The 136529-nt window shown below is 39.4% G+C and overlaps 4 protein-coding genes across 14 annotated transcripts; all 4 read left to right on the top strand.

Annotated features, from left to right (window-relative positions):
- Positions 1-18817: 18817 nt before the first annotated feature.
- On the top strand, positions 18818-69479 carry LOC129008302 (membrane-spanning 4-domains subfamily A member 6A-like). Of its 7 annotated transcripts, none has more exons than XR_008492503.1 (9): positions 18818-18926; positions 21487-21647; positions 23593-23727; positions 26052-26108; positions 28571-28777; positions 30704-30798; positions 31588-31763; positions 33086-33178; positions 69371-69479. XR_008492503.1 is itself a non-coding variant. In XM_054440351.1 (7 exons), exons 1-7 carry the CDS (start codon positions 18860-18862, stop codon positions 31637-31639), a joined length of 774 nt encoding a protein of 257 aa, XP_054296326.1. In that variant the 5' UTR covers positions 18818-18859; the 3' UTR covers positions 31640-32170. The 7 variants fall into 7 exon arrangements, 2 of the variants coding, with proteins under 2 accessions (XP_054296326.1, XP_054296327.1); XR_008492504.2 differs by lacking the exon at positions 69371-69479 and adding an exon at positions 40482-40789; XR_008492505.1 differs by lacking the exon at positions 69371-69479 and adding an exon at positions 40548-40625.
- Positions 69475-86935, top strand: MS4A7 (membrane spanning 4-domains A7). Of its 5 annotated transcripts, none has more exons than XM_054440362.2 (7): positions 69475-69569; positions 74101-74260; positions 76058-76192; positions 77687-77743; positions 80376-80582; positions 83675-83776; positions 84774-86935. In XM_054440362.2, exons 2-7 carry the CDS (start codon positions 74114-74116, stop codon positions 84846-84848), a joined length of 723 nt encoding a protein of 240 aa, XP_054296337.1. In that variant the 5' UTR covers positions 69475-69569; positions 74101-74113; the 3' UTR covers positions 84849-86935. The 5 variants fall into 5 exon arrangements, with proteins under 5 accessions (XP_054296337.1, XP_054296341.1, XP_054296336.1 ...); XM_054440361.2 differs by having other exon boundaries at positions 69481-69617; XM_054440366.2 differs by lacking the exon at positions 76058-76192.
- A 515-nt stretch (positions 86936-87450) lies between these two features.
- MS4A14 (membrane spanning 4-domains A14) lies at positions 87451-108121 on the top strand. Its single transcript, XM_054440341.2, is given in 7 exon segments — positions 87451-87708; positions 88841-88969; positions 91398-91448; positions 93902-94051; positions 96875-96973; positions 106417-107916; positions 107918-108121. Coding segments are annotated over 7 exon segments (2139 nt in total). The 5' UTR covers positions 87451-87570; the 3' UTR covers positions 107990-108121.
- Positions 108122-120679: 12558 nt separating this feature from the next.
- On the top strand, positions 120680-134315 carry MS4A5 (membrane spanning 4-domains A5). The gene is made up of 5 exons (XM_054440367.2): positions 120680-120951; positions 121919-122047; positions 124469-124525; positions 125844-125996; positions 134169-134315. The coding sequence occupies exons 1-5, from the start codon at positions 120799-120801 to the stop codon at positions 134277-134279; spliced, it is 603 nt and encodes a 200-aa protein (XP_054296342.1). The 5' UTR covers positions 120680-120798; the 3' UTR covers positions 134280-134315.
- The last annotated feature ends 2214 nt before the right edge of the window (positions 134316-136529 follow it).

The following is a 136529-nucleotide window of genomic DNA, read 5'->3' as shown; positions in this document are numbered from 1 at the left end:
AACTCAGTAAGATACAAGAGAATATATATAGGCAATTCAACAAAATCAGAAAAAAATATTATATGAATAAGATTCAGAAATAGAAATCATTGAAAATAATTAAACAGAAATCATGAAGCTGAAGAATTCAATGAGTAAAATAAAAAATACAATAGAACTTGAAAGGAGATTAGATCAAACAGAAAAAAGAATCCAGTAACTTAAAAGGAGGTCATTTAAAATTACCCAGGCAAAGGGGAAAAAAGGAAAAAGCAGTGAAAAAAAGTGAAGAAAACCTACAGGACCAATGAGACACTATTAATCAAATAAATTTTTGCATTATGAAAGTTCCAAAAGGAGATAAAACAGAGAAAGGATAAAAAAGCATACTTAATGAAATACTGCTGAAAACTTTATAGCCTTTGGAAGAGACATACATATCCAGATCCATGAAGCTCAAAGATGACCAATAAGGTTTAAATCTTATAAGTTCTCACATTATAATCAAATTGTCAAAAGTCAATATCAAAGAGAATTTTGAAAGTAACAAGAAAAGAGTGAGATTTTTAAATACAAGGGGATTTCTATTATGCTATCAGAGGATTTTTTTAGTAGAAAGTTGTAGGGTAGGGGAGAATGGGATGCTATATAAAAAGAAATTGAAGAAAAGCCAAGACTTGCCAGCAAAGAATATTTTACCCAACATGGCAATCTTTTTTTTTTTTTTTTTTTTTGGTCCCAGGGTACATGTGCAGGTTTGTCACATAGGTAAATGTGTGACATGGTGGTTTGCTGCACCCATCAACCCATCAACTAAGTATTAAGCCCCACATGCATTAGCTATTTTTCCTGATGTTCTCCTTTCCCTCACCCCCCTATGCCCACCAGTGGACCCCAGTGTGTGTTGTTCCCCTCCCTGGGTCCGTATTTTCTTACTGTTCAGTTCCCACTTATGAGTGAGAACATGCTGCAGTGTTTGGTTTTCTGTTCCTTCATTAGTTTGCTAAGGATAATGGCTTCCAGCTCTATTCATATCCTGCAAAGGACATGATCTCATTCTTTTTATGGCTGCATTGTATTCTATGGTGTATATGTACCACATTGCCTTTATCCAGTCTATCATTGATGGGTATTTGGGTTGATTACATGTCTTTGTTATTGTGAATAGTGCTGCAATGAGCATAAGCTTGTATGTGTCTTTAAAATAGAATGATTTACATTCTTTTCGGTGTTTACCCAGTAATAGGATTACTGGGTCAAATGGCATTTCTTGTTCTAGGTCTATAAGAAATCATCACACTGTCTTTCAAAATGATTGAACTAATTTACATTCCTACCAACAGTGTAAAAGCATTCCTATCTCTCTGCAACATTGCCAGCATCTGTTGTTTCTTGACTTTTTAATAATCACCATTCTGACTGGTGTGAGATGGTATCTCACTGTGGCTTTGATTTGCATTTCTCTAATGATCAGTGAAGTTTAGCTTTTTTTTCATACATTTGTTGCCTGCATAAATGTCTTCTTTTGAGAAGTGTCTGTTTGTGCCCTTTGTCCACTTTTTAATGGGGTTGTTTCTTTTTTTTCTTGTAAATTTGTGTAAGTTCCTTATAGACACTGGATATTAGATCTTTGTCAGATAGATAGTTGCAAAAATTATCTCCCATTCTGTAGGTTGTCTGTTCACTCTGATGATAGTTTCTTCTGCTGTGCAGAAAGTCTTTAGTTTAATTAGATCCTATTTGTCAATTTTTGCTTTTGTTGCAATTGCTTTTGACATTTTAGTCATGATATCTTTGCCCATGCCTATGTCCTGAATGGTATTGCCTAGATTTTCTTTGAGGGTTTTTGTAGTTTTCAGTTTTATATTTAAGTCTTTAATTCTTCTTGAGTTAATATTTGTATGAGGTATAAGAAATGGGTCATCCAGAAGCTTCTTAAGCTGATAAGCAACTTCAGCAAAGTCTCAGGATGCAAAATCAATGGCAAAAATCACCAGCATCCCTATACAACAACAATAGACAGGCAGAGAGCCAAATCATGAATGAACTCCCATTTACAATTGCTACAAAGGGAATAAAGTACCTAGGAATACAGCTAACAAGGGAAGTAAAGGACCTCTTCAGGGAGAACTACAAGCCACTGCTCAAGAAAATCTGTGAGAAGCCAAACAAATGGAAAAACATTCCATGCTCATGGATAGGAAGAATCAATATCATGAAAATTACCATACTACCCGAAGTAATTTATAGAGTCAATGCTATTTCCATCAAATTACCATTGACATTTTTCACATATTTAGAAAAAACTATTTTAAAATTCATCTGGAATAAAAAAGACCCTGTATGGCCAAGACAATCCTAAGCAAAAAGAACACAGCTGGAGGCATCAAGCTACTTGACTTCAAACTATACTACAAGGCTTCAGTAACCAAAAACGCATGATACTGATATGAAAACAGGAACACAGACGAATGAAACAGAATGGAGAACTCAGAAATAAGACCTCACATCTACAACCATCTGATCTTTGACAAACTTGACAAAAACAAGCAATGGGGAAATGATTCCCTGTTTAATAAATAAATGCTGGGAGAACTAGCTGTGGAAGCCTCACAATCATGGTGGAAGGTGAAAATCATGTCTTACATGGTATCAGGCAAGAAAGAATGAGAGCCAAGTGAAAGGGGAAACCCCTTATAAAACCATCAGATCTTGTGAGACTTATTTACTACCATGAGAATAGTATAAGAGAAACTGCCCCAATGATTCAATTATCTCTCACCAGGTGCCTCCCACAAAACATGGGAATTATGGGAGCTACAATTCAAGATGAGATTTGGGTGGGAACACACCAAAACTATATCATAGCTTAAAATAAAGTATTCCAGCTTTAAGATGTTTTATGTAAGATTATGGTAACTACAAAACACAAAGCTATTGAAAATGTACAAATGATACAGAGAAAACCATTGTGAAAGACAATGTGATGATTCCTCAAGAATCTAGAACCAGAAATACCATTTGACCCATGAATTCCATTACTGGATATATACCCAAAGGATTATGAATTATTCTACTATAAAGACACATGCACACATATGTTTATTGCAGCACTATTCACAATAGCAAAGACTTGGAACCAACCCAAATGACCATCAATGATAGACTGGATAAAGAAAATGTGACACATACACACCATGGAATACTATGCAGCCATAAAAAAGGATTAGTTCATATCCTATGCAGGGACAATAAAGCTGGAAACCATCATTCTCAGGAAACTAACACAGGAGCAGAAAACCAAACACTACATGTTCGGAACATCACACACCAGGGCCTGTCTGGGGGTGGGGGGCTAGGGGAAGGATAGCATTATGAGAAATACCTAATGTAGATGACGAGTTGAAGGGTGCAGCAAACCACCATGGCATGTGTATACCTATGTAACAAATCTGCACGTTCTGCACATGTATCCCAGAACTTAAAGCATAATAAAAAACAAAAAGAAACAAAAAAGAATCAAACCTTAGTACTAAAGAAAATAACCAAATAACAAAGGCAGACAACAGAGGAAGAAAAGAAAATTGGATTTGCAAAAGAACCAGAAAACAATTAGCAATATGACAATCACAAGTCTTTGTTTATCACTAATATCCTTGAATGTAAGTGAAGTAAATTTTTCAATTAAAAGTCAGAGTGGCTGAATCAATAAGAAACAAGATCCAAGTATGTGTTTCTGGCAAGAGACCTACTTTAGCTTTAAAGACACACAAGGCTAAAAGTGGAGGAATGGAAAAAGATATTTTATGCAAATAGAAACCAAAGGAGGTCAGAGGTGATTATGCTTTTATCAGATAAAATAGACTTTATGTCAAAAATTGTCACAAGACAAAGAATGTTATTATTTAGTGATAAAGAGTTCAATTAATCAGGAGGACATAACAATTATATATGCACCAAACTTTGGAGCAACTAAATATATAAAGCACATATTAATGGACATGAAGGGAGAAATAGATAGCAATACAATAAAATAGTCACCTTCAATACCTTAAAAATAGATAGATTAACCAGACAGAAAATTAATCAGGAAATTCTGAACTTGAATTGTCCACCAAATGGACCTAATGGACATATATAGAACATTTCATCCTAAAGAAACGGAATATTCATTCTTTTCTGGTGCATATGAAACATTCACTAAGATAGATTATATGTTAGGCCACAAAATAAGTGTTAATCATTAAAAAGATTGAAATTCTATCAAGTATAATTTCTGACTATACTGATACTTAACTAGAAACCAATAACTGGAGGAATATTCCTCCTCCACAAATTCACAAATATGTAGAAATTAAACAACATGCCCCTGAATAACCAAAAAAGAAATTAAAAGAGAAATTTAAAAATATCTTGAGATTAATGGCAATGAAAACACAACTAAAACCTATGGAATGCAAAAAAAAAGAAAGCAGTTCTAAGAGGAAACTTTATAGCAATAAATGCCAGTATTTAAAAAACAGATTCCCATTTTGTAGGTTGCCTGTTCACTCTGATGGTAGTTTCTTTTGCTGTGCAGAAGCTCTTTAGTTTAATTAGATCCGATTTGTCAATTTTGGCTTTTGTTGCCATTGCTTTTGGTGTTTTAGACATGAAGTCCTTGCCCATACCTGTGTCCTGAATGGTAATGCCTAGGTTTTCTTCTAGAGTTTTTATGGTTTTAGGTCTAACGTTTAAGTCTTTAATCCATCTTGAATTAATTTTTGTATAAGGTGTAAGGAAGAGATCCAGTTTCAGCTTTCTACATATGGCTAGCCAGTTTTCCCAGCACCATGTATTAAATAGGGAATCCTTTCCCCATTACTTGTTTTTCTCAGGTTTATCAAAGATCAGATAGTTGCAGATATGTGGCGTTATTTCTGAGGGCTCTGTTCTGTTCCATTGATCTTTATCTCTGTTTTGGTACCAGTACCATGCTGTTTTGGTTACTGTAGCCTTGTAGTATAGTTTGAAGTCAGGTAGCATGATGCCTCCAGCTTTGTTCTTTTGGCTTGGGATTGACTTGGTGATGCAGGCTCTTTTTTGGTTCCTTATGAACTTTAAAGTAGTTTTTTCCAATTCTGTGAAGAAAGTCATTGGTAGCTTGATGGGGATGGCATTGAATCTATAAATTACCTTGGGTAGTATGGCCATTTTCATGATATTGATTCTTCCTACCCATGAGCATGGAATGTTCTTCCATTTGTTTGTATCCTCTTTTATTTCATTGAACAGTGGTTTGTAGTTCTCCTTGAAGAGGTCCTTCACGTCCCTTGTAAGTTGTATTCCTAGGTATTTTATTCTCTTTGAAGCAATTGTGAATGGGAGTTCACTCATGATTTGGCTCTCTCTTTAAAATTTTCACAACCTACTCATCTGACAAAGGGCTAATATCCAGAATCTACAATGAACTCAAACAAATTTACAAGAAGAAAACAAACAACCCCATCAAAAAGTGGGTAAAGGATATGAACAGACACTTCTCAAAAGAAGACATTTATGAAGCCGAAAGACACATGAAAAAATGCTCATCATCACTGGCCATCAGAGAAATGCAAATCAAAACCACAATGAGATACTATCTCACACCAGTTAGAATGGCAATCATTAAAAAGTCAGGAAACAACAGGTGCTGGAGAGGATGTGGAGAAATAGGAACACTTTTACACTGTTGGGATTGTAAACTAGTTCAACCATTGTGGAAGTCAGTGTGGCGATTCCTCAGGGATCTAGAACTAGAGATACCATTTGACCCAGCCATCCCATTACTGGGTATATACCCAAAGGATTATAAATCATGCTGCTATAAAGACACATGCACACGTATGTTTATTGCGGCACTATTCACAATAGCAAAGACTTGGAACCAACCCAAATATCCAACAATGACAGACTGGATTAAGAAAATGTGGCACATATACACCATGGAATACTATGCAGCCATAAAAAATGATGAGTTCATGTCCTTTGTAGGGACATAGATGAAATTGGAAATCATCATTCTCAGTAAACTATGGCAAGGACAAAAAACCAAACACCGTATGTTCTCACTCATAGATGGGAATTGAACAATGAGAACACATGGACACAGGAAGGGGAACATCACACTCTGGGGACTGTTGTGGGGTGGCGGGAGGGGGGAGGGATAGAATTAGGAGATATACCTAATGCTAAATGATGAGTTAATGGGTGCAGCACACCAGCATGGCACATGTATACATATGTAACTAACCTGCACATTGTGCACATGTACCCTAAAACTTAAAGTATAATAATAATAAAAAAAAAGAAAGATTCCAAATAAATAGTCTAACATTATGCCTCAGGAAAACAGATTTAAGAAGGTCAAAATGAACACAACGTTAGCAGGAAAAAAAAAAGAGAAAACAAAGATGAGAAATAAAGAGATGATTAAAAAATACAAAGAAAAAATTAGTAAACTAGGATTTGATTTTTAAAAAATAAACACAACTGACAAATCTTTAGCAGAACTAATAAAAAAAGAGAGAAGACTCAAATAAAATCAGAAATGAAGGTAGAGACATTACAACAGATGCCTCAGAAATAAAAAGGATAAGGGACTATAATGAATAATTACAGGCCAACAATGAGATAATCTAGTGGAAATTGATAAATCTTTAGAACACACGATCTACCAAGATAGAATGAGGAAGAAATAGAAAGACTGTGCAGACTGATAACAAATAAAAAGATGGAAGTAGTAATTTAAAATTTCTCAACAAAGAAAATCTCAGGACCAGATGGCTTTATTGCTAAATTCTAAAAAAAAATAAAAATAAAAAAAAAAGAGTTAATACTTCTTAAACTATTCCAAACTAGACAAAAACACCATAAAAAATGAAAGTTGAGACCAGTATATCTGAAGAATATTGATGCAGAAATCCTCAAAATATTAGAAAACTAAATTCAACAACACATCAAAAATGTTATGTATCATGACCAAGTAGGATTTATCCCTGGCATGCAAAGCTGGTTTAATGTATGCAAATCAATCAGTGTGATACATCACATTAACAGAATGAAAGATAAAACCACATGATCATTACAACAGATACTGAAAAAGCATTTGACAAAGTTCAACATTCTTTTTTGTTAAAAAACACTCAACAGTTTATGTATAAAAAGAAAGTTCCTCAATATAGTAAAGACTATTTATAAAAACCCACAGCTATCATTATAATTAATATAGAAAAACTGAAATATTTTTCTCTAATATTTAGTTTGGGGCAAGCATACCCCCTTTCACCATTTCTATTCAATATTGTATTAGAAGTTCTAGTCAATGTAATCAGAAAAGAGAAAAATTAAAAGCTATCCAAATCAGAAAAGAAGTAAAATTATTTCTATTTGCCTATGGCATGATCCTATATGTAGAAAACCTCAAAAACCACCCTCCACCCACTAGCACTGTTAGAAATAATAAATTAATTGACTAAAGTTGCAGGATACGAAATCAACAAACAAAAATTAGCTAAATGTTTGCACACAATTAAAAACTTAGCTGAAAAGAAATAAAGAAAACAATCCTATTTATATTAGCATCAAAAATATATAGGAATAATTTCAACCAAGGAATTGAAAGATCTGTATAGTAAAAACTATAAAACATTGATGAAAGAAATTGAAGACACAAACAAATGGGCAGATATCCTGTGTACACACATTAGAAGAAATATTGTTAAAATGTCTATGCTGAAGTTTCCCTGACACCTACACAGGTGGGAACTGCAGTGCACGAGTGCCAGCAGAGGCAAATTTAACTCACTTGCTGCTCCACCCTTTGCTGGAGGCGGAGCGCAGGTGAGCAGGTGCAGGACTCAGGGCGAGCACTTTTGGGTGCTGGCAAGAGCAAATTCCATACCAGTCCCATGGTGGCATCTAGGGAGAGGGTGACCGTGATCTCTGAAGACCCAGACGAAGTGTTACACTGCCCATTTTAGCTTTGCCATGCAAGGATAGCTTAAGTGTTAATAGCTCAGTGGAGGGTCAGTGTGACAGCCTTTTGCACCTACACTCATGGCACCCAAGTTCTTGTTCAGCATCCAGGAGGAATGAGGTTGCATGAACGAAATGAAGATGGTAAATGCAAGAGATTTTAGTGCTGGTGAAAGTGGCTTTCAGTGGGAAGGGGATACGTAAAGGGGATGGAGCGGGAAGGTAATCTTCCCCTGGAGTCTGGCTGAGGACTAGGTGCTACACCATCAAGCTGTCCCTCTGATGTCAAGCTGCTTCTGTCTGCCATACAACCATAGTCTTCAACATCCAGCTGCTCTCCTCTCTCTGCTGGCTGAGCCTGGGGTGTTTATGAGCATAGGATGGAGGGTGGGGCCGGATATGGGTGGTTTCAGAAAAGGCAACATTCAAGCAGGAAAACAGGGATGTATGTTCTCACTTTGGGTTGATTTATCAGGCTTTTTGGCTTGAGGGTGGGGCCCTTGCTGGGGGCCTGCCTTCTTCTGCACAGAATTTCCCTGCCTCCTATACTTATCAATGCTACTAAAAGCAGTATAAGGATTCAACACAATCCATCTTCACAGAAATATAAAATGAAATGCTAAAATCCATGTGTAATCACAGAAGACCCTGAATAGCCAAAGTAATTCTGAGAAACAAGAACAAGGTTGGAAGCATTACGCTTCTTTATTTAAAAGTATATTATAAAGTTACAGTAATCAAAACAGTATAATACTGGCATAAAAGCAGACATATAAACCAGTGGGACAAAAATAGACAACCCAGAAATAAACCCAAGTATATATGGTTTCTATGGTTTGAATGCTTGAATGTTTGTGTCCTCTCCAAAATGCATGTTGAAACTTAATCTCAAATGCAATAGTTTGGGCCTTTAGGAGGAAATTAGGTCATGATGAGTCCTCCCTCATGGATGGAATTAAGGTCCTTATAAAAGAGGCTTCACAAGACATTTGGACTATTTCACTCTTCCATTCATTCCACCATGTGAGGACACAGTTTGTCCTATCTGGAAGATGCAGCAACAAGATACCATCTTGGAAGCAAACAATGTGACCCTAACTAGATGCTGAACCTGTGGCACCTTGATCATGGACTTCTCAGTTCCAAAACTGTGAGAAATAATTTTCTATTTTTTATAATTACCCAGTTTGTGGTATTCTGTTATAGCAGCACAAATGGACTAAGAAAGAAATTGGTACCAATAACTGGAGTACTGCTGTATCGAATACCTAAAAATGTGGAAGTGGCATTGGAACTGGGTAATGGGTAGAGGCTAGTCTCTAACAGACGATTCTGATAAGGACTAAGAAGAAGAGAGCTGTAGACAGAACCTCAGTCTTAGAGATTATTTAAGTGGTTGTAATTACAATATTGATTAAAATGTGGGCAGTGAGTGCCATTCTGATGTGGTGTCAGATGAAAATGAGAATTACTTTATTAAAAACTGGAGGGGGCCAGGTGCAGTGGTTCAATGCCTGTAATCCCATTCACTTTGGGAGGCCAAGGTGGGCAGATCACTTGAGGTCAGGAGTTCAAGACCAGCTTGGCCGACATGGTGAAACCCCGTCTCTACCAAAAATACAAAAATTAGCCGGTCATGGTGGTGCACACCTGTAATCCCAGCTACTTGGGAGTCTGAGGCTGTAGAATTGCTTGAACCTGGGAGGCGGAAGTTGCCATGAGCCAAGATCGCACCACTGCACTCCAGCCTGGGTGACAAAGTGAGACTCCATCTCAAAAAAAAAAAAAAAAAAGTGGATCAAAGGCCATCCTTGTTATCAAGTGGCAAAGAATGTGGCTGAATTGTGTTTATGTCCCAGGGTTTTGTGTAAGGCAGAACTTAAAGGCAATGAACTAGGATGTTTGGTGAAATAAATATCTAAGTGAAGTGTTCAGGGAATTGACTGCTTATAATAAAATACAGGAAGAGAGAAATGAATTAAAAGAAAAAATGTAAAATCAAAAAGTAAGTGAAATCTAAAGATTTAGAAAATTATCAGCCTGGCCATGTGAAGATAAAAAGCTGTTCAAGAAAGAAAATTAAAGGTATGGCCAAGCTACTGTTTAAATAAGAAATATATATGTGTAGGTAGAAGCCAGATACTATTCACTAGAACAGTGGAGGGGTGATCCCAGTGATATTTGGAAGATCTTTGTGGCTCCCACTCCCATTACAGGTGCCAAGTGCTAAGTTTTTATTGACAGATGAATGGATAAACTGTGAGATACACACACACACACACACACACACACACACACACTCATATAATTCAGACTTAAAAAAGGAGATCTTGCCATTTGCCACAACATGGAAGAAACTGGAGAAACTTATGCTAAGTAAACTTACCCAGACACAGAGACATATTGCACAATCTCATTTATATGTGGAATCTAAAATAACAACAAAACAACTAACAATATAGAATTCACAGAGACAAAGAGTGAAACTGTGGTTACCAGGGGTAGAAGAAGGGAGAGAGGGAGAAAAGTGGTAGGGGAGAGCAGCAGGTCAAAAGATACAAAGTGAAAGATAAGTAGGATGAGCAAATCTAGAGTTCTAATGTATAGCACAAAGACTATAGTTAATAACAAGGTATTGTATTTGGCATTTTTGCTAAATGACCAGATTTTAGCTGCTCTTGCCACACATAGAAATACAAATGAGTGACTATTTGAAATAATAGATATGTTAATTTTTAAATTTTTATTATTATACTTTAAGTTCTGGGATACATGTGCAGAACGTGCAGGTTTGTTACACAGGTATACACGTGCCATGGTGGTTTGCTGCACCCATCAACCCGTCGTCTACATTAGGTATTTCTCCTAATGCTATCCCTCCCCTTGCCCCCGAACCCCCCAACAGGCCCTGGTGTGTGATGTTCTCCTCCCTGTGCCCATATATTCTCATTGTTCAACTCCCACTTATGAGTGAGAACATGCAGTGTTTGGTTTTCTGTTCCTGTGTTAGTTTGCTGAGAATGACGGTTTCCAGCTTTATCCATGTCCCTGAAAAGGACATGAACTCATTCTTTTTTATGGCTGCATAGTATTCCATAGTGTATATGTGCCACATTTTCTTTATCCAGTCTATCATTGATGGGCATTTGGGTTGGTTGAAGTCTTTGCTATTGTGAATAGTGCTGCAATAAACATACGTGTGTATGTGTCTATATAGTAGAATGATTTATAATCCTTTCGGTATATACCCAGTAATGAGATTGCTGGGTCAAATGGTATTTCTAGTTCTAGGTCCTTGAGGAATCACCACACTGTCTTCCACAATGGTTGAATTAATTTACACTCCCACCAACAGTGTAAAAGTGTTCCTATTTCTCCACATCCTCTCCAGCACCTGTTGTTGTTTCCTGACTTTTTAATGATCACTATTCTAATTGGCATGAGATGGTATCTATTGTGGTTTTGATTTGCACTTCTCTAATGACCAGTGATGATGAGCTTTTTTTCCTATGTTTGTTAGCCACATAAATTTCTTCTTATGAGAACTGTCTGTTCATATCCTTCACCCACTTTTTTTTTTTTTTTTTATTGAGATAGAGTATCGTTCAGTCACCCCGGCTGGAGTGCTGTGGCGCAATCTCAGCTCACTGCAACCTCTGCCTGCTGGGTTCAAGTGATTCTCCTGCCTCAGCCTCCTGAGTAGCTGAGACTACAGGTGCATACCACCACGCCTGGCTAATTCGTTGTATTTTTAGTAGAGATGGGGTTTCACCGTGTTAGCCAGGCTTGTCTTGATCTCCTGACCTCATGATCCATCTGTCTTGGCCTCCCAAAGTGCTGGGATTACAGGCGTGAGCCACTGCGCCCGGCCTCCTTTGCCCGCTTTTTGATGGGGTTGTTTGTTTTTTTCTTCTAAGTTTGTTTAAGTTTCTTGTAGATTCTGGATATTAGCCCTTTGTCAGATGGATAGATTGCAAAAATTTTCTCCCATTCTGTAGGTTGCCTGTTCACTCTGATGATAGTTTCTTTTGCTGTGTAGAAGCTCTTTTGTTTAATTAGATCCCATTTGTTAATTTTGGCTTTTTTTTTTCTTTGATACGGAGTCTCGCTCTTTTGCCCAGGCTGGAGTGCAGTGGTGCGATCTTGGCTCACTGCAAGCTCCGCCTCCCAGGTTCACATCATTCTCCTGCCTCAGCCTCCCGAGTAGCTGGGACTACAGACGCCCGCCACCACGCCCAGCTAATTTCTTTTGTATTTTTAGTAGAGACGGGGTTTCACCATGTTAGCCAGGATGGTCTCGATCTGACCTCGTGATCTGCCCACCTCGGCCTCCCCAAGTGCTGGGATTACAGGCATGAGCCACCGCGCCCGGCCAATTTTGGCTTTTGTTGCAATTGCTTTTGGTTTTATTCATGAAGTCTTTGCCTATGGCTATGTCCTGAATGGTATTGCCTAGGTTTTCTTCTAGGGTTTTTATGGTTTTAGGTCTTACGTTTAAATCTTTAATCCATCTTGAGTTAATTTTTGAATAAGCTGTAAGGAAGTGGTCCAGTTTTAGTTTTCTGCATATGGCTAGCCAGTTTTCCCAATGTCATTTATTAAATATGGAACCCTTTCCCGATTGCTTGTCTTTGTCAGGTTTGTCAAAGATCAAATGGCTGTAGACGTGTGGTGTTATTTCTGAGGACTCTGTTCTGTTCCATTGATCTATATATCTTTTTTGGTACTAGTACCATGCTGTTTTGGTTACTGTAGCCTTGTAATACAGTTTGAAGTCAGTAGTAACCATTTTATTCTCTATATGTATCTCATAATATCATGTTATATACTTTAAATACGTACAATGAAATTTATTTTACAAAATGTAAGTGCTTGATAGCCTGATACTTAATGTCTAAATACTTAAGACATGTCTCCTAAGAATAATATTCTACTATATAGCTTTAATACAATTATTACATCCCAAAACTTATTAATATAATAATCCAATATATAGTTCTTATTACAATTTCCTCCATTATTCCCTAATTATATTTATAAAAATATGAGGATAATGGAGGGGCTTATGTGTTTATATATAAATAAACACATAAATTATGGTTCACTCATACATTTGGTTCTCTTGTTCTTTAAGTCTTTCATAATCTACTCATAGAGCAGTTTCTCACCATTTTTTGTTTGTTTGATTTTGCATTTATTTTAGTCTTTTATGACACTGACTTTTGTTTTTGTTTTTTTAGTCTGGAGCATTTGTTTTATATAATGCCCCATATCTTGGACATTTCTTCTTGTTTTCCATGAGTTCAAGTTAACAATTTTAATAAAAACACAACATAGATGATGAGACTTGCCAACTTTTCATCGCATCACACAAGGATGAACATAGTAACAGTTTATTTCAATTTTGGTGGTGATTACTTTAATCAATTGATTCGGGTAGTGGTATCAATTGAATGTTTATGTCTTCCCAAAATTCATATGTTAAAATTCCAACCCCTAAAGTGATGGTATTAAAAAGTGGGGCCTTTGGAAGGCAATAAGGTAACAAAGGTGGAGTCCTCATGAATGGGATTGGTGCTCTTATAAAAGAGACCCCACAGAGCTCTCTTGCTCCTTTCGACCATGAGAGGACACAGCAAGAAGACAGACATCCTTGAACCAGAAAGTTGGCCTTCATCACACTTGAGGATATGCCAGCAATTTGATGTCAGATGCCCTGGCCTCTAAAATCGTGAGAAATAAATGTTTGTTTTTTCAGCCACCTAGATTATGGTATTTTCGATAAAACAGTCTGAACAGACAAAGACAGGTGGTATTCACAGGCTATTTTCATTTTAAAGGTATATTTTTAACTTCATAACTAAAAAGGAATCAGTAGGCTTATGCTTTTAAGACAAAGTGAATATTATGCTTCAAAAAATATTTTCACTGAATGGTGTTAGTATCCATTAAATTTGTCATCTCATCCTCTATTCTCAGCCTAAATGTATTAGTCTACTTTATTACTCAAGTTACAACTGAAAGACGGAAACTCGGATATCAAGGTATAAAAGTTTTGCATTTCCTGGGAACACATAATTGTAGCAAACTCTTAGATAAATTGATCCTAATTATGTTCCAATGCTCATTATTCATGAGGAAGTTAGAGAATAAGAAGGCCTTAACTCTTCGGACCCAAAACAACTATCTGAGTTTTTGCTTCTCAGCTAGTCCTGTTTCCCAGGTCCCATCTTCATCTCAGCTTTCATTTCCCACTCTCCAACCCTCTCCTTCATGACCAGGGGAATCTTCTATTCCCTAAGGACATCTGTCCTTCTCTTATTTGATCTTATGTCAGTATGACATGGCATGGTTTAAGTCAATGTTTTCCCATGTAGCTGAGGTGCCAAGTGCAAATATTAACTGATTCAGAGAACCATCAACCTTGTCAAAACCATAAAACTGCTATCTCTTTATTAGTTGACCCAAAGTCATAATTTGGACAGAGATATTTCAAGACGTGTTCAGATATAAACCGTAAAACAAATATACCAAATAATATATGTGAGACACAAAGAGAAAGCAATTGATCCGAGGCTACTATGTATATAACAAGTAAGATTGTATCTTGTTAAAATACCCACATGCCTGCAGAGATCAGTCAGAACCAGATGACTCTTTCTAGCTGTTGATTCCTCCTCCTCACAAAGAGCCCACATGCTTCACTTTGCTTAATTGTCACTTTGAGGACAATGTTTCTTCCTTTCTTTCCTTCACACTTCCCTCTTTTCCTTCATTATAGGAAGAAACTTCTCACTTACATATGAGAAATCACAGTCACTTTTGTGAAATAGCTTATGCTGAACATTAGCCCTTCCTTCTCTTGATCCCTTGAATGCTGGAATAGTTGCCAGGCTGTGTTTTCAACTGAGGACTTCCTGTTGCCCAATACTAATGTATCCAGTGGAGATTATAAGAAAGATTAAAAGTCTTGCAAACACATGAATATTTTTTCTTTCCTATCCCAAGCGTTTAAGATTTTCTTAGTACTTTTCTTAAGATAATATACGCAAAGGGAGAGATAAGTGGAGAAGTTAGAGGAATATAGTAATGGAGGAAGGAAAAGGAGATTTTGCTTACTAGCTTCTAGCTTTTGTTTTCCAGCAATCCAAAGAACAATATCTCACTAAAAAGTTTATGATACATGCTTCAGAAAGACATATCAAAGGAGAAGAGTTCCTAGAGTACAGGGTATGAGAGGTATCATGGAATGGAGGGGGAAACACGATAAATAAGAGAAGGACAGATGTCCTTAGGGAATAGAAGATTCCCCTGGTCCTGAAGGAGAGGGTTGGAGAGTGGGAAATGAAAGCTGAGATGCAGATGGGACCTGCGAAACAGGGCTAGCCGAGAAACAAAAACTCAGATAGTTGTTTTGGCTCCAAAGAGTTAAGGCCTTCTTATTCTCTAAGGAGGGATCCCTAGAACTAGAAATGCCAGGGAGACGGTTTTGCCCATGGACCTGCAGGAACAAGAGATATCTTATGGAGAATGTGCACAGAGAGTTGTATATATTGTCAGAGAAACACCAAAATTTATCTCCAACTCCTTTGTTGTCAAACATAAATATCTGTTTTTGAGCTCTGCCACAGGAACTTGGGAGCACTTCAGGTGAGTGCAGAGCCAGGAAAAGATGCATCAAAATGAGCAGAAAAAGACGTGGCATTTTACTCGTCCTAGCCTCTCTCACCCTGATACAGTGAGACTTGATCTGGAGAAAACACTGAAGTCCCAGCTTCTCCCTTAGGGAAGCAAGAAGAGTGGGCCATGAGTCCAGCATTCTGGGTTTCCAGCGGGGTTGCCCAAGGCACTGGTTTCTGTCTTACATGACTCAGAGTGCAGAGTTTGGATGCCATGTTGGGGGCCTCTGAGAACAAAGGCAAGCACCCTGTTTCAGCACTAGGGAGATTGTAGTACTGCAGGCGGACACCAGGGTGAGAAAGAGGTTATAGGCTCCAGACAAGAAACAAGCAAACCTCTTTAACTGGGAAATTACACACACAAGCCCACAAAAAGCTTGAAGGGCCCGTAGAGTCTCTAGCTATGCTAACCAATAAAGGTCTTCCAATGTATGAAGCCAGTCTGTAATGACTGGAGGAAGTTGGGTGTATTTTTCAAATGCCCACATCTTAATAGGAGATCACTAGGCATACAGAGAAACAGGAAAACATGGCCCAACCAAAGGAACGCAATAAATCTCCAAAAACTAACTTTAAAGAAATAAATATCTATGATTTACATGATCTCTTATAGATATTTACACACCCATATTTATTGCAGCATTATTCATAACAGCTAAGAGGTAGAAGGAACCCAAATGTGGGCCAATGGATGAATAAAGAAAATGTAGTATATACATACAATGAAACATTAGTCCACCTTACAAAAGAGGAAATCCTATCATGTGCTACAACATGGATGAAACCTGGGGATCTTGTAACAGCCCAAGGGGTCCACCTTGCCCACTGCCTAGACAGAACTGCTTTATCAAGACAGAGGAACTGCAATAGAGAAAGAGTAATTCACGCAGAGCCGGCTGCGCGGGAGACTGGAGTTTTTATTATTACTCAAATCAGTCTCCTGGAGCATTTGGGGAGCAGAGTTTTTAAGGATAACTTGGTGGGTGGGGCAAATCCAGTGAGCCAGGGGTGCTGATTGGTCAGAGATGAAATCATAGGGAGTCGGAGCTGTCTTCTTGCACTGAATCAGTTCCTGGGTGGGGGCCAGAAGATCAGATAAGCCAGTTTATTGATCTGGTGGTGCCAGCTAATCCATCAAGTGCAGGGTCTGCAAAATATCTCAAGCACTGATCTTAGGAGCAGTTTAGAGAGGGTCAGAATCTTGTAGCCTCCAGCTGCATGACTCCTAAACCATAATTTCTAATCTTGGGTCTCATGTTAGTCCTACAAAGGCAATCTAGTCCCCAGCCAAGAAGGAGGTCTGCTGTTGATCATCTTTGTTTAAACTATAAACTAAGTTTCTCCCAAAGTTAGTTCAGCCTACGCCCAGGAATGAACAAGGACAGCTTGGAGGTTAGAAGCAAGATGGAGTCAGTTAAGTTAGATCTCTTTCACTGTCTCAGTCATAATTTTGCAAAGGCGGTTTCAATTTCATGCTAAGTAAAATAAGCCATCACAAAAAGACAAATATTCTATGATTCCTCTTAATAACGAAGTTATTAAGAAATAATTCCTAGGCAGCTAGAAAAGTATAGTTTCTCAGTGGAAATTTTCCTGTAATAAGAAGCAACCCCTGGAGCCATTTCTTTTCTAACAGAAAAGGCAACTTAAATAGCCAGGCTGGCAAGCTTTGATGTCCAAATGCTGGCAATTAGAAACTAGGTCCATCTAAAATGGCCATCATGGCGATTCCCACCCTCTTCTCCTTGTCACCACATGTGCCAGTGTGATGGCCACCTCCAGATTACTCACATGTGTTCAGGACATCATGGTGACCCACATTTGCATATTAAAGGGCTAAGGTGAAAGGGCAACGTTTTTCGTGGGCTACATGAATGACACCCCTGGTCAAACCAATCCCCTGGGCCCTATGCAAATCAGACACCACCTCTTCTAGCCTCCAATATAACCATCTACTTTTCCACTACACACCGGGTTTCTCTTTGTTCGGAGCCCCCCTCCCTCTGTTTCTGTATGGGGGAGCTGTTTTCTTCTTTCTTTCTTCTTTCTTGCCTATTAAATTATCCGCTCCCTAAAACCAGTCCCCGTGTCTCCATGTCATTTATCCAAACAGCACGAGAACGAGGACACTGGTGTTCCTCCAGTCATCGGACCTGTATCACTCTCATATGAAGTATCCAAAGTAGACATAGAATGAATATGGGACAGAAAGTGGGATGGTGGTTACCAGGGACTAGGAACAAGAAGGAGAGGGGTAGTTGTTCAATGGGTACAGAATTTCAGTTTTGCAAGATGAAAAAATTCTAGAGATTTATTACACAGCAATGTGAACACAATACTACTGATCTGAACACTAAAAAGTGGTTAAGATCATGAATTATACATGTTTTATACGACAACTGAAAATTTTAAAAATAAAAATGAAAAATGGATTTAAAGAGAATATTGCTTTGTTTCTTGCATACCTGCCTTTACACAGAAGACGCAAAACCCTTTTGCTCCTAGGTCAGTGGTTCTCAACACGGATGTGAGGGGATTTTGTTCTCCCTCCATCAAGAGATATTTGACAATATCTGATGATGTTTTTTGTTGTTACACATAGGGTGGGGTTGTGCTGGCATAGGCCAAGGAGTCTACCAAGCATCCTACAGTGCCCAGGATAGTCACCTGCCATAGAGAATTACCCCATCCAAAATGGCATTAGTAGCTTATTTGAGAAACTTGTCCTAGATTATTAATCAGAATGTGTTATTGATATATAATTCTCCCTTCTAGTTAGGTTGGTAGAGTTCAGACTCTGGAAAAAACTGGGAATGCAAAAGGCGGAATGAATGTAAGCTGAAAGACAAGAGAGAGGAGTCTTGTTTGGAGCTTATTGAAGCCAAAATAGAAAAAAAAAAAAGGTTAGGGGAGGAAAGACAGTCAACAGACCACTTTTAGGCCATCATTCTGTAGGGTTCTGTGCTAAGCACCTTACATGTGTTTTCTCACATAATCCTTAAAACTCAGAAATGATTTTAAATTAAATAGCACAGACTGGAGAGGGAGTCTTTGCTTGGGTAGGCAACTTTAACTGGTTTATTAGCACATTACCCTGAAGGGAAAGGGGGTGTGATTGCTCCTGAAGAGATCGGGCTCCTTTGTAATCAAAGCTCAGGAGGAGAGCTGCATTCCACTGTTTCACAGCTGCTGTGAGGGTGACAAAGATGCAGGGCACCCACTGGAAACACAGATGGCACTCTGCAAAAGGGGAAGGGAGCACCAGGAGCTCAGGTGAGTGAGGTTGGAGGTGATTCTGCTTCTCTCCAAGGCTTTCTGGGTGAGTCCATTCCCCTTCTCAGACTCATTGTTAGAACTCAAGACAAGCCAATTACATTTTGTAATGTCTGTGTCATTAAGACCCTGAGAACTAATCCAGCCTTCTAAATGGTGCTTCTGAAGTCTTTTCTTCAACAGAAGAGTTAATGTGTGGAATTAAGTGCAGAACCCATGGCCCTCTGAGCTGACGGTCATGGTTCAGGTTGTGTTTCTGGGTTCATTCTGGCAGCTCCCCCAAGGAAAGGAGGAAGGAAGCTTGCAGCGTGGGGCTGTGCAGTCACCCTGGCTGGCTCTGGTTTCCTTACCCAATACTTTAAAGTCAGCTTCCAAAGAATGCCCAGCCAAGGGTTTGAAGTGGCACTGTGGCTCTCTCCTCACAAAACTAGCCTACATGTGAGTTTGTTGAATTTGTTTAGGTCCTGCTGAATCTTTCCCATTTGTTCCTTCTCAAGTTTCACTACTTCCCTAGAGTGGCCCAACCTTTCCAGAGGGCAAAGATGTTGCTAGAGAAAAAAAGTAGCCAGAGGAAGAAGATGACTTTAGGGCAGGCAGCAATTGGGCAATGAGTGTTGAAAGGCTGTTTCAGCCTGCCAAGAGCTTGGGGAACTAGAAAAAGAAAAAGAAAAAGAAAACAAAACAACAAAAACTAAAACAAATTTTTTAAGAAAGCTTTTTCTATGTTCTGTATTACTATTATTAACTATATATTACTGAATGTTAATTGCAAGCAACATCATCATTATTGCTGTGATTATGTGATTACTTATATATGATGGAATATTGTTATTTATCTATATTATGATTACTAGCAATATTACTATTAGTAGTTACATATTACTGAAAGCTTCAAAGCAGCATAGGCTTTTTATAAGCATTTTTGCCCATGTTTATGACAATTCTCCAGTGTTGGTATTGCTCCTCTATTTAACAGATTAGACAAATGAGGCTCCAAGAACAGACTGGACTAATAACAGGGAACTTGTAAGTCTCAAAGTGGCAATTCACACATAAAGCTCTGTGACGCCTGAACTCTCACAGTCATAAGTTGGTTCTTTTCAGGATTTTCCTGAAGTTGCTAGAAGTGTATAGAAAAGGAAGTGCAGACATATTTCACAAATTTACAACCTGTAAGTATCACATCCTATATGGCTGCAAACACTGGAATAAGAAAGGGCTGATGACTTTCAGAAGAGGAAGGTGTGTAGAAATCATTGATGGGACTATCTGAGAACGCAGACAGACTCTAGCTCCCTCCTGGGAGCTTCTGAGGACTCAGTTGGAACGAATGGCCACAGGTAGGTAATGCTGAAAGTCTTTTCTCATCTCACCATTCCCTTGCCGTGGCGTCATTAGAGGGAGTAATTTGACTTGAAACTCATTGACAGCAGTTAAGAGACACGAGAGCACTTTGGAAATCGAGTGGGCAAATGGAAGGAGTATCTGGTTTTAACCCTGTTTCTTCTGTATTCTAACTGCACGATCTTGGCGAGTCACTTACCTAAGATTGTGTAATTAACGGGAGCAGAGCTCTTGGTCTCTTCAAATGTCCTTAGGCCATTTCCAAACTGGGCAGTCTGTGAACTGAGAATGGTGCAGTGAAAACAGATCCAAGCTGAGCTCAGCAACAAATACCACAGCCAATTTGGTCTTTATGCTAACAGGTGGAGGATCCAGGACACAGCCTATGTGTTATGACTCCAAGACGTTCTCATACCACTGCATGTAGCTGCTTCTCCAGCCTAAGTAAACTCAGACACAGGCTGGCATTGCCAAGTGAGAAAGTAGGAAGAGGTGGAATGATCTAGAGATTTATGCGGAGGCTTCAGACTCAAGGAAAGCTGAGATCCAAGACTGGCTTTACAGCTTCCCAGCTGTGTGAACAGGGTTGAACAATAAGGATAACTGCAAATATTTCTTCAGCATTAACTCTACGCCATGCATATATGCAGTGTGTATATATTTGCGTTCACAACTTAAACTTTATTTTGAATGTTCCTATTTATTACATGTTTTTACTAACTTACTTACATGCAGAGCTGTTGTAAGGATTGAAACCACTGCATGATAAGAACTAAGAGCAGGTCTAGTAAAATATGATAAACATATCTAAGATGAATGCTAATAGACAAAAAATAAATGATCAGAGTGCATTTGTCTAAAAAATTCATCAAATATATGGCAATACAGTTGTTTTCAGTAGGACTGGGCAAAGGAACATTGCTGCATATTGCAAATTTTGTATGACCCTTTGCCTCTGGATATTGGGACCTTTCAAGATTCATGCTGCTGCCACCATGTGATGTGTTTATTATCTATAATGGACTGTGCCAAACATTGTGGAAAAATCCTCATGAAACCAAGGTTGCATGGTTTTCACTGCTCCATACTATCAGTTTCTTTCTCTAACAGACAGGCCAAGTCTGGACTAATCGGCAGAAACTGACTTACCAGTTTTGCAGACAGAACCTGGGAGCTCTGTACTTTTTAAGAGCTAAATCTATTTTTTCTTCCATAGTTGGCAACACCATTATGACATCACAACCTGTTCCCAATGAGACCATCATAGTGCTCCCATCAAATGTCATCAACTTCTCCCAAGCAGAGAAACCCGAACCCACCAACCAGGGGCAGGATAGCCTGAAGAAACGTCTACAGGCAAAAGTCAAAGTTATTGGGGTAAATCTAATTCAGAACATGTTGGAGAGGGGTTAGGGGAAGTGGGAAGAGATGATGTATGTTTTGGGACTGGTCATCATCCATTGTGAGTGTGGAGACCCTTAAGTTTTGCTGGCGGGACATTGGGGTAGAAGCCACTTGGAGAAAACTGTCCCAGAACTTTTCCACAAGAGGTTGTCTTAGAAATGTTTTTTCCCTTATTCTGAATATAAGGAGTTGATTTTCTGTCGTTGTCTTGGTATTTTTGCAATACAGTACTTCTCTATATTTTCTTTTACAAAAGTAATGGTGGTAAATGATTACATATTGTATATACATTTTTCTATATTTCACAACCACATGCTTAATAATCCACACTGATTCTTTGCAAGGAATTTTTCCCTTACTGCAAATTACAGAAAAAATATACTTCCTCTCCCTCTTTTCTCCTTACCTTTTTGAGAATGGAAATGATATTCACCTTTTGTTTGTCTGTTTCTCCTCTCATCCAGAGTTTATTAAAGAAGCTGTATTGCATGAAGGGAGGAGAGAAAGAAGGGATTTATCTTGGATTGGGAGGGGAACACAGAGTTTTGGTTTCTAGACTTGCCTCTGCACTTATGTGATCTGAGGTGAGGCACTCTGTTTGACTGGATTTCAGGACCTGATGGGACTGGTCTCCTTGCCTCATGTATAATCATGTGGGTTTCTATGAGGCTCAGGTGACACAAGGTCTAGAAAACTTCTCAGTAAATGATAATAGAGCTGTGAATCTCTGAGGTGGATGTCAGGAAGGAAAACTACCTCCTAAGACAGAGCTTCGGTTATACATGAGAACACGCAGTATTTGGTTTCTGTCCCTGTGTTAGTTTGCTAAGGGTGATGGCCTCTAAATGATGAGAACACATGGACACGTAGAAGGGAACAATGCACACTGGGGCCTTTCGGAGGGTGGAGGGTGGGAGAAGGGAAAGGATCAGGAAAAATAACTAATGGATACTAGATTTAATACCTGGGTGATGAAATAATCTGTACAGCAAACCCCTATGACACAAGTTTACCTATGTAACAAACCTGCACTTGTACCCTTGAACTTAAAATAAAAGTGAATAAAATGAGCTTCCAGAACCTTAGCTATAGGATTGTGGGCTGCAGTTTCCAAGGAGCTGAACAGAGAGGGCCAAGCTGTGTCCACTGGAATCTGGGAGATGAGGAGAGGGACTTCTGCAACACCAATCCTCCAGAGAAAGTGAGGGCTTCCAGGTGCCCCATGTTCTCAGAGAGGTAGAAAGAGAGTTACTAGTCATGGACTCAGAGGTCCTGAGAGATGGGAAAGCAGATCCCAGCAGCCACTGTGAGCTGGAAGCAGAGGCCATGAGCCAGACCAGGGCCTGAGAGGCAGAAATGCAGAAGCATTCCTGAGCACCTGCCAGACACCCGAGACTGTGGTTTCTGTGGCAGAGCCGCACACCCTCCAGGATATCTTTTCATATTTCTCACTCCAGAGTTTCCACAGGGTTTGTATCCTCACTGGGATCTTGCAGAAGGTGATAATGCATTAGCACCATGGGAGAGGCAAAAAGGCCCTGTTTTTTTGTTTGTTTTTTTGTTTATTTGTTTGTTTTTGACATGGAGTCTTGCTCTGTCACCCAGGCTGGAGTGCAATGCCGCAATCTCAGCTCACTGCAACCTCCGTCTCCCGGGTTCAAGCGATTCTCCCGTCTCAACCTCCAGAGTAGCTGAGATTACAGGTGCACATCACCACATCTGGCTGATTTTTGTATTTTTAGTAGAGATGGGGTTTCACCATGTTGGCCAGGCTGGTCTCAAACTTCCGGCCCCAGGAGATCCACCCACCTTGGCCTCCCAAAGTGCTGGGATTACAGGCATGAGCCACCGTGCCCAGCCTGGCCCTGTCTTTACAAATGCTGGTTTTAATCCTCAATCTTCCTTTCTCTTCCCACAGATTATCCAGATCTTGTGTGGTGTGAAGGTATTGAGCTTGGGAATCATTTTGGCATCTGCTTCCTTCTCTCCAAATTTTACCCAAGTGATTTCTACGCTGTTGAAGTCTGCTTACCCATTCATAGGACCCTTGTTGGTGAGTAGTTTCTGAGGAGGGAAGCATGGGGCAAAGAGGGGAGGGAGATGCCAATAGCTTAAACTCTGCACCTGCCACCTTGCTATGTTTGATCTGCCAGCAGCAATGAGTCAATGGTGAAACTTTTTCTCTTGTGTGTGTAGTTCAGGGAGGATTGAGTGGGGTGGGATGGCAGGGGGTTCCTGATTTTAGTTCAGTTTCTTATCAGACTCAAATACGCATTTCTTTTGAAGATCATCTTATTTTTTACCTTATCATCTTGAGCTAGGATGAAGCTAGTGACTTCTTTCCAGGTTTAGGCGAAACACCCATGAATTAGCATAAGGTTGGGAAAAATATTTAAAAAATGAGCATCAATGGAAAACATCATACACTCACAGAGAAACCACTGCATTGATGGATTGCCAGGGAAGGCTGAGCAGATGTCTATGTCCCAGTGATGGACTGGAAATTCCTCTGAAATAGCTGCAGCTCTGGTGTTACAAAAGGACTTAGTAGTCCTTTTCTCAAAGAACCGCTTTCTCTTAGATTTAGCTTTCTCATAATTAAGCTTCTCTTTTATAGATGTTTTTTTCCTTCAACTTCCTGCACCTCAGTACCTATTATTAGCTCTTGCTTCACATTTGTTTATTTGATGCATCAAGGAGTTCACCGATTGTCTATTGTGTCCATTTTTCTTCTTTTATTAACTAAAGTTTCATTTGATTTTGGATCTCACTGGTTTTCCCCAAATGACATTTTTCTGTGTCAAGATCCATGCGAGGCTACTACATTACACTACATTACATTTGGTCATTATGTCTCAGGCTCCTCTAGACTTTCTCAGATTTTCCTTTTCCTTGAGGACTTCAGCAGTTTGAAGTAGTACTGGCTGAGATTTTTATAGAATGTTCCTAAATTGGGGTTTGTCTGATATTTTTCTGATGTTTAGACTTGGGTGAATTTTTGGCTGATGATAACAGAGGTAAAGCACCATTTTCATCAAGTCATATCAAGGGTGATGCTACCAACATACTGTCACTGACACAATTTACCTCAATCATGTGTTTGGGGTAGTATGTTTGGAGCTTACTGAATCCAAAATGGAAAAGAAAGGAAGGTTGTGGGAGGAAAGACAGTCAACAGACCACTGTTGGTTTCTCCTCTGTAAAGGTTTCTCCTCTGTAAAGTTACTACCACTAACTTACTCCTCTGTAAAGTTACTACTACTAAGTACTACAGTTACTTCGTCTTTCTCCTCTGTAAAGTTACTACTTCTTTCTCTCCTGTTTCTATAATCTATTCTTTAAAAGCAAGTCACTAAGTACAGTCCACCTTTGAAGGGACATCTAGTCCATATGTTTACAGACTTGGCATTTGTTTATACAGACAAATAACTAAATGCCTGCATTACAGGAATCACAGTTTTTCTTTGGTATTTGTCCCCCTTTCTTCTAACTGTCAAAGAATTTTCTGTTCCTTAATGGCTATAAATCTGTAGGTCATGAATACTCTAGAGGATGAAAAAAATTTCTTTCATTTTGTAAACACACCCTTGAAAGTTTTCTGCCATCCATTCTTGTCTTTCCTTCTGTTCTCATTGACCATTTTACCTTAGCCTGGGGAGCCAGCAATGTAAGATGCATGTCTCAGCTTTTCCCATCTTTTATTTTCTTTTAAAGAAAATCTAGTAACAACACTTTTCTGCCCTTCCAAAAAATGGAAGAGGAGGGAATACTTCCAAACTCATGTTATGAGGCCAGCATTATCCTGCTATCAAAGCCAGACAAAAACATTACAATAAATCTACAGGTTAATATCCCTAATGAACATTGATGCAAAAAACTTCAACAAGATACTAGCAAACTGAATTCAACCACATATTAAAAGGATCATTCACCATGATCAAGTGAGATTTATTTCAGGGATACAAGGATGGTTCAACACATATAATCAAATGTGATGCATCACATCAATATAATGATGGACAAAAACCATATGATTCCAATACTTTTCTCTTTCCATACCATTGTTTTCATGTCCTTCTCTAAAGAACATCTTACACCAAAATTTTCTCATTTCATTAAGAAAACGAATAGTATTTCCTGGCTTTTAAGGTCCTCATGTTGTTTATTTGGATATATTTCTGCTATCTTTTTTTTCTGTTGCTATCTGAACACTATATGGGCAAACGGGATAAATCTATGTTTTAAATGGATATTACTTCATTGATCATTTGCTCCCCAAGGCTTTTCCCATGAGAGTTTTCTACAAACATCATGATAGTGACATCACAGTTACTCTTTACGTGGAAACTGACCTGACCATTTTCTCTTTTATTTTAGTTTGTCATCTCTGGCTTTCTATCAATTATCACAGAGAAAAGGTTAACCAAGCTTTTGGTGAGTATGAGAACTATAACCCACAACTCAATGGATCAAAATGAAACTTACAACCCATTAAGGCCAGTCTCTCTACTTTGAAAAGTTGAAAACTCAGTTCTAGAGTTGTTAGAGTTAGGAGCCAGGCCTGGATGCTCCATATCCTTGTTCAGAGCACGTTTCTCCAATTATTGTACCCTACATCAAAGTCTGTATTCAGAGAATTATAATATCCCTTCAACCAGTGTCCAAGAATCTATCACAGAAAAATTGTGCTTATTTATGATGCTCTTTTGGTGATAACTGGTCTTCAAATTTAGGTTTTCAATGGCAAGGGAGCTGACAGTGTTATAAAGAGGTCTATTTGTTGAGGTTCACTGTTTAAGCCCAGGTGTTACAACCCTTAAAAAAAATGAGTCAACGTGCTGTTTATGTATGGTATTATCTCTCATTCTTTCATCTATCTCTCTAGAAAGATAATACTTTTATTTTGTTTGGGTATAAATTCTTGCAGCCTAAAAGTTGTCCTTGGTCATTTGTATTGGCTAAGAAAAAAAAATGGTTTACCTGCCTTTATCCCTTATTCCAGCAAAAACCAGAGTTGGACATGGCAGGGAGAGAAAAGCTGGATTATAGCAAGAAGTGTTTGTTGTCTGTAAAGTTTCATTAAGTCTTCACTCAATCCTATATCCCTCAAAGGATTGATGTTGGAGATTATGTAAGAGAATGTCATAAATTTAGTTGCACAGAAACTCAATTTGGAAGCTCTGGCTACAAAAATCTCCCAAAGCCAGCAAGGAAGTCAGAGAGAGTGCCCAGAAAAATGCCAGTTCTTTCTTTCCCTCGTTGGTATTTAGAGATTATTATTTGGAACCCACAGTTACAATCCAACACTAGATCTGTGCTGTGCAATGTAACTGTCTATGATAGAAATGAAATGTAACTTTCTATGATGATGGAAATCCACAACAGCTGCACTGTTAAAATATGGCAGTCACACATGGCTATTGATGATGTGAAATATGGATACTGCAACTGAATTTTAAATTTTACTTAATTTTACTTCAAATATAAGTAGCCCATGTGGCTACTGGCAACCATACTGAGTAGCCTAGTACAAGGGTAGTGCTTTCAAACTTTTAGGAGGAAATATGTGGGCCTCTTACTCCAGGGAACAATCCCACAGTGAACATGCAGGAAGCTCACGGATGCAGGATGTGGTCTCGGGGTGGGCTCAGACTCACCAGAGACATCGAGGCTTTAGTGAGTTCTACTCTTGTCACACATTGTACCAGCCCTTTTTGAGACTGAAGAAGAGTGCCATCTCAAGACAAATCTAGCTTATTCTAAGAAATATAGACTCTAGGCATCAAGACTACTACTGGCTACTAGGAGGCCCATGAGTATACATTTCAGTCATTATATTGGGAAATTGGGGTCCCAGAGTATCAACTGGTGAGTTCCTAAAAGAAGAAGTGTCCATGTGGGATTAAATAACACTCTACTGTACGGCTGTGGGGTGTGCCCTGGAGCCTACCTACCTGTAACAATAGCTTTCAGAATGCTGTGAGCTCAGTTCTCTTTTCTGTGTGAGTTGGAGTAAAGGAAGTCACTTCTGAGGTCAGTTTATTTATTCCCTTCACTTCATAAATGTAGAAATGAGAACCAGAGTGGGAAATAAAACCAAGGAACTGAGTACCCAAGGGAACAAGCTGGGTCAAGTCTATATTGTGACCTCAATTTTCTGACATCCAGTCCAGGCCTTTATTCTGTACCTCCCGCTGCCTCCCACACATTACACCGTCCTTGGGCCTGCACCTAGACCTCTGCCCACAGCCACCCCATGCTGAGCTCAACGTGGCCAGTCATATGCCTGCCCAGGTTCCAGGGCCTGCCTGAGACTCAGAAGCACCCCCTCACTCATCTTTGAGAGGTGTGCTTTTGAGAGAGGCAATGGGCACGCAAGAGTGAGCTATTAGGTTGGTGCAAAGGTAATTGTGGTTTTGCCACTGAAAGTAGTGGCAAAACCCAAAATTACTTTTGCACCATGCTAATACACCATCCACCTTTTCTGTGTGGTTGATGCTTGCACGAGAGGTTTCTGAGTTGACCAAGAGAGAAACTTCATCTGGTACATTGCCACCTTTGCTTGTGGTCACGCTCATAGTAATTTTCCAGGCAAGCCTCGTGGAGGCCCTGCTATCTGTCCCAGGGAAAGAATTTAGGAGAGTAACATTCTCTGCCACACCACTGAGGTCCTGTTTAAGGGGAACCAGTTCATATGTTCATTCATTCAGCCAAGTTTTATGTTGCAGATTCTGAGTTTTTGACTGGACACTGGAGAGGCATACAGCAAGAAATGATCCTTCCCAGACTTCCTGAGTGAGACAGATAAGGGAATAACTTGCAATGTAATGGCAAAAAGGGATAAGAGAGATTCGTGGCCCATTGGGAATGATTCTTAGCCAGCATGTCTCTTTCAGGTGCATAGCAGCCTGGCTGGAAGCATTCTGAGTGCTCTGTCTGCCCTGGTGGGTTTCATTCTCCTGTCTGTCAACCCGGCTGCATTAAATCCTGCCTCATTGCAGTGTAAGTTGGACGAAAAGGATATACCAGTCAGACTTCTTCTTTCTTATGATTATCATTCACCTTACACCATGGACTGCCATAGAGCCAAAGCCAGTCTGGCTGTAAGTATTTTGCAGATGGGATGTTCTAATTTTATGAGGTTTCTGAAAGCCTTGATTTCTTATTATTCCATCCTTTGAAAATCTCTCTGTTAATTCTGGTTGGGGCATCTGGAGGAAGACCAAGGTTATGTAAATCAAAGGGGGGCTGCATGGATGAGATTAAGGGGATTACATACTAACAGAGTGGAATTGAAAATGTCAGATGAGGTTGATGATGAAAAACTAAAACTTACGGTTTGTAGAGTTTCTTAATTACTCAACTAATCTAATTTTGGAGGCATAAATTATGAGTTTGTCAAACTGAGAATGCTGGTACATAGAGTGGTGAATTCAGATTGGCCAACAGAGCAGAAAGACCCGGTTGATCAGAAAATGCCAACAAGGAAACGTGGTATGTGTGTGTGGTAGGGGGTCAATTTGGTCTAAAAAGACATCAGACTAAAGACGAAGAAACAGAGAATAGGAATTTTGGGGTTAGATGGTAAGGGTTTCTCCTTCTAATGATTACAATAATGAATAATACTAATCAGGTGAAACGGTAACATTATTATTGCTTTTTGTTATAGCTGAAAGAAGTGTGATATCTTAAATCAGGAGATAAGAAATATAGGGAGATGGAGAGTGTAACTGAGAATTATTGCAGGAGAATTCTCTCTCTTTGGAAGAAGAAAAACAATGAAGTTTGGCTAACAGAAATAATATGTCTGAAGTTGAAAGATTAAGGGGTATGTGCATGGTCAGCAACGCATTGAGAGGAAAACAGACAACATATGAGTAAAGAAGTTGCAGAATATTTATTGTCCTGCAATCATAAAAATGAGATCAGCCAAGAACTCACCTGGAAGATGGATGGATAGAAAGGTCTGGTCAAAGTCATGCTTGTACAGCACCCATTATAAACTGGGCCTTGCTTCCAAGATAATGGTATAATGAGGAAAAAGTGCATGCAAATGAGGCTGACAGTAATTGGTACAAATTCCACCCTGGGAAAAATTCTGGAGAGAAATTTGGGAGAAATTTGGTAGTGATAAAGTATAAATTCATGATGGGATGATTTTACATTGGAAATAAGAGAGATTCTGTTGAGCTTGCTTGCTGGAACAATTTCTAGGTAATGGACACAACGTGTGTCTTCTGTTTAACTGTGTGTAAATACCACAAAACAAAAGTTCATGTGATCAAATTATCTCCCTTTATTATCAGATGACCAGTTCTGCACAAAGAATGTCTCAGGACAGAAATGGTAGAACTCATCCTTGTGAGTTGGTGTTGGTGATTAGCAACAGTTTACTACCTTCACTATTTTTTTCCAAGTCTGAAAACCACCAAAAACAGCAAAAATAAAAAATAAACAACAACAAAAATAAAAAACATCCAAACAGGTTCAGATACATAGACAGGGATGTCAATACTGAATTTTACAAAGGGCTTACACAGCCAAAACCTCCTTGATCCTCACAAATCTCTGAGAAATAAATGTTAGTATGCATGTTTGATACGTGAGGAAACAGGAGCTAGAGAAAGAGAGAGACTTGTCCAGGCTTACACAGCTACTCAGCAGTAAAGGTGAGACTATAATGGAGCTGCTGATTCTCAGTCCTGGGAGCTATTACACCACTCTGCTCTCTTACTGAGTGAACAATGTCATCAGAGCTATCTACGTCTCAAAGAAGTGAGAAACAAGTGTATGAAGTGGATTAGTTGATTGAGTTACTACTCATCTTCCCTTCTCCTCTCAATAAACTGAATGAGTGAAGGAGTTGAATTAAGACAATTGTGAGGAGGCACAGTTTTGTTTTCCTGATTGTGTCCTTACTTCATTCTCTAATGGTTGAGGTGGTCTTCATCTCTATGGTCACCTCTAAACTGGGCATGACAGCTTCGGCTGACTCAAGCATCACCAATATTTTATTTCTTGACTTTCAGGGAACTGTGTCTCTGATGCTGGTTTCTACTGTGTTGGAGTTCTGCCTAGCTGTGCTCACTGCTGTGCTGCGGTGGAAACAGACTGACTTCCCTGGGTGAGTGTGCTGGCCAGCCTTGCTTAATCTTGCCTAGTGTATCTTATCTCTGCACTGTGTTGAGTATGTCACCAAGAGTGGCAGAAGGAACAATCAGCCAGTGATGAGATATACATGGGAGGTCATTTAAATGGTGATGGAAGACCGAGAAGAAAAGCAGATGGTAATTGAGTAGATGACAAGCTGAGAGTTCGCTGGATATGAAAATAGTTAAAATGAGAAATCAACTGGTTCAATCTTCCCATTTTGTCATTGAAGGGAATGAGACTCTGGGAAGTTAAATGACTTGCCTGGCATTATGCTATGAGTTTGTACCTGTGCTGAGGACACTAGAACCTGGCTTGCCTCCCTTCTAAGCAGAAACAATTTCTGCCACAACCACTAGTCTCTTTAATAGTACTGACTTGGTAAAGGGCCTTTACACATGTGACTGGATCCAGTGAATGTCTTATGCTCTGCTTTTCCTCCTGGTGATTTTAAAATTCTTTTTCCTTTTAAAAGATACATTAAAAATGTATTGTTGAATCAAATTCCAAGGGATACCATCCCTATGGACTTATTGCTTTATTTAACTGAATTTAAAAGCCTTGATTTATCCAGAATTTTATTATAGAGAATAGAAGGAATACTAGACTGATAAATTGTAATTATTTGAAGAACCTAGTGATCTGCTCTACTTGCCTTGGATTAGCTAAGAATTCTATGTATACAGTTGGAAAAAATGGCATATCTACATGTATCTTGAACCTGAGTAAAGTCTGAAGACCTAACATACTTTGTTTCTTCTAGAGTGTGCTTTTCCTGCCTCACAGTTACTCATGTCCTCAAAGATGACTCATGACGCTGGATATGAAGAACTATTGACTTCTTGGGAAAAAAGGGAGAAATATTAATTGGAAAGTTGATTTTTATGATAATATGGAAAACCTAACCATTATAAAAAAGCAAACTTGAGTTTCCTAAATGTAAGCATTTAAAGTAATGCATATTTGTTTTAAAAAATTATTTCGTTGTCATTTATGATATGTGTTCATTGGGGATCTCTTGGTTTGCCTGATATTGACTTCAGCAAAAGCACAGGGCTGTAAATTACCATTTACTAGACTAGCCAAATAGTCTTAGACATTTCCCAGAAAACTAAGCAGAATGATGATTCAATGGATCACAGTGAAGCAAAGGATACAGCTTTTTCTTATACTCCTCAATTGTCAACAGGAGTTAACTGATTTGCTGTGGTGCAAGGCCTCTTTTATCACAGCTGCTACTAATTTATCCCATGTATTTTACTCATTAGTGCATAAAGGCAAAAACCCCATAATGAAGTCTCTGAGTGTATGAAAGTAGCCGGCTTCAAAATAAAATCTTTGAGTGCATACTTTAATACTTATTTTGTTGTTTTTTCCTTTAAACACAGAATAAATCAACAATGACAGACACAACCCAAATTTTAACTCAATTTTCTCATCACCAATATTCAAACAAAACTAATGAGTGAACAAATACTAACCAGGAATACTTATCTGTTATGAAGAGACAACCAGTTCATACTTACTTCCTTATTTCAAAATAAGAAAGACCAATTGTTTGAGTATAACAAACATAAGCCTCACCTCGCTCATGCACACACACAGGCACACACACACACACACACACACACACACACGTGTAAAAAAGTATTTCAATTTTACAGGAGCTCCATTTCTTTGAAAGATTTTGTCATATTTCCCTTGCTCTGACCCTCTGTAGCAGGGGTCATACTTCATACTCACTGTCTCAGATATCCTGATACTCAGAGAGTTTCTCTGCTCTTTTTTTCCAGTCTCAAACGGAACTGTCAGTTTCTTTGATTTTAGCTTTATCTTCAAATCTGTTTCATTATGTCTTCTCCCTGTCCTTTGCACCCCCCACTGACACACACCATTTCTTTTATTTATTTGCCTATTGTGGACATTCAACTTTTATTGATACTTATTGGATACTAGACACTATGCTTAATGCCAGGGCTACCAAAGTGAATAAGATACATGATTTGGCTTCAAGATATTTATAGTCAAATAAGGAAAACAGAGATGACAATGAAGTTAGGGATTTCACTAACTGTTATTTGAGCACAGAATAAAGAATATCATCTTCTGCCTAAAAGAATGTAGAAGATAAACAAGTGTGTGTGTGTGTGTGTGTGTGAGAGAGAGAGAGAGAGAGGGAGAGAAAGATAGAAAAGAGAATGTCCTTCCTTTGAAAATCCACCTCCCCACGATTAATCACATGGTGCCACCTTCTGCCACAGGAGAGGACCAGTGAAGCATTGTCATTTGTCTGGGATAATATCAGAAGTTCATTGTCTCATGCCAAGAAAATTGAAGACATGGACACACAAGGAGTGAGTTTAAGAGCAGAAGTTTAATGGCTAAAAGAAAGAAGAGTGCTTCCTCATGCAGAGGAAGGGATCCCGAATGGATTTCTGGGTTTGGGGCAAGATGAGGTTGGTTTTATAGATGAGTCTGAGGAGGTCATGTCTGATTTACATCAGGTGTAGTAGATAGGTTGGACCAGGTGTGCCATTTACACAGCATAGGAAGTGCTGGCCATCCCACCCTAATCTTTTATTATGCAGATGGGGTCTCCACCTGGCCGGCACCATATTGGCCTGCTTTTTTGCTGCACACATGGTGACAAAGAAAAGGGAAGAGGGAACCTCCATGTTTAATATATCTGGCTTCCAGGTATCCCTTTTCTATTGGCACAACTGCTGGCATTCACCTTTGCAAGCTTCCAGCTTGCTTATCTATTCTTGAAGCTTGATTTTTCAGGCTTCTTTTGCTAGACAAGAAATGATTTGGGGGCTGCTTTTTAATAAAAAGAAAATCTTACTAAGAACTCCCTTACCCTCACTAGCTACTTAAATAATTTCTTTTTAGCTCCTGTATTATTTCTTCCCTCAGGAGTAGTAACCCTAACTGCTGTTAGAGGGTGTTGGACAATGACTCTTTCTGACTACTTCCTGCTGAAAAGGGGCATCTAGTGGGGACAGCAGCTAGGGATCCTCCTGAGTTCAATCTAACGGTCCTCAGAAGAAAGGCATGTCCGTGTGTGGTTCTGCCTGCAGCACCATTTAAAGTTTGATTGCTTCTAGGCCAAAAGAGATAAATTTTACTAGAAGGTTTCGAATATAGGGTTTGAATATGAGTATTAAAATTACCATTATTAGTGGGGGTACCATAGGCCATAACCATGCCAGTGGAGTTTGATAACCTGTTAGCCATTTTAATGGATTGTAATACCAGTTTGCCTCCACCAGGTGTCGCTTACTTTACTAGACGCGTTAATATAAAAGGAACTTTTTCTTTGCATAAGTGTCCAGCAATTATTAATTCTATTATAAAGATGATAATTAGGCAGAATATTACAACAATTAGAATTTTCCAATCGGAATTCCATATTGCAGGTGCCACAATGTATAGTTGTATTGCAAATAGTAGAGTGCATATAACAATTCCCGGAAGGGTGGTGTAGTAGGTAATTTACGTCTAAAACTTTTACTCGCCAAGATGTAGAATTTCTCCTTGGGGTTCTATGAAGTTACAAATGTAATCCCATGTATAATTAAAATCTCCCTGCAAATATGTGTTAAAAAGAAGCTCTAATATCTGGCTGCGAATCTCAAGAGGAAATGTTGAAATGACAAAAACTATCTGGTGAGGTAAAGGTGGGACTGAGTAAGATGGGTAGCCCTTACTTACTTACTTATCTTTTATGATTTTCAGCTTAAGATCTCCTATTTTTTGTCACTGATATCCAGGACGTTCCTCTGGGCTGTCAGAGGTTGCTCCCTCAGCTTTCCAGGCTTTGACTGGAGTGTGAGGTATCCAGGAATTAATACCTGTAACTTTTACTGCTGAGGGGGTTGAAAGAACAGTGTAGGGCCCTTCCAAGCTTGGGGTCAGAAGAGCGAGAGAAGGGAGAGCTTTCACCAATACCAAATCTCCTGTGTTAAATAAAGGTGATCCTATTTCTTGGAGTTGGGCTTTTGCTAACTGTGTTAATTCCTGCTGGAAGTGAGCCAGAGAGGTTACATGCTCAACCAACTCAGAGATTCCTTAATTTAATAGAAAATCATTGGTAAGGAAAGACCATCCATACAGCATCTTAAAAGGGCTCACTTTGTCTGCCATTGTCACTTTGGAGGTATTTAAGTAGACCACAGCGGGGAGTTATTTCATTAACTAACACTTCATTACCTCAGAGGCCTTTTCTGTATGGCATGAAAATGCTTCTACCCAGTTGGTGAAAGTATCTATCCCTTCCAGGAGATATTGGATGCCCTTCATCTTTGGCATGTGGGTGAAGTCTGTCTGCCAGTCCTCCCCTGGATAGCTTCCTATTCTTTGGGTTTGAGGAGGAAGGAGCCACCTGTTCAGGGGATTATTTTTAAGACAGACTTCACAAGCATTAACAAACTGTTTGGCTGTTTTTGGTAAGTTGTCTCCTGAAAACAATCTCTGGACACATTGATAAGTTTTATCCTTTCCCAAGTGAAAAGCTTGATGGAGGATTTTAAGGACTTTCCATTGGCTGGAGACTGGCAAGTGGAGTTTGCCATCCTGACTGTAGCCATCCTGAAGGCTGGAAAGTATACACTCGAGAAGTGGCCCATTCTATTTCTGTAGGGAAGTGCTGAGGTTTAATTTCTCTATGGAACCTTCCCAGATTAGGGGGGCTTGAAGTCCGTAGATGTCTAGAGGCTTCCTTGCTGCTGATTTAGCTGCCTGATCAGCTAACCTATTTCCTTCAGCTACTTCATCTTTTCCCTTTTGATGTCCCTTACAATGCAGCACTGTTATCTTTCATGGAAGGAGAACTGAGGATAATAACTTGCTAATTTCCTGGTGGTTTTTCTTTGTTTGTTTTGTTTTTCTGTTTGGTTTTTTTTTTTTTTTTTTTGAGATGGAGTCTCACTCTGAGGCCCAGGCTGGTTGCAGTGGCACGATCTCGGCTCACTGCAAGCTCCGCCTCCCGGGTTCATGCCATTCTCCTGCCTCAGCCTACCGAGTAGCTGGGACTACAGGCGTGTGCCACCACGCCGGGCTAATTTTTTGTATTTTTAGTAGAGACGGGGTTTCACTGTATTAGCCAGGATGTTCTCGATCTCCTGACCTCGTGATCCACCCGCCTCGGCCTCCCAAAGTGCTGGGATTACAGGCGTGAGCCACCGTGCCCCGCCCCTGGTGGTATTTTATAGGAGATCCATTAGCAGTAAGAAAGTGTCTTTCCTTCCAAATGGCACCATGAGCATGGAGAACTAAGAAAGTATACTTGGAGTGTAAATGTTACCTACCTTTATTTTGCTTAATTCAAGTGCTCTTGTAAGAGCTATCAGTTCAGCTAATTGACTGCTTGTGGCTGGAGAGAGAGACACACTTTCAAAGACGTCATTTAGAGTGGCTACTGCATATCCTGCCTGTGGAGCTTCACAGCTCCTATCTGTGAAGAGGGTCTAGTCTGGATTTTCTAGGAGAGTTTCCCTGAGATACTCTCTGGCTGCATAGGTTTGTATTATAACTTGTTCACAGTCATATTCAGGTTCCCCAGCTTCCTCTGGAAGGAACGTGGCTGTGTTTAGGTGAGAACAAGTGTTTAACTCAATTGTGGAAATCTCTAACAACAGAGCCTGTTAAGGAGCTGGCTGGCTGTTAGCCAAAGGCTCCCCCTAGAGGACAGTAATCCTGCCACACTATGTGGGGTGTAAATCATTTCCCAGGGTTAATTTGGTGGCTTCTGGGACCAGTAGGGCCACTGTGGCAATGGCTTGGAGGCATGTGTAAATAATAGGTCCCCTCAACTGCAACTAAGGGGTTGAGAAAAAGATTAGAATATTTCCTGAGATGCCCCTCACGTTCATGCTATGGGAAGAGGGGATTAGAGAGGAGAAAAGAGAGACTGGCTCTGGTGTCCAGAAGGAGGTCTACCTTCCTTCCTTTAATTTCCAGAATCACCTGGGGCTTCTGTGCTGTTCATGGCAGTTTCAGCCACTGGAGCTGGAGGTTTGAGCCCTGGGAACCATCAGTCCTGTTGGACCATCTGTGAGACTGGTTCTGAAACTGGTGACCTCTGTCTCTGGGGGCAGTCTGATCTCCAGTGGTCCATGCTACAGGCTGGACAGGGTCAAGGTGACTTCTTGCTGCCTGGCACTCCTTCTTAAAGTGCCCTGACTTGCCACATCAATAGCATCTAGCAGATGCACCTGAGGGATCCTGGGCTTTGCAAGCCTGCAAAACAGCTGCTGGAGCCTCTGTCCTTCTCTTGTGTTTCCTTTCTTTCTCTTGGGCCTCCTCCTGGTCCCTATTATGAAAGACCAAAGTGGCCATACTCAGGAGGTTCTCCAAGGTGCTATCTGGTCCTATCACCTGCTTCTGCAGTTTCCTCCTAATGTTGGGAGCTGCCTGTGTAATAAACTTGTTCTTTAGGATGAGCCATCCCTTGACTGAATAAGGGGATAGGAAATGTGTTTTATTAGTGTATCTCTCAGCCTTTCCATAAAGGCTGCAGGATTCTCATCTGGCTTTTGGTCTATCATGGAAAGTTTAGAATAATTAAAAGGTTCGGCCCTAGTTCTTTGTAGGCCCTCTAATATGCACGTTAAAAAGTGTTTCCTTTACCATTTATCTGCAGAGCTACTGGAGTTCCAATCAGGGTTGGCAAAAAGAACTGCTTCCCTTCCTATTTGGAATGGTGTTTCCATTATTCCTTCACCTTCTCTGTCTCCTTTTTTCTTTTTCGGTCTACTATAAAAAACATGTTGTTCATCTCCAAATTTCTCTACTAGCTGCAGAGCTGCCTGCTTTTCAGCTGCGGTGAGGGTTTGGCTTGGAAGCAGCATAACATCCCTCCACGTGAGGTCAAACACCTGAGTTAAAGTTTAGAAAGCTTCTATATACCTATTGGGGTCATCAGAAAATTGGCCTAAGTATCCCTTTATTTGCCGAAGGTCCTGAAATGAGAAGGAAATGTGAATCCTAATAGCACAACTTTCATCAGGCATTTCTTGTAGGGGTAAGAGTGAAGCAGGGAAAGTGGGTAGTTTTAGAGATGGTGCCACTGGAGGAGCTGGTGGCATGGTTAGTGGGGGTCCCAGATAAGGGAGACTAGAAGGGTTGAGACACTCAGTAGCTGTCTCAGATTGTCCCCCTGGAATATGCTTTAGTTTTGGGGAATCATTTTCTATGGGATTGCCTGACATGGCTGCTAAAAGAGCTAGGTTGATTGTGCAATGCTTGCAAGTCTGGGTTATCTTGCAGGGCAAAGAAAGCCTGTACATAGGGGATCTTGGATCATTTGCCCTCCCATCTGTAGGAAAGATCTAATTATTGGATAATATTAAAATCAAGGCTCCACCGCAATGGGCCAAGTCTGTTCATCCCCAAGATGGTAAGAAGGCCACTCCCTTGTACAATGGAATATGAGATGCTTTTTCTTCAAAGTCTCAGGGTCAGAGGAGTCCCAATGCTCTAGAATGACTCAAGAGGAAATTCAGGCCAAAGACAATCTGTTATGCATCTAGAAAGAGAACTGAGAAAAAAAAAAAAAGGCATATCTTTAGTCTCATTCCTTTTGGTATGACACAGGGTGGAGGGGAAGACAGTGAGGGCATCCACCCTACTGTTTTCTCTCCTTGCTTCCTGGGGTCCCAGCACCTTGTTAAATGTGTGCCTGTGGTTGCAGGCATAAACTCCCACCCCAGCCATGAAACTGGAGGAACTAAGGAGTGGGCGTAGTCATGCATACCCATGCAGCCCTAGTTCTCCGCTTGTGATTCCCCTTTGACTCCCTAGACTTGTATGATCTGCATGGCTCCCCAAAAGATGGATCTTGGGAAGGGCTATGTAATAGTTGCATTTGGGCAAGGCTCCTTTAATAGAAGGGGTGTACCAGATTGAACTCTATATTTTGCTATTATGGCCCATGCTAAAGTGTTTACCCTTAGACAGTGATTCAGATTAACTTCTGGACATAAAATCCCCTTACCATTTAAGTAGCATTCTAACCGAAGGCAGAAGAGGTTTCTTTAAAAAACCTAGGAACAAAATGGCGGTCTTCCTGCTAACGGGACAGTCTCAGAACTAAAATTGGAGGACATTTTTCTCCTAATGGTTAAAGGTAGAGTTTTTTTCCGTTCACAGAAGGGGCATAAAGTCTGGTCTCTTGTGGAGGGGCGCAGAAAGGGAGGAAATTTGAAAAGCTAGAGTGTTTCAGCAAAGCACTGACAATGTGCCCCATGGAGAGGATTCTTATTCCACTGGGTGATGCTGTTGACCTAGAAATACCATGTGCTTGCCAGATGAAGGGTAGAAAGAGTACTGCTCATTTCAGGGAGACCTTCTGCTCCTAGAGAATCACAAAAATGGCATTCCCTTGAGCTATATTCCCAGTTTATATGGCATTTGCTGATCTTTCCTAACAAGACTATTTGCCTGCACCATAAAAATCTGTGCAGCATTGCATACAGAGGAAAGAGACATGGCAGTCGCAGATCGAAAGGGAGGAAATTTGCAATAGAAAATTGGATATCCTGTTGCTGATGCCGGATCAAGCAGTCAGAGGCTGGGGTCAGTCCAGAAGTCTTCAGATAACACCAGGGTGTAACCCTGGCGAGAAATCCTCATTTGCTCCAACACCTCTTCCAGCCCCATGCAACAGCTAGGTACTCTATGAAGAGAAACTGATTCAAAATGTGGCCAACATGCCCAGTAACCTGGGGGATTGCCCATGGTATCTCCAGGAAGCCTGTCATCTGAGACTTCAGAACAGCAGGTGGTTTGCCCTAAAGGCATAAACATGGCCATGGGATGCCTGGGATTTTTATTTGATTTGGTTTTAAAATGGTGGCCAAGAGCCTCGAAATGAATGGACAGAATTGAGGTCTGCTTCTATACTCAGGAGAAGAATAGGAGTGAAGAACAATTAGACAAAGTCTAAAAGATTTCTTTCAATTCACCCAGAGTGCAGAGAATGGGGTGGGGGTGGATAAAAAAGTGGAAAAAAGTTAGGATGGCACAAAAAGCACTTTTTGAAATTAAAGCACTTTAATATTATCTTGAGAATCAACTTATGATAAGCTTTTAATATTCTCAATTATCCTTACAAACACCTTTCAAACATAAGTAATCATCTCTACATTTAGCAGATGAAAAAGCTGAGGCTCAAAGGGATGACTTACCTTATTAGACTCTCCAATAGGCAGAGTGGGGTATTGAGTGGTTTGAGCCATTACAGACAGTAGGTCTGCTTAGCTCTCATATTCCATACCAAGAGGGTTTGGGCAACATCTGGATCATGGATCTAAAGTACACCTTCTGCCTCCTAGTATGTGCTACACCTAGGCCATGCACCTCCAATCCCTTGGCTTTTCTTCTTAAAGGAAAGTCCTGGGTGATGGCTAATAGGCAGAATACTCCATAATCCTCCTAAGGGTCCATGAGGGATAGCAACCTGGAGGTCATTGTTACTCTCCAAGGCTTTCAGAAGCTGACTCAGTTTATTACTTCTCAGGCTGCCAGGCAAACAAACAAAAAACACTCTTTCTCTTCTAATGAATGAAAAGCTAGAAGGTGTTCACTTGGGCCAAGGAAAATAATCAGGGCATGGTAGGCAGCTATAGTCCTGATTCTCTGGTTTTCCATATTTAGGTTCAACCCTGAGTCATTGGCTGAGATCAGCTGGACCTGGGTGTCATCTGATCACTTTTGTTACAGGACCAGTCCTGAGCCTGTGCACTGAGGCCTCTTCAGTTCTTTCTCTGAACCAGTAATACAAGATTCCAAATGCCAGGTACAGGAGAAACCCAGTGTTGGAGTTTTCTTGTCCCAGGTTTTTAAAAGACAAGTAACGACAAAGGATGTCAAGATGTATAACTTTGATGTTCAACTTTCTCCTTCGGTCTTCCTTACTTGACCTTCTCTCCAGCCCTGAAGGAAATATACCATTTCCATGCCGTGAAATTGCCCCATGGACATAATTGTTGTGCATTCTGACTAGACACAATCAAAAGACAGCAGGACTTGCGTTTCACTACCAGTCCCTAAAAGACCACATAACAGCTACCACATATTCTTACTGAAAGAGCCTCCCTGGGTACTTGGACTCCAACACTCTTCATGCTGATCACGTAAAAAGTGCAGTGTTGCATGTCCTTTCCCAGCTTCCTTTCCCAAGGACTTTCACATCTTAACTGTTTCTTTTGCAATACTCTTGGAGCTTTTCTCCACCAATATCTTGCTTTTTTTGTTTTTTGTTTTTTGTTTTTTTTTTTTTTTTGCATTTCAAGACACATCACTTTTTGTTTATTTCATTATACAAATTATTTGCTTTCAAATCCATTGTTTTTCATGCATAAATGCGTGGCCATGTCTATTTCTTTTAGTTAAATTGTCTGGTCATGCACTTCATCAATTTATATTTTTTTCTGTCTTTCTGTCTCTTGCGGCTTGTTATAGATGTTATAAAGATTTATCCCTTGTTATAATTTGGCTTTGCCTTTTGAATTGTTTATCAGATTTTTATGTTAGTTAAAAAATGCTGAAATTTTTGGATAATTAAACATATTTTATATGTGTGGAAATTGCTTCCAAACTCTAAAGGACAACAAGGAAACAGACATCTTCTTTTTTCTTATTTTTTCAATCACTTGGCATTTTATTATTTATTCCAACTCTTATCTTTTATGTATTTGGGGTTATAGTATAAGTAATATGAGGCAGGACCTAATGTATATATTTTAAACCAGAAATAAAATTCTAAGTTCCCCAGTCAACTGACGGACCCTCCTCTTGGCCAAGGGCATTCCAAAATTAACCTGAAAAACTAGTTCAGGCCATGATGGAAAGTGGGGGTTAGACATGCCTCATTATACAATCCTTTCTTTGGAATTCAGGCACAGCTTACCAGCATTAACATTAAAACAGAGACCTCAAGATTGATTGAACAGTCTCTTTAAGTCCAACAGGACACATTTACAATCTATTTACTCCAAAGCCTGCTACCAGGAGTCTTCACTAAGAACTTTGGTCTCCACAATTCCTTATCTTAAGCCAGACACTCCCTTCTATTGATTCCAGGTCTTTAGATAAACTCTTTCAATCAATTGCCAGCCAGAAAATGTTTCAATCTACTTATGACCTGGAACCCCCATCTCCAGCTCCGACTTTGGGGCATAGCTTGGTTTTATACATTTTGGGGAGACATTAGATATCTATCAATATTTGTAAGATGTACATTGGTTCTGCACAGAAAGGCAGGACAACTCAAAGTTGGGAGGGGTCTTCCTGGTTATAGGTAGGTAAGAGACAAATGGCTGCATTTTTTTGAGTTTCTGATTAGCCCTTCCATAGGAGGCAATCACATCTGCATTAATCTCAGTGAGCAGAGGCATGACTTTGAGTTCTGTCTGCCCTTGTCCACAAGGAAATTCCTTGTGAGGGAGGCATGTAGCTTATCTTAGTAGGTATCTTTATTTTAGGAATAGAATGGGAGAAAGGTTTGCCCTAAGAAATTCCCTGCTTGACTTTTCCTTTTGGCTTAGTGACTTGGGGGTACCAATATATTTTCCTTTCACATTTCTCTCAGATACTTTTGAGTTTACAATAGACACACACACACACACGCAAACACACACACTCACACACACACATTTAGCCACTTGTTCGATTAGTACTTATTGAGTTAACTGTATTTCTGTCTATGATTTAAAATATATTTTTAAAAATACACTCAACATTTATTTACATTGGTTGTAGTACTATATTTGTATATAGACATAATTACTGTCTGGACTTTCTAGTCTCATTTTCTTGTCATTCAGTGTATTTCAACACAAGTAACACATCACTTGTATTAGTACACTGCATTTTAATTTCTGGCAGTACTATCCTTACTTCAACACTACTCTTTATTAAAATGGTTTTGGATCTGGTGCGGTGGCTCGTGCCTGTAATTCCAGCACTTTGGGAGGCCGAGGTGGGCAGATCACCTGAGATCAGGAGTTCAAGACCAGCCTGGCCAATATGGTGAAACCCCATCTCTAATAAAAATACAAACATTAGCCGGGCATGGTGGTGCATGCCTGTAATCCCAGCTACTCAGGAGGCTGAGGCAAGAGAATCATTTGAACCTGGGAGGTGGAGGTTGCAGTGAGCCAAGATCACACCACTGCACTCTAGCCTGGGTGGCAGAGTGAGACTCCATCTCAAAAAGGTAAATAAATAAAATAAAATGTTTTTGGCTAGTAAGACTCATTCCATATGAACATAAAAATCATTAAGTCAAGTTCCACAAGGGATTTATTTGGAAGAACATTATATTACATCCGGAAAAAATTTGGAATAATTGACAACCAGAAATATGTCAGTCCAGTCAAGTGTCCATTTATGTTCCTAAATAAAAAATATGTATCTTTTATCATATAAATTCTTCATGTTTTCAGTTAGGTGAATTATCAAATATTTTATATTTTTGTTTTAATATGAACAAAATATATTCACTTTAGACTTTTAACCTGGTTATTAACAATTAAAAATCTATAAGTATTCATTGGGTTTGAAATTAATCTTATTTTGGTAACAAATATTTGTATTATTTACTTCTAGTTTTATTGCAATTGATTAGTTAACATGGCCTGTATTTTTTATTTTAATGTGGCCAAGTTTTATTTGGGATGGACATATGGCCAATTGTTGCCAATGTACCAAGGATTCTTAAAAAGCATGCTTTCTTTAGTGTTGATTCATTCAAGTATTTTATAATTCAAATCATCTTTTTTGGCTTACATTCATCAAAACTTATATTTGTTAAAAATTTTCATGATTACAATGTTTTTGTTAGTTTCTCATACTCAGGCAAATTTTTTATTAGTAGTATATTATATTATTTGATCATAAGATTTTAAACAACATATTATTATAAATGAATTCCTTTGTCATATTTAAGAATTTTCCTTAGACATTTTATTGCCCAATATTAATATTCCATCCTTTGTCTTATTATTTTGCATCTTCTGACCTTTATCTGCCTTTCCTTACCCTTACATTCACTACTATAATAGGAACCTTTGGAACAGAAATGGGATTTTGTCACTGTGCTGCTTAAATCCTTCTCTGGCTACACATTGTCTCTGTGACAAAGCTCAATGTCTCCAGGAAGCATTCAAAGCCCTGTAAATCTCTCATTTTGCACATTCAGGATCTTATCTCTCTCCCAACTGAATCTGTCACTTCTCCCTCTGTGATAGAATAATAACAAAGTGTTTCCAGGTCTGCTAGTAAGCCAAACCGTTTCAGAACTCTAGTCTCTGCACACTGATCCCTTTACCTAGAATGCATATGGCTACAAGCACCTGCTCTTCTTTGAAAGCATGATTTGAAGGTTAATTTTCAATGGAGCCTCCTCTTCCAAGAGAAGTTTAACCACCGTATCTGACCTTTGTGCTCCCATGATGCTCCCTATGTACTGTGTTCAAGGGCAGGGACATTATCTTCCGCAGGTATTGCTAATCTCTAGCATAGTGCTGCATGCGCCAGATACTTAATAAATATTGGCTGAATAAAATAATTCTGAATGGTAGCTCATTTGGACTAGAAACCCAGGATAACTCTAGAAAGGTGGGACAAAAATTGCAGCCTTGTTCACATATACAGTGGCTGTCACTTAGGAGTCCCTCCCGTGTGAAGCAGAGAATAGTTGCTGTAGCAAATCTGTTTTCAAACATGCCTTCATGGAAAGAGAGTAACAGCAACATGGAAAAATATGTGAATTTGGAACAAGAGCAAAATAAGATGACAGAGCAATAATAGACAGTGTAATTACTTGATATCAATGCTAGGCAGTGTATTAACATATTTCTTTTGCACAATCAGGTGCACAATAGTAGCATTAAATGCCGCAGCCTGTGATGTATTCATCAAGATTCCTCAACTCAGTATCAGTTTCCTACAGCCTAGAAAAATTGTTTGTCTAAGTATTCATTAGGAAGAGCCAAAATTTTTGGTGGGAGGTGAGCTAAACTTTTTACTTGATTGTGTCAGTGTTTTTCATATATTAATCCAGATAAAGATTTTTATTGCCTCTCTCCAAATCATTTTTCCATTATTTTTCCAAAGAAAAGCCTGCTTTCTTAATTTTTCCCGCCTCGTTTTCCACCCTTCATTTCCAGGGCCAAGAGTAAAGGATTTTGATCATTTACTGATATTGTTTTTCTGTGTCCCCACCCAAATCTCATCTTGAATTGTAACTGCCACAATTCCCACATTTCATGGGAGGAACCCAGTGGGAGGTGATTGAATTATGGGGGCAGGTCTTTCCTGCACTGTTCTCCTGATAGTGAATGAGTCTCATGAGATCTGATGGTTTTAAAAATGGGAATTTCCCTGCACAAGCTCTCTTGTCTGCCTCCTTGTGAGATGTGCTTTCCACCTTCTGCCATGTTTGTGAGGCCTCTGCAGACACGTGGAACTGTAAGTCCAATAAACCTTTTTCTTTTGTAAATTGCCTAGTCTCAGGTATGTTTTTAACAGCAGTGTGAAAATGGACTAATACATTTACCTATCTAAATTGCAATCTGAACTGGAGAAACAGTGGTCTTTGTGACATTAAATAAATTTTTTTTGTGTTTCTAAATGCAAATGGAGGATGAAAAGGGAGAAGTGCATCATCATACAGAGAAAATCGAAACAAAATAGGTAGGCTAATGTACCTGAATACTACAGAGTTGAAGCAAACTTCAAAAAGATAGGAACTACTGGTTTAGATGTTTAGATGCCATGGAGACTCCAGCCCATACTCTTGTGTACACTCGTGCGGTGTATTAGCTCTACCCTCTACTGTGTGTTGGCCTCATGCTTAGGCCCATTTCCCACCTCTTAGCAAAAATTTCCACATCAAGTATGGGTCTTACATCCATTTATCATCCTGCAGTTTGGAAGAACAGTGTTTTTGTCTGAAGTTTCAAAAGAAGACTATTGATAATCATTCTGACGAGACCATGTAAGGTTACATGTCCACACTGGCTCAATCATTGCAATGGAAAGTGGGGGTGAAAAGCACTGATTGACTTAGCCTAGAGCCAGAGCACAGTGGAGGCAAGGGCAGAGTCAATCCTCAGAGCTACATGGATCCCCAGTCGGAATTCACAGACTGTTGGAAAGAGGAAAACGGAAGATGGATTCTGGGCAGGCAACAAGCATATGCTACAGGTCACTCCTTTGTCTGCCCTATGCCCAAAGACACTTTCTTCTGAGCCATACTTCCAACAATGATCACAGCTACATGATAGGCACTCAGCTTTTCCCAAGAGGACATCAAGCCAAAGACCTCAAGCACTTAACACTGCATTGGAATATGAAGGGAGCTCTGTCTAAACAGGGAACTCTGTCTCAATAATAACATGTGTTTCTTGGCCAGACAATTGAGCCACCTCCAGGTCTGTTCTCCAGGAAGATTGCCTAGGTCCATTGTTCTCTACAACCACATCCAGCATGAGAACTAAAAAATTGCAGCTTCTAGGAGCCCAGTTAATATTTGGTACAAATTTGAGGGCCTAGATGCCAATCGTCTATAATTGTTTAATCCATAGGGCAATTCTTGGGTCTTCCATCAAGGAATAAGAAGGAAATTAAACAAAATTTTGTCAGTCTAATAGAATAAAAGAAATTACAAAAATTTAAAAAATTAAAGCATGGTGAGTAGAAAGAAAAATATACCATGAAACATTTAAAATTTGATATATTAGTAATCAAAATAAAGTTGAATACAGAATACTTACTATTTAAAATAAATATTAAATATATTAATAATTAGAAGACATTTAAAATATACATATAAAATTAAATAAATGACTAAATAAATAAAACACTATGCCCTGAGAAGTGAGTTATGTGATACTAAAAAAAACAATTGAAATATGATTCAAAATATTCAGTTTTTTTAAAAAGGGAATGCTCACAAATTTACTCTAAAAGATCTTGATCTAAACCAAACCAGAGCAATAAGAAATGGAAAAATTTTCAGATATTTTTCAATCTCTGAAAAATCATATTTAAAACACAAGGAAATATAATCCCACAGTGTAACATATATCATTACCAAGGTGTAATTATACTGAGAATGTATGGGTGTTTTAATAATATTTCACTGCAGACTTCAGAGGTAAGCATGATAAAGAAGGCAATCCTGTAGAACTTAGTGAGGGAGAGGGGCACCACGTGGTCACATCACTGTAGACCCCGTCCCTCACAGTGACATGAGAACAGCCACCACCAGTACAGCAGAACACACTCACAGGCAAGGCCACCTAAGCTCCCAACTATCTGCCATGCAGAGATGGGCTATGGTTTACAGACAGACCCACCCCTGAAGAGAGCTCTGTCCTTCTGCTATATTGATGGTACCTTGGTGGACTCAGACAGAGGCACTGCCCAACAAGGACTAGACACCCTGTTGATCCACATGCAGCAACACAGCTAGGCCTTTAACACAGACAAGATACAAGGACCTAATGATACCCAAATGAAACTAATAAAACTCCTGGGCATAATTCAGAAAGGAGCAAAGCCTCTCATTGCAAAGATGATTGTCAAGATTTTGACCTTTTTTTTTTTCCCTCCCCACTCCCTCAAAAAAAACACACAAAAAAGCAGCAATTTGTAGACCTATTTGGCTACTGGCAGCAATCCCAAATACCCCATGTAGATATCCTGAAAGTATTCATCTACTGGCTTACAATAAAGGCCACTACTATGGAGTTGGACCCCGACCAACAGGACACTCAGGAGGACCTCCAAAAGGCCACCCACCCCACCCTTCTCCTGGACCCCATTGACTCCATTTGCTGTTTGAATCACAGGTCTCAGCAACCTCTCAGTTCACTGAGTGGAGCCTATGGCAAAAGAACACACATGCCATTGGGCTTTGGATTCATAAACGTAACTACCCACCCCTTAAGTCTGGGCTGTGAATAGTGACTTCCTTTCGAAGAATACAGAATGTAAAGGGGAATAAAAAGAGTAAATTTACAGTGAAGAAGCCTGACATACACCACCTCAACCAAGTGACTAAGAGTAACAGTGGTAAGTCATGTTTGATAGTGTGGGCTGTTGATGAGATGTGATGATACTGGCTCTTTATGTCTGTGATCTCCTTCCACAAAACCCAAACACCAGTCTAATCATGAGAAAAATATCAGATAAATTCCAATTGAGGGAGTTTCTACAAAACACATCACCAGTACTCCTCAAAACTCTCAACATTATAAAACATAAGGAAAGTATGAAAAACAGTCACAGTCTAGAGGGGCCTAAGGAGATGGACACCTAACTGGAATGCTGCACCTTGGATGGGATCCTGGAACAGAAAAAGGACATTAGATCAAAATTTAAGGAAATCTGAATAGGACAGTATGAACGTCAATTATCAATGTTGGTTGATTAATGGTGTATCATACTAATGTAAGATGTTCATAATTGGAGAAACTGAGTGCAGGGCACAGGAGAACTCTCTGCCATCTTCACAACTCTTCTGTAAATCTGAAACTTTTCTAGTATAAAGGTTTATTTCAAATTGTTTAATTTCTCTTTTGTTTTTCACTCTGTATTCTGCTAAACCATGTTGTCCAACAGAGTTCACTAAAATGGCACATGGTGAATTCACAAAATAAGATGAACTCCCCAATTTTACATTATCAACCATATACACACACAATTTGTATACATACACAGTTTGGTGTAAATTCTCGTTCAATACCAGGTTCCCAGGAAGAAATAAAATAAAAACTTAAATTCCTTTACTTTGGGAGTTAAGCAAACAGTCCCAAAATTATTCTGCCCCATTTTTCTGTCTTGCTACATTTCATTCAGAGATGTTTCCTTCAGATTCTGTATGGGGTTGGGGTTTTTTTTTTTAATTGGCATTGTTCCAACTTTTCTTAGTACCCGTTTCACATTTGCAAAATAGAGAAGTTGAAACCAAAATCAAGCCCCTTAAACAATTAGCCCAGGGAAAATTACATTTCTAGAACTCATACTTAATCTAGACCTATGATATTATTTCCAAACACAAAGCAGTAACTCAGGAGTATCTAAAAGAAGGAGGGTAGATGGAGAACAAGAAACCTTGATTTTCAGCCTCAAGGATGACAATCAACTCCAGATTTCCAGAATCAATGATGTGTCTTAAAATCAGTTGATGCTGAATTCAGGCACCTTTTCATGCTGCTTTCATTGGAGGATGGAGAAATCCACGTGTGCGTATTATGTTCCCTCTCAGAGCTTTAGAGGCTTAGAGACATTATTGTTGATAAAAAGTGTCAAACTCTGTAAAATATTTGAAGACATTTATTCTGAGCCAAATATGAGTGACCATGGCCCATGACACAGCCCTCAGGAGGTCCTGAGAACATGTGCTCAAGGCTGTTGGGGTGCAGCTTGCTTTTATACATTTTAGGGAGGCATGAGACATCAATCTTATACATTTAAAATATATATTGGTTTGGTCCACAAAGGTGGGACAATTTGAAGCAGGAAGTGAGTGGTGGGGCAGCTTCCGGGCTATAGGTAAATTTAAACATTTTCTGGTTGATAATTGGTCACATTTATTTAAAGACCTGGAATCAACAGAAAGGAATGTCTGGGTTGACATAAGAGGCTATGGAGACCAAAGTTTTATCATGCAGATGAAGCCTTCAGGTAGCAGGCTTCAGAGAGAATTGGCAGTAAAATGTTTCTTTCTTTCTTTTTTTTCTGTTTGAGATGGAGTCTCCCTCTGTCACCCAGGCTGAAATGCAGTGGCACAATCTGGGCTCACTGCAACGTCCACATCCTGGGTTAAAGCGATTCTCCTGCCTCAGCCTCCCGAGTTGCTGCAACTACAGGTGCATGCCATCACACCTCGCTAATTTTTAGTAGAGACAGGGTTTCACCACGTTGGCCAGGCTGGTCTCCAACTCCTGACCTAAAGTGATCCACGTGCCTTGGCCTCCCAAAGTACTGGGATTGCAGTCGTGAGCCACCACTCCCAGCCATGGCTGTAAAATGTTTCTTAACAGACTTAAATTCTGTGTTGATGTTAATGCTGGAGAGGTATAAAGAGGCATGTCTCAACCTCACTTCCCATCATGGCCTGAACCAGTCTTTCAGGTTACATTTTAAAAGAGCCCTGGCTGAGGAGGAAGTCCATTCAGATAGATGGGGCCTTAGAATTTTATTTTTGGTTTACATTGTGGTACTTTTGCGAGTTTGGATATTTAGTGGTGGTCCCAGGTGTCAAAGTCACTCTTGAGGCACTTCTGTCCCATTGGTCTTGCTCAAAACCTCCTGATGTTGTTTTCCTCTCCGGTCTCTGTGTTCCTGGCATCCTCATGTTGCATCAAGTGAGATCTGTCTCTAGTGACAAAAGTCCTTTGCCACAGTAGCTATGGCCACTGTTTCTTTCAATGGACTCACTTAGGCTTCTAAAGCAAACCTTACAGGCACAATTTTCCCCTTGTCCTCACTGTAATTTCAGCCAAAGAACACCTCTGAGAGAAAGGCTGAACCAAAGCTGCTGAGGGCCTAGGGAGCCAGTAGCCCTTGGAGGCTCAGGACAGCTAGTCACTCTGCCACTGTGCTCTCTTCTAGAACTGAGCATCTCCTCGGACTTTGAACTGTCAGGACTGAGTGTGGAGCTTCATACAAAAATGCTGTAGTACTTCAGAGAAACAGAAATATTTCTTTTCTCTAGAGCATTTATTTCCGCAGGATTTATATATGACCCTAGAATTCTGCATCCTTTTAAAGCATTCCCACATTTTGGAAGGCTTGGCTAAGCTGCTAACAATTCATCTGCTTCTTAAATGGATCCATTTCCATATCTGTTGATGTAAAGTTGATGTGGTTCATTGATTACAGTATATTCTGTTGGGTTTTTTTGTTTGTTTGTTTGTTTGCTTTCTGGCCTGGACATTTTTGTCTTCCTAACATACCCCTTACATTGATTCTTCAAGATGCTTACTGTTCCAAAACCATCCATTGTTCAAACAAGGCTTATCCACTTCATCTCCAAGTGTCCCATGACCCCCCCCGTAAGTGACATACTACCGTGTAACCAATGCAGAACCAACACTGGACTTGATTGTTGACTTTAAACCACCCAATCAAAGCTACCACAGATGTGACACAGGATTTTTCTTGGCCTCTTTGCCAGTTGAAGACCTCCAGCCAGTGATACCCCTGCCCAGGTCTTGCTTGGGCCCAGGCTTACTGAAGGAGATGCCCTATCTATTCAGCCTGACAGGCTACACCTGTCTTGCACTCCAGCGCAGATGCCATGGCCACTGCAACTGTGCGTTAAGCCTCTGGTGGGAGGGGGTGTGTGAGTGAGCAAGTGTGGGGTTGGGCCAGCTATTTCAAGCACCGGCACAGGAGTGGGCTCTGTGTAGGGCTTGCAGCTGGACCAGGCATGTCACAAGCAACTCCCGCAGTGGACTCTGCCATTCAGACAAGAGGAACGCGGTGGTACCCAGGCAGGGATGCCCATATCCCTGAAGCCCCAGAGGGGATGTTGCCGCATTCTAATAGCTTTTTTAGTTCTGCCATCTGCAGCCCAGTGAACAGTGGCATGTTAACAGCTCTGTCAGTCCCATTGCCCTAATCCTGCCTGTGGCTCCGGGGCTAGCTCGGTCCTGTTGCTACTTCCTGTTGCATGGGGTGGCTTCCCTCCACTGGCAAAGGGGAGAGGGCCACAGTGTTACAGCTTTTTTTGTACTCACATTCAGTGTGTCCTGAGTTATTGTCCCATGTTCAAGAAGAATGAGGTTATGTTGACAATTGAAGGGTGAGGAGGGCGGAGAAGAATTGTATTAAGTGACAAAACAGCTCTCAGCAGAGAGGGGGTTACAAGGATGGTCCCCCACCCAAAGTCAGGTGGTCTCTCTCACCCAGAGGTGGGCAGTTCCCATGTGGCTGAGTCCCAGGCTTTTATGGGCTCAGAATGGAGGCGTGCAGGCTGATTAGTTTGTGAGTATGCAAAAAAGGCTAAAACAAAGACACCACTCAAAAGTGGGCATGACAATGTAAAAGGCCAATTATAGAAGTGTAGGTACATGTAAAATAGGGGAAGGGTGGTGAAGGGTGGGGACCAATCAGAGAAAAGCATGCCAAATGGGAAGAGAGGTTCTCAATCCAGCCTCAGATTTATCTGAGACTTGTGGCTTGGCTTTCAGGCTTTAAACTCTCTTTGGGTTAGAGGTGGTGTTCACTGGACTCCTGCCTCTGTCTGCCTAGGATTGTCTACCTCCTGGTGCTGTCAGATGCATCAATCTCCTCAAATGCCTGTTTTAATTTATTTTTCAAAGTTCCTAGTCTTTGAACATATGTCTTTAGGGGAACTAAGGGACTAGGAATATAAATAATACCCCTTTCTTCTAGTCCCATGTTTGCAGTGACTTGCAAAATAAGATACAGCAAATGCTCAGGTGAAAAACCAAAATACCACTTTATTCCTGATATGCTGAAGGAAAAGGATTCCTTCACTTCAAGGCCAAATGAAATTCAATTGATGTGTCCAACAAGTCACTGGCAGAGCTGGGTCACCCCAGGCCTCCCCCATAAGAGGAGGCACCTCCAAACCCTAGCAAGGGAAGGGAAGAGCAGATAATAGTGGTTTCTAGTAGGCAGACTGTCTCCAAAACAAATGAAGAAACACAGATGGGCTGAGCCACACAAGCGCAAGCCCGCCTTCCAAACTCTGCAACTTTGTGCAGCATTCCTCTTTCCCTGAAGAGAACCAGGTTAAGGAGAGGAAAGAAACAGGTATGTTTCTCTATAGGAAGTTCTGCTGGAAGGAAATGTGAGGCTGGAGACAGAGGAAGTTCCCTCCTAACTGTGGATACCTCTGGGGAAGGAGGCAGGGGGAGGAGGAGGAGACAGGGAGAGCTTTGGGGCTACCTGTAGCATTTTATTTCTGTAGAGAGGAAAAAAGTGAATCTAAATAATCACATAAAATGATAATATCACTTGAATCACTGGGGGAAATATGTAGATGTCTGTTTTATTATTTTCTGCATTTTTATCTATGTGTATAAAGTTTTGGAATTAGCATATAAACATTATAAATTATTCTGAATCATTTCTCATCTCACCTTTCTATATATCTGATTCTTTCAGAAGGAATACAGAAAATAAAAAGAAGAAAATATAAGTCTCCTATGAACCTCAAAGTTATTTTATTATTATTTAATGTACCATTTTTATACAGCTCTGCAATTTATAAAAGTCCCTGAATGGCAAATATATATAGTTGTTTTTCTTTGTTTGATCTTCTGCCTTCCTCCTTTTTTGTGTGTTTCACTGTAGCCCCCTCAGACAACAGTGAGTACTCTTTTCAGGACAAAATGTCATGTGTGAGTCATAAAGTGCAAAGGAACTATACCCTCCAGAACGATGGGAAGGAAAACTTTCTGCCTAAGAGATACTTCATATTAACCAAGCAGTAGATTTCCTCTCAAACAAATGGAGAGCAATTGAAGAGAAACCTCATGAAAACATAGCACATTTTTCTTTCTCAACAGTTATAAACAACCCAGTTTTCCTTTCCCTTCTCACCCCATGTTCAGACACTATGAGTGTTTCCCAAACTTTGGAAACAAAGACCTACGTTTCAGGTTCCGGCAATGACCTGTTGCTGACATTCTACTGCAGTCTTCAGGGTAAGTAGGGTGGCAGAGTCGCAGCTGGCTTGGAAGATTTATTTTTATTTTTAAGGGCAGAAGCAAAGGAAGCCCCCACGTTCACTCACTGAAAATAACAATTGCCCATCTGCTTTTGTTTCTGCCGCAGCTTCAAAAGCCAAGGTAGAGAGGCTGCTGGTTGGTGTGGGCAAGTCTAGTCTTGGAGCTTAGGGCCACTTACAGATCCTGAAACTCAGGGTCAGCGTAGGCTCAGAAAGGTCACTGATATCCAACCCAGCAGACCAGACGTAAGAGCACTCTGCCCAGAAGCCTATTTACTTCTTCAAACACACACAAAAATATTTTGAGCAACTTCCTTAACTTTTTGGGGTCTTCCTCTCTGTTTTCAGAATGAAGATAGTTAAACATAATAGTACCCCATGGTGACAGGATGAGAAAATATATACATCCAGCACTTAGAACAAAGCCTGACAATGTAATCTCATCAAGACTTATGAGCTTCCTTTCCTTCCATCTTTCCCTGCCTCGCTTCCCTAGATGATAGAGCTAGATGATAGAGCTAGATGATAGAGCTAGACTACCCTTCCATAGCCAGACATCAGAGCTAGATGATAGAGCTAGACTACCCTTCCACAGCCAGACATCAGAGCTAGATGATAGAGCTAGACTACCCTTCCATAGCCAGACATCAGAGCTAGATGATAGAGCTAGACTACCCTTCCACAGCCAGACATCAGAGCTAGATGATAGAGCTAGACTACCCTTCCACAGCCAGACATCAGAGCTAGATGATAGAGCTAGACTACCCTTCCACAGCCAGACATCAGAGCTAGATGATAGAGCTAGACTACCCTTCCACAGCCAGACATCAGAGCTAGATGATAGAGCTAGACTACCCTTCCACAGCCAGACATCAGAGCTAGATGATAGAGCTAGACTACCCTTCCACAGCCAGACATCAGAGCTAGATGATAGAGCTAGACTACCCTTCCACAGCCAGACATCAGAGCTAGATGATAGAGCTAGACTACCCTTCCACAGCCAGACATCAGAGCTAGATGATAGAGCTAGACTACCCTTCCATAGCCAGACACCCTCCTCACTTCCTCCCTCCAACACTTGCCCACAGGCACACCTAGAATCCTCAAGACCACTTGAGTGGCTTCCTGGTACCACTCTTGCTAGACCAAAGAAAACGGTAAGATGTGGAGGGAATTATGCTTCTCAATTCTTCATATCTTCGATAGTGCTAAATGGTCCATATGCTTTCTTATAGCTGGGGACACATGCATTTACGCAAACACATGCACACACACAAAACACCCTCACATAAGTCTGTGCTGGGGGAAAGCTATGCAAATCTGAGGCTCCAACCACTTTTTGTGTACTTTTCACAATTGCCCAGAAGATGGCAGCAAAGCGTCCTGAGGAACTACTTTTTCTGTATAATTCAGCCCTATGTGGCAGTGTAAAGCTAGAGGCTAAATTGTCCCTCTAGATATATAACAGAGCATAGACAGGAGAGGCATTCTGTTCAGTTTCATCTGCGGCCCAAAAACAAGAGATGACACAGAATTGTGCCAAGGGGCAGGACAGAAGGAGGAGTCAGCCCCCAGAGCAGGTAATTATTCAGGTAGAATTTAGATCTTTTTTGTTGTTGTTGCTCCTGAGAGTAGTATTCTGTTACCAATACTGTTTAGAATTGTCTACAAATGGATGCTAAAAAGCATATGGCAGTTTCTTATTGTTGTAAAATTTTCTACAGACCATGCTTGTCTTCATTGCCTGCACCTGAAGAGACCACGCCCACCACCCCTGTTCTTATTTTGCCATAGAGATGACAATCGCTCCTAAATTACACAATAAGACCCCATTCACCCAAGTAGAAATTAACAGAAAAGAGCCAAACATGGTTTTCTCAACCAGATTATAAAACTTTAAAGACTGAGTAAAAGAGTAAGAAATTGAGTAAGACTGAAGGAAGAGTATTTCATTAGAAACAGAATGTTGTTTGGAAACTGTACTGGAGAATTTCGTTAGAAGGATGATGTTTTGTGTGGTTTCCTCCTTCCTGTCACTATAGGAGAAAGAAGGAGGAACCTCCCCCTCATCTCCAGCTCAGAGAGAGAGGCTGGAATGGGACTGCATGGGGATCATGTTGTAGATCCTCTGCAGTTTAGGGAAAATGAGAAACTTGAGTCCAACACACGAGGAGAAACCAAAGAATGCTAAGACCAGGACTGTCTACTCTATGGCCAGTGTTTTTATCTATTGCTATATAACAAATCACCCAAACGTAGAGGTTTAACACAGCACACCTGTTATCTCACAGGTCAGGACTCTGGGCGTGACTTAACTGAGTTCTTTGCTTCAAGGTCTCACCAGGTTCCAATTAAGGTATTGGCAGGGGTGAGGTCTCAAACGAGGTTTGACTAGAGAAGGATCCTCTTCCAAGCTTACAATGTTATTGCTAGAATTCAGTTCCTTGCAGTTGTAGGATAAATGGTCTCATTTCTTGCCAGGTTTTGGCTCGAGGTCTTTGTAGGATATTGGCTAGAGACCCCTCTCAATTCCTAAGGGCTGCCTATACTCTCTTACCATATCAAGACTGCAACAAGACAAATTGGTTTCTCAAGGCCAGCAATGGCGAGAATGAGACACCAGTAAGACAGAGTTTACAGTCTTCTGTGACGTGGTCATGTAATCACATACCCAAAATCACATACATCCTGTCACCTTTGCAGGATTCTGGTTATTCAAAGCAAGTCACAGATCCTGCCTATATTTACAGGGAAATAACCACAAAAAAGGCATGAAGATCAAGAGGCAGGAATCATCTAGCCACCCTAGAGTAGCTCTCATGGTAACAATTAAGCAAGAGGAGTAGGTTGTGTGGGCGTGGTCTGCACCTCCACCTGTACGCTGTGTGAAAGAGATTCTACATGGATGGTCTTAGAGCTTGCTCTGAAAAGAAATCAGGAGGGAGCAAGGAGACCTTGAAGAGAATGAGGCTGGAGATTTTCCGATGGACATCCAGGGACAGGACATAGGATGAATCGTCAGCTGCCAGCTAAGTCCATGAGGATACTGAGGGGAAGCCCAGCCAAGGAATCCCAGTGATGGAACCACAGATGCATTCAACACCCACCAGCCTGTATAGCACTGACATCAAGTTGGGAAAGGGCCAATCGAGAAAGACTTTTTCTGTTCCTCTCTCCTCATTCCTGCCCCTGACTCTGTGAGGATCAGGAATCCCTCTTAGCAATCCTCAGGGTGAAGAGTTAGAGAAGAAATAGCACTGGCCCCCACTTTACATGTCAGGTGCCCTGCCTAAAGCAGGCCAAACTGAGGGAAAGAAGGAATTTTAATATGAATGACAGTTGGATTTTGATTTTTGCATAAATCTATATTTTAATTACTAAAGTGACTGAGGAACTCTTAATTAGCTGACAGTAGTAACATCTTAAATTTCAAACAAGAAGCACGGGAGAGCTAGCCCTACTGAGGATGCTTAGAACAGTTGTGGGGCCGGGCACAGCGGCTCATGCCTGTAATCCCAGCACTTTGGGAGGCCGTGGCAGACAGATCACCTGAGTCAGGAGTTGGTGACCAGCCTGGCCAACCTGGTGAAACCCTGTCTTTACTAAAAATAAAAAAAATTAGCTGGGCATGGTGGTGGGCACCTGTAATCCCAGCTACTCAGAAGGCTGAGGCAGGAGAATCACCAGGCTGGTCTGGAACTCCTGACCTCAGGTGATCTACCCACCTCGGCCTCCCAGAGTGCTGGGATTATAAACGTGAGCCACCTCACCCACCCTGAAACTGCTTTTTTGTGCTGAGTCAGTTCCTAGGTGGGGGCCACAAGATCAGATGAGCCAGTTTATTGATCTGGGTGGTGCCAGCTCATCCATCAGGGTCTGCAAAATATCTCAAGCACTGATCTTAGGAGCAGTTTAGGGAGGGTCAGAATCTTGTAGCCCCCAGCTGCATGACTCCTAAATCATAGTTTCTAATCTTGTGTCTAATGTTAGTCCTACAAAAGCAGTCTAGTCCCCAGGCAAGAAAGAGTTCTGCTTTGGGAAAGAGCTGTTACCGTTTTTGTTTAAACTGTAAACTAGAAACTAAGTTTCTCCCAAAGTTAGTTCAGCCTACTCCTAGGAATGAACAAGGACAGCTTGGAGGTTAGAAGCAAAATGGAGTCAGTTAAGTTAAATGTCTTTCACTGTCCCAGTCATAATTTTGCAAAGGCAGTTTCATATTGGATTCAGTGATGAAAATATTTTATCTGAACACCACTTAAAGAGGAAGTCATTTTATATCAATAAAATAATTTTTTAAAATTTTAACCAACATTAATAATCTAAATACCCTGACTTGATCATTACACATTCTATGCATGTAACAAAATATTATATATACCCCATAAATATGTACAAAGATCATGTATCAATTAAAAAGAATCTCAAATCACATGTGTATTGGGTCAGAGGTTGGTAAAATCTGAATCCCATTTTCTGACAAGATCTTACACTTGTGTTAAAGAACAAATTAAAGATCACTAGAGCTTATAAATAAAATATAAATTGAAAAGCTGAGTTTATGTGTTTGTGTATGTGCCCAGTAAGGAAAGAGCCCTGTGGCTCTTTCCCTGTGGGGAAATTCATTAAGTATTCACCGGGTGGGGGAAATTCAGGGGTTTTTTTCAAACTGAATAGAAAGAGGTTTCATAATAGTTATGCAAATTGAAGACTGAAGACTAGCAGTCTTCAGTCTTTAGGCTGGGAAAGTGAGTTGTTTAAAACAAGTCCTGTTGTTTATAATCACTTACCAGTTCCGGTCAACTGAATCAGCTGCAGTGAGAAAAAACATTCAGTTTTGATTTGTTTTCTAAAAATATTTTCCTTTTATACTCAAAATTAGTTGCTAACCAAAATTAAAGAAAAAACCTGAGCAATACATTTTGTTTTCTAAATGCCACTAAAATTTTATATGATATAGGAGCGTATGTGTAAAAATGAAAAATAAAATGTCTCCAAATGTGTTTTAGTAATATCAACAAAAAGATGGCAAAATTGTTTCATTCTCATTCTCTGCTACCATCTGGTTTAAGAAAATAGGAAGAAATTTGTTCAAATCATAAAGGTATCATTTTGAGAGACAGGACTAGCTGGATTTCCTAGGCCAACTAAGAAGAATTCCTAAGCCTAGCCGGAGAAGGTGACTGTCCCCACCTTTAAACACAGGGCTTGTAGCTCAGCTCACACCCGACCAATCAGGTAGTAAAGAGGGCTCACTAAAATACAAATTAGGCTAAAAGCAGGAGGTAAAGAAATAGTCAAATCATATATTGCCTGAGAGCACAGTGGGAGGGACAATGATCGGGATATAAACCCAGGCATCCCAGCAGGGAGCGGCAACCCCCTTTGGGTCCCCTCCCTTGTAAGGGATCTCTGTTTTCACTCTATTAAATCTTGCAACTGCATGCTCTTCTGGTCCGTGTTTGTTCTGGCTCGAGCAAAGCTATCGCTCCAGTCCACCACTGCAGTTTGCCGCCGTCGCAGACCCGCCGCTGACTTCCACCCCTCCGGATCTGGCACCGTGTCCCCTGATCTCCTGATCCAGCGAGACGCCCATTGCCCCTAAAGGCTCGCTATTGTTCCTGCATGGCTAAGTGCCCAGGTTCGTCCTAATCAGGCTGAACACTAGTCACCAGGTTCCACAGTTCTTTTCCGTCACCCACGGCTTCTAATAGAGCTATAACACTCACAACATGGCCCAAGGTTCCATTCCTTGGAATCTGTGAGGCCAAGAACCCCAGGCCAGAGAACAAAAGGCTTGCTGCCATCTTGGGAGCAGCCCACCACCATCTTGGGAGCTCTAAGAACAAATATTTTCAGATAAATCTTTGAGTAAGTTCACAATTGAGTTATCCGAAATATGCAAGGAATCCTGTTCACCAAGATAAACGCACATACTCCAATAGAAATTATCTTGCAAATTCAATGTCGATAGTTGATATGGTTAGGCTTGGTGTCCCCACCCAAATCTCATCTTGAATTGTAATCCCCAGGTGTTTAGGGAGAGACCTGGTGGGAGGTGATTAGGTTATGGGGACAGTTTCCCCTATGCTCATTCTTGTGATCATGAGTGAATTCTCATAAGATCTGATGGTTTTCTAAGCGGTAGTTTTTCCTGCGCTCTCACACACTGTCTCCTGCCACCATGTGAAGAAGGCCCTTGCTTCCCCTTTGCCTTCTACCACGATTGTGTTGTAAGTTTCCTGAGGCTTCCCCAGCCACGCGGAACTATGGGTCAATTAAACCTCTTTCCTTTATAAATTACACAGTCTCAGGTATTTCTTTAAAGCAGTGTGAAAAGAGACTAATATAATAGTCAACATAATTTGTCTTCTTATTATCTGATCTCCCCATTTTTCTTATAAAAGAGTGATTATTCAGAAGTAAGACTCTGCACAATTAAGAGATGGTATTTCCCAGCCTTCTTTGTATATAAAAATGGCAGTGTGACATAGTTCTCGCTAATGAGACCTAAGAAGAATTTTGCTGGAATTTGGGGGAATGGGCTAATTTCTTATTTAGGCATAGCCCTTCCTCTTCCTTCTACTGCTCTCCTCTCACCACCGTCCTTCTTTTCCTTCTCGTTCTTCATATTCTTTCAAAGGAAAAGGCAAATAGAAAGCTGACAATGGATTATCCAACTTGTTATCATACAGCTCCCATGGAGATGAAAGCTCACCTTATGGAGAGCTGAGCACAAAAACCTGAGAATCCGAAAACACTGATGATACTGAAATGGCCATTGCAAAATTATGACTAAGAGCATTATTACAGTGAAAGAGATCTGACCTAACCAACTTCACCTTGCTTCTAACCTCCAAGCCATCCTTGTTCATTCCTGGGCCTAGGCCAAACTAACTTTGGGAGGAACTTATAGTTTGAAACAAAGACAATATCTCTTTCCCAAAACAAGATCCCTTTCTGCCTGGGGTCTAGACTGCCTTTGTAGGAGTAACCAATTAGCCACACAATTAGAAATTATGGTCTAGGAGTCACATAGCTGGAGGCTGCGAAGTTCTCACCCTCCCCAGTTGCTCCTGGGGATAACATCACTATTGTAAAACCTAAGATCAGTGCTTCAGATATTTTGCAGACCCTGCAATTGATGGATCAGCTGGTACCACCCACATTAATAAACTGGTTCATCTGGGTCCTGTGGCCCCCACTCAGAAACTGACTAAGTGCAAGAGGGCAGCTTTGATGCCCTGTGATTTTATCTTCGACCTCCCAACTCACTGGCCCCTTACTCACCAAATTATCCTTAAAAAACCTAATCCCTGAGTCTTTGGGGAGACTGATTTGAGTAATAATAAAAGTCTAGAGGGTCTCCCATAGAGCCAGCTGTGCATGAATTAAACTCTCTCTATGGCAATTCCTCTGTCTTGATAAATTGGCTCTGTCCAGGAAGCGGGCAGAGAGAACCCACTGAGTGGTTACAATATCGTAGGTCTTGTTAATTAGCTCTAGGCAGTTTCCCTAGACTTCTTGAAAAAGCCTGCTTTTCTAACTGGTGAAGCTTTGGCATTAAGGAATGCAATCTCAAATTGATATACTAATATAGGTATTTTTAGAAAGAATATAATTGTACAAATGAGCAAATAAACTTCAAGTTATTCTAATATTAAAAGTAAAGTTAAAATTGTTTTCACTAATAGTTACCTCAGTCACCTTTCCCCACCATTTAGAATGCACCATTTGTTTAATGTTATAGCTGGGATTACCTTAAAAATCTCCTGGTTTTATTGATTTCTATATTTAATGGGTGAAGAAATTAATCTACAGAAAGCCACAGTGACTCACCCAGATTTATGATTCAGACTTAGAGTCTATAAGTCCAAGACCAACATTGTTTCTTATATGCTGTGTTGCCTACAGGGGTCCACAGTACCTGTTCTCTACCATTTATTGTCAATACTCAGTAGAACTATTAATACCTCAGGGAAGCAAGATTAGTTAATAATGGAATATGTATCAGCATTGCAAACATGAGCTATTTCATGAAGGCCAGCGTGAGAGCATTTCATCAGCTTGGATTCTCAAGGTCTCATAAATGCTTTAATTTGTAACTGCATCAACAGGTCTTATGGTGATGCTGGACAACAGTGGAACACAGATGTAGACAATTACCTTCAAATCCAATTATCGGGGAAGCCAAAGGTTTACCTAGGAAATATTACCTTTGCCAGGACTAGGAACATCTCAGTTTGTTTTTGTGAAGCCTTCGTGATTGGCACAATATGAGTTTAAAGTATGGAGAACCGGATTCAGTTTCTAGCTTGTACAATTAACAGCTGTGTAAATAATGACTCACCCAGCAATTTTGTCAGCAGAGTATTATTTGTGTTGGGTTTTGTTTGTGGGGATTGTTTTGTTTGCATATATATTTGTGTATTTTATGTGGTTTTGGGGGGCATGGGGGTTCTGCTCATCTCTGTGTGTCTACCCAGGTCTCTAGTAGTCACTTTAGCCCAGGTAGATTCTTTAGCCATTAACTAAATATTGGCTTCCTAGTTTTTCACTGCACATACAATAACATACGGTAATCAGATGTGACTTTGTCATGTGTACATACTTCCAGAACTGCCAGTTCAAAATAAACAGACCCTCCTTGACATGGAGAATCCACATAATGTCACAGGAATGACTCACATACCTACCAGGAAGATATGTGAGTAAGAGAAGCTCTTCTGTTCTGTGGATAGTGAGCAGAGCTATAAAGAATTAAGGATATAGAACCTATAATTTAATAAGGTATTTTTTTTCTGAGTTACCCCTGGTGGAATAAACAAAGGGAAAATGCATTTTTGTCTACCTTGGGACAGAAAATAACATGATTGTGAAGTCTCTTAGATTTAATGGAGCTTTGTTTGATTTCTAGATATTTCTAAGAATTTGTTAACATTTATAACAATAGGCATCAGAAACTTTTAGGGGAAAAAAGGGAAAATGTGAACAAAAAAAGGAACTATGGCATTTTCACTGAGGAAGTAAAGCGTGATCTGGAGAAATAAAAAACAAACACATATTGGTCCCAGGCCAGTTTTAAGAAACCCTTTTATACTAAGCCCTTTTTAACAGAAAGTGTTAATAGTATTCAATTTTTTTTAAAAAAGAAAGAGAACTCATGAAATTCACTTAGCTCTCCTAATTACAGCAAATTATTGGAACAAATTGTTTTGTTAAATTCAATCAGTCTTAGGTCTTACAGATGCTACAAATGGGATTATCTTATGGACATATGTGACAGAAATGGGATGGGAACTTGAAGAATATAATCGATTTCTGAGGATCAGGAAAGTGGAATTAAGTCCTTCTGATTTCGAGAAATTACTGGGCAGTAGTGCAGATCATCTGCTGTTGGGAGATAGAAATAATTGCAATTTTAATAGGCTTAGATCAGTGGTAGTGCAAAGGAGGGCATAGGATGAAGCAAACTTTATAGATATAAAATGCAAACCTATAAAATAGACAGGATGTCATATTGGAGATAAAGACACCTTTGGGAGACTGTACTAGAGAGGATTAGCAAGGCACCTGTTGTGGTTACACACAATCCCAGTGTCTTCTAAACCCCAGTTTAAAAGACAGTTATCTGACCTCTCTCCAAGTTTATTACAGACTAAAGAATCACAGTTGCCTGTAAATATTTCTATGTTTGAGGAATTGAATGACTATCACTAAGAGATGGGATGCGAATTTACTGGAGCTTCCAAGAGTCTTTACAAGAATGGCAAGAATACTGCAGGGGCCAAGGGCCAGGCACGGTAGCTCACGCCTGTAATCCCAGCACTTTGGGAGGCTGAGGCAGGTGTATCACGAGGTCAAGAGATCGAGACCATTCTGGCCAACATGGTGAAACCCTGTCTCTACTAAAAATACAAAAAAATTAGCTGAGCGTAGTGGCATGCACCTGTAGTCCCAGTTCAGGAGGCTGGAGCAGGAGAATCACTTGAACTCGGGAGGCAGAGGTTGCAGTGAGCCGAGGAGGCAAGATCGTACCACTGCACTCCAGCCTGGCGACAGAGTGAGACTCCGTCTCAAAACGAAAAAAAAAAAGAATATTGCAGGCGCCAAGGGTATAGCTTCCCCTTTGCCCTCTGAAGTTTTCCTGAAAAGTCAACTTGCAAAAGGCAGATTAATTGAGAAAAGGCATACAAATTATTCAACACATAGACATGAGGGCCTTCAGAATGAAGACCCAAAAAATATAGGAGAAATTATCCATTTGTATGCTTAGGTTCAACGAAGTAAGGACAGCCCTGTAGAAATATGACTGGATATAATCTAATGCTAATAGGCTGAGTTGGAAACCGAGCAAGACCCGTCTGTTTAGGTTTTTCTTGGCCTCTCTGTGCTGCATTCCTTCATTTTGGTTTTAGGACAGGACCATCTCTGGAATGGGCATCTTATGACCTACAGTCAAACAAGATAGCTCAGATGATTTCTTTATGACCAGTTTTACACAGATAGAGTGGAAGGAGAGTTAGAGTAACACTTTTAGGTTTTATGGCTGGCTGTGGCAAGAGGGGTGTCTGGTTTTTATGACCCACCTTGGGGAGGGATTCTTGTTTCTACAGCTAGCCTCAAAGGAAGATAGGACTGAGAGACAGGAAAGGAAGTCAGAGAAAAACTTTTGCTTCTGAGGTATTGTTTTGGGGTATTGTTTTCTGAGCCCCTAAATACATAATAGGTATCTTTGTCTTTGCCCTTTTTATTGTTCTTTTCCTCCTTTTATCTCTTATGTGCCACTGTCACCATTCTCAGGTGGGCTTTCGAGAATGAACGTGCAAAATTCATGATTAGGGTCAACCACGTCTCCATAGCTATGGGCCTTACAAGCATTAACTGTCTATCATTTGCGTCTTCAGATTGATATTCAGAACAGTTTCAGGATTCTCACACTAGGCTAGAGAACAATTTTTTAAATAAATCCATCCACATATTGATATGGGAGAGGGGCAGGGAAGTGCTGAGTAGAGAAGGGCAGGGTCCCTGGTGAGGTTCCACCCTCGGCCTTTGCCCACGAACCTAGGTGAGGACAGGCACTCCTGTTTTCATGGTAAATGTTGCATTTCCAAGCCAGCCGTGCCCCTCCTCCTGTGCCTATAAAAACCCTGATACCCTAGTGGGTATACACACACAAGTGGCTGGATGTCAAGAGGAACACACTGGCAGAACACACCAACAGATGCTGGCAGACCATCAATGGCAGAACAAAGCAGATGCCAAAGGAAATTCAGCTGAGGGTGGTTGGAGGAGAGCCAGGCTGCTGAGCAGCCCTACTCCAGGGGAAGACCACCTTACCACTCCATCCCCATTCTGGCTCCCTGTCCATCTGCTGGTAACTACTATCACCACTCAATAAAACCTTGCACTCACTCTCCAAGCCCACATATGATCTGATTTTTCTGGTACACTTGGGCAAGAACCCTGGGATACAGAAAGCCCTCTGTCCTTGCGATAAGGCAGAGGGTCTAATTGAGCTGATTAAAGCAAGGTGCCTGCGGATGGCTAAGCTGAAAGAGCACATTGTAACACACACCCATTTGGGCTTCAGGAGCTGTAAACACTCAACCCTAGATGCTGCCATGGAGTTGGAGCCCACACTCCCCATAACCTGCCCATCTGCATGCTTCCCTTAGGGGTTTGAGCTGCGGGGCACCAAAGAAGTGAGCCACACCCCCATCACGCACCCTGCAAGGGGGATAAGGGAAAACTCCCCTCGTTTCAATAAGTTAAAGCTTATTCACCCCATGAGAGCCATTTGGTTGGTAGGCTATTAATTATTGCCTCAATTTCAGAGCCTGTTACTGGTCTATTCAGGGATTCAACTTCTTCCTGGTTTAGTCTTGGGAGGGTGTATGTGTCCAGGAATTTATCCATTTCTTCTAGATTTTCTAGTTTATTTGTGTAGAGGTGTTTATAGTATTCTCTGATGGTAGTTTGTATTTCTGTGGGATCGGTGGTGATATCCCCTTTATCATTTTTTATTGCGTCTGTTTGATTCTTCTCTCTTTTCTTCTTTATTAGTCTTGCTAGCAGTCTATCAATTTTGTTGATCTTTTCAAAAAACCAGGTCCTGGATTCATTGATTTTTTTAAGAGTTTTTTGTGTCTCTATCTCCTTCAGTTCTGCTCTGATCTTAGTTATTTCTTGCCTTCTGCTAGCTTTTGAATGTGTTTGCTCTTGCTTCTCTAGTTCTTTTAATTGTGATGTTAGGGTGTCAATTTTAGATCTTTCCTGCTTTCTCTTGTGGGCATTTAGTGCTATAAATTTCCCTCTACACACTACTTTAAATGTGTCCCAGAGACTCTGGTATGTTGTATCTTTGTTCTCATTGGTTTCAAAGAACATCTTTATTTCTGCCTCCATTTCTTTATGTATGCAGTAGTCATTCAGGAGCAGGTTGTTCAGTTTTCATGTAGTTGAGCAGTTTTGAGTGAGTTTCTTAATCCTGAGTAAAATGCTATTCTTAACATCAGTTCTGTTCCATTGGTCTATTCACCTCGTTACTAGGCTTATTACTAGGACTATGTAGTCTGCTTCCTCACTGTTCTATTTTAACATTCTAGGAGAATGAAAACCCCACAGAGGAAGGTGGTTTTGTCTGTTCTGTCCAAGCACCTAGAACACAGCCTGGCACAGAAGAAGCGCTCAAACTATGGTATTTCAATGAAAAGTGAGGAATATTTTTCATGTGGAATTTTTTAAAGGAATGTTGTGCCCTACACCTTTTCAGTAAGGAGATTTTCTGTGAAGTACCACGCAAGGCCTGCTCTGTGCACGGCGAGATCAGCAGAGGTAGAGACCAAGAGAGGCAGAAACCTGGCAGAGCTGCTGAGGATGGTGTAGAAAGAGACTCCCCCATGCTTAGTCATCCCATCATGCCCATTGTCATGTGTAGCCTCCAGTTATACAAAGCTAGAGATGCTCAGCCTCATCCCCATCTGAGATAATTGCATTCTTTTGCCCTATTCATCATCACTGAACGGTGAGTCCCAGCAATTCTGTTTTACTCTGATATCAAGAGCACCAGGAAATAACCATTTGTTTGTATTTCACTTGGAAGGTAGGGTCTCACACCAGGTTTGGGGATTTACTGTTCAAGTCCAGATGACCAGTAAAGCAAGTTCCTGGAAGTAATAATATAGCAGTTAAGAGCACAGTCCCGGCCAGGCACAGTGGCTCATGCCTGTAATCCCAGCACTTTGGGAGGCTGAGGCGGGCGGATGACGAGGTCAGGAGATTGAGACCATCCTGGCTAATACGGTGAAAACCCGTCTCCACTAAAAATACAAAAGATTAAACAGGTGTGGTGGCGGGCGCCTGTAGTCCCAGCTACTTGGGAGGCTGAGGCAGGAGAATGGCGTGACCCCGGGAGGCGGAGCTTGCAGTGAGCCAAGATTGCACCACTGCACTCCAGCCTGAGCAACGGAGCAAGACTCTGTCTAAAAAAAAAAAACGAGCACAGAGCACAGTCCCTGAATTAAGATTACCTGGATTCAAATCTAGACTTCGCTACTTTCTAGGGTGTGTGACAGGGTAAGTTACTTAACCTCTCTGTAATTCAGGTTATCAGCCAAAAGACAGAAACCTCCTGTTATTTTAGCAGAGAATACTTGCTAGAAAGAGTCATTACCTGTGTATTAAAGAACTGCAAAGGCATAAAGAAAACACTGAAATAATACAGACATAGAAACTGCGTGAATCAGCCACAGCCCAGTCACTACTAATTCCCTAAGCAACCCCTGGCCTTTAGTTTCCCCACCTGTAAAATGCTGAAGTTGGGGGGAAAAATCCTTTCACTTTCATTCCGCTGGCGTGATACGAGATTCTAAGAAATGGAGAAAATTCTGTGAGTGGAGCCAATAACCAAGTCAAACATCAAGGGGGTCTGTGAATGCTGCTCCAAGGAGTCTCTCTCTGGATAACCAGACCTTGTGCCATAGCCCTAGCCCGTCATCTCCACTGCTAGAGAAAAAAAATACAGTTAGTCTGTCCAAGGCTGTTAGAGTCCTCCAACATATAAGACGCATTTCCATTTTACTAGCTTCATGGTCTGCTTGGGGTGGGGATGGCGGGGAGAGCGTATCCTTGAAGTAGGCACTAGGACTGTGAGTCACTTGCCTGTCTAGAGCACCAGGACTGTTTGCAAAGGGCTGAGGAGATTTCCATCAATGGACAAGAGCATGAATTTAGAGTAAACACAGATTACACTTAGAGATCAGAGATCAATCTAGAGATAAAATACACTTTTCTCTAAAGGGGATGGGAGAAGATGTTGGACAAGAAATACCAGATTTTCTTAATGGTTCATTTATGTCAGGCTCTATGGTGGGGACTTTTATGTTATTTGACTTAATCCTCACAACAATTCTGAAAAATCTTTTTTCAAATTTTGTTTATGAGAAAATGAACTGGATATTTAACTGATTTTCTCACGAATTCCTTCTGAGGCTCAAAAGAAGTGTGAAAGAAGCCCAAATGACCAAGGTTCTTTGACAATTTGGTCAAAACAGGTCATAGACCCAGAGGAAGGTCTGGATCCTGGAACTTTTCTTAAGCAAAGAGTGCTGGTTGTGGATATGAAGATGTTGACTAAGCTGGGCACGGTGGCTCACACCTGTAATCCCAGCACTTTGGAAGGCCAAGGCAGGTGGATCACCTGAGATCAGGAGTTTGAGACCAGCCTGACCAACATGGTGAAATCCTGTCTCTAGTAAAAATACAAAAATTAGACAGGCATGGTGATGGGTACCTGTAGTCCCAGCTACTGGGGAGGCTGAGGCAGGAGAATCACTTGAACCTGGGAGGTGGAGGTTACAGTGAGCTGAGATTGCACCATTGCATCCCAGCCTGAGCAACAAGAGCAAAAAACTCCATCTCAAAAAAAAAAAAAAAAAAGATGTTGACCAAATGGCAGACTCTTGCCATGAAGCAAGCCCAGACCTCAGTGCCAAGAGATGTGAATTAGATTCCTGCCTCTTCCACAGACATGTGACTGGGGGCAGATTCCTTCGGCAATATCACCTCATTTGGAGAAGAACTGGACTAAAATACCCTCCAAGTAGTTTAGGAGTTATTTAAATCTCCCAGGCTTAGGTTTGCTCCTCTCTTAGGGGACAGCCTTGCCACCCTTCAGGAAATGGAGACTGTATATGGAGCATGTTGTGCCGCCAGCTGCTGCACATCCCAGAGCCATCTTAAACCCTACACTTCTGAACAATGGCTAGTCTACAAGAAGCCTTAAAAGGGATGTGAAAGTGGCAACAGTGTCCCCTCAACAACAAATACTTCCCCAAATATGAGCTTGTGTGGAGCCTGATGACTCTGCCTCTAACGCCAATCCACTGGCATCTTTCCCAAGATGTGCCTGGACTTCCCTGAGCATGAGGCCAAAGATGGAGAATGGAAACACCCAAAAGAAGTAACAAGAAGACACAGAATTTTCCACAGGTTGCTTTCAGCTTACCAAGAGCCTGGAAAGTGAGAGAATAGATTCTCCAAAATTCAAAATTAACATTACTATTATCAATATTTATTCAGTGTCTACTTTTTGTAAACTCTTTGCATCTTTTTTCTTTAATTCTCCCAACATCCACAGAGTGGAGTTATTATTATCTATCCGCCATTTAATAGACAAGAAAACTCAGGCTAAGCAAAACTAGATGACTTACATAATTCTATGTAGGAGTAGGGAAAATGAATTTTAACTGGGACCGTACAAATCACTAGTCTGCACAAAGGTCTTTTTCTCATGTGTCACTTCTATCTTGTGTCATTTTTCCAGACCTCAGAATTTAGAAAGAGGAAGCAGAGGCACTTTTTATATATCAGCTGTCTGTAACTACAGCAAAATTCACATCCTGTGTAATCATAAATACTGCTCTAAGAAAGGGACATGAAGTCTCAGAGGCTGGAGAGCAGAGCACCAAGATCATTCTGGCAGGAACAGCCAGTGGGAGGTTCCAGCTGAGCGCTCCCCAGAGGTGAGCTGACCCCCAGCCACAGCACACAGGACCAGGGTGTGAGAACAGGTAGGCACCTTGGTTTAGATCATGACTTTTGGGGAAGATTGTGTGCTTTTGAAAAGACAGCCAGGGAATTGGATTATCATCCCGTCTCTGATTCTGACCACCTGTGTGAGCTGGAGCATCAGCTCAGTCCCCTTTTTGGGTCTCAGTTTACTCACTTGTCAAATAAGAAAATTGGGTAAAACCATTCTTAGGCTTCCCTCATTGAGGTGATTTTCCTCAATGTTCTGCATTCTCCTGGTGTGTCACTCAGTCTTACACAGAGTCTACTCTCAACAAATACTGTGCAATTAGACTGAATCTTGCATTAGATCCTCATGGTCCGACTCTAGTTCTGTAATATGGAAAATTGCTGGGCAGAGCTATTGACCTCCATGTCATGATTTATCTTCAAAGCACAGATTTTAGAGCTGTCTTGAAAGGTGTGGGTCCCTCCAGTCTATCTCCACAAGGCGAATGTGGAAGGACAAAGCATCCTCTCAGACTCTGGTGTTTGGAGATGATAGCATCAGTCTGGAGACTTTTGTGAAACATAAAGAATCTCGGTTATATAGGATTCCTCCTAAAAGTAGCAACGTGTATCAAAATTTAAGTGTCATAGATTTAAATGTAATAAATCCACTTCCATACATCACTCTGAGATAATTAAATGCAGGAGGCATCACAAAAGTGCAAAGATGTTCATTATTGCATTGTTCACAGTGGCAAAAAGAAAAAATAGAAACCACCTAAATAGTCATGAATATGTGATTGGTTAAATGAATCTAGAGACCTCCATTTATTTCAATATACCATTTGGCTTTTTGGTCATAGTAAAATATACTTAAAATAATTGTAGCCTTTTAACCATGTGTTTTTTGTTGTTGTTTTTTTGTTTTTTTTTTGTTTGTTTGTTTGTTTGTTTTTTAATTAAGAAAGAGTTTCTCTCAGCCACCCAGGCTAGAGTGCAGTGGCGTGATCTTGGCTCACTGCAACCACCGTCTTCCGGGTTCAAGCGATTCTCCCATCTCAGCCTCCTGAGTAGCTGAGATTACAGGCACTCACCATCATGCCCGGCTAATTTTTGTACTTTTTTAGTAGAGACGGGCTTTCACCATGTTGGCCACGCTGGTCTTGAATTCCTGACCTCAGGTGATCTGCCCGCCTCGGCCTCCCAAAGTGCTAGGATTACAGGCATGACCCGCTGCACCCAGCCTTAACCATTTTTAGGTGTACAGTTCAGTGGCATTAAGCAGATTCACACCATTGTGCAACCATCACCACCACCCAACTCCAGAACTTTCTTGTCTTCCCAAACTGGAACTCCGTGCCCATTAAACAATAGCTTTCCATTCCCCTCTCCCCCCCCGCCCCTGGCAACCACCATTCTACTTTCTGTGAATTTGACTCTTCTAGGTGCCTCATGTAAGTAGAATCATACAATATTTGTCCTTTTGTGACTGGATTAGTTCACTTGCCATATTGTCTTCAAGGTTCATCCACGTTGTGCCATGTATCAGAATCTATCATTTGCTTTCAAATTTAGGATTTTTATTATTTCTATTCATCAGTCAAAGATGTCTATAGAATAATGTTGAGTGCAAAAAGGACAGTTATAAAATGGCATGAATAGAATGACTATTTCCGTAGAATTGAGAATGTCTGTGAATATATAAAGAGGAGAGAGACAAAGTGACAGATGGGAAGAGAGAATGTAAAGAATATGTGCATAGGAAACAAGAGTGATCGGGTGGCAGTTGAAAGTTAAGGAGCTAATTTGTTTTCTTCTTCAAACTGTATTCCCTTGTAATGGTGGTACTTTATGCACTCTTTCAAACAGAACAGTTAAGAAATAACAAAGGAAAATAAATGTTCACGGTATCAGATAGGCTATAGCCTGAAAGTATCAATTAAACTTTCGAGTCCTAGCTTCAGGCTGAGAATCAAGCATTTTCTGCAGTCCTTGGGTATGAGATGCGAAAAATAAAGAAAGGAACCCAGAACTTAGGAGGCTGGTGACGAAGACTAGTAGGAAGGAGTCTAGTTGGTATATTTGGGCTATTGAGCCACACAGAGCAAGGTAAAAGCCAAGTTTCTATAACATGAAAGCAAGTTGGGAAATAGAAATCTTCAACCTATATTCCCTAAGATCAGCAATGTCCCTGGGGGAGGATATAGAACTGATGAGTGGCAGCCAATGCTTCAACAATAGGGGAGGAAGAATAGAGAGGATGAGAATCAGTTGTAGCTAGCCGGGCAAGCACAAATCTACAGGGATATAGAAGAGCTCTGGTGTTAGATGGCCTGTGCCCAAATCTTGCCTCCACCACCTGCTAGATAAGCAATCTTGCGCAAGCTATTTCACCTCTCCAAGCCTCATTTTTCTTATCTTCAAAGTTCAGCACCCATCTCTGAGAGTGCAGATGAAATGAGACTGTCACAAAGCTCTTAATAGAATGCCACATTCATAGTACTTGTCCAATCAATGTTAGCAATGATTATCATTTTATCATGAACAGTATACTGTTTGATTCTGAAACCTAGAATTTCTCTAACCCTGAGACTTTTTCTCCCTCTCTGGCTTTAAAGATGTGCTGGAAGGCTCACCCTGGCTCCACTGCAGGGATTCACCTTCAACATTATTCCCCTCATAGGATATGTAACCTCACCCACACTTCTACCCAGATTTCAAAATTCCAAGAAATGAAAATTATCTCCTTAAACAAAGAGAACTTTAGGTTTAATAATTCTTCAGATAAAGTACTTCATGCCCGGAGAGCATAAGAAACTAGACTAAGGCACAGATCTAGGAGTAGAAATAAAACGGAGGTCCAAACATGGATCGACTATTATGGAACACCCGATAAAACTCAGAGAGTTACAACAAATGGCACTCACATATGTCATTCAAATCCTCACAAGAGTCCTTCAGGATAGTGTCATTATCCCTATTTTACAGACAAGGAAACTGGGGATGAATGAGGGAAAGTATCCTGTCCACGGCCAGCTCATCAATATCAGAACTGGGCTTCCAATGAATATTAGATAAAACTGATATGTTTTGGGAGTTTATCACATGCCTCCCCCTATGTTGAGTCCACTATATGTGTCATCTTATCTAACCTGTATCACAAACCTATGAAGTGGTGAAAATACCTTGCCCAGGGTGAGTTTAGCAGTAATTGGTGGGTATGGGATCTGAACATAGGACTGGACTCCAAGATATATGCTCAGATGGGCAACTAGATGCCTAGGCATTGGACTCCCATCCCAGTGCACTTTTCCATCTCCCTCACTAGGAAGAGATTCTAGGTGTCATTTCCAATTTTTACATGTTATTCACTCCACCCAAGAGAGGCCAGAACCATTCCTAAAGCACCAACACATTGAGGCAAAATGTCAGGCAGCAGAGCTGTGGCACCTTTCAAGGATCACAAGCCTTTAACTAAACTCTGGCCTTCAGTAGGGAGAATGCTGAGCTGAAAACAAATCTGGGCAACATTTCAGGTTCTGAGCCTTGTTGCTGACACCACAGAGGCCCAGCAATGCTGCTGAGTTGGTGGTGGCAGACAACTTGCTCCTGGAATCTACAAGGCAACTGGAAATGTTAGGAAGGAAGAAAGGAAGGAAGAGGAAGAGGAGGAGAATTAACATGGCATAGAGAAAAAAATATCACAAGCCTCTGGGCCAGATAAGTCTCAATCCAGTCATGTAAACACAGGCTGTTAATATTTGCTACCAAATATTGAACACATTCTAAGTGCCAGGCTAAGTACTTCATATGACTATTTCATTCAATGAAAGTCACTTGAGCTTATTAGCCCCAGGTTTCTAATGTATAAAATTGATTTAATAACATGTAAGTTACAGGGTTGTTACAAGGATTAGAGCGCAATGGTCTAATGCTTGGAATTCAGCAGGAGTTAATTAAATGTTTACATTACTAATTACAAAGCCAATATAAGCAAGGAGGAAGATTCTGGATGGGACAGGCCATCTCGCTATAGGAAAGGAAAGTGGAGCAGCATTCATCCTCAACATTTTTATGAAGATAAAATGAAGACTGGAGTAGAAGACTGATCAGTGCCGGTGTAGCATAAAAGTGTAATCCTGGAAGATGTGGTGTGAGAAGGTAGCACAAGTGAAGCAGAGACACAAGAGATAGGGAAGGGAAGCTGGAAGCAGAGGTCATTGGAGGGAGAGGGAGATGGACACATTCAGGGCTACAAAGCAAGTTCTATGTGATTTGCTCACCTCTCAATTGTGGGACCCCTGAAAATGTGTACAGTACTCTCCCAGTGACATGCTTCTTGACCATAATGGATGAACTGTGCCCAGCATGCCCGCTTTCCAATGCTCCACTGATCCCCATGTTTTGTTTCTAAAGGACAACCAGCCTTGGAATAACGGCAAATACCTTCTTAAGTTCCTACAAAGTATGGTCCCTGGGAAGCTTATGTCTGTAAGTCAAACCTTGGGAAGTAATTGAGTTTGATGTCTCTTCCAGCATCATCAGCATCATGCTATTACAATCCCAAACCACGGGGGTTTCTGACAGCTTTACACCAAAGGGCATCACCATCCCTCAAAGAGAGAAACCTGGACACATGTACCAAAATGAAGATTACCTGCAGAACGGGCTGCCAACAGAAACCACTGTTCTTGGGGTAAGTCCACCTCATTATAAGGGGAATATCGAGAAAATACTTTGTAAATGTATCTAGACTACAGATCTACAGTGGGTCTGGGAAACTCTTTCACTCTTTTCTGGCTGACTCCAGGCTAATGAAGACATGAAATGGAGCTTTAAGGGAAGACTATATGCTCTGCAGCAGTTTCTAGAAACTAAAACCACTAGATCTTTTTCACTAGCATGCTTCACAATTAACAAGTTAGTCTTTCTTACTTTATTTATTTATATATTTATTTATTTTGAGACAGAATCTCCCTCTGTCACCCAGTGCGGAGTGCAGTGGCACGATCTCAGCTCACTGCAACCTCAGCCTCCTGGGTTCAAGTGATTCTCCTGCCTCAGCCTCCCGAGTAGCTGGGACTACGGGTGCGTGCCACCACGCCCTGCTAATTTTTGTATTCTTAGTAGAGATGGGGTTTCACCATATTGGCCAGGCTGGTCTTGAACTCCTGACCTCGTGATCCGTCCGCCTTGGCCTCCCAAAGTGCTGGGATTACGGGCATGAGCCACCATGCCCAGCCACAAATTAGTCTTTCTTATTTTGTTGTTAGTACAGTAAAAATTTTCTATTTAATCATATGGATTTTACTCAATATGATTAAATTAACTTTGAGCTCATTTTTCAAATATTTTGAGATAAGACGATCAAGACTAATCTCACGACCCATTTTTCCCCGTTCATATGAGTAACTATAAGACATCCAAGTGTCCCAGATCATCATCCCTCATATCCAGAACTTTAATCTCCATGTGGTTTTGAATACCCTCTTATAATACCCAGGTCCTATTCGCTACCTATTTAGATGGATCTCCCTGCCCTGTTTCTTTACAATCTATTCTTAGTACAGCAGATAGGGTAATCTTTTAAAAATGAAAGCTAGATCATGTATTCTGCTGGCTCAAAATTATCCAGTGGGATTCCTTTTTTGCTCAAAATGAAAAGCAAAGTTGGTAAAACATAGCCTAAAAATCCCTACATAGTTTGCACCATGCCTCCAGCACTTCACAAGCCTCATCTCCTACTACTTTGCTCTTAACTCTATTCTGCCTTGCATGGAACTTTTCTGTACCTTTACAGACAAGACATAGTACACATATAAGCTCTCCAATGGTAGTGATTTTCATTTGCTTCATTCCCTCGTGCCTGGCACACAACATACCTGTTGTGGTATTCAATAACTGTTGATGATATGAATGGTTGACTTCTTTTTTTATTTCTCCTATGTTTGCATCATCTTTCAATTGCACGTGCATTAAACTATAAGCAAAAGCATGGGCTTTAGAGCAAGCTAACAGCTAAACTTCAGTTCTTTCACTTGTGAAATAATTATTATTAAAATCCAATGATGAACAAAATAAGATGAATTATAGCAGAAGAGATGACCTGCTCTATCTAATTTCAACTGAAAAAGCTCTTCATTAACACTCCTGTGAAAAGTTTGCTCTCTATTTCCACCTCACTGGACAACTTTTTTATCTAGTTTTCAAGAAAATAAATTTAAAAACTGTCAAGTATCTTTTTCAAAAAAAGTTAAAATGTGTGTATGATCACTTTCCGATTTGCTAGTTTAATAATCCTATCAGAAAAGAAGAGGTTAGCTATACATGACTTCCTCTAGAAGCATATTGATTGGCTCCTTGTAACATTTTTCCTCTTTAATATAACAAATTATAATGTATTTTATACTCTTTATACTTTACAATGTGCATTCAAATAATCACTTTTATCTGTTTGAAGTGCAGTCTAGATTTCCTGTCTTCTCTCTTGTAGACTGTCCAGATCCTGTGTTGCCTGATGATTTCAAGTCTGGGGGCCATCTTGGTTCTTGCTCCCTACCCCTCCCACTTCAATCCAGCAATTTCCACCACTTTGATGTCTGGGTACCCATTTATAGGAGCTCTGTGTGTGAGTAGAATGGGGACTCTAAGAGGGGACATGCTTTATAAATGCTAACCAGGTGCATAGTCGTGGAGTGACTCAGACTCCAAGAGGCCAGGAGGCAAAAGAAGGCAAGGCCTCGACTTTCCTTCTATCATTGCCCCACATCACATTTCCCCTATTCAAGAAGAGCAGCAGAGAGACTTAATCTGTCTTCCTGAAGAGCAGGGGGCAAGAGGGAATGGTAATACAATGGGTATACCAGCACAGAATTTCTTACCTGGCATTACAGCATACCCCTAGAAAAGTGGATGCTTTTCCATATCCCTCTTTGAGGCTTTGATGAGGCCACTGGATTCCCTCCATTGTAAGAATAATTAACTTTTCAGGTAGAGAGTGAGAAGGCCATTTTTAAACAATAAAACGAGCACCACTGGTTGATGCCACAGGTTTGCAGAGATTTGGATTCACAAGGGTAAGATTCATGGGAGGCAGGGACATGCTTGCTGTGTGTCCAGAGGTAACCCTGAGCACTTGAGAAACTCTCTCTGCTGCCTTCCACCTAATGGCTCATGAAAAAGGGCCCAGTAGATCCGTTTTTCAGAGAGTGGCCAGGGCAGACTCACACTTCCCACAAAGGGTTATTTCTTCTCCATGTAGTATTTTGTACAAAGGATAAAAAGCAAATATTCTGGGCAGATGAACTATACTAAGGTACCACTTCTGTGTGGATACAGTCCCTGTGTGAACACAAACTGTGCAGTCATGTAAGGAGGCCCTGCTCCTGCCCCAGAGCACAATTTGTCCTTGACTTCTCCTATAACCAGTGGTTGTGGGACCCACATCTCCTTAGAGAAGCTAGCGTTAGCTCATGCTGGACCCTCTTTGCCTGTGATTATTCAATATCCAAGCCACACACTTAAGCAACTTTTCAGCTTCTCAGAATACCCTTCCTCTGCCAGCTGGATCTTTAATACCACTGAGATTAAATACTGATTTCTGGGGCTTTATGATAAAGACTTCATGTCTGAGCCTGCTCTTCCCGCTTTCCTCAACTCCCATTCTGACTCAAGCAACATACACCAATCACTTCCAGTCCATGTGTTTCTGCACCTTGTCCCATCAGAGCCTCTTTCCTGAGTGCTTCTGTTGGCTGTTCCAATCTCTCTGTCCATTCAAGTCATTAGTCCATCTCAACCTCCTCTCTTTCAACCCTGTAATTTAGTAACACTCTTCTCCTTCCCATGTACACCTTTTCTCCAGGCCTCCTCAGTTCCTAGTGATTTCCACTAAAACAAATCCAACCCCTCTGTGCATCTGCATGTCAATCAAAGTCAATATAGACATTCTTATATCAGGTGGGAATTAGGCCTATCTAGCAATATAGATCCACACAATTTCTGCAGTGTTCTCTCCCTAAAAGTTTTCCAACATCACTTTTTGATTGAGTGATTGACAGCGACATGGTGGCCACATTTCCACAAGACAACTGAACTGATCATTTCTCTCTTTTCTGAGCAGTTTGGCATTACTGGATCCCTCTCAATTATCTCTGGAAAACAATCAACTAAGCCCTTTGTAAGTATAAGGACCATCAAATCTCAGCTGGTTGGAATTGAAGGAATGTCAGAGTTAATTCTTCTAGTTTAAAAATCCCTATTTTACAATTTAGGGAGAAAAAGCTTAGAACAGGCTAGGAAGCCCAGGTTTTCCTGGCTGTCCTATTGGTAGAACCAAGAGTAGAGCCCAAATTTCTTGCCTTCTAGACCAGTGCTCTTTCGTCTACACAATGTTGCTCCTGGATTATAGTCCAAGCTTGGAGGAGGTTTACCTCAGTTATTTAAAAAGTGTACATTTTTAAATGTACCATGGACTCTTTACAGCTTGTAACCTTGACCTTGAATAAGGTAGCCACCCATCCCACAGAGAGCCTACAGATCCTTTTTTTCTATAAACCCTGCTTCCTGGGGTTCTTTTTGATGCCAAATGTCCCCATTCATAGAGTTGGGACTTCACACAAATTCTAGCCCTTCAGCGTCAGGGTGACCAATTGTCTTGGTTTTCCCAGGACTGTCTCAGTTTTAGCCCAGAAAGCCTATATCCTGGGAAACCCCTTACTCCCCAGGCAAACCAGGATAACTGGTTTACCCTACTCTGTGACCATGGTAACAAGTTGAAAGAAGTCCATGATATATTTTCAAATTTCTACTATTTAAGCAACTGAAATAAACCTCATTCAGTCAAATATCAAGTGGGGAGGCATTCATTCCTCTGTCAGAAGAGGCTGTTGCCATCTTTTTCCAGGCCGGAGGAGACTATTTCCATCCAAAGACTCATGCTCGATAATTGGATGTTCGAGAAAAAAATCAGTTTAAAGTAAGGTGGGAGAAAATGAGGGTGATGGAGTAGGGGTGAGGGGGATGTCTGCAATGTCAGCACTGATTGCAGCATCAAACTCAAAGACAATACCACTCATGCCACTGCCAACATACCCCTGGTTTCCTCAACAACTTTAGAATTATTATATTGCCCTAAGTGCATCTAGAATATGACCTTTGGTCCCTCCCTAGAAACCCAATGTATGTCTTCTTACTTGAAGGAGCAGCTTCAGAGAAAAGACAAAAGCAAACTGAAGAAGTTGGAATACCTACCTACAGGTGGATCAGGCCTATGAGAACCACATTCACCACACCATTTCCCAACTCCTCTTCTACATTTTAGGAGAAAGGATTCTCCCCTAGCATGATGATTCACTAGCAAAGACACTAATGTGCCAGGCTCTGTGCAAGGTTTCCAGCACATGCTCCTCTCTGTTTAAGCATCAGTGGAAGACAATATATGTTGGGAAGGATGGTTGTCCTGCCCTTTTCTACTCCAGCTCTGTAGCTACATGAATTCATGTGCTGAGTCTTTGAAGGAAAAGTGGTCCCAGTGGGCAGTATCTTTGCCCAAAGTTACCATATGAGCAATGGAGCCTACATGTTTTTCTTTGTCCCACTTGTGGAGCCCACATTGTTGTCAAGTCCAAGCATAGATTTCCCTTTCTGTGTATTCAGTGCATTTGGGAAGCCACTTCTGAGATCAGAAGATTCATCTTCCACACTTTATAGAAGAGATAACTGAAGCCCAGAGTAAGAAGGACTTGTTCAAGCACACAGATTGATCAGTGACAGATGGGTCAGTGACAGATGGGTCAGTGACAGAGCTAGGATAGGAGGAGAGGTTTTCAGATTCTAAGTCCAGAACTATGACTCCAACCAATGAATGCTGTGAACTCTTCAAAACCCTCTTCCATAATCCTGGGTTCTAGACTGCAGCTTCAATCATCAGGAGCATATACCAGCCTCATGCACCATCCATGTGTCCTCATCTGTGCCTAGCCAGGCCCTGTATGTTCTTGAGTCAGGATGTGGTTTTTCCCTAAATCACCTCTGTGGGTGTGTGGCAGGGAAGAGAGAAATGTTGCTATGGAGAGAAGCAAAGGTTTTATAGCTGCTTCCTCCCTTTCTCCCTCCAAGGTTTGTGGGAAAAGTGGCTACAGTCCGAAAATATTTCTGTTTGTGAATGGGTGGAGAGAGAACCACAGGGTCTGAGCCCATGTGCCTCTGCCTCATGATCTGTCACTTAGGAAAATTGAAGGCATACGCTTGTCATATTGAACAAATATTGATTGTCAATTCAAGATCAATTGCTTGTCAATTGAAAGTCTATTTTATGTTCCCATAGACCTATAGATAGGTTTTCCAACTTTTCCAGTTTGCCTCCACCTTTTCTCTGAAGCTGCTCTTTTATGTAAATCAAAGTCATGGATTCAGTTTACCAGAGGGGACCAAAGTCCATATTCTAGAAGCCCTTAAGGTAACAGAATGATTCCAAGGCTATTGAGGAAGTCACGGGAGATGTTGGCAGTGACCTGAGCAGCACTGTCTCTATCTTAAGTGCTATAGAGAGTCAAGGGGCCAGAACCCCTCTCCCTAAGGAGGAATTATCCATGCATTTTCTTATTCAATAAGCATTTACTAATTATATCACATGATTAACTAAATAGTGACAAGAGATACAAAGATGAATAAAACACACTTTGTGCCCACACAAGGAAACAGGAAGGAAACAGACCCAAGGAAGCACCATTGCAGTACAATGGACAGAGGACTAATAGTGTCACGTGCTGATTCTGTGATGAGAACCCAATGCAGAGTTTCTCTTCCAGGACCTGAGCAGCTTGACCTCAAATGCAGTGAGTTCTGTTACTGCAGGGGCAGGCCTCTTCCTCCTTGCTGACAGCATGGTAGCCCTGAGGACTGCCTCTCAACATTGTGGCTCAGAAACGGATTATCTATCCTCATTGCCTTATTCAGAGTACTATTATCCAATATATGAAATCAAAGATTGTCTCCTGACCAGCGTCAGTTTAACAGTGAGTAGTTTCAGATTGAATATCCTGTCATGTGAAATCTCTGTGTCTCTCCTTTGCATAATCTCTGCTTTTCTGGCAGTCTCTGTTTGGTCGGTCCGAATGTCTGGAGACAGAGAGAAATAAACAAAAACTTGTGGTTGGAAGAGGTCTGTCTGCCGACTGCATGGTGTGGAGGATGTACTATAGAAAGTCAAAAGAGGAAATCAAGAAGGACAGTAGGGAGTCTATCCCTCCACTGGTCTTTCTTATCACAAACATTCCAACCTTAATGGGTTTAACTCTTAAAGTACAACCTTTGTTGTACTCATCACAGGCAGAAATATTCTTCCTACTCATCACAGGCAGAAATAGTCTTCATTTGAATTATATTTTAATTTGGGATTATCTCTTTTGGGTTCTTTTCCAGGGGTTGGATGCCCCTACCCCTTAAAGATGCTTGTCTTCTGATCATCAGTGAATTGAGGACTAGCAGAGGCTGTACGGTGTTTTAAGTTAATCTTCAAATGCGAGCCTGTATGCTACATTATGTTAGGCACAAAACTTGAACCTTAAGTCCAAATACATAGTTATTTTGTACTTTGGTCTAACAGGGCTGACAGAGAGTGGTGGGAAGGGAGACAGCCTATCACGCATTTGACTTCTAGAAAAAATGTCAACCTCTCTGGGCAGCATTTTCTTGGCACCTTTCTCCCAAACTTGATGATCACTACCTGTTTGTGGTGACAAGCCTTGCTTATTCAATCCTATAAATATAGTATCATGGTGTTAAAACCATAAACCAGTGGCCTTTTAAGAAGAAAGACTTCTTCCTCTATGAATCCTCCTAGTAGGAGCACAGGGAACCCAAGGTAGTATCTTTCATTCCCTTGGATCCATCTATCTCACAAATCTCAGAAAATGTGTGCAAGCTTTTGCACTCCTGTGGGTCTGCTCATGTGACCCAGAGATTGTCAAAAGCAACCCTTTTGGTTCAGGAGCTTGAGGAAGTGGAAGAGCACAGAGACCCGTCTGGAGGAAACCCAGTAGATAGCGTCATCCTGGTGCAGGACAGACATCTGGTAAAGCAATGCGGGTGGGAGAGGCATATTGGGGGTTTAATTTAAACAAAATGAATTTCATTACCTTAAACTGCCTCCCATTCTGAGACAACTGGAGTCCAAAAGAACTTCCTCCGATATCAGAGAAGTTGCAACATAGCAGACTAAGCAGACTCCAAAGGCCTACTCGTTGTTAATTAACACAGCAATTACCTGAACAAAAGTAATGAAATTTTAAAAATTAAAAAATATATAGCCAAGATTAGAAGAAGAAAGGAAGGAAGGGCAGAAGGAAAAACAAATCAAGGAAGAAAGATGTCTTAGGTTCCAGAAGCTAAGAAGGATCCTAAAGCCAAATCATCAAACAAGAGCTGAGGCCAAAAAACCAAGGAAGTCTGGATAGGAATATTGGTGTTAGAGGCTAGGATCACACAGTTTTAACATCCATGACAAGATTTGGCATTGGGCAGGGCCATAAAGCTCATATGGAGTACCCTGCAAAAATGTTGAAAGCTGAGACTGAATATTTACTCAATTTGTGAAAATAATATAAAGAAAATTCTGCCCAACATCCTAAGAAGTTTCAAGAAAATCTTCCATCAGCTCACTAAGCTTTGTGCAAGTGTGCCATCCGAATTCATAATTACATATAAAATAGGGGAACCTCAAATAAAGGGATTAAGTTAACAACTGCTACAAGATATGTGAAACTTCTAAGGTTCTAGCAGAATCAAATCTAAAACTACTATCTAAGGAGATGTCCATAAACCCAACTTATAAGATGCCTCCCTATCAAAGAACCCTACCACTACCGCCATGTACACACTGAAGTTATCTAATAACCAAAATATTATGAGAAACACAACAACAGCACAAAAAAATGAGTAGCGGCAGCAAATGGGGAAACATGAAAGTCAGAAGCTCAAGAATTGGATATAACATAATAATTTGAACAAGGCTATTATGAAAATACATTTTAAATCATTAAAGATGTTTAAAAAGTAATAGAAACCAGGCCAGGTGCAGTGGCTCACACCCGTAATTCCAGCACATTGAGAGGCTGAGGTGGGTGGATCACCTAAGGCCAGGAGTTTGAGACCAGCCTGGCCAACATGGTGAAATGCCGTCTCTACTAATAAAACAAAAATTTGCCAGGGAGGGTGGTACATGCCTGTAATCCTAGCTACTTGGGAGGCTGAGGCAGGGGAATCGCTTGAACTGGGGAGGCAGAGGTTGCAGTGAACTGAGATCACACCATTGCACTCCAGACTGGGTGACAGAATGAGACCCTGTCTAAAAAAAAAAAAAAAAAAAAGTAATAGAAATCAAAACGGAAAAAAAAAAGGACAGTAAAGGAAAAAAAAGATTGCGCATTTGAGAAAAAAATGAAATCACATAATTGGAAATGAAAATTGTCTTTGAAATTAAAAACTGAGCAAATCAGTTAAACAGCATATTCAATATATTCAAGGAAACAAAGAGCAAAATGGAATTTAGATTTGATTAAATCACACAGAACACAACACATTATGTGTGTTTGGAAAAGATGGATGAAAGCCTAAAAGGCATGATGGATGCAGGAAAGTGGAGATACATATCTAATAGGAGTCCCAGTAAGAGATTATAAAAGAGAGAGTGTATGCAAAAGTAAATAACTAGAAATTTTTTAGAATTTAATAAAAACATGAGATTTCAGATTGAAGGAATGCACTGAGACCACTGCAGGATACACAGAATCAAATACACACCTAGAAATATCATCATGACAATAAAAACACCATAGTCAAAAAGAAAATAATAAAAGCAACCAGAGATAAGTGGCAGATTACTCTCATCTATCATTAGGTGGGATACCAAAGTTCTGAGATGATGCAGTTGCTGCTTATTTCCCTTCATCTATTAAGAAATCTGAAAGAGAAAGCAGAAAAGAGGATTAAGCAATTTTCCCTGTCTCCTTTTCTCTGCATTGCTGGAGCCTCATCGCCCTGTCTCCTCTTAGTCAGGCACAAGGGCTAGCTTGTGTTGGGTACCAGCCATTCATGTCCTGATTTGCAGGGTGTCCTAGTGGTGATGCTCGTCTTCACTGTGCTGGAGCTCTTATTAGCTGCATACAGTTCTGTCTTTTGGTGGAAACAGCTCTACTCCAACAACCCTGGGGTGAGTATGCTAACATGTCACGTGATACCTGCTGTGTCTCAGGTCTAGGCTACAATAATCCAGGCTCAAAAAGTGGCAAAAACAAGAATCAATTATTGTTCATAAGGTGCATGTGGAAGGCCACTTTTATAATTAAAAAAAATGGGTTTAACAGTGAAACCCCGTCTCTACTAAAAATACAAAAAACTAGGCGGGTGCAGTGGCACGTGTCTGTAGTCCCAGCTATTTGGGAGTCTGAGGCAGAAGAATTGCTTGAACCCAGGAGGTGGAGGTTGCAGTGAGCTGAGATCACACCACTGCACTGCAGCCTGGGTGACAGAGTGAGACTCAGTCTCAAAAAAAAAAAAGAGTTTATATAAATGGGCTCCTTCCGGAGGACACTCTGGTCATCTGGGATCAGCTGGTGTCTGCTGGGAAGCAGACCAGTTAGAGAATTGCTTAATATGAAGCTAGTTGGCTTTAGAAATCACATAGCCCAACCACTCATGAAAGAACCAAGGCTTGGATAAAATTACATAGAAAATGAATGACACAGACTATTGGGCTGAGAATGAGAACGCGTATCCTCTCACTTATCAGGAACACAGCCACCTGCCTCCCGAGAGAGTCTCCCTAGCCAAGTTTCCTTGTTAATGTGATGAGACTTTACTAGAATGTCTCTGTCTTGTTTATGCTTCCCTGTGCCCTTCCTTACATCCCCTTAGCTCTTGATGTTACAATTTTAAAATATTTTCATTTCCCCTAAAGGCTACAACAACAAAAGAAATGTTTGTAGAATTTGGATGAATTATGATTTAACTATGATCCTATTTAAAATAGTAAAATAATTGCAGACTGGAGAATGGCATTATTTTTAATTAATATTGCTGCAATTACATATTATGGCAAAGTTGGAAGAACTAGTACTACACAAAACTTGGGGAAAAGGTATTATGAGGTTTTTTTTTAATCTCCGAAATCAAAGTTTAAAAATTCTAACCAATTATGTATTTTCTAGAGTTCACTTTCCTTGACCCAGTCACAAGATCACATCCAACAAGTCAAAAAGAGTTCTTCACGGTCTTGGATATAAGTAACTCTTGGCCTCAGAGGAAGGAAAAGCAACCCAACACTCATGGTCAAGTGTGATTAGACTTTCCTGAAGTCTCTGCCATTTTAGATACTGTGAAATAAACTTAAAAAAAAAAACTTTTGTTTTGTATTTGTTTACTATGAGTCGTTATTTAACTTCTCTTGAAAATAATTTCCTCAAAGCACAAGTCAGTAAAATGTTATCAGCCAGTCTTCCAAAATGGTCATAAACTTTATAAACTGCTTTGGGTAAACTGAGCAGAAGGTGATACACAGAAGGGAAAATGTGCACTCATGCTAGTGTGAATTTGGTAAGTTGCGTGACTCTGCAGGCTGTTTCTGTATTATTTTCACACTCATATTGCTTAAATATTACATATTAGGGATTGTAAGAAAACTTTAATTAAAAATTAAAGACTATGTATAATTAAACTACTCTGCCCTGGACACTCTCTGAGAAACAGATCTACTGGGCCCTTTTTCATGAGCCATTAGGTGGAAGGCAGCAAAGAGATCTTCTCAAGTGCTCAGGATTACCTCTGAACACACAGCAAGCATGTCCCTGCCTCCCATGAATCTTACCATGTAAACCCAAATCTCTGCAATCCTGTGGCACCAACCAGTGGTGCTCATTCTACTGTTTAAAAACGGCCTTCTTGGCCGGGCGCGGTGGCTCACGCCTGTAATCCCAGCACTTTGGGAGGCCAAGGTGGGCGGATCACCCGAGGTCAGGAGTTTGAGACCAGCCTGGCCAATAAAGTGAAACTCCACCTCTACTAAAAATACGAAAAATTAGCCTGGCATGGAGTGCACACCTGTAGTTCCAGCTACTTGGGAGGCTGAGGCAGAAGAATCACTTGAACCTGGGAGGGGGAGGTTGCAGTGAGCGGAGACTGCACCATTGCACCCCAGCCTGGCCTACAAGAACAAAACTCCATCTCAAAATAAATAAAATAAATAAATAAAAATAAAAATAGACTATATATAGTCTTTTAATTCATTTATTTTAAATAAATGAATAAAATAAAATAAAATAAAAAAGAATATTTAGTCATTGGCACATAAACTATGTTCTCTTCTGTCATTTCAGGGTAGGAGTCAATGAAGACATCTTAGTCTTAACAAGTTACAGATAATCTCTGACTGGCATGTTTTCTGCTTCTAGCTTGGAGCTAAATGTTGCTCATGCTGAAAAGAATAATGTCTATTTGTTTGGGTATTAGCTCTATTTTGATCTATAGCACAGTTTTGTAATTCAGATCATCACCCCTGCACTTTGTACCACATGGGCGTATTCTTTCTTCCCAGTCATTGCTGCAATTATCTTGTCTGTTCTTTGTGTAATATGTTCTGTGTGAGCCTCTATATTAAACTCGATTTCTTGGGCAATTATGGAAATTCCAGTGTGGCTGCAGTTTAACTTTGCATTCTCTATGCATATGAGGTTTCCTAAATAAATGAAGAGTAGCATAGTTTAAAAAATATATATCTTATAACTTTCTACAACAAAGAATTATTGAGTCCAAATGCCATCAGTGCTAATTTTGAGATACTCTGCTATCCATGGTCGCTACCAACCAGGAAACACTCCAGTTATTATGTGTATACATTGGTTTTAGTTTTATGAAACTATTTACCTTCATGATCTCATAGTTAAAATTGTAATAAATTTAGGAATATAAAGGATCAATATGGGAAGCAAAATTTCTAAAGGCAGTTTCTGTTGTTTTAATTAGTATTTGTGTAGTTCAAACCAGGAAAGATTTGACTATCATTAGTTTTGCTTAACTTTATGAAAGCTAAAATATTCTCTATTATAAAGGGGCAACTCCATCTGGTCCTATAGCATCTTTACTACTGATTTTTTTTGTTTAATTTGAAAATGCAAAGAATTGTTAAATGTTCTTAAATGTTCTCACTACAAAAAAAGAAAAAAGATAACTATGTGAGGTGATGGATATGTTAATTAGCTGGATTGTGGTAATCATTTTGGAATGTATATGTATATCAAAACATGTAGTACACCCTAAATATATATAATTTTTATTTGTCAAATATACCTCAATAAAGATGGAAAAAAAATCGAAATTCAAAGTTATCTACTGATTTTTATAATACAGAGAAATATGATTAAACAGTAAGTTAGAAAATTCATCAAGTAAAAGTGAGAAACTCCTTTCGAAGGAGGGCAGAAGCGTGGCTGAGTTTAAAAAACATAGATTTTGGAGACAGGTCAACTTGAGTTTGCCCCTTCCCCTGTCCCGTATGTCTTTGGGTGACATAACCTTGCTGTTCCTCAGTTTCAGCATTGTAGAACTGTTAAAAGAATAAATGTTAGTGCATGTCAACACCTTCTACACAGTTCCCAGAACATAAGGAATATTCCATAAGTTTTAGTTCCTTTATAACTCATGAACATATGTGTAAGGACTTGTTTTGTATATACCATCTATTCTTTGTTTACCATATGTTTGTAAGCAAATTGAGACGAGAATAAGTCTTCTGGATACAGTACTTTTCACCAGGAAGATGGGGGGCTGGGCATGCTCTAGAATTCTAAAACTCTGTGACTCAACTATGATTCTGAGGTTCTACTACTGAGTAGAGTCATCACTAAGGGCTCATCTCTAAGGGCTCCATGTGACTCTGGTGGAGAGGTAGACCATGATTTGGGCAGCAATGTTTGCTCACTCTTTTTCTTACTAGAGTTCTGCCATTGAATCATGGAGTCAACATCCCAGGACAGAAGGGCAACTCACGTCATCACTATAAAACCAAACGAAACTGTATTGACTGCATTTCCCTACAGACCTCATAGCTCTCTGCTGGATTTTCTGAAGGGAGAGCCAAGAGTCTTGGGGGTAAGTCCTCTCCAATCAATAGGTCTTCCAGAAGGGGAGAAAAGAAGTTTATTTATTCATGTATGTCTGCAGAGATATGCAATTATTTTCAGTGAGGGAGTTAATTCTACTTTTCCCCCTTCACCTTACATGAGAAATTAGTACTGATCTTTGAATCCCAGCAGAGGGGGAAGCAAGAAACTAGTATAACTTTTTAAAATATCTCATTAAGGAAGTGACTTCAGGGTGTGGTGGCACCTCCCTTGAAGCTAAGAAACCATAAGTGGAGAGGTTTGACTTCCCCTTCATGCTCTTAAAGGAATTGGGAGTGCTTCAAAACCCATATTCAAAGCTCCACAGTGAACCAAATGATAAGGCATGCAAAATGTTTTTCATCACAAATGCACCCAGGGGAGAGCTGTATGCACAGCCTCCATCCTTTGTACAATAGCAAAAATCATTACTTGGGGTGCCATAGCCCAGAGATGTGGCCTGGGGACAATATCTAGACTGCTAGAGAAGTTGCGCCCTGAGAACCACTGCTGTTATTCTTTTCCCTGCAGACTCCTACAAGCTGATAGGCCCACTGGGCTATTCTAATCCCTAGTTGGGTCCATGGATGAAGGGGAGGTGAAATGCAAGCTCATCCCAGGTTCTCCACTCTATGTCATCAAACTTTTTAAACTTTTAGACAACTGGGATGAGCCCCAATTCCAAAAGCCTATGCTGAGTGCTGGAAAATGTGGGGGTGGGGGCTGTTAGGATAATAATAGGATACTGGTGAGACAGAAGAAAAAAAAAATGTAAAGGTGAATAGTTTATAGTCCCTGTGCTCAAGAACCTTATAATCTGGGGGTAGTCAGACATGTACTCAAATCTGTCTGATATAAGATTAATTGGTAACACCAGGGAAGATAGAAAATAATAAAGAATAAAAGTGAAGGATTTGAACCTGAAGGATCCAGGCAAGCAAAGTGGGAAGGAAACATATTGAACTGAGTCCCTTAACAATCTGAGAATGATTGACAAATGAGAGAGGAAGGCACTTGGATGGAGGGAAAGGTGTGCCATGGAGGCACACCCTGAGGGACGTGGGGTAGCCCACAGGGGCTTGGATACTTGTAACCTCATGTACCCATTTCTTTCCTCACAGGCTACCCAGATCCTGCTTGCTCTAATCATTGTGGGCTTTGGAACTATATTTGCACTTAATTACATCCGTTTCTCCCAAAGATTTCCCCTTGTTGTCCTCACAGGATATCCATTTTGGGGAGCACTTATTGTGAGTACTGTCGATTAGTAGCTTTGGAGAAATTGCTATAAAGATAGATTTGAACTGCTTCACGTCCTAGGGTAATGAATTCCATAAATATGGCCCTCCAGGAGACCAAAAAAGGCAGTTCCCTTCATGGCAAAAGAAGCAACTCCATTTGGTCATTGCACTACCATCATCATCATAATAACTACTCTCAGGTGCTTAAAAGTTTCCAAAACCCTTGTGTGTACAGTAAGACATTTGCTCCTCACTACCAACCTGGGAAACTAGATGCACAAATATCCTACTTTTTCCTTTGCAAATAAGGAAACTGAGCTCAAAGTAGAGAATAACTTAAACATATCTAGCCTAGCTAGCGCTCATGGAATCACAGACTCTGAAAACTTAAAAAGAATTTTAAGATTATTATCGCTCATCCTCCTTCTTAGCCCCAGCGACAACTTTATGAGTGGCACTCATCTAGATAATCATATAGTCATAAATATTATTCTTAGTACAGTGCTATTTCTATCCAATCCCCACAGCCTGGATTCCTGATTTTGTGCCATAATATTTAAGGACAGACTCACTAGAACTTCTCCTACTATAACATACACACCTGAGAAGACAGCAGTATTACTGTCTGTTTTAGTTGTTATATTCTGAGAACATAGAATCATGCTTGAGGCATAGCGTGCATGAATGAATGAATGAATCAATCAATCAATCAATGAACAAATAGGTGAAATAATTAATAAATTAGGCCACTATCTCTGACTATTAAAAATCCACCATCTCTTTTGATAAACAGAAATATTCCATGCCTTTTCTATAATGTGCATTTCAGAAACAACCAGCAGTGGTTTCATTTTCCCAATACAAATAATGTAATATTCAACATGATTTTCAAACTATACATGCCATACTGTAGAAAATCAAACAGATCAACCCCTCACTTTCTCATTTCACAACAGAATTGTCCCAGTGTGATGACTCTGTGTAATCTGCATGTGTGAATTAAAATGAGGTTCTGGCCTGCTGCTTTTGAAAACTCTACTTTTCACTTAAAAGATATTTACTGAGCACATACCGCATCTTCAATAGCATTCTAGGTGCTCAGACTGAGAATACTGGAAAACAGCTCCTCTCTGAGAGAAGTGGTGAATTGTTCTTAGATTTAGACAGTTTGTCATCTAACTGGGAGACTAGACACAAAAAAGTCAAAAGTAACTCCAAATATTTGTTCCTACATTTGTGCTAAGTGCTCTAAGAGAAGAGTTCCAGATGCCACGTGAGGGTTTAATAGAGGACTCACCTGACCACGGAGGTCAGGGAAGTGCTTTCTGCATAGCTACTCACTAGGCAAAATGGAAGGAAAGCATTCCTGGCAAAGATAAAGCATGAGCCAAGGGCTTGATGTGGGAAAGAGTAACCAAAAGAAGACCAGTGAATCTATCGTGATGGCATAAAATGAGGCTATAAAGGTAGGGTGTAACCAGGTCGTGCCAACCCCTATAGTCATGTTAAGAACATGGAACTTCAATGTGAAAGCATGGGAAGGCCACTGAACATTTTTAAAGAGGATAGTGACATTTGAAGACTTGATGAAGTATCATTGTGTTCTTCGAGTGAGAAATTAATTCAATTATAACAGTAAACCTAGGAGAATCCAATGAGAGGAGGCTGCAATCACGCGGATGAGGAAAGAGTTTCCCTGAACTAGCTTGGCAGCAATGGAGCTAGAGATGGAGAGCCTTGAGAGTGACTTGGAGGTAGAAGTGACAGGACTTGGCAGTCCAATGTGGGGAGTGAAGAGGAGGGAGGTATCAAAGGTAACTTTCTGATCTCCACAAGTCAGCTGCAGATCCTTGGACTCTAAGATCCAGATGTCCCCAAGGTCCAAGGCCAGTTCCCACAGAGAAGGTTCCCATCCCTAGAACATTAAAAAGTAAGGGGCTCCACATGAAGTGACAGAGTTCTCATTTTCCTGAGGTGGCACTAGGCTCTACGCTCATGGGAAATGAGGGACTCTGATAACTACACTAGATATCAGTCCCCATATCAGCCTTTAGAGGGGTCTTCCTTGAGAAAGTCTCCCTTCACCTGCTCAGAACAGGCACAGTTCCTCCTCTTCTCTTCAAGGCCCAGAGCTCAGGAATCTTTTTTTGGAGGCCCAGCTGGACCAAACATCTGGGTGGTGTCCTCTGGATCTTAGAGGAGCCTGCTTGTCCCAGTTGGCCCTGGCAGAGAGCGCTTGTTCAGTGCTGAGCAAATCCAGCACAAAGTTTCTTCCTACCCTACCTATGCCTACCTTCCTTACTCCCTGATGCTCAGGTGGAAAAACGGGATGGTCTTGGAGATTCACAAACAGATATTTTGCGAATCCAAGGGAAATTATACTGCAAGGTGGTCAAACACATCACCTGTTAACTTTTGTCTCTTGTCTTCTTAACAGTTTATTCTTACAGGATACCTCACAGTAACCGATAAGAAATCAAAAATTCTGGTAAGTCACCTAAACTACATAAAATTTAAAATATTCTATTTGTTTTATGTCATCTTGATGTATAAAGCCTTTAGTAATAAAGTTACCTTTCAGGAAAATCTGTGTGCATCGAAGTTGCAGTTCAGATCATTCCTATTTGCCAGTGCCACTGTTTGCCCAACAGACATTCTTACACTGGTTCCCATTTCCCTGGTCAAGTAAACTAAAAGAGTTTATTGGAAACCATTCTGCATCCCTGTAATTCATTGTTTGTAATTAGGGGTAATTCCCTGCCCTGCACCTCCAGGACCCAGAAATGTTGGACAACATCTGAAGACATTTTTGGTCATTACAACTGGTGTTATTGGCAACAAGTGAGTAGAGGCCAGGGACATTTCTAAGCATCTAAAATGCACAAGGCAGCCTCCCACCTACACAAAAATTATCCAACAAAAAATGTTTATAGTACCAAGGTTGAGAAACCTTGCTCTAACCAAAACCAATCCTAAGCTCTCACTAATTCTTCCTCCCAATCCTAGCCCTATCTCTAATACCAACCGAGGCTTTTCTTTAGATCCTGCCAAAGGTCTGAAAGAAACAGTTTGGGCATCAATGCCGGATTGTTCTAGGATTGAACCAAGGCTATCACTCACTTCTGTGTTAACCTGAAGGGAAAAGTACCTACTTCTAAGGCTTATTTTGAGGGTTTAATGAGACATTACTTATAAAAGGCAAGATGATGCTTAAATGTTCATACTCCTTTCTAACCACTCTGATCTTGTTTAAGGTCCTGGGGATGTGGGCATCTCTGAAAGTCAGTTGAACTCTGTTCTTATGGTCCTCTGCCAATTTCCTCTAGGGATAGTTACAAGGCATAGAGACATTCTGAGGGGAGGGCGGATAAATGTTTCCATCCCTGCTTATGGAAATACATGCAGACAATGCAGATGAAGCCCCAAATGCTGTTCTCCTTGTATTGACTTCCTTCCAGAGCTGAGAAATAGACTATGGGTAAGGAAAACCTACTCCTGACTCACTGAGAGCTATGCAGATGGAGGTGAGCAGGAATGATGGGGGCAGGATGCTGAACCAGGCATCAGAAGACCTGGCTTTTCATCACAGCCCTTCCACAAACCGTGAAAGTGATTGCTCACAGTCACTTACTTCCTTAATTCCATTTATCTGTAAAATGGGGATAACAACAAGTGTCCTTCTTACAGCACAAAAGCATAAAGAGAATCAGAAGAGACTAGGCTGGGCATGTTCTTTGTAAAGCCCAATACACATGAGGGATTGATTATCTAGAGACCTTAGTCTATAAAATGTCCTATGGGAGCCAAAATAGAGCCTTGAGAAAACAAGGGGACTAAAGACCGAGAGAGAGATGGCCTATCTATATGTTCCTGTGCATTTTCCGCCAAAGTGCCTATTTGCAATAAAAATCTGGGATTGAGGTAAACATTAAGTCACAAGTACGCTTCCGAGGTTTGCCACACCAAGCCATAAACTGTTCCAGAAAGGACTGGCTGTGTAAATGCATCATTATATTTTCCACCACAGTAGTCATAACACAATCAATAAAGGTACAACAAATACCTGATGAATGGAAATGTGAAGCTTTTCTTTATTTTTCCTTTAAAAGAGTGATATCAGTCCTGGGAGTGGGTAGGAAGGAACAAATCGGATGACTCCCTTCCTGTAAAGGAACTCGGATATACATACCCCACCCACCCGCAGCACCCCCCCCAAAAAAAATAGGAATGAATAAAGGGAATTAGGTGGGGCAATGTGAAATATTTTTATTGGAACACTGAGTTCAAGAAAGAACACCTTTAAACTCCAGTCCAAATAGGTTAACATCTTTAAATTTAACGATTCTGTTGATTATCGCTTGAATTCTCCCAGGGAATGACTGTAAACTGCATGATTGCAGGATGTCACCTCTTTTGTTCATTTTTGTGTATCCAGGGCCTAATGCAGTACTCACATGTATCTGGTGCACATTAACTATTTATGAAATAAATGAATAAATGGATACTACCCTAAAAGTCAGGTGACACATTCACATTTTTAAAGGCAGAAATTGAGATTCCAAGAGATTAGGTTACTTGCCTAAGGTCCTAGTGAAACTTGGACTTGAAATGAGGTTTCATTTCCAAGCAAAGATATTTGCTAACACACTGTACTGCTTCCAGATTATGAAAGATGGTGGGGATAAAATGAGATAAAATGGGACAAAATGAACATTTTCTTTAGCATTAGCCATAGAGCATCCTTAGCCCATTCTAAAACTTGGTTTGTCTTCTGACTTTAATGAGTTAGAATTTAGTTAAGCCTTCCAATCATACTGACCTGATGGAACAACTCTTCCCTGAGAAGTACCTGGAAAGATAAAAGCACTAAAAATTTCTTACAAGATATTTTTGCTTTGGTTTCGATTTTATTTATTTTACCATTTTTAAACTATCTTTCAGGGTCAAGGTGTCATGGGCATGAATGTTATCAGTTCCTTGGCTGCGATAACTGGGATTACTTTCACCATTCTTAGCTACAGACATCAAGACAAGTACTGCCAGACGCCATCCCTTGAAGAAATATGTGTTTTCGGTAGAACTCTTTTCATTGTAAGTGGTCTTATTTTGCATGATGAATCTCTAAAATCTTATCTGAACTGTGTCCATGATGTAATGATTCATTGATTTTTATTTTATTAAATGAAGTTGTGTCAGCATTTGAACTGACGGTTGAGAAGGGTACTGTGGGGTTACTGTTACAATGATTAAGGAGCGATATTTTCTGGACTTGAATCCTGTTCACATAAGCTTGTCACCTTGGCCTAATATTGTATTCTCTCTTAGCTTCGGTTTTCCTCAAGTGGAAAATGAACATAATAAGAATGCTTACCTCATGGGTTGTTGTGAGGATTGCTTAAATTAAAACAGTACCTTGCACAGTTAAATAGTCAATAGGTTTAGCTAATACAATTATTATGGCCATAGATTGAATTAAATTTACTGTTTCAGCATTAATGAACAAAATGATCTAAAAGTTTGCTCGATAACACTAAGATCAAAATACAGTGGGGGAAGGTATTTAGAAGTCATTTAATAAGATAAGGATTTTTATAAGCTTAAGACATACATTATTTCACATAATTGTGGCAATTTTATTCATTAAAGCAGATGAGAGATCTTTTACCAGGGAATGTAATTGTCTGTGCAATTTAAAGTATTTATCTAACAAGTAATCAATGACATTATTTTTAAGCATGTCAGTGACTCCAATAGGCCTTTCTCTCTAGTTCCCTAAGCAAGTCCTGGGGTTTTATTTTATTCCTACCAGATACATCTTGAAGCATGGGTTCTATAATTTGAAGAATATTTGAATCTGTTAGAAGGGAAATAAAGTGGAATCACAGAAAATGGTCTTCCTCAGTAAATAAGAAATGAGAAGTTAGTTCCTGAATACAAGAGTCTATTTAATCCTCACAATCACTCAGTGAAAATGGTCCTAGAGACTCTCTCATGCGTTCTGAGATAAATTCCAAAATTAGACTCATGATAGATTACTAAAGAAAGCCAGAAACCAACATAAGCAATAAAACCCTGTCCTAACTGGGCCAAGAACACGATACAACATTATAATTCTTGGCCATTGCTGAATGGACAGGAGCCAACTACTGTTTGTTATGTTGGTATATACAAGGAAGAACTTGTATATACTGAAAGGGTTAAATCTCCAGATATATGAAATTCTGCTATTTCCTGCTCTCCATGGATGGGTATTGCAAGATTAGTTACCTGCATACAGAACCATTAACAATCTCTTCCTAGTTCTCACTTACATAACTTAACAATTTCTTGCTGTAACCCAAACATCATAAGCTAAAAGAGCCAGAACAGTGGGCTTTAGATGTCTCTTGGGCTGACCCCTGTCCTAAAGACCAATCTATTGTCTATACTGTGGCCAGAGTAATCATTTAAAAATGTAAATCTGAGCCATTACTTAATGGCTTCCTGTAAAACGTATGATGATTAAGACCCAAATCTTAACAGCTTACCAAACCCTGTAACACCTATCCTACCTACCTTTCCAACATTATTCTAGGACTTCATCCTTCTCACTCCTCCACACTCCAGCCACTTCCTATAATCCCTTAATGTGTCAAGTATCCACGGCCCCAAGATGATCATAGGACCAGCTTCTTCCGGCTTTGAACGGTCACCAGGCCAGTTATACAATTAACTCATCCTCATACTTAAATCTCAACTGAAATACCACTTCTTTAAGGAAGTTCTTCCTGACCTCACCTCTACGCTCATATCTGCATAGATCCCCCATTATAGTAGCGCATAGCTCCCAATCCTTCTTCACAGCATTTATCACAATTTAGTTAGGTAAATAATTATCTAATTACTTGTTATTGTCTGCCTCCCTTACCATGATGTAAGTTCTGCAAAATCCAAGACCAGGTATATCTTGTTCAACGGAGAAAGTCAGTAAATTGCATACAATAGGGTCTTCATACATTTCAGTTTTACCAACAAATATTGAATATTTAAGATTTTGGGTGTATTGCATGGAAACCAAGATTCAGAAACACACAGTTATTTGTTCAAGGTTAAGTGGGACCTTGGACCCACTTTTTTTTTTTTTGAGATGGAGTTTTGCTCTTGTTGCCCAGGCTGGAGTGCGATGGCACGATCTCAGCTCACCACAACATCCGCCTCCTAGGTTCAAGCAATTCTCCTGCCTCAGCCTCCTGAGTAGCTGGGATTACAGGCATGCACCACCAGGCCCAGCTAATTTTGTATTTTTAGTAGAGACGGGGTTTCTCCATGTTGGTCAGGCTGGTCGCAAACTCCCAACCTCAGTTAATCCTCCCGCCTTGGCCTCCCAAAATGCTGGGATTACAGGTGTAAGCCACCGCGCCCGGCCGACTTTGGACCCACTTTAACTCAGGTCTTTCTGTCTTCATAGTTTAAACTTTTGAGACTCCATAAGGTACCATGCTACTTCTCAATATAAACACTACCTTAAAGCAAAATGGGCAAAATGGCAATCTGTGGGCTACATCCAGCCTGCATTTATGTTCTATCTGGCTCTTTAAGGAAAAACAAACAAAATAGGCATTATGGTATCCATGTTCCCACATGACAACAATTGGCTGGAATTGAGTAATGAATGCCTCCTATGAATACTATTACTCTCTACTCTCTCCCTATTTAGTTCACAGTGGTTGCCCAGCTCCCATGGACATTGGAGTTTGTTATCCCTGCCTTATCAGAAAGACATAAGATGAAAATTGTGCAATGTCTGATGGCTACAGAACCATCCAAAATACGGTTTTCCCACACTTGGTGATAGAGTATAAGGATTCTCAGCTTATATATTTAAAATAACAATTCTCATTTCAAATGCCATTTATTTCTCCTCATTATTTGCAGGGAATTTTGTCAATCTTACTGATCATCAGCATAGCAGAGCTCAGCATTTCTGTGACTATTGCATCCTTTAGAAGCAAGTGCTGGACACAGTCAGATGAGGTGTGTTCTGATGTCTCTTAATATTATTAAGAGAACAGGTTCCTGTTCCTGTTGGGCTACTGCACACAATGATGTCTGATTTATTAGTAGGAAGAACAGCATGCTCAGATGCTGAAATAAAACATCTAAATTTAGGAAGGTCAGACAGGGGCAAGCTTAAGATTAAAGCTCACCCCACCATCTGAAACAACTATGCTTTCCTTTCTTGTACTATCTGCTTTATACTCAATCATCTCTGTTAAGACATAGCTCCTTATGTCCCTGCCAAAAATATGTAATATGAGACTTAATGGGAACCCAAATTACTGTGACACAGGGTGTGTATTCTTGGATCATAAGATGTGTGACACAGTTCCACCACCACAAAAGAAATAGGAAAAAAAACTATTAATACTGATACTACATAGTATTTATAATAATTGTTATAGATTATATTTACTGAATTCTGACTATGTCAGTCACTGTTATAATCACTGAGCACCAACTTAATCTTAACAAAACTATTATAACATCTTTATTTTACATATGAAGGAAGTAAGGCACAAAGAGGCTAAACTAACCTCTCCAGTATCACATAACATCAGGATTCTGACCCCTGTGATATGTCTCCAGAGCCTGCTCACTAAGTCCCAAATACCAGTACAGGCCTTGTGATTTATGGAGTTTTCATTTCTCTCTCTAGCTCTCTCTTTTTTTTACATCAACTTTATAGAAGTATCATTTATAAACAACAAAATGTACCTATGTTTAGCTACCATCACAATCAAGGTATAGTGCATTCCTAGCATCCCAGAAGGTTCACTGGAACCCCTTTGTAGTCAATGTTCTCATCATCTAGATTGGTTTTGACTTTCCAAAATTTCATATTCATGGAATCATAAGTAAGTACTCTCTGTATACGGCTTATATGGCTTCTTCCATACAGAAATATGTTTTGGAGAGTCATCCATGCTGTTGTCTCTATCAAGAATTCATTCCCTTTATGTATGGGTACACCACAATTTGTTTATCAATTTACCTTTTTTTTTTTTTTAAGTTGAGACCTCACTCTATCACCCAGGCTGGAATGCAGTGGCACTGTCTCGGCTCACTGCAGCCTCAATCTCCTGGACTCAAGCAACCCTTCCACCTCTGCCTCCCAAATAGCTGGGACTGCAAGCATGTGCCACAACCCCCAGCTAAATTTTTTTTGTATTTTTTTTTGTAGAAATAGGGTTTTGCCATGTTGCCCAGGCTGGTCTCAAACTCCTTGGCTCAAGTGATACACCCACCATGACCTTCCAAAGTTCTGGGATTACAGGTGTGCACCACTGCACCCAGTCCATTTACCTTTTGATGGGTATTTAGATTGTTTAAAGTTCTGAACTATTATCAATAAGTTACTAAGAATATTTGAGTTCACATGTTTATGTGGACATATTTTCATTTCTCCTGGAGTGCTGCATCTAGGATTTGATTGTGAGATCGTATGGTAACCAGATGTTTAACTTTATAAGAAAATACCAAACAGTTTGTCAAAGTGGCTGTATTGCTTTTCATTCTCATCAACAATGTGTGAGAGGGACAGTTGCTCCATAACATCATTAACACTTGAAACTGTCAGTTTTATTAATAATTTAGCTATTTTAGTGGGTATGTAGTGGCACCTCATTGTAGTCTTAATTTACATTTCCTTAATGACTAATGATGATGACACTCTTGCTATATGTTTATTATCCATTTGTGTATCTTCTTTCGAGATGTCTGTTCAAATATTTAGCTGAATTTTGTTGGATTACCTTCTTCTTATTGGCCTTATAGCAGCCTAATTAATTCTTAATACAAATCCCTTACAAATATTTTTTCACTCTGTGACTTGCCTTTTCATTTTCTTAATAGCTTCTTTCAAAAAAACAAATTTGATGAAGTTCCGCTTATCATTGTTGCTTTTACGGTTATAGTTTTTGTGTTCTGTTTAACAAAGTTTTCCCTACCCCCAAATCATGAAGGTTTTCTTCTATCTTTTCCTACAGAAGTTTTATAATTTTAGCTTTTGTGTTTAGATGTATGGTCTATTTTAACTTAACTTTCATGTACAGTTGTAGGGTAAAGTTAGAAGTTAATACACATCCCCCCTCATGGAGATATCCAGTTGTTATGCCATTTGTTGAAAATGCAATGCTTTCCTCCATCACCTTGGTATTTTTGTTGAAAATCAGTTTACTTATTATTTATTTGTAGGTCTCTTTTGGATACTTTATTTTGTCCCTCTGGCCACTATGTCTATCCTTCCACGTATTCTACACTGTCTTAATTTCTGAATCTTTAGAGTAATTCTTTTGTGTTGTGGTGAAGTATATATAACATAATATTTATCATTTTAGCCATTTGTTCAAATCATTGAATACATTAATAATGTTGAGTAACTCTCACCACTATCTATGCCCCAAAATTTTTCATCATCCCCAACACAAACTCTGTACCACTAAACAATCACTGCCCGATTCCCCTCCCGATTGCCCCTTATACCCTCTATCCTACTTTCTATATTATGAATTGGCCTTTTCTAGAGACATCATATAAGTGGAATCTTACAATATTTGTCCTTCTCTAACTGGCTTATTTGAGTAAGCATAATATTTTCAAGATTAATCCATGTTGTAGCATATATCAAAATTTCATTCCTTCTGACTAAATAAAATTCCATTTTGTGTATATACCATATTTTGCTTAGCCATTAATTTGTTGATGGACACAGATCTTTCTGCCTTTTGCATATTGTGAATAATGCTGTTATGAACATTGGTGTAAAAATATCTGCTCAAGTCCCTATTTTCAATTCTTTTGGATATATACCCAAGAGCGAAATTGCTGGGTCATATGGAAGTTCTGCGTTTAATGTTTTGAGAAAATGCCAAATTGTTTTTCACATTGGTTGCACCATCTTACATTTCCACCAGCAGTGTACAAGGATTTCAATTTCTCCACATCTCCATCAATACCAACCAACAGGGGAAAAGGGGGAGTAATTATTTTCCATTTATTTTTAATTTTCAATTTATGATTGATACATGATAATTGTACATATTTATGGGGTACAGTGTGATGCTTCAATGCATGTTACATTTTCTAATGATCAAATCATGGTAATCACCACATTCATCACTTTAAACATCATTTCTTTGTAGTGATGACATTCAAAATTTTCTCTTCTAGTCACCTGGAAATATACACTACGTTGTAATTTGCTATAGTCACACTACTATGTATAGAACTTATTCTTACTATCTATAGTAAGTAAGAACTTACTCTTCCCATCTAGAATTTTATACCCATTGACCAATCTTTCCCGGTCCTCCCATCCTCCCTACCTTCCCTAGCCTCTGGTAACCACAATTCTAGTCTTCACTTCTATGAAGTCAACTTTTTTAGATTCCAAATATGTGTGAGATCATGCAGTGTTTGTCTTTCTCAGCCTGGCTTATTTCACTTAATATAATGTCCTCCAGGTTAATTCATGTTGCCACAAATGACAGAATTACATTCTGTTTTATGGCTGAATAGTATTCTATTGTTTGTGTGTGTGTGTACATTATATATATAATATAAAATGTATATTTTATATATATAATATAAAATGTATATTTTATATATATAATATAAAATGTATATTTTATATATATAATATAAAATGTATATTTTATATATATATATTACATTTTCTTCATTTATGTGTAGATAGGCATTTAGGTTGATTCCTTATCTTGGCTCTTGTGAATAGCACTGCAATAAATATGGGAGTACAGATGTTTCTCCAACTGTCTTCATTTCCTTTGAATGTATACCCTGTAATGGGATTTCTGGATCATATTTGTTTTTATCATGGCCATCTTTTTTCTTTCTTTCTTTCTTTCTTTTTTTCTTTCTTTCCTTCTTTCCTTCTTTCTTTTTCTTTCTTTCTTTAATTTTTGTACAAAGACTATGTCACTTAGGCTAGAGTGGCACAAGATCATAGCTCACTGCAGTCTCAAACTCCTGGGCTTAAGTGATTCTCCTGTTTCAGTCTCCTGAGTACCTGGGATGAAAGGCATGTGCCACCACACCCACATAAATTTTTATTTTTATTTTTATTTTTGTAGAGACAAGGTCTTGCTATGCTGTCAGGGCTGGTCTTGAACTCCTGCCTTTAAGCCATCCTTCCACCTTGGCCTTCCAAACTGCTGGGATTAAAGGCATGAGTCACCACACCCAGCCTTTATAATGGCCATCTTAATGGGTGTGAAGTGGTGTCTCATACTTTTGATTTGCTTTTACCTAATGATTTGATGTTGAGCATCCATGTATACATCTTCTTTAGAGAAATATCTGTTATAGTCTTGCCTGTTTCTTAATTGGGCTGTTTGTTTTTTGTTGTTGAATTGTAGAGTTCTTTATATATTCTGGATCTTAGTCCCTCAGTAGATACATGATTTGCAAATATTTTCTCCTATTCTGTAGGTTGTCTTTGCACTTTCTTGATGACTTTTGATGCACAAAAGTTCTTTGTGAAGTATAATTAATCTATTATTTTGTTGTTGTTTTCTGTGCCTTTCTTGTCACATCCATGAAATTATTGCCAAATTGTCATGAAGATATCTTCCAACTTTTTTCCATGAAATGTATAGTTTTAGCTCTTAGGCTTAGTGTCTGATTGATTTTGAGTTAATGTTTGTATATGGTATAAGGTAAGGGTCCAACTCTATTCTTTCACATGTGGATGCTCAGTTATGCCAGCATCATATGTTGAAAAAATTCCTTTCCCCATTGAATATTCTTGGTGTCTATGTTGAAAATTGATTTACTATATATGTGATATAAGTGAGCATTTATTTCTGAATGATTCCATTGGTCTATATATCTTCCCTTATGCCAGGTACCATTTTTTTTTTTGTTTTTTTTGTTTTGTTTTGTTTTGTTTTTTGTTTTGATGGAGTCTTGCTCTGTCACCCAGGCTGGAGTGCAGTGGTGAGATCTCAGCTCACTGCAAACTCTGCCTCCCAGGTTCAAGCAATTCTTCTGCCTCGGCCTCCTAAGTAGCTGGGACTATAGGCGCATGCCATCATGCCAGGCTAATTTTTGTATTTTTAGTAGAGACGAGGTTTCACCATATTGGCCAGGGTGGTCTTGAGCTCCTGACGTCAGGTGATCCACCCGCCTCGGCCTCCCAAAGTGCTAGGATTACAGGCGTGAGCCACTGCGCCCGGCCCTGTATTGTTTTAATTAGTGTAGCTTTACAGTACATTTCAAAGTTGGAAAGTATAATCACTCAAACTTTATTATTCTTTTTCATTATTGTTTTGGCTATTCAGGGCCTCTTAAAATTCCATATGAACTTGAAGATCCATTTTTCCATTTATGAGAAAAAGACTGTTGGAATTTTGATAGAAATTGTATTGAATCTGTATATTGCTTTGAGCAGCACTGATATCTTAACAATTTTAAATCTTCTTATACATGAACACAAGATGTCTTTTCATTTATTTAGGTCTCTAATTACTTTCAGCAATGATTTGTATTTTTTAGCATAGAGGTCTTTCACCCCTTTGGTTAGATTTATTCTAAAGTATGTAATTATTTTAGGTGGCATTATAAATGAAATTGCTTTTTAAATGTTATTTTTATATTGTTTATTGCTGTTATACAGAAAAAACAATGATTTTTTGTGGGTTGCTCTTGTATCTTGAACCTTGTTGAAATCCTGTATTAGGTCTAGTAGCTTTCTTGTGGATTTGGGAGGATTTTCTATATAGGAAGATCATGTCATCTGGAAATAGAGATGGCCTTAATCTCTTCTTTTCTAATTTGGATGAATTTTATTTCTTTTTATTTTCTAATAGCTCTAGCTAGAACTTTTAGTACAATATTTAATAGCAGCAGTGAAAGAAAGCATTCTTATATAGTTCCTGATCTTAGGGGGAAAGCTTTTAATCTTTCACCACTGAGTATGATATTAGCTGTGGGTGTTTTATAAATAAACTTTACATATTGAGGAAGATGATTGTGTGGGGGTTTTCCAACATTATATTAATGTAATGTATTACATTTATTGATTTTCTTATTGTACCATCCTTGTATTTTGCTTATAAATTTCACTTCATCATATGAATAATCCTTTTCTAATATTTTGTTGGAAATTTTTGTATCTACACTTATAAAGGATATTAATCTGTAATTTTCTTTTCTTGTAGCATAATTATCTGTTTTTGGTATCAAGGTAATGGTGGCCTCATAGAATGAGTTAGGCAATTTTCCCTTCTCTTCAAGTTTTCAGAAGAGTTTGAGAATAATTTTTTTTTTTTCTTTAAATTTTGGTAGAATTCACTGGTGAAGCCATCTGATCCAGAAGTTTCCTTTGTTGGGAACTTTTAGATTATGAATCTTTTTACTTGTTATGGATCTGTCAAGATTTTCTATTTCTTCTTGAATCATTTTAGGTAATTTGTGTGTTGCAAGGAATTTGCCCATTTCTTATACAGTATCTGATTTCTTGGCATATAAGTTTTTATAGTATTCTTTTACAATACTTTATACTTTTACTCTCTATAAGGTCAGTAATAATGTCTTCACTTTTATGTCTTGTTTTAGTTGTTTTATTGTTTTTTTGCTTTTCAGTATAGGTAAAGGTTTATCAATTTTGTTGATCTTTTAAAAGAATCAACATTTGGGTTCGTTGATTTTCTCTATTGTTTTTCAATTCTCTATGGAGATTTCTCTTCTGCCCCACTAAAATTATGTTAGAGTAATTCTTGAAATCAGATAGTGTAAATCTTCCAACTTTGTTCTTTTTCAAAATTGTTTTGGCTGTTCTAGGTCATATGAATTTCCATATAAGTTTTAGAATTAGTTTATTGATTCCTACAAAAATCTTGCTGGGATTTTGGTTGCAATTGTACTGAACCTATAGATAATTTATAAACAATTTACTTCTTAGTAATATGTAGTCTTCTGATCCATGTCCATGAAACATGTCTATATTTTCTTACATCTCATTTCATTTCTCTCAGCATTATTTTATTATTTACAATGTATAAGTCTTATGCATGCTTTGTTAAATGTATCTGTAATTATTTCATTTTTTCTTGATATTGTACATGGTATTTTTAATTTTATTTTTTAAATGTTCATTCCTACATATAGAAATGCAATTTATTTTCATATACTGGTCTACTATGACCTTTCTAAACTAACTTATTAGTTCCCATAGCTTTTTTTTAATAGAGTTTCTAGAATTTTCTTAGTAGATAACCATTTTAAGTATTAATAAAAACATTTTTACTCCCAAACTTTATGCCTCATTTTTCTTGCCCTATTACACTGCGTAGTCTCCAATACAATGTTTAAAATAAGTGATGAAAATAGTCAATCTTTCCTTGTTCTTGATCTTAGGGTGAAAATGTTCAATATTTTACCCTTAAATATGATGTTTTTTGTAGGTTTTTTACAGAGTAAATTTACCCTGTTATGCAGATTTTTTAAAATCATGAATGGGTATTGGCTTTTGTCATTTTTCATCTCATGCTTTCATCTTTATTGTATTATCTGTATATTATACAACTAGAGGAGAGTACAAACCCTGTTTTAAGCCCTTTAGAAACAATACTAAAATAAGTTACTCACACTAAATAACTCTTCAATTGAATTTAGTGAATACAGATCTTTAATCCACTAATGGCATAGTAATGTGCAAAGTACAACAGGGGATTCAAAAATAATAAAATATGTACCTTGATCTCAAGAAAAGGAAAGGGAAAGTGAACTCTACATTTACGGAGAAATTTCTCTGTGCCAGTTTCTGCGCTTGAAAGTATTATTTCATATTGTCTTTAGTCATAGCCACCCTGAAGTAGGAAGTAGGTGACGTTATTAATACAAGAAGCATAGATCAGAGAGGAAAGCACAGGACCTCAGATTCAACTACAATTTTTAAATCCTTCCCAGGTAAACAGCTCTATGATACTAGTCTGGTTATTTAACATCTCTGAACCTCAATTCCCTCAATTCTAAAAGAAGCATAATAACTTCATAGGGATGTCATACCAATTTTTTGTGATGACTTTGGAACATTGTCTAGCATCTGGTAATCACTGAGTTCTCATTAATGGATGAGGAAATTTAAAATCATAGCACTTAAGAGCTTTAATAAACAGAGAAACTACAATTCTTTCTTCCAAACCTCTTTGTAAGTGGAAAAATAAATCAAAATTCACATGAAACAAAAGTTTGAGGATTCTTAGAAATATAGAAATCTCTTCCAAAGTACCGTTTATACTCACATAAATAGTCCTTCAATAGGGATAAAATACAGATGTGAAAAACTAATTAGAAGAGTGGGAAATGCAATGTATTATCTAAGAGAATGTGTAGATTCTCAATCTAGGCCTGCTATTAGCCAACGAGGTAAGCATAATTAATTCATTTAATCACTGAGTTCTGATCCACTTCATCAAATAGAACAAGTAGTCTATTCTGACTCTATGAATTATCTCAGAAAGGTGTAATTCATGGAGTCAGAACAAAAAGCAGCAGGTTGTGCTGCAGTAACAACCTCCTAAAAATTATAATAACATGAGAACTAATGGGAAGCATTGCAGGTTGTATCAGATGCGGTCACTTAGCTGTTTAAAAAACTCCAATAGCTTCCTCTTATTTGTAAAGGAAAGTCCAAATTTCCTAGCCTAGCACACCATCTAATAATATCAGTAATATCTAACTGCTTACCATCTGCCATCACACCATGCTATATCACAACCTTGTGTTTTTGTACCCGCTATTCCACTGCTGCTTCTACCTGGATTCTGACTCCTGTCTTATTTCATCTTACCATCTATGCCTGAGTAATTCCTACTCAGCTGTTAAGATATAGATTAAATATTGCCGCTTCTGTAAAGCATTTCCAGGTTGTCTCAGAATTAGGTCATCTTCTATGTTTCCATAAAGCACTAAGTACCTATTTATGTAATTGCATTTGCTGAACTGTATTACTATTATCTATTTATATGTTGATGTACAGATAGTTGTGAGCACCTTAAGGGAAAATCCCACATCTAATTGTCTTTGATTCCCAGCATTTAGTTCATCTAGGTGATCAATAAACCATTATAGATTAAGCATGAATATATGAATATTGACTAGATGATATAAAATGTCTCAGAAGCTTTATAATATTAAGTATGGGAGGAATTTTTGAGGCAATCTTAATCAAATTCCTCTGTTCAATATTTGAAAAACTAAAAGGTGATGACTTTTCTAAAATAATACCAATAAGTTGATGGTAAAGGCAGGACTGGCATTCGTTTTCTGCCTTCTCATTTAGATGTTATTTCCTATGTACTGTCTTAAGTCAGAAATGAAAAGTAACTTGGAAAACAAACAAAAAATCAGACATGATTCTGTCATACTAATTACCCTCATCCTTGCTTTTACAGGTTCTGTTTTTCTTGCCTTCGGATGTTACTCAAAATAGTGAACAACCTGCTCCAGAAGAAAATGATCAATTACAATTTGTGCTTCAAGAAGAGTTTTCCACTGATGATTCAACAACAAATGCACACTCTGTTTTCTTCGGAGGCTATGCTTTCTTCAAGTTAAGACTCTCTAGAAGTCCTTTAGTCTCCCAATCAGGTAATAAAGGTAGGGAATTTGTGCCAGATGAACAAAAGCAAAGTATCCTTCCATCTCCCAAATTTTCAGAGGAAGAAATTGAACCTTTGCCTCCCACACTAGAGAAAAAGACCTCAGAAAATATGTCCATTCAGCTAGACTCTACATTTAAACAAATGAAAGATGAAGATCTACAATCTGCTATTGTACAACCTTCCCAAATGCAAACCGAGCTTCTGCAGGATCAAGCTGTGTCACTCCAAGTTTTTCCATCCCACTCTGCACTAAAACTCGAAGATATATCACCTGAAGACTTGCCATCCCAAGCTCTACCAGTAGAAGGCCTGTCAGAACAATCTATGCCATCTAAGTCTACATCATCCCATGTCAAACAGTCTTCTAATCTGACAGCTAATGACCTGCCCCCTCAAGGCATACTATCCCAAGACACATTATCTCAGGATATGCTGCTTCATGACATGACATCCCAAGACATGCAATCCCTAGATATGCTATCTCAAGACACACCATCCCACGCCATGCCACCTCAAGACACACCTTCCCAAGATATGCTATCCCAAGCTCTGTCAGCGCATGCCATATTACCTGAAGCCTCAACATCCCATATTGTGCAGTTCCCTGAAATACAACACCTACTTCAGCAGCCCCCAGATCTTCAACCAGAAAACACTGAACCTCAAAACCAGCAAATTTTACAAATGTCATATCAAGATATTAGATCAGAAGTTATGGAAGAGACCAAAGAATGGAAATCTGAGGAGGAACTCCATAGAAGAAAATCCTCAAGACGGCATTCCTTAAACCAGCAAACCAAAGCCTTGCAATACTTAAGGAGACATTCTTTAGACATGCAAGCCAAAGGCCAGAAATCCTCAAAGAGGCATTCCTTAGATCAGCAAAGCAAAGGCTGGCAATCTCCAAAGCGGAAATCCTTAGACCAGCAAATCAAAGACTGGCTATCCCCAAAGAGGCACTCCATAGATAAGCAAGCTCAACTTAATCAAACTAAAGAGCAACTCCCAGATCAGCAAGCTGAAGATCAGCAAGCCAAAGGGGAACAATACCCAGAAGGACAATTTAAAGATGGACAAGTTAAAGACCAGCAGACTGATAAGGAGCAAAACTCAAAGAAGCAAACCCAGGATCAGCAAACTGAAGACCAGCCGGCCCAAGAGAAGAAATCCCCGAAAGGACAATTCCAAAATGTTCAAGCTGAAGGACAGCAAGCTCAGGTGGAGAAAGTGCCAAAACTGTTATGCCAAGATTCAGAATCCCAAATACAGCAATACCAATTCTGGCGATTCCCACAAAGGCAATCTCCAGGCTGGACAACCCAGGACTGTCAATCTTTTGGCCAAGAATCCCCTGACTGGATAACTCAGGGCTGGAGAAACAAAGATTATAAAGCACGAGAATGGCAATTTGAAATGAAGCACTGGCAAACACAGGATCTATTAGAGAAAGAAGCCCTAAAGCAGAAAGCTCTATACCAAGAAGTCCAAACCCAGCACACAACAGCCCGACATAACCTAGAATGTCAAGACGCTCAAGATAGAGACCAACAAGACCTTCAATCCAGAGTTACACAAAAAGGAGATATGTACACTAGAGACATCAAACCAGGGGACATGAAATGTATAGGGCAAACCTCAGGGGACCTGCAATCAGAAGACGTGAAGGCAGATTTTCATTCTTCTTCTGGCCAAAGCTCAGTACAAGACACATGTTTAGCCTATTTGTCCAATCTAGATTCAGAACAAGATGTGCAACCAAACACTTCAGCTTCCTCAAATTCATATAAAGAAGATGTGAATTTAACTTCTACTTCATGTGATCCAAAAGATCAACAGCAATCTGAAGACTCTGACTAACATGCAGAATCTACCCAATACCACACTGCCCCCATTAATGGAATTAAATTGGGAAAAAACAATATTGCCTCCTCCAATCTGTGTTCTCAACTGTGGTTGCCACCTCATTAACTTACAAAAAAATGAAGGGCATGCTGAGCACTCAAACAATTTGTTCTTACTTAAAATAAAATGACAACAAACCAAATGTTAACACTGTATCATCACTTTATGTATGTGAAGAAATCATTCACATGTATACTCCTTGTCATCAAAATTAGTGCTTCAGTTTATAATCACGATTTCATTTTATAACTTAATATTTAATGGCCCTACTTTGGTATGATGCTAGTATTTTTCGTCTCCCCCTTTTGGCATTATAGGAGTTCGGAAAATCAACCACAGGGAAGTCTATGAAGGCTCTCTAAGGGTTCAAGAACCAAAAGAGTCAGCAAGGAACAAAAATTTATCCCATTTCCCTGTCTTGCTGTTTCCAATCCTCTTATTTACTCTCCCTCCTCATATTTATGTTGAGGATATATGGACTGAGTTTGCTCAATTATTAATGAGGTAGAATGTGGCAATGAATACAGAATGTGACGATGGAGTGGGAGGGATTAAGAGATATCTAGAGATAGGAAAGTAGAAATTAAGGAAGAACAGAGATGCAGATGTCATAACAGAAAATATGACGTACTGTATTTTATTGAGTGAAGCTTCAGCTCCCTTCTTTATGCCTGCATTTACTGATTCTAATTTCTCAACCCTTATGATACATAATTTCATCCTCTGTCATCAATTGTGTTATCAAAAGCTATCAGTTACCTCGATCTTCCAAGCCTAATCATGTTTTTTTTCAATCCTCTTTCCCTTTATCTCTTTGATACATTTGGAAAGGTTAACGATCCCTTTTCTTTCCATTTTTATCACCCCCATTAACTTCTGTGTTTTGCACTTCCTATTTCAAAAATTCAAATAATAGGTATTTCTAGGGATCTCTCCCCAACTTTATTCATTTTTTGTAATGACAATGCACTATTACAGTTCTCTCACCTTCTTGTGAATAATCCAGACTGTGTCATGTTTGTGTCTTCTACAGAATTTCAGCACAAAGACTTGATTCAAGAATACATTCAATAAAACATTTTTAAGGGCATAAATGGGAGCTTGGAGTCTCTACTTAGAGGTGAACGGAGAAGTTATATGTAGTCATATAATAAGATACAGAGCTCCCTATGACTGGCTATATGTTCCTTGCTGCCTGTGCCTTTGTAGTAAAATATTAGCTTCCTGAGCTTCATATGATTGCTTGACGTTGCTAGAGTCTTATCTGAGTTAGCCTTTAGTTCCTGAATGACCACCACCTGGTATTTAACTTACTCTCAATAATACTAATAATTTCTACCTTTTGCTTTAGCTAGATTAGCACATGTTTCTACAGTGCTTATGTAAAGAGTTTAACTTTCAGTCTACAAACTTGGGTGTTTAGGAAATATATATATATATATATATATATAGAGAGAGAGAGAGAGAGAGAGTGTATCACTTTCTCTTTTGTATCAAAAGATACAAAGATACAAAGTATCTTTACATAAGACACTCTTATGTAAAGAGTTTAACTTTCAGTCTACAAACTTGTGTGTTTAGGAAGTATATATATATATATATAGAGAGAGAGAGAGAGAGAGAGAGAGAGTATCACTCTCTCTCGTATCAAATTTGATACAATTTTGTATCAAATTCTTTGAGAATCCAGCCCACACAGTTACTCTTGCCAATTCATCCCTATATCTACCCAACATACACACATACACATTTCTGCAGAAATGTACAAGGATCCTGGAATCTTAAATAGTGCCAAGTCACTGGAGAGGCAATTTCCATCATCAGTGACTAGTCCACACCAGTTACCACTGAGAAACTTATAGGCCAAGTTCAAATATACCCTATGTGTCCTGTGAACTTCTTGCTTCTATGCTACATTTGGAACACGGGAATTTTTCCAAAATTGCAAGAATACAATGCCTATGGGTTAGACTTACAATGTGAGAATGGAAGAAGTAAAAAACCACTTCTTCTGATGTCTTTCCATCCCACTGAGGGAGATGCTAAGGGGCAAGTCAGAAGCTCCCAAAGCCCCCAGAACCCATAGTTAACCTTTCTAATCTGCAGAAGTCTCTCTTTTCTCTCTGTTTCTCGAAGGCATTTTCCCTTGCTGACACACCTAATACTGTCCTATCAATGAGTTTGGGTCTGAAGTTGACAAAATCAAATGTGTTTAAGACCCATAAGGAAAAATAATGTTTGAAGTATCTGTTTAAAAGACAAAATGCAAAAGGCTGTGGGAAACTAGAAAATTTATGATTTGCTTAAAGGCAACCTAATTTTTTTTATTAAAAACTGTCTTATTCCAAATATAATATGTCTTTCCTAGAATATGTCAGGCTTATTTGCAGTAAAATTGGGAAAAGTTGATTTGAGATACTACTACCTTATACACTCAGTTCCCAAGAACTGTAGAAAAAAAATAAGCTGGCTGCTTGCAATTGCACTTTCATTTACTAGAATCAATATCCTACAGCTAAATTACACTTCCCAGCCGCCTTGCATCTAGGTAGGTGAGATGGTAACTATTGCCAATGGAATGTAAAGTTTGACCCCTAAAATCACCAACATTATTTCTACAGTATTTTTTTCCCTCATGCACTGGCCAGATGCAGAGAATCTAGGATCCACAAGATCCTGAGTCTCTAGAGAATGGAGCCTGGTCCATAAATCACGGTGTAGATTACTTCCAGTTTCAATATTCAACTGGATTGTGATCTGAAAGAAAAACCCTTATTAGGGCAAGGAATGCATGGAGCCGTTTAGCTAGAAGGTAGTCTAAGCTGAGTAATAGAGTCTTGAAGTCATAAAAAAAGTCAAATCTTGCTCAAAATGGCAGGACTCTTACTTGTATCTCGTTGTGTTAGTTACCTATTGCTGCATAACAAATTACCACAAAGGTAGCTGCTTAAAACAACAAACTTATTATCTCTCAGTTCAGAAGCCCAGGAAAGTTTGGTTAAATTATTTGTTCAGAATATCACATGACTAAAATCAGAGGACTGGCCAGGGCAGTGGTTCTGGGGTTGGGCTCCTCTTCAAAGTTTATCCATTGTTGGAAGAATCCAGTCCTCATGGCTGCAGGACTGAGGTTCCCATTTCCTTGCTGGCTGTCAGCTGGGAACTGCTCCTGCATTCCTTCTCATGTGGTCCCTTCCATCTTCAACTGGGTAACAGTGTGTCAAGTCTTCCCAAACCCAAATCTGACTCCCTCTCCTGCATCTGGTTTTAAGGAGTCCTTTTATTATACTGGACTTACTCGAATAATCCAAGATAACCTGTTTTAGGATAAATTGATTAATAACCTTAAATTTCTGTGCAAAGTTCCTTTTCTCATTGAAGATAACCACAATCAGGAAAGATTATGGACTCCCATAAATAGTCACGTGGAAAAATACACACAATTTTAAAAATTAATGTTTTCCTAATTTCTTAGAAACATGTTTGACTTTTAAAGCAGGAACTAACTGAATTGGTGTTTTAAAGAGATTACTGTGGCTGCAGTGTGGAGGATGAACTGGAGAAAGAAAGATGGAGGCAGGGAGTCAATTAGGAAACTCTTGAAATAGTGAAGAAAGAGGTACTAAGTGATCTAGGGATGTATATAAGAGTAGAGACTAAAATGATAATTCAAGAGTTAAATTGTCAGGATGGGACAGGAACTAGAGGTGTAGAATTGAGGAAAATGAAGAATAAACCATCTGCTCTAGCTTAAACGATTAGCTGGCTGAGACATCATTACCATCAACAAAACAGAGGAAGAGGCACAGGTTGGAGCAAGAGTAAGGGGCATAGTCAGTTCTTTCTAGTGTGGTGTATTAGTCAGGGTTCTCCAGAAAAACAGAACCAAGAGGATTAGACAGATAGACAGACAGATACAGATAGATATATAGATGATAGATATAGAGCAGATAGATAGATAGATAGATAGATAGATAGATAGATAGATAGGCAGACAGATAGATGAGGAATTGGCTCACATGATTATAAGGCTGAGAAGTCCCAAGATCTGAAAGCTGGAGACACAGGAGAGCTGATGGTATGGTTCCAGTCTAAGTCCAAAGGCCTCAGAATCAAGAGTTTAAATTCCAGTTCAAGTGTTAGTCTGAAGATAGGAGAAGATCAGTGTCCCAGCTCAAAGACAGGCAGAGAAAGAAAATTCTCTCATGCTCAGGCTTTGGTTTTATTTAGGCCCTCATTGGAGACACTGAGAGTGACACTGGGTTTTACCACCATTCATGGAATAAGATTTAAAGACACTATTATTATTTATAATTTAAAAAACAAACAAACAAAAAAGAAAACTAGAGGATCTAAATACTCCTAAGTAGGTGACTTCTGGCCACAACAGTTGACTGCTGTAACTCTGCTCCAAGAGTTGTTCTCTCCAGAGTATGGATATGGATCTTTTTAAAGGAAGGCTTTAACAACAGAGAAAAATAAGAGAAACTTAAAAACAAAGAAAATTGACTTTCAGCTGCAGTAACAGAAGAATGAGAGATTAAATGAGGCCCACTCATATTGGGGAGGGCAATCTGCTTTATTCAGTCTACCAACGTAAAAACCTCATCCAGACACGTCCTCATAGACACACTCAGAATAAAGTTTAATCAAAAGCCTTGGCACCTATTGTTCAATCAAGATGATGCATAATTTAACCAACAAAAGGCCATCCCTTGTCAACCTGACACTCATATGCATCTCCTTAAGCCATACTTAATCTCCAAATAAAGACTAAAAGGTCATAATTCTTCATAATATGTTACAACTCTCATGTATACAACTGGAAATGTACCAACCTTTTCTTAGAAGAAGGGGTAAAGTCTGTGAATGACGTTTACTCTTCTCCTTACTGTCTAGCAACTTCTATGATTTAAATTGTATGATGTAAAGTTAACAATACTTAATACTATAATATAAACATGCCTTATGTTACATGATTAGAGAATGAGAGAGAACAGATTGTGTGTGTGTGTGTGTGTGTGTGTGTGTGTGTGTGTAGTTTCTATAACTGGATATGTGGACATAACTGGTATTTATAACTACCTTACTCTACTACCCATTCTTTAGTCCCTCTGCCTTCAGCAAGCACCTCAGCTGGCCATGGTTCTTTATCTGGTAGAATGACCCAAACCTTCATTCCTGAAAAGCCTGGACAATTAGTGGTCCTGCCTGGATTGAGTTGTTGCAGTTTTCTTAATTGACCTTAATCACAGGTCATGGTAATACTAAGAGATGCATGAAGGGATCTCCTATATTCCAAGCACACTGTTCCCTTATCTCCATTGTGGAATAGTGGTCTAATTTCCCCTTAGTCGTCAGAAACAATTACCCCTTCCAGCACAGTAACCCCTTTCAGTTATCTGAAGAAGATGGAAGGGCTTTGCTCCAAAATTCAGCAATAAACCTATAGGAGCCTACCCTACCAGAGGCTCTACATAGCATCCCTATCTGCCATTGACACTTCAAGCACCATTGGATCTGTTGATGGTATGGTCCAAACAGAAGTCAGCTTACACGGAAGCTGAGGCCTGTTGTGAAGCTTTTCTTCTGATCCTACTCAAAAGTAGCAGCTTTGTAAGTCACCTGGCAAATTGGCCAGAGCAACACACCCAAGTGAGGAATATGTTGCCTCCAAAATCCAAAGAAACTCATTAGATGCTGTGCCTTCTATTGATTGTGGAAGCCAGATGCGACAACTTATCCTCATGCTGGAAGAGATTCTCAGTATTCCCCACACCACTTGATCCCTAGAAATTTCACTGAGGTACAAGACCCTGAGGTTTTATCAGATTTATTTTCCACACTCTGGCATGTAAATATCTTATGAATAAATCTAGAGTAGTTACTACGTCTTATTCGCCAGGTCCAATCAGCATAATGTCATCAGTCTAATGGACCAGTGTGATATCTTGTGGAAGGAAAGGGCAATTAAGATCCCTGTGAACTAAATTATGACATAGAGATAGAAAGTTGATATAACCCCGAGGTATGACAGTGAATGTGTATAGCTGGCCTTGTCGTCTGAAAGCAAACTGTTCCTGGTGGTCTTTACTAATAGCTATCCAGAAAAAGCATTTATCAGATCAATAACATTATAGTGGGTACTAGAGGATGTGTTAATTTCCTCAAGTAATGAAACCACATTTGGTAAGGCAGTTGCAATTGGAGTCACCTCCAATTGGTAATCCACTGTCATCTTCCAAGATCCATCTGTCTTCTGCACATGCCAAACATACAAATTGAATAGGAATGTGGTGGGAATCACCACCCCTGCAACTTTCAAGTTACTGATGGCGTCATTAATCTCTGTAGCCCCTCCAGGAAGGTGTTGGGAGTCACCAACCCTGCATCTTTTAAGTTACTGATGGATTTATTAATTTCTGCAGTACCATCAGGAATGTGGTGATGCTTTTGCTTTACTATTTTCCTAGGCAGAGGCAGTACTAGAGGCTTCTACTTGGTATTCCCCACCATAAAGGTCCTTACTCCACAGAGTAAGAAAATAATATGGAGATTCTACCACCTACTGAGTATATTTATTTTAATTATGCATTCTGGAATTGGGGGAATAACCGCAGGATGGGTTTGGGAGCCCACTGCACCCATTGTGAGATTAACCAGAGATAAAACTCCATGGATCATCAGACCTCCAAAAGCTCTTACTCTGAGTGGTAAGCCACAGTGATGTTTTGGGTCTCCTGGAATTAGTATCAATTCAGAGTCAGTGTCTAGTGGTCCCTGAGAGGTCTGGTTATTTCCTTTTCCCCAATGCTCAGTACCCTGGAAAAAGGCTGCAGGTCCCTTTGAGGAAGGCTGTAAGAAAGATTAACAGTACAAATTCTTGGTAATGCACCAGGTCCTTTGTGAAGGAGACCTGGTCTCCCCTTTCATTCAAGGAGTTCTTTCTGGGTTTGTAAATTTTATTGCAGGTCCTGTAAACTGGCTCAGGTCTGGGAATTGATTGAGGGGCTATGAGTCCCTATTTTTATGATTCAGGTTAGGCTTTCATTCACATGACCTAGAACTTTTCTGCTTATATAGCTGAAGGAGTAATTTAAAAGGATTTCTGTCTATTTTACCTCTAGGAACACCATAATCAACTAGCCCACACCCACACCATAGGTCTGATTCAAATATTAATCTTATCCATACACACCCTCACAGACACAGCCAAAATAATGTTTTAATTAAAAATTTGGGCAGTCTATGACCTGGTCAAGTTGACACATAAAGTTAACCATCGTATTTTGTTTATACTCACAGTCTTGGGGCCACAATCTGGAATGAGCCTTAGTTGAAATCACCTGCACAGATCAGAGGAGTTGCTGGGATGCAAATGTATACCAAGCAAGTACTCACTGAGATATAGCATTAGCAGGAACAAAAATGTATTATTTTAAAACGTGGATCCAGAGATCTTCTCCGGAGAATAATAATCTATATTTTTGCAACCTCTCACTTGTGGTTATCATACCTAGAAAGGCATGTAGGTTCATCACATTTCTAAAAGGCTGTTACTGTTAGTGAACCACACAGATACAAAGAGTCCTGAGGAAAGTGCAGATCTCCTTTTCAGCCATAATATCCTCCATCAGTTCACAAGGTACTCTTTGGACATTTGGAAATTCTCATCTCTTACTCTGCTTCCCCCACTAACACATACACACATACACCTTTCTTTCCCTGTGGTCCCTGTGATTTTTTTTACTTCTGTGACCTACTCTAGGATTCAAATGTGGAGTTTCTGGTCAGAGACCAGATGCATAAAGTTTTATGCATCACTGGAGAAAGCTTTAGTTCTCGAGGCAAAGCTCTGAAGTATCAAATTGAGTACATGGAATCTAAAGGTAAAGCAACTGGATCATAATTTTGACCCAGCACCATTACTAGCTGGGATACTTTGGGAAAGTTTCTTAAAATTTCCGTGCCTAAGTTTCCTCACCTATAAAATATGAATAGGAGTAGTACTCAGCACAGGGTTGTCAAGAAGATTGGATGATTAAAGAATGTATAGTGTTTAAAATACCTGTCACAGAGTAGATGCTCAATTTTGGTCCATAATAAAACATCTATAAAACTAATTCTCTTACTAGTCGGTATTACTTCTTATGGCATAAACTTGATCTAATTTATGCCACCAACATATCTCTCTTTACTCTGAATTATACAAATTATCTCCCTGCTATTGAGTGAACTGTGTCCCACTCTAAATTCATTTGTTGAAGCTCTAGCTCACAGTGTGATATTTGGAGATGGGCTTTTGAAGCTGTTGGGTTTAGATGAGGATATGAGAGTGAATCCCTCATGATGGGATTAGTGCCCTTATATGAAAAGACACCAGGCCTCTGTCTCCTGCTCTTTTTCTGTGTGTGTGTCCTTGTGTGTGTGTGCTCACATGCCTGTGTACGCACAGAGGAAAGACGATGTGAGGACAGAAATAATGCAGTCATCTGCAAGCCAAGAAGAGAGCTCTCATAAGGAACCAAAATAGCTGACACTTTGATCTTGGAATTCCCAGCCTCCAAAAGTATGAGAAATAAATTTGTGCTGTTTAAATGAAGCAGTCATGGTAATTTACCGTAGTACCCTAAGCAGAATAATATACACCTTTTCTTCTTGCAAATTGGGAAAGGGAGTGAAGGCATAAAAATCCCATCTGACTACAATGAAACAAAGAATCTTTTTGTTCTTTAAACATAAAATTCCTAGGTAGTCACAAAGGGAATACCTAATACCTATGTGTAAGTCCGAAATTAGTAATTAGAGTGTTTATGTCAGAAGATACAGTAGGAAATCCCTGGTGCTGCCTTTGTAGGTTCTGTAGAATGATCTTCTAATATTATTTTTAAAGTATGCTATATATGCAAGATTGTGCTAGTACTACCTTAGAGGAGTGAAGAATTAGGATGAAAACCAGCAGGACAGTGCAGTGAGAAAAACAGTCATCACTTACAGAAGCCCAGACTTGCAGAGAAAACTAAGAATTCAATAGATGCAGAAAATCAGAGCTTGAGACCACTCCACACGATAGAAGCCCCAGTGGCTCCCCTTCCCTCGTATTCACTTGCTCCTTCCAAGAAATGTCTGGAGACATTCAGAGTGACACTGGGTTTTACCATCATTCATGGAATAAGATTTAAAGACAATATTATTATTTATAAATTTTAAAAACAAAAGAAAACTAGAATTTGGGGACTCCTAAGCGGGTGACATCTGGCCACAACAGTTGACTGCTCTAATTCTGCTCCCAGAGTTGTTCTCTCCAGAGTATGGATATGGATCTTTTTAAAGGAGGGCTTTAACAACAGAGAAAAATAAGAGAAACTTAAAAACAAAGAAAATTGACTTTCAGCTGCAGTAACAGAAGAATGAGAGAAAGAATACACAGTGTTTTTCTTGGAAATTTCCAGCAAGGGAATCAGATGAGAGACTGTGAGGAAAGGCCTAATCCCATTGACTATGGTTCACAGAACTTGGATTCCTCAGATCATCATAACTTCTCTGGAATACTTAGCAATGAGAAGCTTGAAATTAAGGCTGAATTTCAGAACATTAATGAATACAAACATATTATATATTATTCCATAAACCACCTTAAGACTAGAGTAATTTGCATTAAAAGAGTAGGTTTCGGCAGATTGGAAAATAAGAAGAAATCTGAGGATATGGAAAATTTTTGAAGTAGTGAACAGATACATGTCATCAATGTATAAAGAGGCCTAGGGCATTTATTAGCAGGAGGCCATGGAGTTCCACAGCCACCCTGAAATGGAGAAATTGTAAAATAACGTCTGTACTGGGGCCGGGCACGGTGGCTCACGCCTGTAATCCCAGCAACTTTGGGAGGCTGAGGCAGGCGGATCACAAGGTCAGGAGATCGAGACCAACCTGGCTAACACGGTGAAACCCTGTCTCTACTAAAAATACAAAAAAATTAGCCAGGCATGGTGGTGGGCGCCTGTAATCCCAGCTACTCAGGAGGCTGAGGCAGGGGAATGGCATGAACCCAGGAGGCAGAACTTTCAGTGACCCGAGATCATGCCACTGCACTCCAGCCTGGGCAACAGAGCAAGACTCCGTCTCAAAAAATAAAATAAAATAACGTCTGCACTGATTCAGTGTGACATTTCCAGTATTATAGCTAAGCTCATAGAAATACATTTAACCTATAAAGAATCAACAAAAAATGAACTTTGGAAAGAGTGCAAACATAAAGCAAGACAAAGTATCTGCTCACCATGCTAAAAATGGCAATAATAAGAGAAATAATACTTATTACTCTTATTTTTATTACTACTACAATTTACTTAGCATCTATTACACTCCAGGTACTTTAAAATTCACTAAACATAACTGAATAACAATTTTTATTCTCATAAAAGAAATGTAATGTTTTAATAAATATGTAAATTAATAGATAACTTAGCCTAGACCCCATAAATAGTAAATAAAAGGGCTTGGGGTTCATTCTAGGTTTCTCTTCTCCAAAGAGTAAGTCTTCCATTGCATCGCCAGATTGCATGAATTAAAGAATAATAAAAAATAAATAATAATAAAAAATAAAGAATAATAAAAAATTAAAGTTATATTTCTGCCATTTGTCAGATAGCTATTATAACACTGTGCTAGTCATCATGCTTAGAGGGAGAAAAAACAAAAACTGGGGAAGGTATAGAGCAAAGTTAAAACCCGAGTAATTAGGGTGAAATGGTGTTTTATAAAACTATGTTGCAACATAGTGTGCTTAGCTTAGGGAATGCTAACACAACATCAGATGATGTTCATGAAGGATAATCACCATTATGATTCAACGTCCATAGAAAATTGAACAAGAGATGGATACGTTCAGAGAAAAGAAATTGTGAGGGGGGGTGGCCTTTTAAAATATTCTAACTGGCAAGTGGCAAGTGGCTAGAGGCTGTCACATCATGAGGTTCAATTAAGGAAGACCTGATCTCAACAGGAAACACCAGAAAATGACAAGGTACAGTTAAAAATAGACACAAATGGTTCCCTTCCCTTCATTCTTGTCCTTTCAAGATGAAAGTACAGATCCTCCCATGAAGACATTAGGGGGCCTATTTTCTTACCCCTCGAATCTGGGTTGTCTATGAAATTTGATTGGCCAATATGACATTAGCACACATGATTCAGCAGAGGTTTGAAAAGTATTTGTGAATTGGAAGAGAACCAAGAGTCTGCCCATTTCCAGAGACATGACTCAGGCCATCCTAATTCATGTAATTGGACACTCCACCAGGTGACCACAGTTGCATGAGAGAGCCTGGCAGAGAAGTGCTGAGCAGCCTCAGATGAGACAGACCACACACAGGACCCACAGATGTGTAAACAAAAGCCAGTGGTGGTTGCTGGAAGTAACTACATTTTGAGGGATTTGTTACACAGCTAAAGCTACTTAAATCAGGTGGCAAAACCACAAAGTGACAGGAAAAATGGATGTTATCTATACTTCAAGAAGTGGTTAATTTGTTCCGTGGCCTGAGAGATTTTGCGTTCTACCTGTGTCTGAAGATATGGAACTGGAATAAATGTGCATCTAGTTGCCATTTGGTAACTAAAATGTCCTTTTTTTTGAGACAGAGTCTTGCTCTGTTGCCCAGGCTGGAGTGCAGTGGTGCAATTTCAGCTCAAGGAAACCTCTGCCTCCTGGGTTCAAGCGATTCTCATGCCTCAGCCTCCCGAGTAGCTGGGACTACAGGCATGTGCCACCACACCCAGCTAATTTTTTATATTTTTAGTAGAGATGGGGTTTCACCATGTTGGCCAGGCTGGTCTCTAACTCCTGACCTCAGGTGATCCGCCCGCCTCAGCCTCCCAAAGTGCTGGGATTACAGATGTGAGCCACCATGCGCGGTCCCTAAAATGTCTTTATATGAAGATCATCTAGTCCAATTTGGTCAATGTATATATGAGGAATCAGAAACCAGGAGAGGGGGATGTGACTTGCCAAAAGTCACAGTAAACTCCTAACTAAACCAGGACTACTTGTCCGGTTCTCCGATCCCCAGTCCCAGGCATTTTACTTATAGCCATCTTGGGATCTTGAGCAGTCCTGAGATTCTATGACTCTATGACTCTATGTTCCTATAATTCCAAGACAAAGCAAAAAATTCCAGTGCTCCAGGCAGCCTCAGCACAAGCAAAGAACATGGTCTAGACTGAAGTACCAACTAAATCATCTCCTTTCAAATTATCACCGACACCATCATGGATTCAAGCACCGCACACAGTCCGGTGTTTCTGGTATTTCCTCCAGAAATCACTGCTTCAGAATATGAGTCCACAGAACTTTCAACCACGACCTTTTCAACTCAAAGCCCCTTGCAAAAATTATTTGCTACAAAAATGAAAATCTTAGGGGTAAGTAAGACTTGCCCCTATGTATATTCTACTGAGGCAGGGGAAAGGCTAGGGAAATTATCTGTTGGCACATGTTTGAAGGTAGGAGCCTATTCCAATTCTTCTTTAAGACAATGTGAATATAGAGTGTTGGTGGGACATTTGAGAGAGGATGTTTGACAAGAATGAATCATGTGGGTCTGGACTTGACAAAAAATGCTATCATTTAGGACTCACCTACTTAAAAAGTGATAGTTGCTATGGCAGTAAATGAGATTACTCAGACTGAGAAGGTGGACTGAGAAGAAGAGAGCAGAGCACATAGACTCACACGTTTTTGTATATTGTATATCTTCCATTTTTGTATATTGTCCTCATTAGTCTTCCCCAGCACTTGTCAAACCACTGCTTGGTGTCACAGTGCATCACATGAGTGGCTCAGAGATGGAGAGAAAAAAAAAAAACCCCGAAGAGATGGGGAGTCTTCTGGGCCTGAGAGTGTGACAATACCTCAACAGGCTCAGAGAATTGGCCATCTCCAGGTGGGGCTCCTCACAGTCCAATTCTGCTTGAGGCCAGCCTGGTATACTCATTTAGAATTCAGTGTTTCTCAAACATTCACATTTATGGGCTAAAGAGCTGAAGAACTTATGAAGATACAGGTTTCCCAGCCTCACCTGGAGACTGTTCAGTAAGTATGGGATAGGGTCTGATAGCTCGCATTTCTAGCTCCCAAGTGATCCTGATGTTGCCAATCCATGGACCACATTTTCAGGAGCACTGATTTAGATCATTTTACCTATCACCAAATACCAGATAGAGGAATTAAGAAAGTACCCAGGAGCATCATAAAGGGACTTCTATTATTCTTCCCCTAATTACCAAAGAGAGTAATTGACAAATCCTTTTGACCAAAAGAAGATCTTCTAAACAGAAGGGAAACTATCACTTTGCTTTTCCTCACCATGACTTTTTCCTCTATTTGCAGACTATCCAGATCCTGTTTGGAATTATGACCTTTTCTTTTGGAGTTATCTTCCTTTTCACCTTGTTAAAACCATATCCAAGGTTTCCCTTTATATTTCTTTCAGGATATCCATTCTGGGGCTCTGTTTTGGTGAGTATAGTCAATCAAGTTCAATTTGAAGCCATGCCAACCAGGATGTTAGGGAATTCTTCGCAATGAAATAAGCTAGATCCAGTTGTATGACATGCTTTCAAAAGTGCAAAAAACTAACCTTGTTGAAATTATTTCCCCATTAGTTCATCACAGTCACTGATATTCCATCATTAGGTCTTGAAGTTCCTTTGGGAATATTTCTTTTGAGGCTTGCAGTTGTTTATTTGGCTATTCATTCATTTGAAATTAGTTACTATTTATTATAAGCCAGATACACAGAGAAAGGCAATGAGCCTCTCCCCCAAAGACCTCTCAGTCTAGCAAGAAAACATGTAAAGAGATCACTTCAAGGCAGTGTGATAAATGTTATCACAGAGGTGCAGGAAATGCTTATGTAAGCAGAGATGAAGGAGGAATTTATTCTTTACAGAAGTGAAGTGGGAAGTGTTTCTCAGATATAACTTTTGAGCTGCAGAGAGGTGTTTATTAAACCCAATGTAGTCACAATCAATAAACATTAACTTAGGACCTAATTTAGTGCCAGAGAATGGGCAGAGCAATGGCTTCAGGGAAAAGAAAGCAGTGCCTGAGCCCAAGGTCTCAGCTGAGTGAGGAGTCAGACAATTAACACAGGGTGTGATGAGGGAGAATAAACACAGGGGCTGCCTCCATAGGAAAGGCATCAACAAAACAGAGGGGACAACGCCCAGAGACATTTCCAGCTTGACCAAGTTTTAAAGGGTGAATGGTTAATCAGGTGAGGACACACACACAGAAGATGGGAGTTGGGATACCCAAGTGTAAGGATTAGGGATGTCTTGTTGCATGCCAAGAGAGAAATATGAGCAAAGGCTGAAGGTATGGGAGAGCATTTTCTATTATGTGAACTATAAGAGTTCAGCACAGGGAGTGAAGGTGGAGAGATGAGGCTGGAAAATACCCATGAAGGGGCTGGAAATTTAAACATGGATGTGCTGTAATCAGATTAGAAATTTCCACTAGACAAAAATGCTACCACGTGTGACCCACTTCCAAGAAAAATCTTGGAGATTTTTAAGAACTACCAGCACATTCACTGCAACCCCACCTTATGTTCCCATCCAAGAGAACACATTGGATTGCAGTAAGATGGAATCCAATCTTAATGATTATAAACTGACTTGACATCCCTTTGTCATGAGATCAAAGCTGAGTCCACAATAGCTATAAAAAGAACATGGATGAGTAAACCAAAGCCCTGTATGGTTAAAAAAAGAAAGTTCATGTTCAAATAAATAGTTAGGGCTAAAGGAGATTTCCAGATCAGTGTTTTGTCCACTATTCCATTTGTGGAAAGTCATATAAAGCAACTCACCCTTCTCACTGCCCTGAGGAGTGTGCGAACTTAGAAGGCGGGCCTGTAAAAGAAATGCATAGAGTCAAAAGGTATTTCTAGTTCTAGATCCCTGAGGAATCGCCACACTGACTTCCACAATGGTTGAACTGGGTATATACCCAAAGGACTATAAATCATGCTGCTATAAAGACACACGCACGCATATGTTTATTGTGGCACTATTCACAATAGCAAAGACTTGGAACCAACCAAAATGTCCAACAATGATAGACTGGATTAAGAAAATGTGGCACATATACACCATGGAATACTATGCAGCCATAAAAAATGATGAGTTCATGTCCTTTGTAGGGACATGGATGAAATTGGAAATCATCATTCTTAGTAAACTATCACAAGGACAAAAAACCAAACACCACATGTTCTCACTCATAGATGGGAATTGAACAATGAAAACACATGGACACAGGAAGGGGAACATCACACTCTGGGGACTGTTGTGGGGTTGGGGGAGGGGGGAGGGATAGCATTAGGAGATATACCTAATGCTAAATGGCGAGTTAATGGGTGCAGCACACCAGCATGGCACATGTATACATATGTAACTAACCTGCACATTGTGCACATGTACCCTAAAACTTAAAGTATAATAAATAAAAAAAAAAGAAATAAAATGAAAGTAGAAGCAGAGACAGAGAAAGAGAAGGGGGAAAGGGAGCATGGAAAGGAAAGTGGGAGGACAGGGAAAGATGATAGGGAGACAGGAAAAAGAGAAAGAAAGAAGTAAGGAAGAAAAAATGCTCCGTTTTTGACCGGCACTGATGCCACATTACATAGCTGAGTAAAATGGAGTAAAGGACAGAGACACACAGCTGGACCTGTAGAGATAAGGGTGTGTCTGTAACCCAAAGGAAGCAATTCCAGTTTCCATAGGGTGAGCAATTGCAACGTTACTTCCCCTTGAAAATAAAGAGGAAGAAAAACATAAAAAAAAAAAAAAAGAAATGCACAGAGGTCTATTCTGTAAGAACTCAACATCAGCTAAACATGGTCATCATTAACATATTTATTCCTCTTAACAGTTCATTAATTCTGGAGCCTTCCTAATTGCACTGAAAAGAAAAACCACAGAAACTCTGGTGAGTTATATACCTACTTTATTAAAAATATATTTTGTAGCCAGTCATGGTGGCTCATACCTGTAATCCCAGCATTTTGGGAGGCCAAGGCGGGTGGATCATGAGGTCAGGAATTCAAGACCAGCCTGGCCAACATGGTGAATCTCCATCTCTACTAAAAATACAAAATTAGCCAGGTGTGGTGGTGTGCACCTGTAGTCCCAGCTACTCAGGAGGCTGAGGCAGGAGAATTGCTTGTACCTGGGAGGTGGAGGTTGCAATGAGCCGAGATCAGGCCACTGCACTCCAGCCTGGGCAACGGAACAAGACTCCATCTCAAAAAAAAAAAAAAAAAAAAAAAAAACAAGTAATGAGTTACATTTTCACTATTTCCACTTTATTAAAAATATATAACTTTCAAATAATTTATCCTGGCCTTGAAACAAATTTGTAAAATCATTAGGTCACCATAATTCCACAAACTATCAAGTACTGATACCAGTAAACAGCATTTGCTTCCTGTTTTCCTAGAATTATAACCCACTATGCCAGAGGAGAGTTTCTCTAGGTCATCTAGTTTAGCCCTTATTTTATGTATAAAGACACTGAGGCTTACAATCGTTAAATAGCTTGTCCAAATTCCCAGCCAATTAACGGTGGAATTATTTCAATATTCCAGTTACTTATTCATTCTTTTTTGTTTTCTGGGTATCTATGGCATACCAGGCACTTTGACAGGCACTATTTTGACTCATATGAAAGGCAAACTGTAGACAATCCAACTAAGCCATAAACAGGATCTCAAAATAAAGAATACAGTGCTACTGAATGTAAAGTTATAGATAAATTATAAGTAGAATATTTTTACTTTACTCAAAGAATTGAAGACATAAGATATTACTATGCCAAAAAAAGATTTTAGCAAAGGACTGAAAATCCTTAGTTTGTCATTTTAGGGAGAAATTAAAAATGGCAGAGAAGTGCAGCATTTATTTAAACATGGGAGTCTTAAAACAAAAATGTAAATAGACCATGACTTTTACCAGAGAATCAAAATGCAATTTTTACAGGCACACCCTTCCTCCCAACTGAATGAGAGTTAACTTAGGCATAGAATACGGGGAATGGAAAGGTTACTGAAAGTTCACAAGATCCCCTCATTGTGTAGATGAAGGCCTGAAGCCCAAAAATGTGAAGCGATTCGCATAGGATCACAGAGCTGCCTCGTGGCATTAAGATGCTGCCACTAAAATCCTGCTCCCCATTCTCCACATTCATTGCTTTGTTTGTAGTACAGGCTGGACCCCAGTCACATTGTTATGTTCTTATTCTATTTCAGATAATATTGAGCCGAATAATGAATTTTCTTAGTGCCCTGGGAGCAATAGCTGGAATCATTCTCCTCACATTTGGTTTCATCCTAGATCAAAACTACATTTGTGGTTATTCTCACCAAAATAGTCAGTGTAAGGCTGTTACTGTCCTGTTCTTGGTAAGTATGTTGCATTTATAGAGTGATGAGTAAAGGGCTTAATAGAAAATATTTATTAGCACTCAATCAGCACCATTCAGATCATGTTGTGGATACACATGTATTTTCTTTTACTGACAAACATTTATGAAATCCATAATATTTGATAGACATTACACCAGGCATTGTGGAAGAGAAAAATAAACACATTATAACTCCCACCTTTAGGAATTCACAGGAGCACAAGAGATAAAACATATACAAAAATCAGTATGATACAAATATAAATCTAAAAAAATAAAGGTACAGCAGTATAGCTGTAGTTTATAGCCCTATATGTACATTAGAATCACAGTGGCGTGTTTTTACAGTTCTTGATTTGGTTTTAACAGGCTGAACTTCTGACAAAACATGAAAAGATTGAAAAGGGGCATTTATTTTAGCTGCTTCCAAAATACCACTAAGATTAGTGTAAAAGAATGTAAAAGGTTTGATCCACATGGAGAGAAAAAGAGAGTTATCAAACACACACAAAAATTGCTGAGGAAATTGAAAACCCACCATCTAAGGCAAAGTGGGGGTCATATTAGAAGATATTTCCTATGGCAGAGCCTAAGAAATACTTAACAGTTGAATGCCCCAGGTCCACAGAAAGCAGAACTGAAGAGCAGAAAATAGGGAGACTGATTTTGGTAATGGTTAAGTATGGCTATGTGGATCAACTCTTCTCTGAAAACAGAAGTTTCTTTTATTAAAAAACAAAACAATCTTAAAGGCATTAAAAAGCTGAAAGGTCAGCCGGAACTACTAGATCAATTTTTAGATGAAAGCCTGCAACTTGAAATTTACAAGTGGAATTCTGAAGAGCATGAAAGCCACTTATGCCTTCAGACCATAAGCATCATTTGCCAGTGATGCTTATTTGGAATCCAATCCCTGCCCCATGTGGACTGAAAGAGAAAGAAGTCAAGGTTTCATGTCCACTCAAGGTATAAAGACTTAAGAGAGATTTTCTCCATATTAAACTAGGTCTTTGATAGGCTACTACGCTCTTCAGGTAAGGGCAAAAAGATATACAAAGTACTCTGCCCCAAAATAGCAAAAGAGTCGCTGAACAAAGTTTAAAAAGAAAAAGTATTTGAGAAGTGTGGCCACAGGCCAAACCCCTTGACAACCTCCTTGCATGCCCTAATCCCCACTGACCTTTGCTAGGCATAAACTGGATGAGGCAAGAATGCTTTACCTGAATTTGGTCTTGGTATGTGGTGCCCCGGTACCCGGCAGAAGCAAAACCGAAGTCTATCTAGGAGAAAAACATTCATTAATCTTAATAAATTCCCATCAAATTTTCCATTGAAAATTAACAGTAAGCACTCAAAAGAGGCATAAAAAGAAATAAGACAATGCAAATAACAACTAATAGAAACAGAATATAGCAAAAACAATATCACCCGAAAATTTCTGATACTAAGTGTATTAGAAGAGATTTTAAAACCACAATATTTATCATGTTTTAAGAAATAAATGATAAACTTTAAAATACCTCAGGGAATATAAAATAAAAGAAAGTGAACTAGAAGATTTTCTGTGTAAAACTATTATGTACCCATAAAAATAGAAAATCAAAAAATTTAAAATTTTTTAAAAAGATGGTCCCAGTAAATAAGAGTTTAAAAAACAAAACACAACTGCATTCTGTTTACAAGAAACAGCTACACTAGTAACAAACAAATAGATTTAAGGCAAGAAGCATTGCTAAACGTATAATAGGGGGCTTTCTATAATAAAAGGGTCGATCCACAAGAGAAATATTACATTTCTAGGTCTGAATGCTCCTAATAACAACTCAAAGCCGAAAGGAAAACTAACTCAGTTGAATGAGTACAGAAAGCTAAAATCATCATGAGAAATTTTAGCACACATTTCTCAGCAACTGAAAGAATATGTAGACAGACCATAAAATTATAGAATTTTGAATACAATTGATAAAATTGACCTAAATGTCATATATAGAACAAACACTACACCAAATAACTACAATTATAATACTGTCAACTGACATTTTTAATTGACAGATAAAATCATATGTATTTATCATGTATAACATATTTTGAAGTATATATATGCATTGTGGAATGTTTAAATCTAGCTAATTGACAAAGGCATTACCTCCCATAGTTATCACTTTTGCAGTGAGAACACTTAACATTCACTATCTTTGCACTTTTAAGAATACAATAGCCATCATTCTCAGCAAACTAACACAGGAACAGAAAACCAAACACCTCACATTCTCACTCATAAGTGAGAGTTGAACAATGAGAAGACATGGACAAAGGAAAGGGAATATCACACACCAGGGCCTGTTGGGGGTTAGTGGGACAAGGGGAGGGAGAGTATTAGAACAAATACCTAATGCATGTGGGGCTTAAAACCTAGATGACAGGTTGATAAGTGCAGCAAACCACCATGGCACATGTATACCTGTGTAACCTGCACGTCCTGCACATGTACCCCAGAACTTAAAGTAAAATAATAATAAAAAAAGAATACAATATACTGTCATTAACTATGGGCACCCCGCTGTACAACAGATCTCTTGAACTTATTCCTCCTATCTAACTAACTGACAGAAGTGAAAAGACAATAGAATTACATCTTTAAAGTGCTCAAACAAAATAATGCCAACCCAGAATTCTAGGCCTGGTGAAAATGTTCTTCAAAAATGAAAGTGAAATAGCCAGGCGCGGTGGCTCAGGCCTGTAATCCCAGGACTTTGGGAGGCCAAGGGGGGCGGATCACTTGAGGTCAGGAGTTTGAGACCAGGCTGGCCAACATGGTGAAACACCGTCTCTACTAAAAATACAAAAATTAGCAGGGCGTGGTGGTGGGCAGCTTTAATCCCAGCTACTTGGGAAGCTAAGGCAGGAGAATCACTTGAACCTGGGAGGCGGAGGTTGAAGTGAGCCGGGACTGCACCACTGCACTCCAGCCTGGGCAACAGAGCAAGACTCCGTCTCAAAAACAACAACAACAAAAACACAATGAAAGTGAAATAAAAACAACTGACAAAATTGAGAGATTTCACTTAGAGCATTTTCTTTTATTTATTTATTTATTTATTATTATTATACTTTAGGTTTTAGGGTACATGTGTGCAATGTGCAGGTTAGTTACATATGTATACATGTGCCATGCTGGTGCGCTGCACAACAATTAGCCATGTGCTGAGCCTACAAGCCTCAACAAAATTCAAAGGATTAAAATCATACACGGTATATTCTCTGAAAACAATGGAATTGAATTAAATGTCAATTTAAAAAAGGCAAAAAAAAAATCCCCAAAACTGTTTTGAAATTCTAAGTTATACAAGGCTCAAAGAATTTACAATACACATAAAAATATTAAAAACAAAATAATAGAAATATTTATATAAATCGATTACAACTAAAGTGTGCTTAGAGGAAACTTTATGACCTCAAAGGCAAGTATCGGGAAATAAAATAGACTAAAAAATAAATTATCTAAATATTCATACAAAGAAATTAGATTAAAAAATTAAATTTAAAGAAAATGAAAGAATTGAGATACAGTATTCTATCTATAAGAGACATAACAAAGAATAGAGATAAAAACTAATGAAATACAACACAAACAATAGATAAAATAAAGCTAAAATATGGATGTTTGAAAAACTAGTAAAATTGGTAAACCCCTAGATATTTAAAAAGAAAAAAGAGAAAACACAAACTATCATTATCAGAAATGAAGGTGTATCACTATAAATACAATAGCCAAGAATATATGAGGAAATTCTTAACATAAAAATTATTTGATGCGTTAGATGAAATTGACAAATTCCTTATAAAACCTACCTACCAAAACTATGCAAAACCACCTGCCATGACTAACACAGGAAAAAATGTATATATCTGATTGGTCTTATATCTAATAAAAATCAAATACATAACTTAAAACTTTCTCTCATAAAAGAAAAAGCAAAGCCTTGCAGGAGCAGACTAATTCTTCCAAACATTTAGAAAAGAAACAACACCAAACTGAATACTTTCAGTTCACTTCCCAACTCACAAGTATTCGTGTGAGGCTGTCACAAATTTGACATGAAAACATGATAAGGACATTATAAAATATTTAAAAATTGTGGGTAAGTCTATCTTGTAAACTTTGTGAAGAAATATGAAATAAAATATTTAAAAAATCAAATTCAGCATAATATATGATAATATACCGTGGCCAAGTCAGTGGATACCAGAAGTACACAATTGATTTCACATTCAAACATCAATCAGAGATACACCTAAATGTGAAATATGTGAAATCCTAAACTATAAAGCTTGAGGGGGTGGGCTGCAGGGAACTTAAGAGAATATCTTCACGACCGTGGGAGTAGACAAAGTTTTCTTAGATAAAACATAAAAGGGACTAACCATAGGGGAAAAATAAAATAAAATGGACTAGAAAGCACAGAAAGGGAGAAAATTTCCTCTCTCTATATATATCTCTCTCTCTCACAAAAGACCCACATCCAGAATATATTAAGCACTCCTGAAAATCAATAATAAAAGGCCAAAAAAAGAGTAAGACTTGAGCAAGTACTTCACAAAGAAAGATAGATAAATGGCTAGTGAGCATGTGAGAACGTGCTCAACATTATTAATCATCAGATAAATACAAATTAAAATCACAATAAGACACTACTCCACACACACCAGAATCATTTTAATTAAAAGGACCGCCAATACCGGGTGTTGGAAGGAATGTGAAGCAACTGGAACTCTCATACCCTTTTGGTGGAAATGGGAAATGGAAAATGGTTCAACCACCTCGGAAAACCATTTGGTGGTTTTTAAAAAAGCTAATCATTCACCTACTTTATGTCTCATGATATATACAAAAATGTTTATAGCAGTCCTATTCATTATAGTTAAACTGATAAGGAATTCAAATTTCTATCAACAACAAAATGGCTAAAAAAAAGGTAATTATTCAAATAATAGAATCATTCTCAGCAATATAAAAGAACAACCTACTGACACACAGCGGAGCATGAATGAATTTCAATTTATTATACTGCGGCAAACAATTTCAGATGAAAAATAAACAGGCAAATTTAACACATGATGCTAGAAATCAGAAGGGTGGCTAACTCTCAATAGGGTGGGAGGACTGATTGGGAAGGGACACAAGAGAACCTACTGGGGTGATAAAAATGTGATATATCTTGATGTGGAAAGAAAAAGAGATAAAAGACATTTCTTCTTTTTTTTTTTTTTTTTTTTTGAGATGAAGTCTCACTCTGTTGCCCAGGCTGGAGTGCAGTGACGTGATCTCGGCTTACTGCAACCTCCATCTCCCAGGTTCAAGTGATTCTCCTGTCTCAGCCTCCCAAGTAGCTGAGATTACAGGCTCATGCTGCCATGCCCAGCTAATTTTTTGTATTTTAGTAAAGATGGGGTTTCACCATGTTGCCCAGGCTGGTCTCAAACTCCTGAGCTCAGGCAATCCACCAGCCTCGGCCTCCCAAAGTGCTAGGATTACAGGCATGAGCTGGCGCAACCGGCCAAAATACACTTCTTTATATATAAACTTTGATATAGTTAAAAATGGAAAATATAGTTTTAAAGCAGATAACAGCAACATTTTCATGTGTTTATATACAGAGTGCATATAACTGACAAGAAGTCAAGAAAAAATTTTCTTTTTAAAAGATAAAGAATATGAGGAAGGAATTTACAAAAAGGAAACTATAATGGCCAAACATACAATAATGCTCCAATTCACTAATAGGGAAATGTCAATTAATTTAACAATGAACTAATATTTACATCACTAGACTGGCAAAAATTAATGAGTTATAATTTATGGCTGGTACTTATCACTGGTGAAAACAACGTTCTTGTATATCGGGAGTAGAAGTGTGCAATGTCACTGCCATTTTGGGAAGCAAGGATACAACATTTACCTACCTGAATGATAAACAGACCTTTTAACCCAGATGTCTATCTCTACAGCAATTGAACCACTTATATGTAAGGGTATATGTACAACAATGCTATTGCAGCATTGTTCAGAGGGGTAAAACAAACAAACAAAAAAACACAGAAAAAAAAGAGGAAATCAATCAGTTCCTGTCACAAAAGAATAAACGAATGATGACAAACTACACCATGAAATATTATGTAGCCATTAAAAACCATGTGGCTCTAAAATAGCTGTTCAATCTATAGTTAAAATATAGTAGACAAATAAGGCTTTAGGAGAGGATGTTAGCCATATTAACCTTTACAACCTAAGTATAAAGTAAAGCTCTCAGAAGACTGCAAACTTTAACTGGTAAGTGCAGGTGTGCAGCCTCTGGGCTACTGACAAGATGTGTATCTCTATTTGTGCTCATAGTTGCCAAAATACAAAATATTTTGAAGGTCTTTCACCGTGATTGAAAAAAACACAGGTGGGGCTGGACCATGGTGGCTCATGCCTGTAATCCCAGCACTTTGGGAGGCCGAGGTGGGCGGATCACCTGAGGTCAGGAGTTCAGCGCTGCCAACATGGTGAAACCCCGTCTCTACTAAAAATACAAAAACTAGCCGGGTTTGGTGGTGGGCACCTGTAATCCCAGCTACTCGGGAGGCTGAGGCAGGAGAATCGCTTGAACCTGGGAGTTGGAGGTTGCAGTGAGCCAACATCCTGCCATTGTACTCCAGCCTGGCTGATAAGAGTGAAACTCCGTCTCAAAAAAAAAAAAAAAAAAAGACAAAAAAGAAACCAAAAAAACGGTGGAACTACTAGCCTATGCTTCTTATGTCTCTTTCGCTTTCTCTTTTATTGAGCCAATAGTTTTCTTTTTTCCCTCTTTTTCTTTTATATTTTTAATTCTTTTTCCTGTTTCTTCACCTTCTTTCTTTCCCCTTCATTAGACCACCTTTTATATATGCATTTCTTTGCATTTTATGCATTTATAAAATGGACTATTTCCTACATATATAAATCAAAAATGTATTATTTTATATGCCTTTCTCTAAAAAGATAATATGCTATGCTATGCTATGCTATGCTATCCCATGCTGTGCTATGCTATGCTATGCTATGCTATGCTATGCTATGCTATGCTATGCTATGCTATGCTGTTACGCTATGCTATCCTATCCTATGCTATGCTATGCTATCCTATGCTACGCTAGCTATCCTATGCTATGCTAGCTATCCTATGCTATGCTAGCTATCCTATGCTATCCTATGCTATGCTATGCTATCCTATGCTATGCTATGCTATGCTATGCTCTCCTATGATATGCTATGCTATCCTATGCTAGCCTATGCTATCCTATGCTATGCTATGCTATGCTATGCTATGCTATGCTATGCTATGCTATGCTATGCTATCCTATGCTATGCTATGCTATCCTATGCTATGCTATACTATGCTATGCTATGCTATGCTATGCTATGCTATGCTATGCTATGCTATGCTATGCCATGCTATGCTATCCTATGCTATGCTATGCTATGCTATGCAATCCTGTGCTATGTTATGCTATGCTATGCTATGCTATGCTATCCTATGCTATGCTATCCTATGCTATGCTATCCTATGCTATGCTATGCTATGCTATGCTATGCTATCCTATGCTATGCTATGCTATGCTATGCTATGCTATGCTATGCTATCCTATGCTATGCTATGCTATCCTATGCTATCCTATGCTATGCTATGCAATGCTATGCTATCCTATGCTGTGCTATGCTATGCTATGCTATCCTATGCTACACTATCCAATGCTATCCTATGCTATGCTATGCTATGCTATGCAATGCTATGCTATCCTATGCTGTGCTATGCTATGCTATGCTATCGTATGCTGTGCTATGCTATGCTATGCTATGCTATCCTATTCTATGCTATGCTATGCTATGCTATGCTATGCTATCCTATTCTATGCTATGCTATCCTATTCTATGCTATGCTATCCTATTCTATGCTATGCTATCCTATGCTTAAATAGATTTTTACTCTCATAATCCTTCACTGATTTGATTCCTAAGCATCAGATACACTTGAGATATGTGGGGAAGCTTTTATTATCTGGGCATCACTACGTCATTATAATCAGGAAAACCATTACTGTGCCAACATCATGACTCTTCATTTTTTTTCTTCTTCTTCTATTACAGGGAATTTTGATTACACTGATGACTTTCAGCATTATTGAATTATTCATTTCTCTGCCCTTCTCAATTTTGGGGTGCCATTCAGAGGATTGTGATTGTGAACAATGTTGTTGACTAGCACTGTGGGAATAAAGATGTGTTAAAATATTATTTAGCAATGACTTCTGCTTGTAAGGGAAAGCCAAAGGACACATAGAATCTTAATGCTGGGAACTCGTTGAAGCAAAGGGGAGTGGCTCAAGTGAGGGGGTTCTGGGGACACTTTGACTGATAAAGCATATTCTGCCTCTTGGCAATGCCATCTGCCCCTCTCCCCAAATCAAATGGTCACCTTAGTGTTGTCACCTCTGTTAGTCATGCATTATTTCAACTAAAGGACAGCAATGTGGTGTTGCAAAGATAGGAACCAAAGCCCAAGGCCTGGGGTGACCCAGTCATCTAACTTCTCTGGTTGATGACATCTCCTGTTGATTTCACTGAGACTCCACCCAGTGGCTCCTATTCCAATGGTGTGTGGAAAGATGAGTTGGTTGGTGGAATGGTTTGGCCCACAAATTCTACATTAATGCTGCAAGATCATTGATGTTAAAGAGCTGATCAACTAGAACAGTAACAATAGTAAAAATAATGAGGGCAAATATTGGTGGAACCACTACTATATTCCAGGCATCATTCTAAGTATTATATAGGTGTTACTCATTTAATCTCACAAAAGTCCTAGGAGGTGAGTTGTATTATTATACCCATTTTACAGAAAAAGGAAACTGAAGCACAGAGGGGGTAAGTAATTTGCTCAAGGTCATAAAGTTTGCAATGGCAGAGCCATAATATCAACAGGCAGCTGGTTCCAGAATCCAAGGTCTTAATTCCCATGCCAACCAAAGTTTGGAAGGGACTATTTTCCTCTGGATTCTCTTAACAGCTTTTGCATTCAATCTGTTATGATATCTCGTGTTCTGTAGCCTATGGAGTATACCACTATAAACTTGTGAAAAGAGAAATAAGGTCTTAGTATTATTATAAAAATAGTTTTGAACTTATAGAGCACCTACGAAGGTCTCAAGGACCCCAGGAAATCCCAGACCACACTTTGAGAACCACTACGTTATACAGTATTGCCTCTCACTGGCTGAATACCTCCTAAGTATTAGAGGTCTTACCTGTATCATCTCACTTGTCCTGAAAGCCCTCAGGGTACATATGTCTTTTGTCATAGTCATAAAAATTGAAGCTCAAAGTGGTTAGCTTTTCTGAGAACACAAAAGGAGTATGATTTAGAAAGAGGATTTGAGTCAAGGTCCCTAACTTCAGATCCCATTATCCTACATTGTTTATGATACAGAAAAAAAAAACAGCATACTCAAAAAACTAAGTAACAGGCTTTTATTTCTACTATTTGCTGGCAGCAGCTTAGGTTATAGGTGCATTTGTGAAGGTGAGGGATACAACATGGCAGGAAAAATAAGTAAGTTTTTTACTTCAGTGAAGTTAGGTTATGATGAAAAATACTTGGCAACTGAATGATGTACGGATGTGTGAAGCTTGAGATATATTTAAGGGTGCAAAGTCTTGGGCTTTTAAGTCAGAATTAGGTTTAAATGTTGTCTTGAAGTCAAAAAATAGTAGATCCAAGTTGTGGAGAAAAGGGAATGCTCACACACTTCTGGGGGGAATGTAAATTAGTTCTACCACTGTAAAAAAAGCAGTTTGGCAATTTCTCAAAGAACTCAAAGCAAAATTACTATTCAACCCAGCAATCCCATTATTGGGTACATACCCAAAGGAATATAAATCGTTCTACCATAAACACATATGCACGTGTATGTTCATTGCAGCACTATTTGCAATAGCAAAAACGTGGAATCAACCTAAATGCCCATCAACAGTAGACTGGATAAAGAAAATGTGGTACATATACACCATGGAATACTACATAGCCATAGAAAAGAATGAGATAATGTCCTTTGCAGCAACATTGATGAAGCTGGAGGCCAGTATTCTAAGCAAACTAACACAGGAACTGAAAAGAAAATACTGCATGTGTTCTTACTTATAAGTGGGAGCTAAACATTGAGTACATATGGACACAAAGAAGGGAACAACAGGCACTGGGGCCTACTTGAGGGTGGAGGATGGGAGGAGGGTGAGGATCAAAAAACTACTATTGGGTACTATGCTTATTACCTGGATGACAAAGTAGCCTATATATCAAACCCCCATGACATGCCACTTACCTATATAACACATCTGCACATGTACCCCTGAACCTAAAATAAAATTTAAAAAACAAAAGAAAGAAGAAATGTTAAAATTATTAGAAATAAAGATAGAAGACTTCTTTACAAGGTCAAGGTAGTAAAGAAT

The sequence above is a fragment of the Pongo pygmaeus genome, chromosome 9 (genome assembly GCF_028885625.2).
Source record: "Pongo pygmaeus isolate AG05252 chromosome 9, NHGRI_mPonPyg2-v2.0_pri, whole genome shotgun sequence".
Lineage (NCBI taxonomy): Eukaryota > Metazoa > Chordata > Mammalia > Primates > Hominidae > Pongo > Pongo pygmaeus.
This window is presented reverse-complemented; position numbering and strand designations above follow the sequence as displayed.

Bases quoted from the DNA above. Each gene is read 5' to 3' on its own strand.
- LOC129008302 (XM_054440351.1), top strand. From the start codon at position 18,860: ATGCAGGGCACCCACTGGAAACACAGATGGCACTCTGCAAAAGGGGAA. The intron at 18,927-21,486 runs GTGAGTGAGGTT...TTTCTTCCATAG, and splicing joins AGGGAGCACCAGGAGCTCAG to TTGGCAACACCATTATGACA. The intron at 26,109-28,570 runs GTGAGTATGAGA...TGTCTCTTTCAG, and splicing joins AAAGGTTAACCAAGCTTTTG to GTGCATAGCAGCCTGGCTGG.
- MS4A7 (XM_054440362.2), top strand. From the start codon at position 74,114: ATGCTATTACAATCCCAAACCACGGGGGTTTCTGACAGCTTTACACCA. The intron at 80,583-83,674 runs GTGAGTAGTTTC...CCTGATTTGCAG, and splicing joins TGACCAGCGTCAGTTTAACA to GGTGTCCTAGTGGTGATGCT. The intron at 83,777-84,773 runs GTGAGTATGCTA...TGTATTTTCTAG, and splicing joins TCTACTCCAACAACCCTGGG to AGTTCACTTTCCTTGACCCA.
- MS4A5 (XM_054440367.2), top strand. From the start codon at position 120,799: ATGGATTCAAGCACCGCACACAGTCCGGTGTTTCTGGTATTTCCTCCA. The intron at 120,952-121,918 runs GTAAGTAAGACT...CTCTATTTGCAG, and splicing joins CAAAAATGAAAATCTTAGGG to ACTATCCAGATCCTGTTTGG. The intron at 122,048-124,468 runs GTGAGTATAGTC...TCCTCTTAACAG, and splicing joins CATTCTGGGGCTCTGTTTTG to TTCATTAATTCTGGAGCCTT.